This window comes from Poeciliopsis prolifica, unplaced genomic scaffold, assembly GCF_027474105.1.
Source record: "Poeciliopsis prolifica strain line A6 unplaced genomic scaffold, Auburn_PproV2 SCAFFOLD050, whole genome shotgun sequence".
NCBI classification, from domain to species: Eukaryota; Metazoa; Chordata; class Actinopteri; order Cyprinodontiformes; family Poeciliidae; genus Poeciliopsis; species Poeciliopsis prolifica.
Genome location: NW_026562425.1, coordinates 2,490,560 through 2,628,988, shown reverse-complemented (window position 1 = coordinate 2,628,988; position 138,429 = coordinate 2,490,560). Strand labels below are relative to the sequence as shown.

The following is a 138,429-nucleotide window of genomic DNA, read 5'->3' as shown; positions in this document are numbered from 1 at the left end:
TTTTCCAACTCCATTGAAATTTGTCCCAAAAAGAATGTAAAAAAAAATCAGGCATTATTAGGGGCATCGGAACTTCTGAGGACCCCATGACCTCTTCCTTTCCATCCTTTGCTAAGAGGGCTAGGCAGCCCTAGTTAGCATATGTTTTTCTTTAGTTTTTTTTTTCTTCTGTTTTATTCCTAAGTTGCTCCTCACAACCATGATGTGTCAACACCATAACTGACAATTTTCAAAATTGTGATTACATTTTGTGAACTAAATGCTTAATTTTGGTATGTTGTAAATATTTCATGGACCTAATGAGCTACAAGATGGCCTCCTTCAGAATAACATCATATTTGGCATTTTGTCAACTCCGTCAGTTTTTAACTTACCGTGTGACTCTTTCAGTGATAGTGTTGACAAATTTCACTTAAATGTGCAGTTAATTTATTTTAATGTATTTTACATAATTGGCCTTACTTAACATGTATCAAGTATTTCTTTTTACTCACTGGTTTGTCACCATTTTCAGATCTGTGTCAACTCCTTCAGATGGACTTTACGTTGTTTTTTTGTTTTAAATAATATTTCTTTTGTTTCTTGAGAAGCATTTATAAAACTGAATAAAAATATCACTAATAAGGTCACTAAAAAATAATTTTATATTTATTTTAGTCAGATGATGATGACAAAGTTCTGGGACAAATCCTTTAAAAATGTAATTTTCAAAAAAATGTTGCAACTGTGAGCCTGCACCTTAGCATCTTTACATTTCCAAAACATTATTTGTCATATTTGTATACAAAAGCTCGATGAATAAAAATAAATAAGAAATAGGAAAAATTTAAACCCATTTTGTCCCACTTCTCAAGAATCACTGAAGTAAGCCCAAAAAGTATTTTGGTAAAATGGTTACTCAAACACTAACTGTTTTATCATAACATATGATTTTATTAGTGAAAAGGAATGAGATAGACAAAATGTAATATTTTGTGTAAATTCTTGTATTTAAAAAGAGTAAAATAGTAATAACCAAAAAGAAACAAATAAAAATAGGTTACATCAATGCAAAATGACAACTTCAGGAAGAAGAAAAAACAACTGATTTCAGTTGTTTTCACCATGTAAATCCAAGTAGTCAGTAGGTCATTTATATGTTAAAACAGAGCAAAAACACTTCCAGTGACAGTGCCAACTATTCAGTATCTTCATTTTACCTCCAAGTGGCACAACAAACTTAGTTGATGCAAAATACCAGGAATAATGAAGCTTGTATACAAAGGAGACATTTGACTTTAATATAAGTTGGAAGTAAGTGAATGATGCAGTTTGCCTTGTTATTCATTCAGAAAGTAGCTGTAAGTGGCTAAAGTAGCCAGAAATTGTAAGAGTAGCATTATTAATATCACTCAAGTAAAAGTAAAAAAGAATGACGCAGTAAAATTGCTCAAAGTAGTTTTATTTTAATTACTTTTGTAAATGTAACTGTGTAAACATACCCAGAGTGCTTTATTATCTATATGAAACATTAATAACAATATAGTATTTGCTTTGAGGAATTGTGCCTCTGTCAATGTATACCCTAACCTGCAGGAGGAAAGTGAGAATAAAATGGCCACTGTTTTGTAGGTCTTTTAAAAAAATATTTTTAGCCATGAGTGAGACATTAATTCTGAATATTCTTGCATATTTGGCTGCTATAACTGAACATCATTTGACGAAATAATCAACCACAACCTTTCAAGTATTATGTTTATTGGGATGATGTTCTCATTCCTTGTGAAAATGTATTGATTTTTGCCACCAAAACCCAGTTCTATTATATAAGGTGTCAGAATTATAACTAGTATTCGGAGGCTGCAATGTTTCTGTTTTATTGCAGTGAGACATAAATAGAAAAATGTCAGGGGTTCAACAGTGGCAGAGAGAGAATTTGTCCTGTTGGGGGTGTTCTGTGATCAACCCCTGCTATCGAACCTTTGACATAAACACAGGAAGGAAGGAGATCCAACGTTTCATCCTCAGTTAGGGAGCCAGATGTTTCTGAAGTTTCACATTATGAGCTGGACAGAAAAACTAAAGAAAATTCTGTATAATTCAGTCTGATAAATTTAACATAGAGTCACACAAGTTTACATATTATGTCCTAACTGATGAAGTGAGCTTTGGGCAGTTATAACTGACATATTTGAAATTTCTAGAAGCTAAAATTTACTTTTTAGCTTCATAAATCTTTATAAAGATTTATGAAGATTACCAGAATTTGCATATAAAATTTTTTTTTTGGCTGTCTTGATTGTAAAATCTAAATTCTGATGTGATCAACTAAAATATGTCTTTACTCTTGATTAATTTCTTACTTGGCTGCTTTCCATAACTTTTTACTTTCACTTGTCTGCAAATATATCTGAGTGGTGCTATTTTTACCTGAGTAAAATCTTTGGTTGCTGAACCCACCTGTGATCATAGAGAAGATGTATTTGTCCCCATTAACAACCAACCTTAATTAATTAATTTATTGATTGATTACATGAGAAACACCTGTCACAGCCTTAAGCATACAGTCGACATTTCCTCTTAGCAAAAAAAAACAAACAAAAACAAACAAACAAACAAACAAATTGTGACGGGTTTATAATGTTAAGTAGCATCGAAAGTGACAGCTTCATCTCTACAAGACTTGCTAAAGGAGAGGTGACGGTAAGATCTGTGCAGGAAGGGGAAGTTTAGACAGTTTGAGGGGGTTTCACATCAGCCAGCCGCCCCCGTGAGTCGCAGAAAAAAAGCTGCAGCGACACGGCGGTCCCACCAAAGGCGATGTTCGCGTTCACCAGTGGACGACGGCTGGAGGAGCGGCTTCTGTTATGACGCGCGCGGATTTAAAGCAAGATTAAAGTTTTTCTTATTTCAATTACGCGTTGACCCGCTGCGGAGATGGAGTACTGGAGGCAGTGCGCGATGTGGCTGATCGGCTGCAATGTTCTGCCGGCGAACCACCGGGTCACGGCGGACACGGCGCAAGTGTTCGACCTGGCGCAGACCCTGCGGGACGGGGTGCTGCTGTGTCAGCTGCTCAACAACCTGAAGCCCCACACCATCAACCTGAAGGAGATCAACCTCAGGCCGCAAATGTCACAGGTACGCTGAAACTTTACAAGTCTGCTTGTTCTCGTTACGCGTGCAGGGGAAATGTGAAATTGGCCATGAAAACGATTTAAAGTTGTTCAGCAGAAAGTCACTGACATCCTTGTACAAACATCTTAGCTGAAGATGTTTGTCTGTTAAGGTAGTACGAGTATTAAAGCATATTCATGGAAAGTAAAGTGGAAGGAAAAAGTGTGGAAAGAGCTTTTTCAAGCAGTTGAGACATACAGGACTGGACAGATCAAAAGCAGCTGGCTAAAAGGAACTGCAGTAAACAGGGGCGGCTCCTGCATGTTTTATGAGACCTGTCCAAAATTTCTGAGTTTATTTTGTAAAAGTTTGTTACTATTTGATGTTTAATCCTATTTTAGCAAGCCTGTAAATGAAGGTTTTAAGAATTTATATCCCAAAAAGCAGTTGAGCTGATGATCTAAATATGTAACCAGCTTGTCAACTGAGGGAGGCGATGGGAGCCACACACATTAAAAAAGGGGACACAAAAGAGAAAGCATCCTAGCATAATATCAGTATTGCAATTAATTACAAATTATGCCTGTAAAAGTAAAAAGCAAAAGTAAGAAATATGTACAGAGGACAATAAATCAACAGTTTTTAAGAAGGCTAACACACCAGGCTAGCACAAATTTTAAACACAATTTATATTGGCACACTATAATATAATTTTGCATAGTTATGAACCAACATTTAGCCTTAATGCACTGCAAAAAAAAAAAAAAAACGTATCACATCGGTGTGAATTTTTTTCTCTCTAACTTTTGGCTTGATTTTAGAATAGATCTTCTAATAATAAAGACTTGCCGCTTGAGGCAAACGTCTGGAACAAACTAATTTTCAGCATCCAGAGTTCTTTGGTGTTTTGCCAAACTGATTGGTATGAATGCAATCCTCAAGTTATTGTCAATGGCTTTTTTTTAGTGGCTTAATTTGTTTAAAACTAATTAATTTGACAGATGTTTTTTTTTGTAGAAGCAAGTTGGAATAAAAATGTCCTTAGAGTATTAAAGTCTTTGCAGCCATTGGAGAAGCCTGATAAAATCCTAACTTTGATCCACCCGTTAGACAGGAAACATGTGCAGTTTTTGCTGCAGGAGCATGTTTTCTTAAGGAGGAGCTTGAAGCCCAGTAGCAAACACTTTCAGACATAAAGAGTGTTAAATAAGAATTAAAAACAAAATTTTTTCTCAGGAAACGTCAGACCTCGATTATTGTAATTTTAATTTACAACCTAAATATGAGGAATGAAAGAAACTGGGAAGCACCTAAATGCAGCACCTTGACAGTTTATGGTGAATATAACATGCTGGAAAAAAAGATCCATGCCACATGCGGGATGTTTGAAATGTTCAAATTTCAACAAGGAGGTGGAAATGAAACACTAAACTAAACTAAAACTAAGCCTGTCAAACTGCAGATGCTAAAATTCCCACTAACTCAAGAAAGCTGAAGATAACTACAAATAGTATTCCCTCTATTACCATTATATTAGCTTTGTAACAGCCTTTGGAGATATCGTCCGCCCTTGATGATACTTTATAGAAATCACATACCTTACAATGAGACTAAAACAGAATAAGGTGATTACAAGCATGTTGTGGCGAGACATAGTTTCCAGAGACATGCGTGTCAGGGGAGGGATGTGGGTAATTGTCAATTTATTATGATCATATCTTAACCTTCTGAATTGTAATCACATCAGTTCAGAGTCCCCGAAGATACCCAGCCCCAATTCAGAAGCTTAGAATTAAGTCTGTAACCAATTTTATCAATATGTTTCAGAACATGGAAGGTGTGTGAAGGTCATCACAGAGCATTTTAGTTTTACACAGAGCATTTTAGTTTTACACAGAGCATTTTAGTTTTACACATCATGATCAGCTTCTCGTGTGGCAATGAGAGACCTACTTATAGGCTTTCAGTCGATAGTCATTTTTCATTAATGGGGAGCTGGATTGTACTCGAGACAACGATCAATTTCACAAACACTTTGACATGTTCGGTATTTGTTTTCCCTGCTGGCCAGGTTGTGTTTTCTCATTTTTATTTAAGCTGTACATATTCTGAGAAGACAAAAGGCGTTGCAAGAATGCGCGTTAGCTGAACATGAACAAAGCCCGGTAGGTTAATTTGTTCTAATGAAGGCAAGCGTGTCACCGGATGAGCTGCTGTGGTTTCCACAATATTTACGGATGAGCCGATGAGATAAAAAGCATAGGTCACTCTTTGAACCATGCTTCCTGTTCACAAACACAGGCAGCATCAGAAGTGATATTAGATTCTAAGAGCTAAGAGGTAGAGATCATAAAAGGAAACACAAGGAAGCAGATCTAAGAATAACTTTGCAAAAAGCTAGTACTGCAAAAAGAAGAAGAGAATGTACACAAGCAATCACAATTTAAAGAGGCAGTAATTGAACTTGAAATCCTTTCTCAGTATATATATTTTTATGACCCAATTATGCATTGGGGTGGTTGGTGTATTCTCTGGCTGTTCCATCTATGTGCCTTTTCCCCTTCATTTAAAGACACTCAAAGTGAATTCAGAGTACAAGAACCCAAACAAAAGAATCTTGTGGCCTGCAGCTGTAGGCCATATGAGTATAGAGTGAAGAGAGGCATGTGTGTCAGTCAGTGAGCTCCTGATTTGAAAATGGCATTTTCATTGTTCTCCACCCTCCCAAGCTATATTTTTTAGAAATGAAAATGGTGACTTGAAGTGAATGAAAACAATGAAGAGGGAAGCATGTTATGAAGTCAATGTGTTACCTTTAGCTAAACGTTTGGCTTCAATGCAAAAATAATAGATCTTCTCCAATTTTTAGCACAATATGCCTCATCTTTTCATAAAAAGCAAATCACAAACAAAATTTTATTTGACTGTACACAGAAACATGAATAAACAAAGTAGAACTTGAAATTAAGGCTGCATATTACAGGTCTATAAGAAATATATTGCTTTTGCAGAATCACTTTTATGCATCGCATACATAACATGAACTGCTGAAACTGGCTTTTGATGATTATTTCCGCACAATTCTTCAGTACTAAGAATATCAACTCACAATAGCATTTTAAAGATAAACCACGAGATAGTCTGTAGCTTTTCTATTTCATTTTGCCTGAAAGAAACAGAACGGTACGGTACAATGGACTGTGCACAAGAGCTCTGACTCTAGATTCAGAAGCATGAGGCTTCTGGTGCTGCAAAGCCATCATGTTCAAGCACTTCCTCTGCAGAGTATCAGGGCCCCAGGGGGCGGTGGAGTGATTACAGGCGTCTCCACGATGAGCCAATGAGATAAAAAGGAGCCTATCTGTTCTCAAGAATCTTCAAAGAACCTTCTCAGGTTTTATTTTGAGCGATTGCATAATCACATTGTTACAAATATTTAGTATATGTTATCTTACGTTTGCTGTGTTCCTATGTTTACTGTATTTGATGTGTGACGTTGTGCTGCTCACACGCATTTTAGATTCAGGAAAATTTACTGCATTGGTAAATGTGTTCATCCATTACTTTTTAATTTTAATTTATTAGGGGAAAAAAAGTTCTTGTACAACACAAACGGTGCATATGAATTTCCAAACTTTTTACATTCTCAGTCATAACCATATAGGCTCATTGTATATCTGACACCTGGCTTTCCACTGATGCATAGATCCTGGTAGGAAGTGACACTAAAAGAGGGTATACTTTGAGGTTTCATTCGTACTGATAAACTTGTAGTTTTCACTTTCAGTTTTCAGAACACGTGGATCACATTCACTGTAATGGGAGTAACTTCATACTCGTGCTGCCACTATATTGTTTATGCCAGATTTTTATATACATACATATATACCAAATCATTGAGGGTGTGCTTTAATGATGGTTTTCCTTAATTTTCAGTGTCCTACAAAAATAATCATGCCTTTTTTTCACATTAAACTTGCAAATATTGGTCTAGTTTGAGTCACTTGTATATAACTGACCAAAATAAGGTAGAGTATAACTGAAAAATTAAAAGAAAACTGTACAAAGCTTTTCCATAAAAAAAATAATAAAAACCTCAAATACAGTTTGCATTTGTTTTGTTGGCCTCCTTTAGTCTAACCCCTATAGATAAAACTCTCCAGCAGAGGTCTAAAAATAAGGTTCAGATATAATAATGTGTTACAATGTGTGGGGAATTTATTCCTCACACTTGAAGTAAACTTAAGTGTGTAAGCATATAATTTAGTGACCAAATTAACATGAGAAAATTATAGAGGGAAATGTGTTTTTCACACTGAGCGATGAGAGTCAAGGAGCTGAAGTTGTCACCTAACTAACTGCTTCTCTGATTCATGTTGTGGAAACCAAACACCTTCTTTTCTGGTCTAATGTGACGAAAGTTTTCTTATCACGTCATTATGCACACTAAAAATCTGTGCATAAAAAATAATTGTCAAGAAATTTACTTTCATATTGCCATTAAGTTTATTTTTGTTCCTAAACAAAAATGGCTAATTGACACAAGGATTTTTTTATTACAATAATTACTTGTATTCAGCTGTAACTAATTACCTTTATTGTAAATGATGATGTTGATTGTCTTGATTACTGATGGTCTTGTGGAAGTACAGAACTGTGAAAAGATCTTTGAACACAAGGTCAGTCATAAGGCAACCGTGAGATAAATGTAAAGTTTATGGTGAATAATTTCCCAGCAAACATCTGTTGAATGAAATGAAACAAAGCTGAACTTTCTTCAGAATTCCTAATTTACAGTTTAATTAAATGACTGCTTGTATTTGTAAGCATACATTTTTAAGAAATTAATTTCAGGTAAATGGAAAGCAGAAAAATACAGTTTATTCAAAACTGTTTATTTTTTTTGCTAAATGTGATTGTCTTCTCCTTTTAGTTCTTGTGCTTGAAGAACATCAGGACGTTCCTGTCTTCCTGCTGTGATGTGTTCGGCATGAAGAAAAGTGACTTATTTGAAGCCTTTGACCTTTTTGATGTCAGAGATTTTGGAAAGGTGAGCATAACACCCATCCTATCTGTTTATTGCTGCATGGTGGAGGAACTCTGTATTCGAAACAAGAGGAGTTCAACTTTGCTCTACTTTATGTTTATAGCTACTCTAGATATCGCTCTAGTCTTTAGTTGTCTCAGATCTGATGTTGATATCCTAGATGGGGTTGGCAGGATTTTGTAAAAATGTTGACTTTGGATAATTATATTTTCTATTTCTTTTTTTAAAATACAATTGGACTGAGAAATGTAAAACTGCTTTGGGTTGTTCCTCACTGATCATACATTAAAATATTACAAATATATCACCGTTTGAGAAAAAGAAGACAACATGTATATTATTTTCCTATGGAGTAAGATTAAAAGAACGCCCTCCAGATATTTTGCATATTTATAAAAGAAATGTGCTTTCATAATTCATGGCTTTTCTTATCTCATATGTAGTAATAGCATTTGCAATACAAACTATATTCAGTGTCACAGAGAGTAAGGATATATATTTTTGTAGGCTCTAACGCAGCAGCTTCATTCAATCGTTCAGATGTACGGATATCAGGATTTATTTTTTGTAAATGTTGCCACGTGTTTAATTGACTTGTCATAATCTTGTGTATGTACCCATATGAGACTAAAAGGATTTAGTTGTGCAGCCATTGGCCGCTAATCAGTCAGACACACTTCTGAAGGATTATCTGCCTTTTTTGCGTCTGCTTTATTGTGGTAGCTGGTTCAGAGTGTAAGTGCATGACCAGGTCAGCATGTCAGTGTTGCTCTCTGCCTTATTATTGACTCCTGTTCACAGTTGAGAAACAAAGTATAACCCCTCGGAAGAAACCACACAGACTGCGAGTCGTCTTGTTCTCTCCATTTCCTTAGCTGAGAGTACCTGAGAGCAACTTTTATCCCTAGCACAACCATTTCTGTGCAGTCTTTCAGCATAAAAACTTTTTGAATGTTTTGAAGCATTTATTATGTTTTTGTGATACAGGTGCATCTTAGTAAACTTCACTATCATAGCAAATTTTCAAAGTTTCATAGTTATTGAATTCAGTGATTGAATTCAAACTTGTATTATATAGATTCACTGTCACTGTGATACTTTTCAAGGGTTAACTTCAGTTTTATTTTTATGATGACAGCTATAAAAGTCTAAATTCAGTTTTTCTGAAATAAGGTTATTGCATAAGACTAGTTAAAAAAAAATCTCAATATATTGAATAAGCTGAAAAATATTTTTCCATTTACTATTTGCACCTATTTGAGGCTCCCTATACATTCATTACTGGGTTGTGGCATGAAATCAGCCTTGTGGTGCTGTTGAGACAATAAGAAAATCCAGGTTGCTTTAGTTGTGGGTTTCAGCTCATGTACATTGTTGGACAAACTCATCTTCTTTTTAATAATTCAAAACAGAGACTGTGTGGGACATTTTTAAGAGGTAATTAAACCAGTTCATGGCAGTTTTACTACTGTGGACAGATCACATTGCTCCCGAAAACATCATTGACTGTGCAAATTTCACTGTGGATCTCATACATTTGGAATCTGTGCCTCTGATTTAATTTCAGTTTGTAGGACCATGATTTCAAAAGACACGCAAAATCTGAAAAGAGGTCTTTGGACCAATAAGCAACAATCCAGTCCTTTGGTTCAGGAGTGGCTCAACAACAGGAATGAGGCAATTACAGCCTTATTATGTCCTGGATAACTCTCTGTGTAAAGATCTGACACTACCTGTAGTCCAGGTTTTGTCAATCTCCCCAAGCTCTTGAATATTGGCTGCAGTTATCCATGTTGCTTGTTGAGAAGCCAAGTTGTTGAGAAGCAACATGGATAAGCGTATCTGCGTTTTTTTTTCTTCCACTAAACTTTTTGCACAAAATGCTTGGATGGAACACTCTATAAACAGCCAGCATTTTTTGCTGCAGTCTTCCTCATGATTCATAGCAAAACTATGATGTCATGTTTCTGTTTTAAATTAAAATATTTCCTGACATCAATTAGTTGTTCCACAAAGTCAAAGTCTTCAAAAATGCTAAGAATTTTACAGAAGAAATACCTTTTAGTCGTAAAACTTTTGATATCTTTTTAGATTCTATTGAATTTTGGGAAGGTAAAATGTGCTTTATGACTGTCCCTGAGTCTGAAAAATTTAGTTTGAGCTGTGTGCATTCCTGTTACTTTCCTTTCTTCAGTCAGTGTGTTGTGACCTAAAGAAGCTTCCAGTTAATCTGGTTGCTGATAATCCCACAGGGGAGGTGCTGCCTGCAAATATGTACAGTACATGCAAGCCGGGCTGCATAATCTCAGTCATGTTCAAGGGTTATCCATCAAGTGGACATGCTTGTGGTGGGAAAAGGATTGCTCTGTAGCATAGAAATATGGGTTTCCGTAGGTTGGACTGTGTGATTGAGTTGGATTTGTCCCAGAAAGGGCTGTACAGCTAAACAAGAAGTGGTCAATCTCTTCCTTATTTTGAACATTCACAAGAGAACATCGTAAATCTCAGGCAGTCTAATCCACTCGGGTTTGAGTTGTGCCAACTGTGCCCATAGACTGGGCATTAGTCTGCTGAATATCTAATGAGAGCTCTCTAACCTACATTCCTCCGAGTTACTACAGACTGCACTGCAGGCTGCTTCGATGAGTTTATGTAGCAGCATGAAAGCTCAAGGCTATGGAAGAGAAGTGAAGAAGCAAAAATAATTTCTTTCTTTCTTCACTATGAAATAAAGTAGCCCCTTTGAGTTTTTAATGTTAAGTGACATATTTTGATGTTGGACAGATTGAGGAAATTACAATCTGTAAATTTCTTCAATGGGAATTCTGATAAACTTTTAGCTTGTTCAGTTAACCTGTTCATCTTAAAGGTGAAAGACAGAAGTCTTTGCTCTTGCACTGGGTTGTCCACTGTGTTGTATTCCTAAAATAACCAAAAAAGGAAAATGATTAAGTTTGCAATAAACAAATTTAATTCTTGATTGGAAATCTTTCTCAACACTTATTTTAACAAAATAAATATATATGTGTTTTTCTTTAGGATGAGCATAAATCTCTAATGCTTATCCAAAATTTGGACTGGACTTGGTTAATTTTGGTCTTACTAGATTCTAGCATTTTTTCTAACTTACTTTCAATTTAAGACAATTTATAAATGGTAAGACCTGTTTGTGCATAGCACTTCATCCCCAAAGCAGTTCACATGTAGGCATTCTTACAATGATGATGGTGAGCTACTGGATTGTAGCCACAGATGAATTTGTGGTGCTGATGATCTTTAATAAACTAAATTTGCCAACTCATAAATTTATAAATAAGACAAGGTAAATGTATTATCATTGTGATTTCAGAAAAATAAAAAAAGTAAGAGCTTAAAAGCAGATATTAAAAACACAGACAAATTAAACAAGACAAAATGAAATGCAAGAAAAAAACATGAAACTAAATTAGAAATAAAAGATGTAGACAAAATACTTTCTGCTGCCACAAGCTAAATGGAAGTGTTTTCCGCCCGGATTGAAACATGTCCCACTTTTTCAAACTGTTCCAGATTTTGGGAGCATAACACTGAAATGCAGCATCACCAGCCGGAGATGGTGATGTTGAGTGTGAACTGGTTCATATGACTATTACATGTCAGAGATGTACTTTGGCGCTAGACCACGAAGGCACTTTTCATAGGGTTAGAGTTTTATTTAATAAAATAACCTTTTTCACATTGCCCTCTGGGTAGAAGATGCATTTGCTAAATAGGCCACAGTAGCCGAGGCGGTTGGATGTCAGCGAACTTTGTGGTTTTGCATTGCAAGTCACATGTGGCTTAACCAGACAAACTTGGTGTGAGAACAAGTTGTTTTTCAGACTTAAAATCAGTCAGAAACATTCATGAGCAGATTGAAGTTTGTAATGCTAAGAAACTTGCAGCAGTTTTCTTGAATAAGCACTTATTTTGACCTTCAAGAGCAGAGTTGGATAGAGTACCCAAAAAATTTACTCACATATGAATAACAGTGTTCAACTTATTACTTTTACACAAGTAAAAGTAATTTGTATCCATCCAAAAATATTAGTCAAGTAAGAGTAAAAAGCATTTGGTACTTATCAAAACATCTGATTTAAAATTTAAAAATTATGTCAATAGAGGGACAAACAGTGTTCAGATTTTTACAGACAAAAATGAAAAAAAAAAAAGATTAGAAACAAATAAATCACAGAATAACAAATTAAGACAGAAGAAAAACTTTTCAATGTACATTTTTTAAATATAAAACTAAGTTGGTGTAATAAAAGTCATGTTAGGGCTATAAATACTTAAAAATAACAATGCTGATGTTTAAAACAATTTTGCATCCATAGGAAATATCTATTTTGCTTTAGTTTGAAAAAGATCTTAGTTGCTTGCTTTTAATAACCTGTTATGATACAAATGTTCTTTTTTAAGGTGGTTTTTCAAGCTGGTCTCAAGAATCTTTCAAGTTTCAAGTACGCTTGCGTGCTCCAAAGTCACAGCATTTATTCACGCAGGAAGAGGACATAAACTGCGGCTCGACAGGCTGTTAGTTCTAACCTGTCAGATGTCTGTTTATGGTTTTAGAAAACATGTTTGCAAATCCAACCCCCTTGAATAAAGCAAATAGTAATGCAAGTTATTGACATTTAACACTATTCTATGCCAGAGAATTCTGAAAAAGGTCATATTGGCTAAACTTTACTATTTTTTATGCAGTATCTAGTACTAAGTTGGAGAAAATGTGAATAAAAGCACTGAGACATAATTGTGGGAGAGCTGCATAGGTGGATTTTATTATTAGTTTTTTTTGTCCAATGAAAAACAATTTTTTTATTATTTATTTTGATGACTGCCATGCACTCATTGAATGAAGTAAACTTTGAAGGAAAACAAAGAAAGAATTGATTTTATCACTGTCACTTTTTGGACAATGTCCACAACAGCTTTTTTCAGAAACACTTAAATTAATATAAAGGGTTTCATAACTAAAACCGATATGGGGCATTGTGTACCACTACTGCTATCATTGTACTGACACACAATGTGATGGACGGGTGTAAGACAGAGGTAACGTGACCACTTCCTGCAGAGCATGCATGTGCTTGAGGCTGTCACCATAGCTTCTTTCACTTTCATGATTTGAGTTTTAATTCAATGACTCAATAAGTATTGAGTAACTTATCACTTGAAATGATTAACGTAGATCACAATAACAATAAAAAAAACTGATATTTGCTTGCAAATCTTTACTGCGCAGACCTGAATGCAGAGTGATTTTTTAAATTAACTTTAGAAAAATATCTGAAGCTGTATAATTGAATTATGTAATATAAATCTGAAGAAATGCCAATGTAATAAGATAAGTTATACTCACCACCTTAGTAGGTTTAATTGCTTGTTAACACAAATTGCAAATCAGTCAATCACATGTCAGCATCTCAGTCTAAAGTTGCTTTGAACTAAGGAAGAAACAAAAAAGATAAACGTGAACTGAGTTGAAACTTTTTGTCAGCAGTTTTCAACTTGCTAAATGTAATTATTTGCTTTAAAAATCTCAAACAGAAAGTAAACATCATTGATACAGAGCAAAATAAGTTGTAGCACAAGCCTGCAGCTTGTAACTCTTCCAAACAGTATTGGAGTCTCAAAAGAAGCAGACATTAGTCTAAACAATGATGTTGTCAAGAGGACTCTGCCGTCAGGAGGTGTTTTCCCACCAGGTGTTCTCATATGGTGCATTCAAGTACAACTTGTGCACCGGGTTGTCTGTATATCTAAACATCTCCACAGTCATTTGAATGTGGTTTTAATATCAAATGTCTGCAGGCTTATTTAAAAATCACTTAACAAAACCATTGCTTTTCCAGTGTTTTTTAATAAGAACAAGTATGTTAAATATAAATCCATCTAGTTTCATGTGTTCTTGAAAACACTACTTGAAAAAGATACACGATTATTTGTACACAAGTAATTAAAATTGTCTACTTTTCTATAAAGTTGATAACTGATTATTTGGCATCCACAACATACAAAATACAACAGTGATAGTACAATTTTCAAAGGGAAACAATAAATATGTAAGTATGTAAAATGAAGCCTAGGCGTAAATTCAAACTGGAAGACTCTTTAGCCTCACCTGCATCATCCAATCGGTGCATCCCACTAATCACCGACGACCAATCATCGCTGGACCAAGCCATGTCACGGCCAATCACCGACCATGCCCCAGTTGATGAGGACGTCCATCCAAGGCGTCTTCTGCTTTGCTGCTGCGCTCAACCCACCTCCACCCCTTCTCCACCTCCACTGTCCTGGCTCTCCAGGCATACTTCATTCACCGACCTCCACCACCAGTATCGGGTCCCCGGGGGATGACATTCCTATCAGCATCGGGAATGCTCATCCGAGCTTATCGCAATCACAGCTCGATGTCCTTAGCCGGGGTCCGAGCGCCAAAGACTTAATTTATGCATGTCAATAAACTTTTCTAATCGCTTTCTTTCTCTGTCTGAGTCTCTCCAGATTGAAATGAATGATAGCAAAATAGTTGTTTTAATTGGCATTATCTGATAAAAGTGTCAACTTTAGATTTACGCAGTTGCGCATGATGAAAACAGGAAGGGTATGGGGACAAGCACCAGATAAAAATATATCATTTATGCAGTAAATGTGGAAGTTGCTATTTCCTACCTGCTGCAGAGAAGAGTGTGGCTTTTTATGTGGTTTGTGCGAGACAGTGTGAGACTCTGCCATCATCAAAACGCAGAAAATGGTTTTCTGGGAAGGTGAGAAGGTGGGGTGTGATTTTTGCAAGAACAATCAGTTTGGTTAGTGTGTAAAACTTCCCACTTACCCCAAAACAGGGTTTATTTATCCAGAGCAAATAGTGGCCTGTAACATAAAGACATGCTTTTGTTCTTGTGTCTTAGGTAACTTTACAGGTTACCATGTATGCTGAAGAACAGTTCTGTGGAATAAATGCATTCACATGGATATTTGCCTTAAATTAGTCAGGAAATACCAAATCTGACCCTGCATGTATTCACCCAGTACACAATCTTCATACTGCTGAGGAGGACAAAGGGGGAGAAAACTACAAACTGCTGTAAAAGTGGGGGGAATGCAACATAATTACTGTAACACAGGAAAGTTTTCAAAATGAAAGACTTGACATGAACAATATATTTCACTGTGGTCATTGTGTTACCTCTCAGTGCACCAGATTAGGGTTTTTTTTTTTGTTTCAGTCCTCTCTGTTCTGTGTCTGAGCTCAGCTAAGACGGATGTTCAACACATACAGGTGGTTGTTCTGTGGCAGGGTGGTAGAAGCTGCCATTCTCTTGCCAAGAATCACACTTTTTTTTTAAACATAATTTCCCAGTCTATAATTCCTCCTGAACTAAATCAAATACACAAAAAACTCTTAAAAACAAAACAAAAATTTGCAGGGACTTTACTGCAAAATTTTATTGAAATCACAGAAATATAAGGAGCTAAATAAAACTTTATTTAAGGAACGCTTTAATATAGCCAGGAAGAGGCGGTCTTAGCCTGTTTGGTGCCTGGGGAAAAAATCTAATACGTCAATCTGACCTGAGTTTGTGGTTTTAATTTTGGTTATGGTGTTTTTTGGATTCTTCTCTCTGTGTGTTACATAAACATAGACTAAAGACGACTTAAGACTCATTGCTTAAAGTCTTGTGAATTGACTTGATCTGAAACTCGAGTTTTGTTTTTTATCATCAGCAGTGAAAGCAAGCCAGTATTTTAGCCATAGACCGTACTTGTTCTGACAGTTGATGTGCTGTGCTAAGCTTAAATAGGCTGCAAGTGTCTCATAGCAATCTGTAAATCATAATTTAGACTTTGGGGCATTCTCTAGTTAAGCTATTGTTTCATCACAATTACACTTACTGCTAAGAAATATCAAAACAAAAGTACTTCCTGTCCAGTTTATAGAGATTATTTTGTATTATTCACACAGCAATATAAACAATGGTAATGCGATCAAGATATTTCACACACAAACATGATTGTTTTTGTTTCTCCAGGTCATGGACACTCTGTCAAAGCTCTCCCACACAGCAGTAGCACAGCAAGGAGGATTCAAGTAAGTCTTCAAACATATGTACATATATTTCTTATATACATTTAAAATGCTTTCTGCTTGCACCTCTGTTTCATTTCCATCCAGCACCTCCGCCTCCACCTTCCCTCTTTACCGCCTCTGCAGCCAACACTACAGCTGCAAGTCACCCACCAATTTCCAGTTAACTTCATCACAAGAAATATATAAAAAAAATATTTCTTAGTAAACAATTTGATTATCTAACAGTAAAAAAAAAACCCAAAACAAAACAAAAAAACCCACATTAATAAAACCTAAGTTTTATTTAGGTTTTCAAATTTAGGTTCAGCTGTTTCATCTCTTGTTCAGGTTTTGAGAAATCTCATCAAACACATAACTACATTTAGAGATAAAAATGCACTTTTGCTTTTTCTTTCTCCTTTATTCACTGAAGTCTCCCTGCTTTCCCTTCTTTTCCAGGCCTTTTCCACTGGAGGAGAGCCTGAAAGATGAGGACATTTACAACAACCTGGAGGATCTGATTGAGTACGTATGAGGGTTGTCTCTGTGGGCCTTTTTGGGGGTGTCGATGGAGTGTGATTAATTCATTCACAAGAAGATTTAGCTTCTTGCATTCAGGCTCTCCAGGGGGTCTGCAGACACCCACATGTTTGGGAAAAGGCTTTGCTTGGTTTCCCTCTTACTGTCAGAGAAAACAAATGAGTAATTTGGCATATTTTTGCTGAGTCTAGCTGTACAACCCCCATTCAGATTCTCAATGGGAGCTGTTGACAGTGTGATTGATAGAAAAGAATACAATTTTGAGAACACATGGGGCAACTGCAATATTTGTATTTGTTTCTTGCCACATCAATGTTACATAGCAGTTTATCGGAATCATAAACTATCCTGCTGAGGAATTTCATTCTTTTTTATCTGCATGTGGGCATGACGAGAAAGAAAATGATAAACAGCTTTATGAAAAGAAACCTTTGTTGCATCTTTACTGTAGCTGCAAAACACTTTTACAATTTACACAAATTTTGGTTTGTGCAACAAGGTACCCTACTTGTGACAGATGGTTTGCATGGTTTTGATTCGTTAATGTTTGCGTGTATGCGTGTGTGTGTGTGATAGTGAGAATGTTCCAGAGGACGAAGATGACTTGTATGCAGCGGTATACGGGCTGGAAGATGAGTATGCGGGCGGCGAGATCTATGAAGACCTTATGAGGACTGAACGGCATGCACCACTGGTACCACAATGAGTCAGACTCACACAAACACACACATGCACTAAACATTACTGGCATTATGAAACTGCAACTTCTAACCAGGTGTATCACTATCTGGTCCACATCAACATTACAGCATTTTCTTGTAATGAAAGTGTTTAAAGGGCCTATTTGTTTTTCTTTTCACACCCTTTTGAAGGTGTGAAAAGAGTGGGGAAGTCCATGCTTTTTTTTAATTAAATATTTCCTCTAATGTAATGTATTTTAATGGAGACTTTGTAAAATACTGCCATATTCAGCACAGTTTGCATGGTTTAGATGTTAAGTTTTCAAACAAACCATGTAATTTAAAGTTAACAAAACATATCTACTGCAGTGGAGGACAAACATTCAGATCACTGAAACAAGCAAATATTATCAACCCTTAAGAAATGTTTTTAATATGAATTCCACCCAAATTCCAGGTAGATTCAAATGTCTTACTTCTCTACTTGCTCTGTTTTTGGGATAGATTTTAACTGCTTTGTCTGATTTATGCCCTGACTGATGCAGACCTACTTCAGAAAACTAACATGGTTTCTGAATAATCTCTTGCAGTGAAAATGCATTTATTGTCATTAGACATTTTCCATACCATTTCTGAATAGTTCAAACTTTCTGTTGGTCTGTTTCACACCTCATCCTTCAAAATATGTTGTGATTGTCTGGTTGTAACGTGTCAAAAATGTTAAAATGAACAAAAATGGCTTATCTAAAGGTTGTGTGATGAACGTTGATGGAATTGTTTAGTCACTTGCCAACATTTTGGATTGCCTTTCCTTCAGATACCCTAAAGAAAACAATGTCTCCCCATCAGATGGTGACATTCAAACAGCATTTCCTCTTGTGTATCTTCCTAGAAACAGGCAGAGGTTGATGTGCGTAGCTGCTGCCTTTCAGAGATTAAGCAGACGGAGGAGCGATACACAGAAACACTGGAGTCCATTGAAAAGGTGCTGAACCAGTTTTATGTGAAATGTCTAGATTACATCCATCACAACTTGGATTACTTATTTTTGTACCACATTGACTCAACTAGCTTTAACTTGCTGTTTGTCAGAAGTAGAAGTTATTACAATCACAATGACAGACTCGTAAATCTTAATGTGATTGCATGTCTCCATGCAGAATTGGGGGAAATTCACAGTTATCAGTTCGGCATTTCACCTTCCCTTCTTACACTAGTATCATTCATCAAATGACACATCTCTGTGGTTTCAGTATGCATGTATGATTATTTCAAATATTATAAAAAAAAGTGTTAAGAAGGAGTTTCAAAGTATTTTTCTGGTGTTCTTGTTTCATTTCTTTCTAGTATTTCCTAAATCCATTGAAGAAATTCTTCTCTGCAGCTGAGATTGACAAAGTTTTTGTCAATATTCCTGTAAGTCAAATAGCATTTTCCATTTCTTAACAGCAAAATATGCCAGTAAGACCATCTGTTCCAATTCTCATGGCTTTCTACTACAATACAGGATTTGGTTAAAGTTCACAAGAGCCTAATGGGAGATCTGCAAGACTCCATCCTGAACAAAAATGCCCTCAATCTCTACAAAATCTTCATCAACTATAAGGAAAGGTACTAACCAAGTCCAAGACAAGATATAAAGTTGCCTTGTTTTAATTATTGGTTCAAATGTAGGTGTCAGATTAATGCTATTGTTAAAGATTTGGAGACTTTTTTTCATTATTATTCTCTTTGTTGATGAATTTCCTAGGCAAAGTGCAAATCTTTTTCCTTTATCAGTAAATTTATTTAGAACCATTCTAAATAAATGATTGAAGTGTTTGCATTAAAAGTGTCTTTTTATAGAAAGTGTTTGCTCATAGCACACACATTTATAAATACCATTGTATTTTGTGCTATGGTTGTAGTCATAATAAAATCTGAAATGTGTGACTTTTGTTTTTTTTTTTTTTTAAATCTCCCAATCACTTCCATACAGCAAAACTTCTTGAAACCTTTTTACAGCTACAACATTTTAGGGGAATGTTTCTATTATCTCATCTGATCTAGTGACATAAAATTGTAGCCAGTTGCTCTTAAAAAATACTCCAGTTCATCCAGATTAAATGGAGAGAATCTGTAACAAGTGAAATAGTCTCACAACCAGATTTGGGTTTTGCGCTTTAACTTAGCCATTTTCACACATGAATCTGTTTGCTCTGCATCTGTATTTGTTCCATTATCTGGTGGAGCAAGCGGTGCTGAAAGCTGGGATACAGTTTAATGACTTCAGCTTGTTTTAAATATCTTCTTTTTAAACCTTTTCTCCCTGACCCGTCTGGCTCCTTAGTCTTCATGACGCTGATTGTTGCTCTTATGTTCTCTAATGAGCCTCCAGGGCCTTCACATAACAGCTTCATTTATACAGAGGTTGAATCACACACAGATGGGCCTCTGTTTTCTAATTAGAAACCCTTTGAAGGAAATTGGTTGCCTTAGATTTTATATAGCGGTAAAACGAGTACCAGTGGCTAAAGCTAACTGTACACTGCAATTTTAAAAGTTTTATTTGCAAATGTTGTTAAAATCAGGTGTCGCTTTCCTTCTACTTCACAATCATTATCTCCGTTGTTTTGTTCTATCACATAAAATTCCATTAAAATACATTGAAGTTTGTGTTTGAAAGGTGAAAAAATGTGAAAATGCTCAAGGGGCATGGATATTTTTTGCAAAATACTGTATGCTTTCATGGTTGTCAGGAAGTTTTGGATGCCTTGCAGTATGTTTTAATTTAGTAAACCGTCCTTTCTTTCGCCCCGATAGACTTCTCATTTATGGGATATACTGCAGTCGGGTGGAGATTGCCATTGCTGTTTTAGACCTCATCTGCAAAGAGAAAGAAGATGTTCGCTTGAAGCTAGAGGTAAAATTTTGAAAACCACTCTTCTTTTCTAAAATTCCTCATGCCTACATACTGCACAAATAATATTTATTAACCTGTACTGACCCCTAGTGTGTATTTTTTGCATTACATATTCCAAGGCTTTACTCTTCTGCAGGAAATGAAAATGATAAACCAATGAAATTGAAGAAAAATATTTAAACTAGTAAAAAAACACTTATGTTTGAAAAAACCATAAGCTTATTCCAGACCAAAAATATTAAAATCTTTTTAACACAAACACATACATGTCACTGTGCAAATATGCCTGTTCTGTATTTTGTAGGAATGTTCCAAAAGAGCCAACAATGGGAAGTTCACTCTGAGGGACCTGCTGGTTGTTCCCATGCAAAGAGTCCTAAAGTACCATCTCTTGTTACAGGTAAACTCTGTTAAATTACCAAATTGAAAACTTCATAAGCATTTCATAAAAACTAGAATTTTATATTTAGAATAGCTTGTTTTATGTTGAGTCCATTCATGTGACTTTTTATGTTTCACAAATACTCAAATCTTTTAGAATATGGAGAAGTTTTGTCGTCTTTCTTTTCATTAAAAATCTACAAGTAAACACAAGGGGGCGACATCCGCCACATGTTTGTTCTATAATTTTTTTTAAGACTCAATGAAAAACACTATATTGGATGAATAAACACACTTGGCTTTACTCTTAGAATCTGAGCTGGCATACCAAAATTAAGAAAAAAAATTAATCTAAGTCATAGTCTAAATATTTTAAGGAGAAAATCTCTTTTTATGTGACCCAACTGAATATCACTTTACATTTTAAAATGTATTTAATTTTTTGGTTATTGTTAGAGGAATAATGATTATTTCCAGCAATAAAAACAGAGATTAGTTTTGCACATCCTCTGTCGGATGCTTTTATTGTCTCGGATGAAAGTGGACTTCCTGCCTTTCAGACTTGCACCGGTTCCTCTGCCTACTGATAAACTGTATGACATCGTCTCCTCTGGTTTATATGAAGCTGAGGTCAGATTACAGCTGGCAGGGCAGAAAAGGCCAATGCCTACAGAGTGGTTTTAAATCGTTGTAGAGGTTAAAGGCCTCTGTGGTAAATGGTGTTGAATCAAGGAGTTCTTAGCCATGTTCCCTGAGGAGAAACGGTGATGGAGGGGGAAAAAGGAGAAGAGGGGCGAGAGAAAAAAGTGACTCAAATATGGTTGTTTATCTTTTCATTACTCATAATGTTCTGAGAAATGTTATTGCAGCTTAAATTATTCCACACCCTTTTTTTATATACTCAGTACATAATGGTGTGAAAATGATTCAATTATCATAATTATTTTTTGTTATGGGAACACACACACACACACACACCCCCCCCACACACACACACACACACAGTTAAAACAATGTTGGCATCTTGTGTGGTGAACAGGCAACATCTGCCACTTTAGAAATTAAAACTTGGCTTCAAAACAAAGCGATGTTGGGATGTGCTGTGAGGTTTCCAGTGGAAGTGAGTATCTTCCATCACACTTGGTTTGCACAGCACCAACTACAGTAATGTGTTAAAAAATGGAAAGATAGATATTCCTGTGGTTGTTACTTCGGTATATTTTACTTAGCACAATCTGGAGATTAAATATGTTGAATTAAAATACAAAAGAATTGTGAAAACAACAACATCAAAACTCACTTTGCAAAAATGTTAAAAATGTTAAACTGTTTAATGGTTCACAAATCACAGTGTAACAGTATAAATTACATTACATTAACATTACATGTTAAATTGAACTCTTTTTATGACAAATAAAAGAGGGCATCTACATATGTTGATAGAAAAATCCTGACTTTCTCGAAAGGTTGCATTAAAAATCAACAACCCCTAATTACTAAAAGTAAAAGCTGAATTTATTATTGATGAAACTTTTATGCACATACGTGTAACTATACTGTAGAGATGTACTGATGCTTAGTAGCGTTCTTTTAAAAAAAAAGCATACATCCAAGGCTAAGAATTATTTGATCATTTCTGATGATCTCAAAATATAAATTAATTAATCAACTGATTTCCTGGGCTGAAATAAATAGAATAACCTAAAAACAAGGAGAAGTGGTTAAATCTTGTCTACTTTAAATCCTGTCTGAGGAACTGCTGCAGCTAACTTACCTCGTCAGCTGCTCTAACATCAGAGTAAATAAATGAAAATCACTCCTCGTCTTTGTCAAGTCAATTCTTCAGGTTCTGATTTTGAATGTACTTGTCCATGTAATTGTGTCTGTGTGAGAGAGTTCAGCTTGCAGACACAGTATGTAATCGTTTTTCTGTTCTTTTTCTCTGTCAGGAACTCGTCAAGCACACTCATGATGCTGCTGATAAGAGCAACCTGAAGATTGCTCTTGATGCCATGAAGGCAAGTGGTTGTTTTATAATCACATATATATAGCAGATAATTTCATGTTACAGCTGCTTATTTGGGTTTTTTGGTTTTTTTTTTTAAAAAAAAAGGTGAAATAAGCTTTACATTTAGCGTGCAAAGAGAACTTTATTTGCTCCACACTAATCCTGAGATTATTTCGAGTTGCTTCGGCAGCTAATCTGTAAACCTGCAAACAGGAGAGCTTTAATCATAAAAAAAAAGATTATTTTGATTTTCAACTAATGAAAAGCAGAGTATTACACCAAATGAACCATTTTTAGTACAGAAATGCCATCTCCTGAAGGGCGTGTCCATGCAATGATTGCAGTTTTGTTGACACTGCAATATGGAGTGTAGGATGTAGTAGGATGTTCTTTTTGTGTGTTTCATATTTAGGACCTTGCTCAGTATGTCAATGAAGTGAAGAGAGATAACGAGACTCTGAGGGAAATCGACCAGTACCAGAGATCTATCGAAAACCTGGTAAATCAAAGAACTCCCTTTCTGGAACTATACCCAGCTGTGTAGGATGTGTAAAGAGATTTTTTTTAATGTAAAGCCAAACATAAAATGTTAAACCAAAGGAAGTAAATGATGCAAATTCAAATACCTTCATTATTGTTTAGAAACAGGAGGCCCAAGTGTATTTTGAGATTTTAGCTGTTTTTTTTCTTTTTTGCTTTACCCTTCCTAATATTTGACAAATAAATACCAGTAGCTGAAAAAAATATATTTTCTCATTATTGTAACCCTTTTTCAAAATGGTCAACTGTCTAAAAGTTTTGGAATTTGATGATTTCAGTGAAACCACTCTGGAAATGCAGGTTTACATGTTATTAATACAAAAATATTAGTTTTTATTCTTCTTCTGTATTAGTTAAGCTTGATGTTAGCAGATTAAGCTTTTTTCATTTAATTAGTGTCCTGAATTTTTTTTTAATTCAAGTAATTATTAAACTCTGATCAGTATATCAGTATCTTACAGGACACAGAAAGCAATGTGCTACAGGTTGTTTGATTTTGTCTAGTTGAGTTACAACAATATCCTCATTTATATGTCATAGCATATTTGGAAAATACATCAGCGCTTAGCTCCTGTTTATTTTGCCTGCAGAATCAGCCACTTGTCACTTTTGGTCGACCAAAAGGCGACGGAGAGGTGCGCTTGGTCTCCAATGTTGACAAGAGGAAACAGGACAGGTTGGTATGCTTCAGGATCATTGCCCTTAAGAGAAAAATAAATCTTAGGCAGTAAAGTTACATATTGAAAACTGGATGAATTAAATTAGTCCAAGGATCAAGCTTATTTTGAGTAAACTGTCAAGAAAATCTTAATGGTAGAGAATAAAGAGAAATAAGTAAAATAATATGCTCTTGTTTTATAGGCACATATTTTTATTCGATGTAGCAGCCATTGTTTGCAAGAGAAGGGGAGACAACTATGAGATGAAGGATATACTGGATCTTAACGTCTTCAAAGTTACGAACAATCCCACATCTGACAGAGAAGACAAAAAGGTCAGTTTAACTTCCAGATAGTTTTTCAAAACTGTGAATAAATATAAAACTGTGCAAAGATGTTGGGGGTGAAAATGAACAAATCCTTTGCTGCACATTGAAAGAAAAAAAAACATGACTTACCCTAGACTTTCTCTGTTGTATAAAATCTTCATTTAGGAGCAGTTTGCTTAGTTCCATGCAAAAGTATTGACACCCACTAAAATTTCCCTAATTTTGTCATGTCACAGCCATAAACCTCTATTTATCTTATTAGGATTTTCTGTGACAACAGTGGGCAACTCAAATGATGAAGAGGACACATTTTTTATGTTGACATGTTTATTAAACAAACTTCCATAGCAGTAACTTAACATATTTCATGTTCAAATGCATGTATAGCAGTTAGACTCTTGTTTAATGATATGAGTGCAACATTTATGGAGTAAACAAAGATTAACCACTCAGTGATATTTCTCTTTTTTCAGTACAAATGACTGATATGTAAAACATACAAACCTCCATGGATAACCGAAAGCTGCAGAACAGCAGGCAAACAGTAATTGAAGGAACTAATTGTGTGAATTTTTACACAACATTTCTGCAGATTTTAACATGTTTCCTGTGTGTCCACTCTGCCTCACCACTATAGGTTGTAGGCCTACTAGTTCTACAATAATGAGAGATGTGACTTTGCCTGCTGGTTTACAATTGACAGGATGTCAGAGTCAATCTCTGTGCATCCAATTTGCATCAGATGAATAGTTGTGAGTCTGTTTCTCTCTTTCGACTTGATGTATTTCATTGCTGGAAACACTGCTCATAAATATACGTGCTCATAAGCATAGTAGTTGTTGAGAATGCAGTCTCTGCTTCCATGTTCCCATTTTCCACATCAGACTTGAATTAAACTCTGTTCTCATTGTGCCTCGCATGAAAAAACGGATCTGACTGCAGGTTGCACAGTCCCAGCTGCCACTCCAAAGGTTGCTCAGTGGCAGCAATGGATAATCGAGTCCAGGGTGAATTTCATCCGTCGCTGCAGTGCATAAAAAACTTAGAAATGATGCTTGAACTGCTCCTGCAATTTCTTGACATCAGTCTTGTATTTGTGGAGTGACTCATCTTACTGAAAGATATGTTTTGCAAGAAGGGAAGTGTCTTAAAATCACAAATTTATGCTGAGAAGCGGTTACATGTGCATACAGGTCACACACTGCAACCTTGCATTCAGGTTATTCAAATGAAATATAAGGTCAGTAAGGAGAGCCATGCCACTGTGTTTGGGATTTTTTTTTAATAGTACAATGACACCCAGAATGCTGTCCTCCAAACATGCCGGAACTTCAGACTGCAGTGCAAAACCACCGACTCCTCCAACGGACCTCTGTGTGCATTTATACATTCTCATACATAGCGCCCACTTCAACCAAAAACGTCGTAGCTCTGTGACTGAATGATTTGTTGCTTGGTTTTTTCATTTGTCCAATCCATAACTTTGACTGAAATTCAGTGTCTTGGCGCAGAGACAAATAAAATATGCATTAAAATTAATCTATATTTGTCCTGCATCTCACTTAAAGCCCAGTTTTATGGACTGCACCTCTAATAGCTTCACTATTGACAGATTTTCCCAACTGAGTGGTGGATCTCTGCAGGTCTTCCAGATTTACCATGTGCCTCTTGGCTGCTTTTCTTATTGATGCTCTCCTTACACGGCTTGTTAGTTTAGACCAGTGGTCTCAAACTGCATACCTTGAGGGTCCTGCAACTTATAGATGTGTTCCTTGTTCCTATGCACTTGAATTACATGCTGAAGCTTCCCTCTGTAAAGCCTTGTTAATGAGCTGGTATTGGTGCCAGGTGTGCAGAAGAAAAGAGACATCGGTCCTTGAGGAACACAGCTTGAGACTTCCTTTTTACATGTACAACAGCAAACTTGTTGTGTCATACTCTTTCCATTTTAAAACGATGGCTTGAACAAAAATCTATGAGATTAAAATTTGTTTTATATCCCTACCCCACTTTACAATTCTCCACATTTTTATCTTTGACGTGTCTTGTCTTCTCAAACACTTTAGATACAAATGAGAAATTGAAGGACTATAGAGCAATAAAGGGGACTGAATTATTTGAATATTACTTGAATATGTTTTTTATTAGTTCCCTTCCGCTTCAGAGTGACGCAATGCTCTGTGTTGTTCTGTTAATAAAATCTCAACAACATAGACAAAAGTTTGACATGATGTGACAAAATGTGAAATAGCTGAAAGAATTGCAATGATCTGGTTAGTGTGTGTTTTTCTTTTTCTTTTTTTGACCAAAATTTTGGCAGGCAGCATTGTTGTGTCAGAGACTTGCTGATGTTGTGTTGATGGATTCCCACAGATGGTGTCTTCTCTCTCTGGTGCTGATTGCTAACATGAAAGCGACAGCTCGCCAAAATATGAGGTGGTTTTCATAAAAGGGAGCCTATTATCATAATCATTTACTCTATTAAGCCATTGTGAGATGTGTGTTGGGGTTGTGTTTGTGCTGCACTGGTATTTAACATCTCATTGCCTAAACGTGCTTTTTGGGTATTTTATTGTCTTTTTTTTTTTTTTTGCCAATACATTTAAATTAAATATGAATTCAGTTTTTAGACCCTTTTCGACCTTGAGCTGTGTATGTTATACCTTTCCTATTAGTTGCACAAAGCAACACAACAACACCTCTGGAAATGTTTGGGTTTAATTTTAACCTGTGCCTGGAACCACCACACACTGCAGGACCGAGATGCTAATATCAGGTGATGAATGTGTGTACTCTTCCAAGGCTGCTTAACTCTATACATCATTTTCTGCTAAATAAAACTTCAACCTTTGAATGCGGTGCTACTGAACAGCACCCACACAGTCATCAATGATTTAAGACCCAGCAGAGCTCTAAAAGACTTAGGGCTCTGCAGGTCAGCCTAATCACTGTCAGGGAAACTCAACTACTTTTCTCATTACTGTATATGACACAACCGGCAGAAGCAGATTGTTGGCAAGAGCAAGGACCTTAATTTAGAAAAGGATAAATCTAATGTGCTACTTTGAAGCTACGTCGTGGTCAACAGGTTAAAGAAATAATTTCTTAGCTGAAAAGTAAGAAATGTTTTAGTCTCCCTTATGCTTTCTCAGTAGCTGTGTAACCCCTGCTAGATGGGGTCCAAATCATTGGCAGGGATTAACTTTTTAGAGGTAATACTTATGAATTCATAAATTTAAAAGGAAGTTGGTTCCTCTAAAGGTCTATTTTTGCAGCCTGAATCCTTCAGTGCTCTTCAGGCTGAACTCTGGTTAAACTCATATTTCAGTTGCAGCTCTGTTGATGTTGAAAGAATTCAGCTGCCAACATTTTTTCCTTTATCTGTGCAGCTGGTGACCTCACTGGCACTAAGACCAGAGAGGATTGCTGACAGCATTATGTCAGAGAGCTGCCACTTATTCACCTGCCATACTTACCTTGTTGTTATTAGAACAGGATAACTGGCAAGGTTACAACTTAAAGACATTTTTTTTAGATAAATATATATTTTTATGCGATTAATTATTTATTAAGTGACTCAAATCTAGAGCAATGTTCATAATCAGTGTTGTTATTCATCTCTAGAACCATGAGAAATGTCTGACACCATATTTTATTTGGGGGTAACAGAGTACAAAGACTATAATCACACAACATAATTTTTACGTCTTTATTTGTAAAATTATTTAAAAACCTTTTCCTTCCACGCAACTCGATTATGTGTGATATTGTGCTGGTCTTACATGAAATAAAATTGTAGTTTTTTATTGTAGTCAGAAATTGTAAAAATATTTTACTTAACATTTATGAACACTTATGTACTTTGCCATATTTACTTTATTTTTTTTTAAAAAAACAACAACATCTCTTTTATATTTGAACATTTAAAGGCCCTTCAAATGTGGTGTTAATGTAGAGGCTGTTTGTTGTCAACTCACCAGTCTGGGGTTTGATTCCCAGCCCTGGCTTCTTTGCAGCTTGTCTTTCCCTGTCTTCTTTCTCTTCCCATTGTGAGAATGCAAAGAAAGGCCACATAAATCCATTTGTATGGTTATTAAGAGACATCTGTCAGGATGTGCATTGGAGGGACAGTTGACACCCTTTTTTCACTTTTTCCATAACTACACAATCAGTAATTGCATAGAAGAAATATTGAATACCTTTTGAAGGATGCGTCACAAATTCCTCCTTTTTTCTGGCTTTTAAAAAAGGTTAAAAAAAAAAAAACACCTACTCATACACTACATCAACCTTTCCTGAAAGTATGACCTAACCCAATTTTTGAAGTCCAAAATTAGGGCATTGTAATTATTCTGATGCATACATATGTGGTGTCTGAAAATTTTATTTCCATTTTGTCCTCTCAATATCTGCAGTGGTGCTACGGCTTCTTCGTGACTCACCAGCAGGGACATATGGGCTTTGAGCTTTTCTTTAAGACCAAAGAGCTGAAGAAGAAGTGGTTGGATCAGTTTGAAATGGCAATGTAAGTACACAAAGGCAAAAACACCTCAGTTGTGAATGGTAACGGTTTGCTTGACACAGGTCAGTGCATGCATGTCTATACATAGAGCTTATTTACTTTTGTTTGCAACTGTGTTGTTTCAATGTGGAGAGAGCTGTTGACTTTTTCATGTGTGCTGTTTGATCAGGTCTTAGTTTGCAATCAAGCACACACGGCTGACAAAAGTACAAAAATGCACATATACACACACTTACACAGCTATGTGTTGATATAAAGTGAGCTGCAGAGCTACAGTAAACTCACTCTGCTGTGATGATTCTGCAGTTCAGTGTTTTGTGGAGATAAACTGTTGTATTTGTGTTGTTCTGTAACATTTGGAGGAGTTTATCGGTTGATATCCTCTTTGTCTTCTTTTGTTGATTGGAAAATGCTATTTCGGTTTGAGATTGCCCTGTCAGACTGGAACATCATGTTTTGACACTCTCCCTTCATAAACACTTGAAGCTTTGACCTTGCTGAATACATTAGAGCTTTGAAATTGTCATGATGTTCTGAAATGTTTTGCGGTAATGTAAATTGCACCCTCCCTGGACCACAAAACCCCAGACACTTGCCCAAAACATAATGTGCATTTCACAAACATTACAAAAATGATTTTTTCTCTCTCTCTCAAGGCTCCAAACTGTTTTTTCTACTGGGTTTTAGTCAGAAATAAGCTATGCGTGCTTCTGTGCATTGGGTAATGACACCAGAAGGTCCAATTTTGGAAGTGAAAATTGTGCCATCTGAAGAAGATGTGAGCTCAAGATGGAAGACTCACTTAGGGGAGCACTCAGCTGGTCTCTGGATTGTGCCTAAGCGCTGAAAACATATTTGTTTATTTTTGTCATGCATGTTGCTCCTTCTATACTTGAGCTCGTATAGAACTGCAATTATCTGCACTCAATTACGCTCTTTATTGCACTAAGGACTATACTTGCCTCAGCAAATCTGTTTTATTAACTTTACAAAGATATTCACTCACACTGAAACAACATGCGCTTATTTCTTTCGATAGAGATAAGCACATATCTCTAGTTATTATTCTTTTGGCCAAAGCCAATTTTCAGTAACTATGTTACATGCAAAATAATGAAACAAATTAATGTAACAAATTCTGAGTATAACAATAAAACAATCCCAATAAACCGTGATATCATTTATAAAGGAAAAACAAATCCTTCCAGGATTGTTCATTGATACATATTATCAACCTCTGAACGTATAAAATGATGTTGCCATCCTTGGCACCATCATTTAATTTTACCTGGCTCAGGATAAGTTTTATCCCACTCTCTTTTGCAGAACTGTTTTAATTTAGCCAGATTACAGCGTCTTTGAGCATGATCGACCTTAGACCATGATCGTAGATTGTGCCACAATATTGCAGCTGGATTTAAGCCTAGACTTTGACTAGACCACTCAGAAACCATAATTTTGTTATTTTGAATCAAAACATGTTCACTTTTTGAAGTTCAGGTGTGTGGTCTGCCAACAATGTATTTTCCCAAAAGTCTTAAGAGTCATCAGTTTGTTCTATTGAAAAATGTGAGACAGGTCTTTGTGTTCTCTTTGAGCATCTCGTCGTCTGATTGTTCCATTGAATACATTCTTGCTGTCTGTCTTTTATTGCCAAATCAAACGAAGCATGAACTGAAACATTTCCATTTTACAAAAGGCTAAGTTGGTTTGTACATCCGCTTTCTCTTAATAAATGAGATTATCAGTTGAAAACTGGTGTGGTGCTAACATTTTTGATGATCTGAAACATTTAAGTTTGACAGAAAAACATAAACTCCGTAAGGGGTAGAACAGTAAAAATGAGATAAACACCAGCCTTCAGAAACCTCAGGCAATAAAAGAGTGGTCTCTGAGTTAATTAGTTTCTTAGGAAAACAGACAACACAAAGACCAAAACTTCTCTTGTTCCAGGGGGACATAAAACATCTTCTTACCCACTCAAGACTGAACTGGTTTTGAAAATAAATTGCTTACTTTTAGAGTATGATTTTGAAGCAAACCTGGAACTATTTCCATCTGACTGTTCAGATATTAGATGGTTGAATTGTTTTTGGTTCATTTGGTTCTTGCTATTGACTGGATATCAGCAGCAGGTCCCGAGTTTGTTCCTAACAGTGGGAGAAGTAGATGTGAGTACAGATTGTTTGTTAGGTTGGTTTTAAAGTGAAGTTTCTGAAGTTATTGACATTTTTTTAATGAAAGTTATTCTCTGAGCATCTTCAGACACTAGGTTTTAAAATGTCAGCTGAGGAAGTTACAATCTGAGATAAAAAACTAGCAAGTGTCAGATTTATCTCCCATTAGACAAGAACGTCATCAAATTCCTCAAATTCCTCAAGTTTTATCCCCAAATACCGTAAATTATTTACACAAAGTAATTTCATATTTGTCAATTTTGCTGATCTTTTCATCTACGGGTATTCTTTTTGCGATACATGCTGATACATAATTAATGACACAATTTTTTGTTTCATTTTGGCTTTTAGCTCAAATATCCGACCAGAAAAGGCTAACCACAACTCCCACCAGTTCAAGATGCACACATTTGAAAGAATCACTTCCTGTAGTTACTGTCACCTTTTGCTCAGGTAAGATTTAGAAAACATTAAGACTAAGACTAATCTGAAAGAAATTGTGCATTCCTGATGAAGAAACCTTATGACAGATTGTCTTTAGGATGGGGAGAAGCTTCAAGTTCTCTGCTGGAAAACCATGGTTTAATTCTGTTGAACCTAATGAACTTTAAAAAACAGTCTTTTAACTTGTAGAAGTCCAAATGAAGTGCATACTGTCATGTTAGCTGTCTCTGTTCCCTGTGTCATTTCATTTATCTTGACAATGGGACAGAAGCCAGAAATATCTAAATGTCACTTGTTTTGTTTTTTTATTTTATTTTTTTAACTGTCTGCAGGGGCATCTTTAACCAGGGCTATCGATGTCAAAAATGTGAACTGGGGGCTCATAAAGAGTGTCTGGGTCGATTGGGTCTCTGTGGGAGAACAGGTAAGACTTAACACTAAATTAGCCTATTATTTGTTAAATTATCTGTCATTATTTGGCGATATAATCTATAGAGCAGAGTTATGATCTTTAGAGTGAAATGTTTTGAGAACTTTATTGCAATTCCATGCATTTGTTTTGCATTGCAGAAGACAGAAATGCAAATGTTTTAATCTCACCATTTTCAAATTAATTTATGTAAATGTAACATTAACCTTGAACCTTCCTTTTTCTCCTAACGTCGTATTTCCCTTCACATTCAGTATCAGAATTGTGCCAAATAAAACACATTTTCTCCCTGTTTTAGCAGTTAAAGACTAACAAAATAAGCATTTTGCTGGATTTTAATGCTACGCCTGGAACAGCCTCCTGTATATGTCTCCAGACTGGTGCTTTTAGGTACATTACCCTCACCCAGTCCACACACAGCTAAAGCCAGCTCAGGAGTTTGACAAGCTTCCTCTTTCACAACCACTGCGGTTTTTATGCATTCAGAAGCATGATAAGGGCCACCAGAGGTTGACAGTTGAGGTTGGATGTCAAGAAGCCACCATAGTCTAATATTGTATTCCTCTCACTGTTTCTGTTTCCCACCTGCCTCCAGATCCTGTCAAGCTGAAGCCCAAGGTAAGACCTGATCTGTTTCTCTTCTTCGACTTAAGACATCTTAGCTAACGTAACGATTCAGGCATGAAGCAGCAGCTGGACTCTTAGTTTGTCTGTGGTTGGAAAGATAATGAAGGCTTTTGTTAATAACGTCAACAAAGCTGCAGGTGACCTTGTTATTTCAGTTTTAACTTCACTCCTTTTTGTGGGATGAAGTTGATAGGCAATGTATTTTTTTAAATAATAACTGTCTCATTTCATGTTTAAATTTAGGGCATTTTTTTTTCTTTTAGAAGCTTCTAGTTTCTGTTTTTCCAGATTCTGTAAATAAAGTGCTGCTAAAATGAAATACTGCTATTAAAAAATGAATTTTTCTCATAAACTAAATAGGCATTGTGAATTCTGAAAACAAAATGCAACCGTTATTTGTGTTCATCGTATAATGAATGGTCTGTTTATCCATCTATCCGTTATCCTGTACAGGCACAACGAATATTTTACCTCTTGCCATTTTGTTCTCTTTCTTTCTCTGTTTTTTCCCCTTCTTTCACAATTTACAGGAGAACACAGCACCGCCAGGCCCAGGTCAGCATGATTTGACCACTTGAGCAAGTTTGTTAACCTGCAGAGGTCTTCACAGACTTTTTTTTTTATTTCATCTCAGCCTTATAGCAGAGAGTTAAGAAAGACTGAAATAACTGACACAGTTTCAGTCAAAGAACTCGTGCATTCATGAAATATATTCAGAATGCTGTTTCCTCATAAATCAGACCTTGAATCAGCTCTCTTCTGGAGCGGAATATCCAATTGACTTAGACATTTAACAAATTTTAATGACCAGATAAAAGTATGAGCAAGGGATCGTTAACCAGAGCCAGAAAGAAAGCCTCTTTCCTTCTGCTCGCCATGGTGCCTAAACCCTTGATCGCATTGAGATGAATTGGAGTGGGTGGAATGATTATGAGAAGCACGCAGGAGAAATACTGGAAAAGAAATGCAGAATCGCTCCGCGAGCAATCCGCGTTGCCTCAGCCTCGGCTGCTGAGCCAAGCGAGCCTTTGTGATAAATCAATTTCCATAAGGGGGTTTATGAGGAAGACAGCCGTGCTTATTGTTCTTATTAAAAACATGAATGCGAGCTATTCCATTCATCTGAGGTCACAGTCAGCTAATAGTTTCCTCAGGCTGGTTTGCAGGGGAGCGGGAGCTGGAAGGGTGATCCGTCTGAGGCGGGCTAGATGTGTGAGTCAGCGGAGAGTAAGTGGCTGTGTCTTTTAAGTTGGCAGGGGTGTTTAGTCTTTGCCTCAGCCCCATGCTTGTGGCTGTGTTGGCTCTGCCGGGCAGAGGAAAGATTGGTGCGCCACATTTCAGGATTCAAAGAGATGGATTTCCTGTGATGGTAAATTGGTGTTTTTAGGGTGGAACCTTTTAAGTGCTTTAGATCTTAGAAAAACCTGGGAAGGAGTTGAGAATGAACCCAATCAGTTAAAAGCAATGGAATAATTTGTGCTGGAGGAAGAATAGAAAGGATTTACTAAATGATAATCTCAATAGCTTTTGATATGTTATCTTTGTTCTGCTGAGTATCAATAGGCACAGTCAGTTACATTTTGTCTTCCATCAACACATTTTTTGTTTTAAACAAACAAATCGAGTTTTGTATCAAAATGTTGAAGAATTTGAGGGATGTCCTGACTAGGATTTTAGTTTTGGTCCAGATACAGATCCAAGTCATTTAAAAATAGCCATTTTCAGATCAGTGTCAGTCTGATGGTTCATCAAAACCCACATTTAAAGTCCAGTAAAACAGACACTGCATTTAATCAGTATAACTACTGAAACAGGTGGTTATAAGTGATTTATAAGAGGTTTCAAATGTTCACAGATTTTGCTATTCGAGCACGTGTTTGCTCCCTAAACTCCTCAGATACTGGGTATCTTGACAAAGGGGACAAAGCACTGGCAGGCTGCCGTTTCTCCCCATGGCCTGATTAGTTGGAAATCTTTAGAGACCAAAAAATCACTTTAGTAGAACCTGCTGAGCAACACAAAGTTGACTGAGAAATTTAAATAAACAAACACATCGCATCCTGATCTAAAAATCATACAAATGTTTTAGAATTTTTTAATTTTCATGACTTCTGAATTGCGAGGATTTCATAATTTGACATATTTTGTAATTTATCTTTTCATTATGTTTTTCAATATATTTTTTATTTTATTTTAGTAATTCTCTTTATAATCTGTACCAACTTACTCACATTATTTAAGTGGATTTTTTCTGATTTTGTACATAAAAGTAGCCTTTATTACACATTGTAGCATTCCTCTACTTTGCATTCACAATATTCTGAACTAAAAGCAGAGAAAGTGGAATTTGACTGTTTGTGTTCCCTGTCTGCCAGGTTTACCGAGGATGATTGTAATCAGAGACTACAGCGGCATCCCCAGTCCCCTGTGTGGGCCCCCACTAAGCATTCAGGCAGGGGATGTAATTGAGTTGATGTTTGCTGACCTGCACAGCTCCTGGTGGCAGGTGTGTGTCACAGTCTACTCATTCCTGTTTTATGTCCACATCTGTGACTATGAAAAAATAATATGTTCAGACTCATTTGAGCGGTAAGACACATGAAAAATCTTTCCACCAACACTGGTTTAAATATGTTTTGCATTTTAAGTCCATCGTTCCACTTTGTGACAAGCAAAGTCGGAAGGCTACAAGCAAGATATCAACGTACCAACAGCAATGGTTTATCTTTCTGGCAGCTTTCTTCCTGATGAATTGCTGATTCAGTTGTGGTTGTTCATCAGACTCTCTGTGCTGCCTTATGAGGTCAGCTACCGTCAGAACTATCACATGAACTCCACTGGACTCCAGCCACCTTACAGATGGGATATCTGTCCTTTCTGTCTCTGCTTAGATTGAATCAGAGCCATCAGATGATCTAACCAATTAGGGGTTTCAGTTGATTAATTAGGTGACACAAAGAAACGATGAAGCTACAGACCCTTTTGCCCACCCCAGGATGTTTTACTGCTTATTTGCCACTTTGTGTTCCGGCAAATTGTGCAAACCTCTCACGACGTCAGCCAGCAGTTCAGGGTCTTTGACCTTTTCTATTTTTGAAAAGATAGTGTTATCTGTGGTCTGTTGGCACCCTAGCTCACTGCTTCCAGCTCTGTTTTATGGTGACATCAAAGCCTCATTCTCCTTCTGGTGCTGCTCCAATCAGAGCAACCTTTGCCAGCAGCCCGGCTGGGAGTGGGCAGTTAGCCCGATTTCTGATGCCCTATGATTCTCTCTGTTGTGTCACTGCACAAGTTGGAGGACGAGGACATGAGTGCCAGGAGACTTGTAAGCTGGCTGAGTAGCAACCAGAATGTCATGCCCTAGAACTGATGGCACTGCATTGTGTGCTACCACAGCAACGGTGCATGCTGTAAGAGCATAATCGGAGCAATAAGGTGGTGAAACACATTTCTGCATATATGCCTCCTGCATAATGATACCGAGAGCTGCCTAGCTAAAGGTTAGCAGTGGTAGACGTGCGTTTTTCTAGAATGGTCCCCAGACAGATTTATTACCACAGAGAATTATGTTTCATTTTCCTAAACAAATGTTTATGAATTAAATTTAGCCTCGCCACAGATTTTCAATCGGATTTAGGTCTGGACTTGAGCTGGGTGTAAAGCATTTGTCATAAATTGCACACAGGTGAAAATAAACAGTCATTAAAATCAAGAAAATTGTAGCTGTAAAGACAAAGACACATAAACTGGAAACTAGTAACATTTTCTTCGTAAATTCTCATTGAAAATCAAAGATGATTGCTTAGCCTTTGGCATGTTTGTGCAAAGCTGTGTCATTGCCCTAACCAAAAGATCATGGGAGGCTTAAGATAGAAATAATGAAACTATATAAATGCCTTCTTGTTTTAAAAGAAGGATGATTCTCAGGGGCTACTTTTAACTTCGGAGATAATAAATAATTTATCCAGCAATGAGTGAGTTCATGATGACTCGCTGTATGACACAGTGGTGCAGTATTTAAACCGCATGTTTAACAGCTGAAGCCTTGCACATAACTAATAACTCCACAAGATTGTAATCAGCATTGGAAAGCAAATTCAAACAGTCTGTGGCTGAGAATGTTTAATGTGAAATTACACTTAGATTTACATAGAGTAATAAATAAAGTTAATTTTGTTCTCCATTTAGTTCAATATGAAGTTTTGTTGTGATTTTGAAACACAATTCAATCTGGGAAACCCAGTGTTTTAGTGCAAGCACTTTCCCTGCTAAGTGTTTTTTATACCAGGACCTTTCAATAGGAGATCAGTGACATATGAAGTTAAGCATAACACATAGTGAAGTGCCACTTCAGGAATACCAAAGGGAAGATGGGAGAAATTTGTCTTGGGAGCAGGTGCAAAACTACAATATAACAATAAACGCTCATCGAAAAGGACAGTAACCATGAATAAATACATAAAAACAAAAGTACGTAAATTGTGATAATTTCCAGCTGATGGAATATTTCAGTCCAGTATGGTAACACTGGGATTGGCAAACATGCATGTGCACAGGCTTGTGCCAGTGTTTCATAAAATGAATTCATATAATTTAAAGATCATTTGCTTTTACAAATTCAAACTGCTTTATATCAGTGGCAATAAGCTCAAAAAGTGTACAAAGATTGATAAAACAATAGATTTTCTAAACAGTTTCACATAAACAAGTATAAAAGGTCTTATAGTTGCACACAATACGATTTGGGGAAAAAACACTGAATCTGAACAGAACCTTGTTTGTTTACAATGAAAACTCCACAGGGTGCCTTTAATCTTCAGCGTCCCCGGTGGCGCCAGAGGATGGAATTACAGAACACTGAGAATTCATATCCCCTGTTACCCAGAAGGCAATTATCCCCCATCCCCCTGGCAGAACAATACAATCAATCACTGTAATTTCATTTGATCCTCTGGCTGCTGCCTGTTTATGCCAACAGAGTAATAAGTTTAATCTGTATCATACGCTTATCGAAAGCATAACAAATAGAGAAGGGCTTTCTTAAAAACCTTTGATGAAATGTTATTACACAGAATGAATCATAGAGATGGGTGAAGATTCGCTATCCAATTTAGTTACTGCCAGGGCTTGGATGGCTCCAAAAAGCATTTCATACCCTAATAAAGAGGAGTGAGGAGGAAAGCATAAACAGGGCAGGAAGCTGAATGAGAAGCTTAACGTGTCCCCACCATTTCTTGTCTTCTCATGTTCGCTCAATGGACTTCGAATTGACCTCAGATTTGAACTTGTGAGCCCGTTTTATTAGGTTAATGCTGACAGATGTTCTCATTGTTTTCGAAAACAAGAGATACATGTTAGTGGATTAAAGCTGTGTTAAAAGCTAAACCTAAACTTAAAGTGGATATTTAAGTTTAGATTTACCTTGCTCCTGTTAAAATGCTGGGTTTGTTTGATTTATAACAAAAAAAATGACAAGGAGAATTTATCTTAGAACTTTTGTTTCACATTTTATAGTAACCTTTAACCTGAAAAACAAACAAAAATCTTTTAAAATTTAGCTAAAATAGGTGGTGGCATAAGTTTGCTCACCCTGTTGAATTAGCACAGATCCTAATTTAGCTATTTTTTATTTTAACCACTTTATAAAATTACTTAAAACTACTCCCACCTATTCCCTGTTCACCATGTACCAGTGTGCTGCAGCTCTGCTAATGACACAAAAACAACCTAACAATACAGGAAAACTGTTGATATCTCATGTTCTCGGCAGGCTCAGCTGTGGAGTCCATGGTTTTCTCAGAACTCCATATTGCAGCTTTAACACATTTTTTGCAAGTTGCCAAATGTTTTTGGAAGATGGCTGCTTTACCATTATAGGTCATAAGCCCAGACTTACGATGATGACAACAGGAGTTTGAATGTGGTGGTTAATTCTGAACACAGCAACGTCCTCAATTAAGCGAGGGTGTGTAAATATTTCATCTTGTTTTTCTGTTGAGTTACACATTTTTGAAGGTGGAAAAGGCACTTTAATAGGTCTACTTTTTATATGTGTTGTATTTGCATTAGAAATAGAGAGGTTCGTTTTAGCAGTAGGTTTTATTTGATACAGAGGAAAGTTTCTGTTGTTTTAAAGAATTACAGATGAGCACATATAACTTGCAATTGCTTTGGGCAGGTTTCCTGAAAAGCAGTTGCGTGTCTTTGGGGTGAGCCTGCGCTCACACTATTTAGGTATTAAAAGACTAGAATACGATCCATTATTTAGTGTTAAAACGAGGCTCTTGTTTTGATGCGGTACAAATCTAACTGCCGGCAGACTTAAAGTGGAACCATAATTAACTCAGGCTGCAAATTAGATGCACTGCTTGTTGTGTGCTAATTGCTGAGGATTTACTGAACCGAGTGGGGGGAGGAGGGTCGAAAAGGGGAGGAAAAAAAGAGGGAGAAAGTTCATCTTAACCCAGACAAATATAATGCAATTAACAACCTGCTGCCATTGCAGGGCAAAATTCTGGCGACAAGCAAGACTGGCTTCTTTCCAAGTGATGCTGTGAGGCCTTCCCCTCGTGTAAGTGTTTGTTTTTTTCCAAATCAATAACAAAATCTAGTGTGATTACAATGTATTCAGTAGATAATGGCTGCTATCGATGTCTGAGCAATGAGATGTAGGACTTAGAATTGCCTTTCTTCACTGAAGAAGACTAATTTTAGCCATCAGATGTGGCTTGAATATCACATTACCTCTAATGACCTCCACCCTTTGTATCGATCGTATTAAAACACAAAATAACCACAATTCCTTTCTCCGCCAGGTTCCAAAACCTGTCGATTATTCTTCCCAGCTTTGGTAAGAAAAAAGAGATTGTGTATGATAACCATAATTCATTTCTGCACTATGTTATTGATTGCTATTCACTGTTTTCATTGTTGTGTCATGAATGGGCCGCGGTGTAAGTGCAGTAGTTGTTCATTGATTGTTCAGGTTTGCAGGGCTAATGGAGAGATACCAGGCTGAGGTGGAGCTCATCGACAGAGGGAACAGCACTTATCTGGTTCGACACCGGAGCAAAGACTGCAACGAATATGCCATCAGCATAAAGTGAGTCACAAGATGGCATTCATCCTATGAAGTTCATCTCCATAAATCCTAATTATTGGATTGAATTAAATTAGATTGGAAACTTTATTAATCACTAGAAATCTGGAGAGACCGTGGAGCATTCTTCACATCTTGTGCAGAGACATAAAAAGCTGACTGTTTATCGGGGTTGTTGGTGTTAAATTGAGGGTGAAACAGAGATAGTACAATACACATTTCTGCGCAAATTAACATCCCAAAATCCCCAAATTTCATCTGTTTCCCTGTGACATTTATCAGTGTTTGCCTGGACGTCATTAAAAAATGGATTCCAATGCAAAAAAAGAAAAAAAAAAACTATTATCATGAAACATGCAACTGTTTGAAAATTCTTAAAACCAAAAGTCTTAGCAAGAGTACAATCCTTACATAACATTTTTCTGAATAAGTTAAAGAAGTTGCCACCTCAATAAAAGTAAACCACATTTTTTTCTTTCTAAAATGCCTTTCATTGAATAAATATGAATGTTAATGCTTACAGGTTACTGATTCATTTGAATGTAAGATGCGCCCCAATACCAAAAATTACCAGGGGGTCTTATTATCCTGCCATTCTGGGTCAGTCTGCCCTTTTGGATTTAGAAGCAGCAACAGTGGATAAATGAAAAAAGCTTACAAAGCCCAATTTGTTATCGTCTCATATGAAAGCTATTACAGAGCAGCAGGTCTTACGACTGCTCTACCTACAAAATAAGGTCCAAGAAGGAAGATTCAGTGAACCACTACAGGATCCCTGCTGTTGCCCATTGTTCATTGATGTGTTGGAAGCAAAGGTGGTGAGATCCCGCAGATGCCATTGTACAGTCATTAAATTGCTGTGGACTTTTACGCCGACCTTAATAGAAAGGTGGTAGATCACACAGTGTGCCTCTGCTTTCTTTTTGGGCTGTAGACCAGTAAAGACATCCATGATGAGCTTTTTCCCTTGCTGAAAGTGTCTTTGATGGACAGGCGAGTGTCAGAACTGGATGAAGCAATGGAACATCAGTGATCTGACCTGATGAATCGTCGTCTTCTTTTACATTGTGTGGAAAGCAGGGGAAAAGATGTAAAAGGAATGGACAGCAAGAAAATGGCAAACTGACAGAGGCATTATGTTAGGCTAAATGATGATCACCTAGAACTATCTCACATCCAGGAGAATGTAGAGATAGGATGACATCTACATTCATGTAGATGCCGTCAAAATATCTACTTGTATATTTTGACAAGTCCTACATATTGTTCTTATAGTGCTGCACTCTCACAGCAGTATTTTTTTTCTGATAGTATCATTATACTGTGGCGACACTTTCCATCAACAGAGACAGAGAGACTGACTTGAGCTTTATGATTTTCTATAAAGATTGCACTTTATAGAAAATCATAAAATCATAAAATGTTTCTATTTTTCTTGTCACTTTGTTGTGACAGTTTAACATGAGACAGTTAATCAATAAAAAATATCTAACTCCTTTGCTTCCTTCCTGTGGTTGTTTCTGATTTGTCGTCGTATATTTCTGCAGATAGCAGTAAGACCGCTGGGAGAAGACAAAGGAGCTTGATTTTTTTTCACTGATTATTTGTCTCTTGTTTTACTGCCTCAACAGTGATGTTTTTAACAAATGTGCAAAATACATATTTTTATGAAATTTACTTACCACAGCTCTAAAGCACACTCATAATAAAATCTGATTGAGCCATGGCATTTTCTTTGATCTGTACATGCACAAAGGTTTCACATTCTGCAGATATATTTTCATCTGCAGTTAGAGTGAGCGATGGCTCGAGAAAGAATTGAATCCCATGCATGCCATATGTCTTAAATTGTAATGTTGAAGAGTTTAAAAATAAGTTGCCTTCCAGTTCCCAATTATTGCCTTGGTCTATCACATAAAATCACAAAATACTGGAGTAAGATGTTCATTTGTAATATAGCTACTTTGTTCCAGTTTCCATGTAAACATATAAGACTCTGGGTTAGTGTATACATTATCAAAGTTGGCTTAGTTCATGCATTTCGGGCAAATGTAGCTTAGAGAAAAAGTGGAAATGAATCGGACGCATTATCCAGCTATGAGTCTCAGACATAAGGAACACTTGATAACTTTTGATGGCACCACTTGATGCACTTTTGTTACAACTCTTAGAAATTCATTTCAAAAGAGGGTTAACAATACCTTTGAATTGTAGATACCACATACAATCCCACAAAGCCCCAATAAAAGGCTGCCTTATCTAGAAGCAAAGTGGCTTCTTGTCTCTCTTTTGAAAAGCAACTTTGTCTCTTTAACTAGTGAACATCTTTCAAGCCACATCAAAGCGTGCACAGTCTTTTATAAGAAATAAAGGCCCACCGAGTCCTCCTGACCTGGCATGACAATTGTGGGAGATTATAACGACGGAGAGAGCACTCTGAAATAGTGTTTGGATGTTAAGACTATTTAGCCAGTGACACACCATTCCAGCCCATTTATTTTTTGGTCAGCTCATGCAGTTACTCATTCCTTGCTTTGATCTAGTGGGCCAGTTTCTGAACAGTCCAATCCTAATTGCTCGTCTCAGTGCTTAAGATCATTATCAGGATGGCTGTTTGAGATAATGGAGCTTTACACAGCAAGCTCTTACCGATCAACTAGAGCTGTTTAATGTCAAACTACACCACAAGTGGTTGGCCTATGAGCATATCTCTGTGTTAAATGCAATATTTCTGTAGTTTCCAGCGATTATAAGACAGACTCTCTTCAGAAAACATACCTTATGTTTCTATTCTTTATACTACAACACATACTGTATAAATAATATATTACCCTTAACATATTTATAATGTATCAAGGAAAACACCAGACATGATGGAACTCTTTTAATGTTTTGCCCTAGATCTTACATGCCTGTCTGTAAAAAAACAAATTAAAACACGTTTGGGTTTAGGCTGTCACCCTTTCCTTAAGTGAACACAGTTTGACTGTGTGTGCCAGTATACTTAGAGTCTTGTTCGTATGTTTTTCAGATGGCTTTTGTTATAATTTACAATATCTGCTCTGTTTTTTTTTTACATAACTCTGTAAGTAAGAAGTCCTTTAACATATTTAACTGTGAACATTATTTGTTCTAAGTAAAACATCAAACTAATAGAGCATGTAATTGGAACATTATTGTAGTTTTAGTCCTGGACTTTTTTTTTTTAAGTCTTAATGTATAAGATGTTTTGCAAAAAAATAATACATATTAGATAAAATTATATTTCTATAGGACTTTTCACAGACATACATCACAAAGCGAAAATAATAAAACAAAACATACATAAAGGCCTGTCTAAAAAAAAAAAAACATCTTCAGTTGTTTCTTAGTGTGTGCAGTCTGTGAATCGTAGGGACATTGGGACCAGAACTTCAGAGCCACATATGAAGCAAAGAAACACACACCTGGAAATACAGCACCAAATGACATAAAAGAACATTATCGTTCACTATATAGGAAGCAATTAGCTGTTGCAACTCTTGGTTCTTGGTTCTTGGATTGTTCACATATAATAAAACATGATTGTGTTCAAAATGATCAACCATTTAATTTAGCTTGAATGTAGGAAACATTATTCTAAATCTTAGGAAAACACTTTTACTTCTTAGACAAAAAAGGGAAAAAGTGAGAGTTTGATTATCATGACCTTAATCTAATAAGAGAAACAGAAGACACACCAGTATGCATCTTCCCACGGCTGTAAAGCACATGATCAACACTCCATTACAGCTCCTGGATGTTGGATTGTTTACAAGGCTGTGACTAAGTAATTGCATTAATTTGTTTTTTTTTTCTTTTGTAGTGACAAATGTATTATAATAAAAACATATTCTATACTGCGGTGATGAGTGCCAAATAAATAAACATTATTAATTGAATTGTAGGAAATTGCTTTGTAATCCAGCGAGGAAAAAAATGTATTCACAGAATATGCTCTTTGGGTAATTGGTTTATGACATAGAATTTTGCTAATATCTCCTAAGTGGCATAAAATCTTATGAATAAAGTACCAGTTTCTAAATAATACATTAAGAACGTAGCTTTAAATACATAATTAGTGGGTAAAATTGATGAGGCCTACGACACTTTACATATTTATCCAAAGAAAGAAATATACTTTTTTCTATTCAGTTTGTTATGCAAACATACTTTCCTGCATGACAACCAACTAATCTCTCAGTCCGCCACTCTTTATGGTTCACCTTAGAGACCAAACGGAGGTAAAAGCATGTATAGTTGATTATCCGTCTATGTCCTTGTCACCCTCCACAGGTTCAACGATAAAGTCAAGCACATTAAGATTCTGACCAAGGATGGATGCTTTTACATCGCTGAGAGTCGCCTGTTCAAGACTGTGCTGGTAACGGTTTTGACTTTGAATGGATTTTGTTTAATTTGGTCCCACAGAACTCCGTAGCATTAATGGGCCGGGTTGTTTTGAGCAGCTAAGATATGTGATTAGCAAATATTTGCAGCATCTGCCCGTAATAAGATTTTACATAAAAAATATAAATATATCATCATGAGTCAACATCAAGATATTTTCAAAATCAAAATATCTTGATCAAAATCAAAATCAGCAGTGTATTCCTTACTACCTAAACTTTGGTGCAAATATAACCCAGACTTTTCCCCCCTGTCATTGAGGTATTTTCTTGTGCTTATCTCACACAGGACTTGGTGGAGTACTATAAACAACATTCACTGAAAGAGGGATTCAGCAGCCTTGACACCACTCTGCAGGTTCCTTACCGAGAACTGTCCAATGGAAACATGCCTAAGGCCATTACCAAGGTTGGCAATGGTGAGTCTGCTTCACAAACATCCAGGCTCCTTCTGTGACACTTTCTGCTTGATAGGTGGAAACACTTCATGCTCAAATCATATCTTGAGCCGGTTATATCTGAAAGACATTCAAAGCAAAGCTTTTGTTTTGACCTGCTTCCAAGACCAGCATTTGTAGCTTTTGCTATACAAAAAAGAGATCAGATAAAAAGGAAAAAGGTGATTTTTGTTCTTTTTTTTTCTTGGAAGGCTGCTTACCTGCCAACTGTGTATAACAGACACAGCCTGTGCTTCATTCTTTCTATGTTATCACGTAGAATAGATAGAAGAAATTGTTTTATGAAACAGTTTGCTCACATCTCAAACCACAATCTTAACTTTTTTTTTTCAATCTTTCATTCTTGGGAAGATGAGATAATATCTGTCACAATGTGTAAAACACTAAAATTTATAAAGTAGTTGTTTTTTTTAGCAAGATAAGATCAGATTGGATCCAGAGTATTTAAATCTTACAATGATGACTTCCCTTTAATAGATTTCAAATGTATTCTCTTGGGTAACCTTTCTTATTTTACTTAATTATCTTCCCATTTATAAAGTTATTGATTTCATTTCACCTGTCATGTCATTGTTCCCTTAAGCAAGGCATTTAACCCCAAGTTGCCCACTGAGCTGCAGTTTGCTGAGTGAATGTTGTGAGTCTGGTTGAGTGAATGTTATTCTAAGTTGAAGCACGTTGAGTGTTCAATATGAGTAGAAAAATGCTATACCAGATCAGGCAAATTATAAAACATTCAGCAGATGAAATGCACTGGGAACACTGCACATTCTTTTGCAAATCAAATAATGAAAAAAAAAAAAATATATCAAGTTTGTTCTTACTTTGGAAAAAGTGAAGAAAAGTGAATTCTGGGATGTTCAAAAAAATTGTAGTGTATGCATTTATCATAAAAAGTCAAACATTTACTGTATAAATGAAAAAATAGCTTCCTAAGTACTCCATACAATTGTTGCTTAGAGTTTATCAATTTCTGAAAACTATGAGCAAATATAGATTTCTGCATCCATAACTCTAGATTTCTTGGTTTTGTCTAAGAAACAGCATGTTTGGTTTTGTATTCAGATTTGGGGACTTTTTTTTGGTCTGAAATAATGAGGCTACACACTTACTGGTGTGGTGGGTTCATTGCCTTGTAACAAAACATCATTTCAAGGTTGTTTCTTCTTCAACGTAAGGCAACATGACCTCTTCAAGTTTTTGATGCATTCAAACTGACCCATCATCTTTGGTATGTGATAAATTGCCCTGAAACACTAGCGTGAAAAACATCCCACTTCACAAGTGATGGGTTTGGAAGGACACAATTACAGACAAGGAGGGAAGCAAAAAATGAAAGTTTTAATAATTGAGAGAGAACTTAAAGAAATCCAAGGGACAAAGTCTAAAAAAAAATCCAAAAGGAAACTTGAAGCAAAGATATCCAAGAACTGAGAAGAGAAACCTGGAGCACAGAGGGTTGACAATCGAGCAACCAGAGTGAGAGCAGCTAAAAGAGAAAAACAGACAACAGAGCGGATAGGAATGCTATGAATGGCAGAACACAAGATAAACACACAGAGACCAGAAACTGAAAAACAATACAAAAACAGAACAGAACATCACAAAAAAGACCTCAAAGCCAATAGGAGAAAGAAAAACTCAAACAGCAGGGAAAGTAAAGAGAACAGAAAACAGAAAGATCTGGAATAAATCAGGAAACAAATCAGTAAGTCAGGACTACATCTCTAGATACATGGAATTTCAGCATATAAAATAATGAATAGAAAGTTTGACATATCATGATGCCTCAGCCACCATGCTTCATACAGTATTCTGGATTAAATTCAGTATTTTGTGCCACTTGGCAGACTGCTAGTCTATAAAATGTTGCACTGTTTCTCTTTAGCCCAGTTAATGTGTTTTTTGAGGATTTGTAACCCACTCAGAATGTAATTTTAAAAAATGGGACCTTAGGAGGGTTTCTTGCCAATATTCTACATTTATATACAGTATATGCATCTAATTGCTACCTTACTCACTGGCATTGTTGCAGTTGGAACCGTACCAAACCCCTTAACCATGTACGTTTATCTTTGCTTGCTCCCACGACTCCTTACTCTAGCTAATCCTCCCTACTAAGTGTTTCTTTGAGTAGACTTTATTTTAGCAACTATTTCAGTGAAAACACTGAGTTTTGGCAAAGTAAATTATTTGAATTTCTTTCTTAGACAGGAACCCAGTTCCTCCATTATTATTATTATTATTATTATTATTATTATTATTATTATTATTATTATTATTATTATTATTATTATTATTATTATTATTATTATTATTATTATTATTATTATTATTATCATCATCATCATCATCGTCACAGTTCTGACACTGAGTTTTCACTGAAAACTGATTCTACACCACTCCTAAGAACAAAATTGGTCTTGATAAATATTGCTTTTAAGTTTCTGGAGATTCTCAAAGTTTCTCTTTCAAGTTGGGCCTCGGGATTATTTTGTTTGTTTCCTAAAATTTATTACGTTCAACTGTGACCTATAAATTATTGAGGCAGAAGAGTTTGTAAAACTACAAATTATTGATACGTCCTAAAAAGGAAAAAACAGAACATAATGTCTTAGCTTCAAAAAGCTAGTACCTCTACAATCTCTCACTTCATCAAAACTAATCCAACATTTATACATTATAATCTCTGCCAAAAAAGTGATCGATCTGGTTCGTCTTAGACTGCTATTGTTTCAATATCCCTTTGTTTCTGCTGCCATTTTCTTCATTAATAAAAGGGAATGAGATGCATATAGGAGTAAGGTAATATAGAAAATAAGGGACTGAGCTAAAAACAATGGAGGGATTGGGAAGCTTACTGACGGATAAATAAAAAGGAGCCTGAGCAGCTCACCAGTCTTGGCAGGGAGGTCCCAGTTAGGGCTAAGCGCCTTAGGCAACCACCAAGAGCCTGCTACTCCAAAACGTCACACTCCGAACTCTGCTTAGCTGCGAGATGGCTTCACAATCTTACTGACAGTACATGACATTTCACTTGGGCTGGCTCCAGCAACGGGGAAAAAAAACAGTGTGACAGCCGCCTGCTGACATACACCTGGGGGAATACCCTGGGTCCAACGGAGGGACCACAACGCCTTTCACAAAACTGGGAAAAGTTTGCAAATGTGATCTAATTTAGATGAGCGGGAGCCAGCTGGAGGTAAACTGTCTTAACTTGAAGAGAGATGCATGTGTAAACAACCAGGAGCCAAGGCGAGCAGATGAGCGCTGAAACAAAGTCAGAGTTGGGCCTTTGTGTCTTTTTGGATGTAAAATTCTGCTGCATCCTTGTCCCTTTGCTTCTTTTGGCAAAGTCGGTCTCAGAGCGCATGGAGCTTCAAAGCATCTCTGTAAGAGGTGCTTTTGTGTTCTGCTGCCACTCACAGCACTACCTTCTCTCATGAAACCTTGACAGAGCCACGGCTGCCTCTGTGCTTTGCGGGGTGGATTATTATTGCCTTAAGTCGTCCACCCCCGTCGACGCAGTAGTGTGGGCACTGTATTCTCTGGCAGGTAAACAGCCTCTGTGGAGCGATAGATGTCATGCAAAAGCAAAATGATAATAAAAAAAGGGTTGACTCTCAAAACAAGGTGCTGCATAGCAATGAAGAGGGAAAAATGTGTGACTGAGCAAACATACACAAAGATTCAAAACTACAAAAACACTATAAGATATGAATAAAAGTCGTTGGGGATTCCCCTTCAAAAAGTTTTAATTGTGACTGACTTTTTGCTTGTCATTGTCTGTTTGTGTTAATGCTGGGACCAGAAAATGATTTGCTGTGTAATGATCATTAAATATCTGCCTGGAAACAATATGTCTTATCCACAGGGTTTTCTGGTTGTATTTCTTTGATGAAAATCTTCAAACCAATAAATCAATTCTTTAAATATGTTGGAATGATACTAGTACCAGGTTTGAGACTTGATTTAATTTAATAATCAAATTGAGAGGTGCACAAATCATAATTTTCATGCAGGCCAAAATGTTTTGTTTTAGATTTCATCTGACTTGAGTACCTTCTCCAACACATTTGCTGTGTTGATTTGAATGTTTTCAACATTAACTTTCTTCTTTCCAAACTTAGTTAGCCCACATTCTTTCACCTGAGCTGTGAATCTCTGCAGCCCCTCCAGAGTCACCATGGGCCTCTTGGCTGCTTTTGTGATTGGAGCTATGGGGATTGGTTTTAAGCTAATGACTTGAACAGAGCTCTGTGAGACATGTTGGTTCATTAATATTCTCTAACATTAATGAGGGCTTCACAGAGCATCTGGATTTATACTGGGATTTTACTTCACACAGGTATATTTACTAGGTTGCTTTGTTTTAGTATTTGCTATAGTGTACCTTCTGAAATGACCTGTCTGAGTTTTTAGACATGTCCTAGTCAAACCACCAATCTTGACCACATTCATTTGGTTCTGCTCATCCAGATTGAAGCTGAACGGATTGTTGATGCCAACAGATTATCAAGATCTCCCAATCCCTAATAATTTCATATTCTTGTAAAAGCTATCCATGAATCTTTCGATATGTTTTATTTTTGTTCCACTGATGTAGCCCTGTCAAATTATTGGTCTCCCTGATGTGTCTGCTTAATACCTATTCTGAAATGAATGAAATGTGCCTCATAAAGTGACAGTTTTGTCTGATGGCTTCACTGTTTTGCCCATTTCTCACACAACACTTGAGCTGTATTTTCTTTTTCCTTGTATTTTTGACTTTGACAACTTTTCTGCTTTCTCCTCTCCTCTCCGCCGTCTCACACACTCTTTCTGTCAAACTTCTGTTTACTTTGCTTATGTTTTCTCTCTTTGCTCCCACTACGGACTGAACCTCCCGCTCCCCATACCCACCTCCCACTTCCCCCACTTCCTCCTCCATCTTTTGCTATGTTTCTCTGTAGTTCCTCCTGGCGGCTGCAGCTTTGTTCCTCCCTCCTTCTCGCCTTTCTGGTCAGGTACAGGTGCAGCTTTTCTGCTTGTCTTTGTCTCTTTTGAGCTCATATTTTGGTGATGTTGTTGCCCATATTTCAGAGTTTATGAGGCGTAACTGACTTCATTTATGACATTTTAAGTAAGATATTAATACATCTGAATGAAGTAGAACAGTTTATTTCTGCCAAAAAGTGTCTTTATTTATATTATTTCTAGTTAATATAAAAAAATAAGATTAATCACACACAGTGTGATCAATTTGAAACTTAATCAGAATTTTTAAAATTGACAATAAAGAGGATAAGCCACTGACAGTTCACAGCGTGCTGCATGCAAACATATGAATGGAAAGAACTGTGACAGAAAGAGGTGCACAAGCAATAACGTCACCCTTAAAAGGCCTGTAAAACAAACCCAATTTAATAATTTACTGAAGTATGAATCAACTCATACAAAGTATGAGTTGGTACTTCTAGAGCCACACACACACAGGTATCCAGGAAATGGCCTGCAAGTGTTGCATTCCTGCCATTAAGCCACTCTTGAACCAAACGTGACTGTTTTGTGCCTCTGCACTCTTTCTCCACAGTCTTCAGATGCTGTCTCTGATTCAGGGATGGCTTAACATACGGAGTGGCAGAGTTGCAGGCCAAAGTCTAGATACATGTGAGTGGTGGCTATGGTTGTGCATTTTTTTCTACCACACTTTGTCCTTCCACTCAACCTTCCATTGACATGCTTAGATTCAACAGGAAGTAAAAAGGAAGCTTTCAAGCAAGGATCTTATGCAGCTTGTTCTCCTTGTGAATAGTGTCAGTGACTGTCTGTTATGTAGGTCATTTAACATTTCTGTCTTAAAAAAATGTTTTTGGTGTTATAATATATTACATTTTCTGAGAAACGTAGTTTTGGGTTTTTAGGAATAAATGCTTAAAATATCTCAGTTTGGATGTAATGCAATTTGTGATGTATTTTCATTTTTTTAGTTGAATCACTGAAATAAGTTCATTGTTTAGTAGTACTGTGTTATTGATAGTAGTATAGATACATCACCGTGTTTTCCATCGGTGTTACTACTGCATCATGTCCCATAACGTCAGTACAATAAAGACAAATCAGAACATAAATTAGTGATTTAAATTTATGGCAGATGTTGCTGTTCTGTCTCCAGTTTGTTTTAGAGTGACTTTAAAGTGGCAAAAAGGAATGAAATTACATGTGTGCATTTTTACTGGTCATCGGTCCAAGATATTTTGAAAATGAAAATTGGTTGAATTTTATTGAAATGTCAGGTTTGGTGGAAAGAGTCCAGAAATAGTGAAGAAATGCATATGCAAATGCACTGCAATACCGAACATATTATCATGTAAATTGTATTTGTTACATGGTGAGTGCAAATCCTGTATAGGTGCATATTTATTTGATGGTAGGAGCACCTGTCATCTTACATTGTGCCTCTGTGTGTCCTTGGGAGCAGATAGGCTCCTTTCGTCCAGCGTATCTTCACAGCTGTCATCTGTATTTTCTCTGATAAGGCAGAAAAACCTTTCCATATCCGTGTTCACATGCGACACAAGGCCTGACCTGCACGTGTAAGGAAGAACGTTGTTTATCCTGATAAGGGAGGATGCATTACGTGAACTGACTTCAGGATTAACTTTTAATAAGTTCACCACGAAGCCACAATAACCATGACCTCTGAACTATACAACACTGGGTCCCAACAAGCTGGCCTGGTGAAGATGTCTCCAGGCATACCAGGCAACCGGAAGTTCTCTTCTAGTTTTTATTTACTTCATATTTCAGCATGACTTGAGTCTATCTGGATTCCAAACATCTGAATTATTTTGGGATTGCTTTGAAAGTGAAAAGTGATTTTTTGACAGTGATTCACAATAAAATAACAGGATCTTTCCATGTCTCAGTTATTTCTCCCAGGATCGTCGGTTTTGCAGTGGCACGTTACGACTTCTGCTCCAGAGATACGCGGGAGCTCTCTCTGCAGCAGGGAGACGTTATCAGGATCTACACCAAGATGACCAATGGCTGGTGGAGGGGAGAGGTAGATGGCCAGGTCAGTTGCCTCTGCTTTTGATTAAACAGTTTTGAATTTAGCCTATTTCATATTGCTTTCTTTATCTTTTGCTAGAGAAGGGAAAGATAAAAAAAAATGTAGTCATTTTTTTTGTTTGTTTTCTTTATCTCTTATGTCATCTTACAAGTGAAATGAAATGAAATGTTTTCTTGAGTGAGAAAACAAAAGCATTTTCTTCAATATAGCTAGAGTAGGAAGCTTAGCTAATTTGTACGTCTGATTTCATCACTATTACTAGCAACACTGGAAGTATTAGTATGCTCTCTGGTTGTACTGAAAATGTTCCTTTCTTCACAAGAAAATGTTTGTAAAAGAGTAAAACAATCCATTTTCTCATTAATAGCCTAAGGGCACAGTGCTGACTCGCTCTACATCACAGAAGCTCTTCTGAGTCCTGCAGGTTTTGGAAAGGGGTTTTCTACACAAATGAAATGATAAAATCATAGCTCAACTGCTCAACTTAAAGTCTAAAAATGCGTCGTAAGATATCTATTTTTGTTCAACAGAACAAAAATAGATATCTAGATCATTTCGTAATGATTAACCGCTATGCATGGGTATTATTTTAAAAGAGAAATTTACACACCTGTTTCAAACTAAGACGAAAAACACACGCTGTGCTCTAAGATGGTGATACCATCAGGATTAACAACATTGCTCTAAAAACGATTTGCCTCTCACAGATTTCTTCTGTTTTGTACACAAAAAAACAGCTTGAAATTATAAGTTCATTTATTAAGAGGAAAAGATTATCAAAATCAACCTGGCCCAATGTGAAAAAGTAATTGCCCCTTAATCCTAATACAAAGTCTAAAATTTATCCACTCTGTTGATATTTAGGCAGTTGGTTGGTTTCCTCTCATTAACTCCCTCACTTCCTATATTACTCCTTATCACATTTATTGCTGCTAATGTCTGTTGTGAATGATCTGATAATGTCTGAGCAGTGGTAAAATCTCTCAGAAGTGGATAGGGACTCTTCTATCTGCATTAGTGGATCATTAGTGGACTCCCCTCAAGGAGCAGATGTGTCTGGACAGCTCCCAGTTTAAGAAAATCTCCCAAAATGCATTGTGAACAGCAAAATCAGTGCCCAGAGAATGTGCCCAGAAAAGGAGATGCTGAGGGGGGATTCTGATCAGATGTCCCAACCACCTCAATTGAGTCCTTTTGATTTGGACAAGCAGTGTCTCTATTTTGTGAAAGAACTGTGTCGGTAAGTTCTTAATAATGGCAGTTCAAGTGAGCAGTAATATCACACTGTATGTTTATCGCCTTCCTTTGCGATGTGTTAATTTGCACAAAATTGGGAAAATGTGAACTGATCGCTCAGAGCGAATTTTAATACCAGCTGTGAATGATCATTGTGAAGCCTGTCTACTTACATTACTGCCTAAGTAGGATTCCTGTCAGGTCTGATTTTGTTATTCCAAAAATAATAACTGTGTTTTTCTGTGACCTGAGATTTATCATATAAAAAGATCAAATTTTCAAGATTCTTTTTGATTAGTGTAACTTTTACCTGGTGCCTGATTCTTTTCTGTTCTGCTGTTTCTCAGGTGGGCTGGTTTCCCTCAACTTATGTGGAAGAAGAAGACTAACTGTATTCGATGATAAGTGAAAGTTGGCGACGTGCAATGACGGCCACGCTCTTTACCTTTGCTAAGATCTTTCCCGGATAAAACCAGTACATAAAATGAAGCGATGCTGCCCTTTAAGATCTTCTCTGGGTCGCTGGTAGACTCTCACATGAGAAGGAGGAAAAAGTTGGCAAAATGGAGATTCCAGAGATGTCGTGCAGGGTTGTGGTTCTGTCTGCTTTCTCTGTTCCCTCTCACCTTCTCTTATTATTGATCACTGTTTTGGCTGTGGTAATACCTGCTTTGGCTGTCATCATGTTTCGACACCTGGAAGGTTCAGTCGTCTAGCCGAAGTGCAGATCCTGCTGACAGTGCGCCGCCCAGGTACTTCCCCCAGGCATGAACTCAGCTGCTGAGGCGCTTTGACCGTGGCAGGAACACAGGATTCCTCACTGCTTCGCTTTTTGTTTGTGTTCAGCTTTTTTTTTAAAAGATTTGTTTTATTTCCTTCTCAAATCTTCAAAAATCCTGGACAGATTTGAACTTTCATTTGTTACTCTCCCAGACTCTTTAACATTATTCTTCTTTGAAAAGAATTATGAAATATTTCAGTATTATCGCTCGCTAGACTCTGTTTGACATGAAGAGGAAGGATGCCTGTTTGGAAAAACTCGTAAAAAGGATACATTTCCACCAGAATATGGGGCTAAAATTTCAGTTCTAATAATTCCTCCTGTATAGAACAGTTTAAATGGTTTACACCTACAAAGCTTCTGTTTAAACCTGTGCAGCTCTACATGTCACACATTCACACACCAGCAATGCGCATGGTCGCCATTTTCAGGAACAGAATTTCAAATCCACTCCAAGGACAATTGCACCCATTGAAGGAATAGTGAACGATTGCACTCACAATCATTCACTCACAATCCACTTAACTTCTGACATGTGATAGGACGGTGCTTTAAAAATACTTTTTAATATGCATTTATTAATGAAAACTTCTATCCACAAACACAATCAAAGACAAAACAATGCAGAATAAGTGGGTGATGTAATTAATGGTACAATCTCATATCTCACTGTGGAAACCTGAGTCCTTTGCATTCCAAAGATTTTAGTGTTTACCTCAACTCTTCTTACTTTGAAAATGAGTGATTCAAGGATGATGTAACAGCTGTTCACTGTGGAGCAAAGTAGCACAAGGGCGTCAAAGTGATGAATTTTCCTTCAAACGCCAACGACCCGCTAACCATGTGTGTGACATCAATATTTAATAAAAGCTTTCAATTCAAATTGTACTTTTGAAATTTTGATTGGCAATTCTTTTCTCCTTTTAAGACAAATGTGATATTGCATTAACAATGCCACTGCAGTTGCATCACAAATCCCAGCTGGGTTGGAGACGGTTGTGGAGGAGCGGCAGAGAACTGGCGGTTCTCAAATACGGCTAAACAAGCAGAAGAGACAGACACCTGAAAGCAATTATGCTGCATAGAGGATGGTGCTGCAAAGTCTTGTTTACTCTCTAATTTCCAGCGTCTCGTTCTTCTAGCAAAATACTACTTTAAAATAGTACTTTAGTAAATTAGAACATCATGTGTCAGTAATTTTAAAAATGACACTTATTTATTAAACTGATTCATTACTCACAAAAATATTTATTTCATGTTGTTTTCAGTTCAAAGCTGGATATTGTTGCACAATTTTTGGATCCAAACATACAATCAATGAAGCAGAAGTAACATATTTACAGTCAACTTTAACTTTTTCTAATTTTGCCACAAAAAGCTATAAAATTCGATCTATTTGATGTGATTTTATGCGATAAAACAAAGCAAATATAAAATTAAACAGTGGAAACAAAATGCACACATTAGGACATTTTTGTGATATTTTAGAGCGTTGTTTTACATCTGAAGGGTTATAAAGGCTAGGGAAAAAGCAAAAAATCAGGTAAAAATATAATAAATTTCACATTGGGTTTGTTTATAAGACAATAATCCAAAGTTTGAACATCTCAAAGAGAACGTCTTTTGAAAACAGAAACAATAAAACAGGATCACAGAAACACAAAGAAATATTTGCTGTATCACACATATCACACATATTACAGTACAGCTTACTATAAGAAATAAGGATACATTGTGTTGGCTTTCTGTTAATACATTTTATCATGTATTGAGTTTTTTCATGAGTTTTCTTTTTTTTTATGAAGTAGTAAAAAAACTCAAACAGTTTTCTTATAGCAGTATATTTCATTGGATCGCATTTTAAAGACTTTTATATAGTCTTTAACGCCTTTGCCTTGTACTTTTCAGGCATTGAAGCTTCCCAGTATTGGTGTTCTTGTAATATTAACTGTTCCTCTGCTGCTCCGCTACCTTCCTAATGATCAGACTCTGGAGAGAAGGGCTCTGTTGTGCTATAACAGTGAAACTTGCCATCAGAAAGAGGCAGTGCAGCTAGTTTAATACGCTTTCTCTCCTAAATCTTCCTGCTCCAGTCTTAGGCAAAGAAGATAAAAGACTGCAGCACAGATGTTCAAAAGCAGCCAGAGAGGTGCAGCTGTATAAGTATGCAGGAACATTGTTCACAAGGATGGACGTTTGTGCAAAGGTATGCGTGTGAGAGAGCCAAAGGCCAAGGAGTAAAAGGTGGTCCTGCTTTCTCTTCATCTGTGTAAATGATCTTCTTAGCATCGCTGTCTGCCAGCCATACGCCCTGGATCTTTGTACGAAAGTTAAACAGGGATTTAGAGAAAACTGGAGCTGCCCTTACAGTAAATGCTCTCAATCCCTCCCCAAAGAGCTTGGCTCTGCAAAAGACTTTATTTTTTTTAGATTTATATTCAACTACTGAGTTGTGACCACCAGACACTCTGCAATGTTTTTCCAAAAAATGGATTAGTTTGGCGTGAATTACATTGTTTCAACTTTGACATTGTTTGAGTAAGAAAATATCATTGTCAATGATGTTGTATGCAGAGCATTTAGTTTATATTTCAGTGTAGGTATTACAATGGTATTCATGAAAACCTACTTTTCAACTGCTTTATAGCAATTGCGAAACTTGAACCTCTTACCTTCCAGTTTTTTTTACCTGAAAAACTTATTCAATGCATTCACTGTACATAAATTTAAGGCATTGTCTTGTTAAGTGTGTCCCGGTCGCTTGTCAATCTTTTCCTGTCATACTTTTTCCTTTCACACAACTCTTAATTAATATGCTTGGGCACACTTGATCAACAAGCAGCTTCTGAAATAAATGCTGGAAACACATAATTCTGTGACTCCTCAAAATAATTTACAGAACTGTATAAACTTTTCATTAATAACTTCATTGAGATGTGCCTATGCGCCGATATTACCGTCAAACTGCAGATATAAGGTCACTGAGTCTCCAGATCACAGGCGTTAGGAAGGGAAGGTAGAAACAATCCTTCTGCATTCTTGTCGGCATGATGTTGCTGAATCTTCATTAAGACTCTAACAGCGCTGCCCAGCAATTAAGACCTCCCAGATCAAAGCAGCCTAAACGAGCTAATCCTCAGAGAACTGCTGATCTATCCCCCTCTATCTCCTTATTTCCCCTTCTATCTCTTGCTCACCCCAGTTACTTCCTCTTGACTCATGGCGGGCGCGCTGACTGGGCTTTGATGCTTGCCAGCAGTTGGTCCTCTAAATGTAAAATGTTGGATAAACACAAATTAATGGCTTTCACTTCATATCCTTGATCACAACTTGCCTGAGCTTCGGAGCATATTTTCAAAGGTCTTAATATGTAATCGGAGATCAAGCATCAGGAGGCACTTAAATGTGAGGCCCACATATGGAGAAGCTCGATGAAGTACACAAACCGATGACGGTTGCATCAGCAGCCTGGCATTTAGGACACTGCATTAAAGCTCATGGTGAATCAAGCCTCTTGTGAGTTTGCTGAGGTGGAACTGGCAATGGCGTCAAAGCGAGTCACAGCTCTGAGGTCAGTAGTTGTTCAAAGGAGCGTGACGCTGTTTCGCAGGTCTGTCATTATCATAGGGAAGCAGAGCATCTGCCTGTGGTTCCTGGGGACAGGTTTAACAAGGTGGCGCTGCTTGTCCTCTTTGGCAGGAGGCTGTCTGTCTCCCGACCCACCTGCTTGCCCTCTCTTTCCAACCAGCTCTGCCAACAGGAATGTTCAGGTTTGCTGTGGTCACTTTCCTTTAGGGAGCCTTTGGCTTCATTGCAGCCTTTTATGGTAGACATTTTTTGTGCACACTGTAACAAGATTCTCTTTGTTTGTGTGTGTGTGTGTGTGTGTGGGTGTGTGTGTGTGTGTGTGTGTGTGTATGTGTGTGCGTGTGTGTGGGGGTGTGTGTGTGTGTGTGTGTCTGTTTTCTGGCTTTAAACTGTTTCTGCCCAGTGTTGCTAATCTCTTAACAATACAAATGTTATTATTAACATTAGTTGTGCTTCATCTTTTACTTGTTTCATACCAGTTCTTGAGCCATCAAACACCATTTTTTATTGTTTGTTGGCCAAAGGAAAGAGTCTCTCTTCTAACACTAATCCAAGTAGAGCAGAAACCAGATGATTATATATATATATATATATATATATATATATATATATATATATATATATATATATATATATATATATATATATATATATATATATATATATATATTTATTTATTTATATAAAGAAGACTTTTTCAACTGTACAATTATCTTCCAGATATAATGTCTGACAATAAGGCATCATGGCAATAGTATTAACATGTAAAGAAACAGCTGTCATTAAAATAGAGGTGGAGAATGCATCAAAAGAGTCACTAATTTGCTATGATGCAAAATGTAATTAACTATTAGCGCTGCTATTTACTGTACTTTGATGATTACTTGAAAACCTTCCACAGTTCCGCTCACACCATTACAAATTTACATTCTCCAGCTGTGTTGTTTCTGTTTTTCAAGTCAGAAGTAATCATGATGTAATCTCCAATAACCAACCCAAAAAAAAAAAAAGCACAGCTTCCCTCCCAGCAAGCTCAGAAAAAGAAGGAATAAAGCAATGTTTTCCAAACCCAGATGCTCTGGAACAAAATGTGAATGGCATATTTTATTTATGAACCACACCGCTGTGATGTATAAATATTTTTTTCACATGGTGATAGGGGCTTGCTGTGCCATAGTCAGCCGGGGCTGATTTGCAATTTAGTTGTGGCAAGAAAATCCAACGTACTGGATTTGGCATTGAGGAATAAACTACTGATGAGACCTCTGATCACACCTGAAAATGAATAGGATTACCTTTTGTGACGAGAACTACTGACTGGAAAAAAAAGAAGGGAAAATCAAATCAATTTACCTGAAATTACAAGGAGAAAAACAGTTTTTCAAACCTCCACTTGATTTCATACAGTTGAATTTTCCTGGTTAAACTTCATTTGTCCACCTCAACTCTTTAAATTATTTATGATGCAACATGTAATTGTAGAGTTAGGAGATTTAAACATGCAATTTTAACAATTCCCTTCCTTCCTTTCAGCAGTAAATTAGTAAGACCAGAGCCATAATATGGGCCTCTTGAAAGGACCACTGCAAGAACAGAGTAATTGGGAGAGAAGAAAAAATCATTTCAATCATGCTCTAGAAGAGGCAGCTTAACTGTCTTTGTTCTGTCTATTGATTCTGGTGTAGTCCAGGCTCTGTGTGCCAAGCTCGCGAACCTCCCACCAGCTGTCCTTGCAATGTCAGAGATGTGAATAGCGGTTTGATAAAGCCACATATGGCATGCTGCTCCAACCTTTCCATGAGTGCCATTTCTTTCTTTTGTGTTGTTGCACAAATAGGGCCGAAACATTTTCTAAAGCTGTAACTGAAAAGAATTGATTTGGGAGGAGAGGATGGATGTTCTTATGAAATTAATAATATAGAATTAGTAATGCAGGGAGGATTTGCCTCAGTAAATGAGTTCAATAACAAATCTCTCGAGCTTTAACAAGAAAACCTTCATTTATATTGCTGACAAATAAGTTTTGACTGAAATATTTTTGAGACCTCTAACTTTTATTTATTTTTGCTCTAATTACTCTATTGAGGAAATAATATAACTTATTATAGTTTAAGCACTGTGTCGTACATTAACAAATCAAATGGCATTTTTGTTTAGCTATTTGTTTATTATAATTACCTAAGCTGAAAAGTCTAATAGATTAATTATGATCCGATAATCATAAAAGAGAGTGATGCAGGTATTTATTAAACCAGGCTTTAAATGATTAACTTGGAAGACTCTCAATGTTCTTTGACAGTTCTGACAGTTAACACATAAACTATAATTACAGCAATGCTACTATCAACAATCTGCCTTAAATGCATCAAAATTGATTTTCTGTGCTATATAAAAGATTTGACCCAAACCAGTGGGAAAGTATCTCAAAGTACAACACTATGCCTTCACAGTGTAAACTGCACTGCATTTTAGATCAGCATATCCATGAATTCAGGCTGCTGGATTGTAGCAGATAACATCAAGGTTAATCAGAGTACAGCATAGGTGCTCTGTTTTATATTGTTGCGTTTGGAAATGAAGAACTGCATTGTGGATGTTTTTTAAGGTCTTTTTTAAAGCTTTGAGATTTATAACAAGTGGAGATTTTCAAGTGGACACAATTGAAAATTCAAAAGAAATCAGCTGAAGTATCAGGAAGAGAATTATTGAACTGCACAAATCTGGTTCATCCTTGGGAACTATTTCCAGATGGCTGAATGTATTTTTCTTCAAAATGTACATATAGACCCCACAACAAAGGCAGAAGACCTTGTGGAGATGCTGCCTGAAGTTGGTAAGCTAGTGTCATCTGAGTGGTCAATCATGATTCATATTAGAAACAGTGACAATGTCATTTTGGATGTGTGAAGTTGTCATTGCTATAAGAAAAAGTTTTTCCTCACTTAAAATAATGAGAAAATGTTCTGACAATAGCTTTTAGCACAGTAAGTGCGACTGTCCTTGCTAAAAAAAAGCAATCTGCATGTGCAGAGAATGAGATCCTCCCTTAACTCCGAGGTTAACATTTACAATCTCCACATGTCGGACAACAGATGACAATAGTTGATTTGAAGGATAAAACATCTATGAGACAGAAAGGCTAGAATAAAAATATTTAAAATTGTCGGTAGTTATAGTTCTTAAAATAAAGCCGTAAGAAATGCTTTTCAACCTCGGAGATCAGTAAAATGCAAAACTAAAAAGAAAAAACAAACTGATAGCTAAGCCATTTCTTGTAGCTTAGCTATTAAACCTCAAACATTTAAACTTCAGTACATTCAATATTAAACCATATAGCTTTGAATCCAGTGGTTTAAATATGATCCCTTCATTCTCAAACAACTTTATTGTAACACTGAAAAATCTAATAATAAAAATGAATAAATAAATAACTACACGGTGGCTGCATCACTCAATATTTAAAGGTTATAATAAAAAAACAAGTTATTATAGGGAATAAAGCAAAATGGCACACATTGTCAGTCATTTATCTAGCTCTGAGACTTTTCCATGTATTCTCCCAGGTCTGGTAGCTTGATTCAGCCAACTCAAAATTAAAAGTTAATAGGCGATAAACAAATGATTTATTTGTTTCAAAAGAGGTTTGCATATGACTCGTACATTATAAATAAAGTGAACTTGAAAGGATGTAAAATAATGTAAAACAATTTTGACCCACAATGAGAACAAATCACCTTCTGGCACCTATAAGGTCAAAAAACTGGATCTTTTCAGCAGAATGGAAGCAAGATCTTTTATCTGAGACATCTTGAATGAAACTCTTGTCTCCCTGCTCTAAAAGTTCTGTACAGTACTTTTAATTTTGTGCATGCAAACATTGTGCAACCATATGTAACTTCTCCCTCAACTCGATGCCAGCATTTGCAAAGAAACTTTCTAGACAAACAAACTGACAAGCAAACAAATAAATAAATAAACTTTCATTCCCAGGCAGCGCACGCTCTTTGAGAGCAGCTCGAACAGAAAGAAAGGCTTTCTAACAACTGCAGCTCTCCGTATGGAACCAGGCTGTCTTTATTTCTTGTCTTTCAGCAACTGCTGAACCAAGGGGAAAAGTTTTTCCTGGTGACAGGGTCATGGACAAGTTCTTGATGAGTGAGAAATGAGAACTGTGAGGACCTGCAGCCGCTTAACTCCAGTTCTTCAGCAGGCGATGTAGATAAACATCCTGCTATTCATGACCTAAATAGAAGCTTCGGTTTCCTCCAATCCTCTGATTTTTAGCAGCCGATGGAGGGGCTTTTGAAGGCGGGCTTCTGTCTCTATTTTAAGCGTGGAAATAATTAATATTCAAATTCTTGTGACATTAGCGAAGTATGAGAATGTGATATGCTTGCACTTCTTACACATGCCTTACAATGGTATTATTTACGGTGTTAAATGTTGGAGAGGTTTAGCTTCTGTCCCAGAAGAGTTCTCAGTTCTGCTGCAGGCCATCTTCACCTCGGCTGAATATTGATATTGATTTGCAAATGAGCTGAGTGCTCCAGTCATGTTGCTGAGCCTCCTCTTTCCCAGACACTGAATACCCCTGAATGTCTTCTGTTGCGTAACTTTTGTGCTGGTGCCACCAGCGCTGACAGCGGCAGAACACAAGGACTGCCTGTGTCTAAAAGTGTCCTCCTGATACCCCCTCCTGGGTCTCGGATGTGAAAAGAGGAAGGACAAGGAACTGCTGTGACACGGAACAGTGGGGAATGTAAGAGGTAAACAGAATTTGGTCTTTTCTTGTGGGAGGGAGGACTCGGAATGTAACCCCTGGAAAAAAGCCTCTTGCTGCATCTGCAAAACCAGAACAAATTTATCAAGCAAAAGAAATATATTCAGCATTCTTTTCAGAAAAAATATAAAAGTATTAAAGCAACAGCGCACATATTTCATCTATATTTTCATAAAGATAGTAACATCATATATTAATGTTTTCTTAATGAAAATAACTGTGGCACCTTCATAAATTCCCCTTGCCTTTTTCACATCTTGAGACAGCGTAACAAGAAACTTTATTGTATTTTGTTGGGATTTAACAGAACAACACAAGAGTGTTTAACGCTAAAGTGTAAGGATGGATGGGTTCGTATTTATTTTAAAACTAAAAGTGTGAGAAATGCAGTATGGATGCTCAATCAGCTCCCAAGCGATTTAGATCCAGAAATGAATGGAGAACATCTGCAAACACATCAGACAGGGTTGGACAGCCTATTTCCCTTAATAGGCTTAATAAGAAATAACATTTCTTAATAAGAATAAACATCACCTTAAACCTGCTTTCTGCATTCATCCAGGGTTTTTTATGCATGGCGTTCAGATTCATTTGATGATGTGAAATATTAAGGTGTGACCTCAAAGCAAATATGAAATAAATTTGTCAAGTGGGAAATAGGTTTTATAGCAACGCATGAACAATTCATCTACCACTTTTGCAGCTGGTAAAATGCAATGTTGTTGCAGGTCACTGCTTGCAACCATAATAATAAAAAAATCTTAAAAATATTTGCACTATATAAAACAAAGTCCTTCAAAATGCTGCAGCAGCTTGTCCACTTATTGATTTTTTTTTTTTTTTTGCAGTCGACTTGTAGAACATCTTTTGCTTTTTGTGATTGTCAACAAAAATATTGACTTCCAAATATGGTTAAAAGTTAAGCATTGTTAGGAGTTTTTTCTAATTTAACTTCTCACTTTACAACAATCCTTAAAAAAAACCCTTAAAAATCACACAAATATAGATGTTGAGCATTTATTTATTTTTTTAAATAAAATGACAAACACATATTTATTACTTGTGTTATCCTTTGTAGATGTATGTGCATGACCAGCACTTGGTTAACTCTTCCAAAAAAAAAAATGTAATATTTTCTTAAAAAATAACATCCATCCCTTTGTAAGTGGTTTTATACAGTGGATTAATCCATGACAAACAGAATTTCCTAATCTCCAGAGTCTCATTCACAAAAAGGCTACTGCTTTCTATCAGAGACAGTGACGTTTAATGAGAGGCACTTACATTAAACTCTAGCACAATTAGGCGTTTCATGACAACCTCAGGAGTAAAATTAATCCCTCGAATAAAATTGGTCTCGGTTCTCAATATGTCACCCCGTGGGACGCAACTTCATTTCTATTCATTGACCCTCCACGAATTAGAGCTCATTTCCTGAGAGCACGGCTTTGCGGCGGCTCCCGCAGCAGGATGCATGGCTTTCATCTGCAGGAGCGCAGGAAAAAAACTTCCCTTATTCTCATTTGATTCGAGGATTAGATCTGATTACAGATTTGAGCTGGACAACCTCTGCAACGGTCACACAATCTTCTTTTCTCCTCTTGTTAAATTTATATGAAATTGACGGGATTTCAATCCAAGATTCCTTCATAAGCACAACAGGGATGTGTTACAGAGGAGCCCGCTTTTCATCAGCAACTGATGCTTCGTGGAATAGTCAATGATCAAAACGAAAAGCTTTTAAAATGGCATTCAGTATTTGTAATTTGTCTGCATTTATCAGTGGACAGTAAACAATTTTCTTGTTCATATTTTGTCTCAAAAGTCAAATTTCTGCCTAATAAAATTACTGCTTTTCAACAACAATACAAAAACATGTTTTTTCTTTTGCGCTTTGGTGGAAGTGTATTTTGTGGGCGTGTATGTAAACATATTCTGACAGCAGCTCAGGCAACGAGAGCCATGTGTCCCACAAGCAACAACATCAAAAATAATAATAATAATAATAATAATAATAATAATAATAATAGCTTCAACACAACCAATTTCCTTAGTCACTCTTAGCCCACCTCTACTGAAGGACAGGTCAGCAGCAGTAGAAAACAAGTAATACATCTTTTTTTTTGTTTGTTTTGCATAATCATGAAAATATCTGTTTTATAGAAAATTAAATACACTTACAGTATTTTACAACTTTTTTCGGATATAGGTGAGCTCAAGCAATACTACAAGGCTTTTGAAAACAAAAAGATACTAAACTGGAAATTGTAGGGAGGGATTGGTAGTAATACATGTGCAGCTTTCGGCAAAACAACAGACACCCTGCAGCAGCAAAGTAAAATCACTAGGGTCACTAAAGCACAGGAAGGGCTGGGGGCCTGAAGGTTCTGGGTGGGGAGAAATGTAAGTATGAAAATGGGAGGCAGTGAAGCAAGACGTCATAAAGTGATAGTTTAGATTTTTTTTTTTTTTTTGGGTGAGTCAATGTGAAGACATTACCAGTAAAAGCTTCTGTTCTTGCAGTAGTCAGATTGTCATGTCACCACTATTGTTGTCAGAAAAGTGAAGAACTACTTAGACCAATGAAAGGCTAACAGATAGTTAGCATGGCCATCCATTTTGGCTTTTTCTTTTTTTCATCAAAACAACTCCAGTTAATAACACTTATAATTCTGGAATAAAATTGTGACTCATACTGGTATCATTTGTGAATAATTGCATCAAACAAACAGGATGTCTGGGTTTTAATATTGTTAGCAAATGTGACCCGATTTCAGATGTTTAGTATCACTAGCAGAACAATGTTTGTGGTACTACCGAAAAAATTAAGTGGCTGTCTACAATTTCAGATTGCCTGATCATCATCATCTCACCAGTCTGGGTAAAAACATGAAACTAGACAAGAGTTTGAGCAATAATTTAGATTTTTTTCTCAGGCTGTCATTCACTGCCTTAGTTTTCTGTCTGGTTAACTTTTAGCCTTCAACAGTGACAGGTTAGGGTACTACTACTTAAAATAACTGTAAATAACTTAAAAAATATCCAAACTACCTTTTTAAGAGATCTTGCTTCACTATATTTTCTCATAATACTTTAGATGATACCTAGGAATCTTGTGTCTTGTTTTTGTACAGTTTGTCACCAGAAACCGACTTGCGTTGTCTGAGCAGAGAATCTTCTCTCTATGATGGGGTACTAGAGAAAGACATTTTCACAAAGCGAGGGCACCGACAGTCTTTTCACGTGAGGTTACAAAACAGTGTCTTTTTTCCACTGTGCTTTCCAGAATTCTTTTTGTCATTAAACCTGCTGCACTACTTTCTTCTTCTCCCACCGACTTGGTCTTGGCCATACAAAAAAACGTTGCTTATACTGAGCACATTGTCCACACATTCTTTGTTTTTTTTTTGTTTTTTTTCAGTGTTCATAAGATTGAGAGTTCGTTCTCAGCATTTGTGGTCTTAGGGTTTTATTTGGAGGATTTTGGTTCAAGCCTCTCAGCAAAGAGAAACAACTGAAAGCAGGATCATTACAAGGGGAAAGAACAGCCGATGCTTTATGGGGTGATGATGGAGTGCTGCCCGTCCAGATAGCTGGTCATCACACTTTCCGGGACCCTGGCATCTAGCTCTCTCACACAGGACACCCGTGAAGCCGGGGGCACAGTGACACCGTTGGTGGTGGTGGCATGTGCCGCCGTTCTGACAGCGTAGCATCGCATTGTCACACACCCGAGCTGTAGAGACAAAGCAGAAAGGGCAGGAGAGGTAGACAGGAAGGCGTGATTAATAGATCACTCAGTGAAAGGGGCAGAACAGAACATCAACAAGCAGGTTCATAGGGCACAAGCTGCCTCTTCCTGTCCTGTCTGCGTAGCTAGGAGTCCTTACTGAGTAGCAGGCAAGTCAGGAAGGGCCAAGTACAGCAAGCAGTCTTGGAAAAGACAGAACAATCAGCTGCATGAGAAAATATTTGCACTAAACAGCTGTTGTTCGTAGAAGAATGCTAGCAGCAAACATCTTTCAAAAACAGTTTCATTGCCTAATACAGCAAATACTCTCCTAGAAATGAACAGGCACTTTCCAAGAACTTTTGTGGAACTTTGCAGATGCTTTGGTGGACTTTTTTGTGAAACCTTCAAGCTAGTTCTCAAAAATCACCAAATGATGCCAGGAACTTACCAGGTACTTTCCTGGAACTCACTGCACACCTTTCAGGAAGTAACATCTAAATAATTTGCAATTTCTAAGGAAGTGTCGTATAAGTCTTTAAGAAAATTCTAGCAAAATACTTAGTATGTTTCTGTAAAGTTCACAAATAGTACCTGATATATTTAAAAAATGTTCCAGGAAAGATCCTGGTTAACTTTAGAAGAGTTCAGATAAATTAATCGATAAGCTCCAGGCTGTACCTGGAATATTTGTGGAATATGGAGTAATATGGAGTTAAACACCAGTGAATCAGAGGAAGTAGGGCAGGTTCACAAATCTGCTGCACTGTACAATATCTAAAATAACAATATTGTGAATACTGAATTTAAGCATCAGTCACAGCACGTCCCAGTCCATATATTTTTTGTTGAATGTCAGTTTCTCCTAGTAATCTTGAATGTATCATTTAAATTCAACAGCCTGGCCGCGGCTTTGTGTTGGCTTTGAATTGTTAAAAATCCCTTCTGCTTTTGAGTTATGTGAAATGACATCTACAAAGTGAATTGATTTATTTTTCTACTGTTGGAAGGAGGGTCAAAATTGTTGGCAGAACATTATGAAGATGGTTTTCTGTAGGTATGGGATAACAACTAACAAAATACCACAGCCTTTATAGTTGCTGTTATTTTCATTTTGTAGTCAAGCTTTCAACAAAAAAAAAAAAACACATTGTTGAAAAAGGTTCCATTCCCAGAGATGGATTGCCTTAGCACCCATCGAATCTTTATTTATTTGAATATAGAGTGATGAGGATTACGAAAGATGATGTTCATGTTTCTTTCTTTTTTTTCACACAAAACCTCACAACTCAATTATCTCAGGAAGCCTTTCCACTGGCAGAGGTGAAATCCAGGAAGAGGTAATGTTTGCACAAAGATTTCAGTGTAATTGGATATCTCCTCCTGCATAAATAGCAATCACATTTTTGGTTTTCAGTAGTGCGGCTCATGCATCAGAAGAAAAAAAAAAAAAGAACAAACAATAATTTTTCATACCAAAACTGATTAAAAACGCATTGGGGTTTCGTCTAACTCAAAATCATTAACTAAGACTTTGCTTGTGTTGTTTGCGTGAATGGAAATTCCACCTGTGGATCCAGGTTTCTACCTTCAGTCTGGCATTTTGTTATGTGCAATGATGGATGATTGTTCTGTTTTTTTCTGTGTATTGAATTTTTATTTACAAAGGAACCGCACGGGCAAACTTTGCATTATTTCCAGTCTGTCTTACTTAAAATGCACAAAAGTGCTCTGTGACAGATTCTTTTTAGCACCATCCATAAACAGTGGTGCAAAATAATGTGGTTGCCAAAACACATTAAACCAGAAACTGAGGCAGATATGTTGGACAGATCTAAACTATTTAATACCAAATTGTAAATCCTAAATAAGATGATAAAACATGTTATTTAAATAATATAATTCAACATTTGTGGCCCAGTCAGCACATTAACATTGTTGCCTATGGGTGAATGATGCCCTTTGTGTCCTCTGGTTGTGCCTCAGGACTCTGGTTTCCCTCAAAGCTGCCTGAAGAAGCTTGTATTGTAGAAGTCTGTGTTAGCCATTTGGCTGGTTCTGTGTTAGGGGATGTAGAGAAATGGGAAAAAAAATAAAGTATATTGATGTTAGAAAGTGTCACGCAGAAAATGATGTCAATATCAAGAGTTAAAATGTGAGAACAAATACATATAACTGATCGATAAGGTCACAGATGAATGAAAGGATAGAATCCTCTTCTGCAAATCAGAAGAAAAAAAATCCTGTGTGAAGTCAGATGTTATTTAACTTCCTTAAAATTAAACTGACTATTTTTTCAGGGCTTTTTTATGATTATAATAATTTAGAAATGGTCTGATTGCCTAAAAATCTAATTCCAGAGTGCCTAAAAGTGAATGTGCTGTCTTTTTGATGCCTCCCAGATGCCTCCCAGAAGAACTTCCTGAAACCTTGAAATGACTATTTGATATGTTCAACTTTAGTGATAATTTTAAATCTGATGTATATATATTTTTCTACAAGACATCCTCTTCATGGAAACAACTGGAAACAAGTATTCATGTAATGACAACATTTCAGATATGCCCTAATTTACAGCACAACAAAACTAGGCTTTTCGATACTCAATAGACAAATATTGCATATTACGTTAATTACAATCAGTATAGAATAGGTGAATAATTTTTTAAAAAATTGTTTTCATGACATCATTTACTCCTGAACTCGTGCTGGCAGCAGGGGAAGACAGCACCATGCAGCACACCCTCTGCAGACATATGTGTGCCGCACACCTCTGTCAGATGTGTGACATTTTAACAGTGTAACTGTTGTGACAGATCTGTCCTCAGGCCTCTGTGGTACATGAAGCAAGAGGGAGAAAAAATCTCTACAGCAGAGCCGCAACAGTGACACGAAGGACAAACATCTGACGCAATTGCAGGGTGTGTGTTTTAAATGTCATTGCATCTTTTGCGCTCGGGTGTTTCTCTTTCATGCAAAATGTTCGGAGCCAATTAGAACATCATTCACTCATTAATAACCCAAATAAGTAAAGTTTGTGCATTGGGATGACAGGAAATGTTTTAAATTCAACTGATTTTCTAATCTTCTCATCTTTCTGAGGTCTTGATGTCCTCTGATACTCTGCAACTCAAGTCAGAGAGATACAGTGTACCACAGTATGATAAGAGGCTGGGAGTCACAAATCAATGCACTCAGTCATATCTCCTGCAACTCTTCCTTTTGCAAAAGATGCCGATCCTTTGTGACCAAGGAAGTTATGTTGGCTACATGTGGCAAGCCAAGTTAAGTGTTTAATTTCAAAGCAACAAAACCAATATCGTAAGAATCGAGTCTAATTCGTAAAATTTGAAAAGGATAATTAAAGACAGCCAAGACCCCACAGAGACAGCAGCACCTCTATTTAATTACATGTAAAAGGCAAAGTTAAATCATATCTACGTTGATGCATTTAATCATTTTAAAAGGCGTTTATAACTACAGATTCACCAGTGTAATTAACCATAACTAGAGATATTTCTCAGACACAGGATCTGTTAATTATATGCTTGGAGCAAGAATAGTGTTGTTTCAATTACACGCGGTCAATATCTTTTGCCATGATGTCGGTGTAAGCTGAAACGTCGCCTTCAGACTTGCCTCCTCTTATTATATTAGCATACAGGCTTCATCATTAGTCAGTGATTTAAGACTCTGAAGTTCAATAAGCACTGCCAGTGTTATGATACACCACTTGACTGTGGAGGAGATATAAAATATCATCTCTAAAGACCAAACAGCAAATGCTTTCCATTTTTACGGGAGCGTTGCACTGGCTAATGCATTTTAATTTGAAAGTGTGGAAAAGTAAAATTGACAACTTCATTTATAAGCAATGAAAAAGCCTGAAATAATACAATTTTGTTTTAAGAAAGGGATAAATGAATACATCTAGTATAAAATTCTATGTTTTTGGGTAATTTCTATCTTGGATTTAAAGTGAAATTTACAAAAATGGTTCTAAATGGCCAGATTAATTTAAGACCAGGGATCTTATGCTTGATTGGCATTGTCCAAGCAAAAATAACAATCACAAATCCATATCTTGGAAGCACATTTAGTCTTGTGTTTTGGATTTTATTCATGGTGTTTATTAGTAACAAAAAGGACATTAAATAACTCCAAACTTTACATATTTTTGTGTTCATTACTTTGTGTTGTTCTGTCAGATGAAATGTTAAAAAATTCTTTACATTTGTTTAAAAAGTGTCTTTCTTTATAGCATGTCACAATCACAGCTGAAAGAAAGAAATTTGGAATTTGTCCAATCAGGTTTCCACAGATTTTTATTTCTGAACTAGAAGACTCGGGCTCACAGACCTGAAGCATCGCAGCCGACTAGATTAACAAGCCAACTAAAGCCAACTGAACACTTCACACCCACGACGGCGACAGGTTAAAGCGTAAACAAACTGACCTGTGGATATTAGAATCTGCAAGAATAGAAAATATTGTACGAATTCTGTCCCAGACTCCATCAAATGAAAGGGATGCCATAGTAGGTAATAGGTACAGCTTATGACTGTTTTTTGTAATTTCTTTCCATTCAAGGTTGTTTGTGACTTTTGTAGGCAGTTTTAATATTAGTGTTATTCTAAAAATGCGTTTCAAGTTGCAGGATAGTGGCTCTCGAGAACGGAAGTCAGACAGGCGTGGCGCGGTGCATCTCCAGCTTCAAAAGGTAAACGCACTTTGAAGCTCACCAAAGCTGACCCTGGATTTCCTCGCACTATTAGCCTAGTTTGTGTCACAATCTCTTCAACTTTAAATTTAGTTTGATATTTTTAGTCTGCTTGTGGTAGTTCCAGTGCACACCTGTGTTTTTCATCCCGGCTTACACTTTTCTCTGTACCTCGCGTCTGTTCTGCATGTGTTTATTCTGCTGTATGGGATTCAGAAATCAAAGTAATCATGTCTCTCCCATCGTTGTCTCAGCTTTTAGCTCCTAAACACCATTAAATAACAGTTTATGATTACAGTCCAGTAAAAATAGCTCTCATGGATCCCAAACTGCTGGAAACCAGTAGAGGTATGTTATTTAAACAAAAATTGACTGTATATTGTGATGGACATAATTGATGATTCTTTAAATTGGAGCACCTTTGTCATGGTTTAACAAAGCAAATAAGCAGGTTCATATTCAGTTTTTTTGTATCTCTAAATACAAAAAGGAAGCTAATATAAATCAGAATGAAGAGACTTTGGTTCATAAGACTGCAGGTTTTTATCTTCACACTTATTTAAATAGATCTATGTGGGCTTGCTGGGCTTTTGTTTGATAAGTCCATTTTGAAATCACATGCACAGAAATCCACATACTCTTCAGAACTGTTTATAATTCATGAACATGTGCTAATTTGCTTGGTTTAATGAATCTGGCTCATATTTAATTTAAAGAACTCTTCTGTAGCACAAATAAAACGATTAGCTGTTCTGCTTTCATTTGAAATTCAAATATACCAGCTTTGACCACAGAAATGTTGTTCATTGTGAAATTTTCAGTGCATAAGTGATTGCCTCATCAGTTTGTTTTAAAAAAGTATGCACAGAAAACTTACTGTGCCTGACAGAAAGTTCATTTCGATGAAATATATGCCCAGACACCTTTTGTTGAAACAACAGATTTAGAGAAAAGAGGGAAATTTTGGGGTCCTGTCAACAGAACATTGCATTATCTACAAAAGCGAGATTAAAAAAAAAAACCCTTCCTTTATTTTGGGAAATTCTTAAAGTCTTACTTTAATTTTTCTCCCTTCTCCTGGTTGTGAGAGCAGTGGTGCAGATGCGACTTAAGACTCACTACACAGGATATCTGGGCATGCGGATTAGCTGGAGATAGCTGGAGATCAATCTACATAAACCTCCCTGAAGCCTCTTTTCTCCTTCCTTCTCCTTCTCTGCGATTCCTTTTTTTTTTAATACTTCCTTTTTCTACCTTAAGAAGAAGGCAGAAAGGGTGCATCCCCAGAGAGCATTCTGGGTAATTAAAAAGAGGGCATGATCAAAGAGGTTAGAAGGCTGTGGACTCGGTGATCCTGAGGCACGCGGCCCATTCCCTGCAGTGTTCTCACAACAAAAAAGGTCTGCCTTGTAAGGACCAGCGTGTGTCTGTGGCGGCAGAATGAAAGACAGCTTTGGTCAAAACAGACTACTGATTTCTGTAATTTCCATACCAACACAAAGGCTTTTTTTCTTTTTTTTTTTTTAAGCAGTCAATTCAGTCCGTGAGTTGGTAATGTCATGCTGAAGTTACAAAACCTATGATCCTACCTTGGTTACGATTTGCAACACCGAGAGATGAAGCATTTGCTCGATCTGCGTGGAAATGGAGAGGGTATTTATTACATCAATTGTCATATAGTTCAACTTTCTATGCTTTGAAAGCGCAGGGGAGGGGGAGATGGCATGCATTGTCCAGTTTTTTTTTTTTTTTTGCAGTATTCTACATCTCATCTGTTTTATATCAGTTATTTGAAAGCTTTCAGCAGGACATTGGGGGTAATAAATGAGTTAATGCACAGACAGAGTAGCGTGCATGCAGCCAAAGTGAATTTTCCACAACAGAAAGGCAGGGAGGTCTATGCATGAAAATGGCTGTTGTTATTCAGCATGTGGAGTCACCTTCAGGCATCAACATGCGTAGGGATGCGCGGCTGGAGCCACGTCTTCATAAAGAATGGCTTTTTCTTTGCTTTTGCTTTGGGCACATATTTGTGTGCGTGTGAGTGTGTTTGAGAAAATATTCAGGAGTGTAAAGCAGATATCTTTCTTTGTTGTGCTAATGCAGGGGCAAATGCAACATTAAAAAGAAAAGCTAATTAGTAAACAATGTACATTTCAATATAACTCGAACACACTTTTTGGCTGTTTTTATAAAAACTAAAGTAGATGTAACATCCATGTAGCAGGACTCTCTTAAAGTATGTACACTGTTTTCATCCCCATTTGGCACATTGATTACTATATTTATATTTTAAATAACAGACCAACACAAAGTAATCCATTAAAGTTTGTGACATGCATTTGTATTCATCCCCACAGATTGCCGAACAAACTTTCCCTGCAATAAAAGCTGCATGTTTTATGGGCTTGTTCTTTACAAAATGAAGGCATTATCTGCAAAAGAGCTGTAACTCTGTAAGATTTGCTACTGAGTCTCAGAAGACAGCAGTTCTCAGGTTGCCATAGATTCTTAATTAGATGTTGGCCTGCGCTGTGATTGGGTCGTTCTAAGGCATGAACATGCATATGAACAATTCTATTGTATCTCTGGCTTTATGTTCAATCATTCTTCTGCTGGAAGGTAAACTTTCTCTTTAGTCTCAAGGATTTTTTTTTTTTTTACATTCTGTAACTGTTTTTGTCCAGAAGTGCCCTGCTCTAAAAAAACTCTCACCAGCTTTCATGAAGAAAGAAATCAAGAAAAGCATCCCGATGGAATGATGATACCAACTTCTCAGTGGGGGTAGTGCATGCAGGGGGTTGGTTTCACAGCTCATATAGCATTTTCTTTTTCCATGGGTGCAGAAAATTTCAATTTGATATCTACTTACGTCAGAACTTAAAAGTGGCTGCTGTGTTCTCTGCATGGCTTTGGAGTCATTGTTTTTAAACAAGACTTTTTGTGACTTCTTTCAATAACCGCTTTCTTGATGACAGTCTTGCATAAATCTGCATAGTGCAAAATGAATAATTCTAAGACTCTCCCACCTGAGCTGTTGGTCTCTGCAGCTCCTCCAGAGTTACCATGAATTTCTTGGCTGCTTGCCAGTTCTATCTGGTTGAATACAAATGCACATACCAATCAAACTTATTATATTTGATTTATTTCTGGTTTATTTTTTTAAGCAAGAAATAATTTACCCTCTGCTTCACTGTTATTGTAGATGCTACTTTATTGATTGAGTATAAATAAAGTCTGATTAAAATACATACGGGTTTGTGGTCGTAAGTAGACAAAATCTCAAAAAGTTCAAATGACATGGATACTTTTTAAGGCACTGAAAAAGTCATGCTGATGATTTAGACCTAAAACCCTCTTTTCATTTATTTTATTAAGAAAGCTACAAATATATATAAAAAATTTTTATATGTCATCTGTTAATGCACTGTTTTCAGGCTTCATCATGTGTGTTATTGTGTGTAAAATTGTCCTGCTTTAATTTTCAAGAGGCTCAAAATGCAAAATTTTAAGAATAAGAAGGCCTGTTCACAGGAATGACCATTTTATATTATATGAAAAATATATCAGCTCTAAGGCAAATATCTCCTTTATGAAACGTTTCTTTGGGGGTTTTTTTTAGAAATCATTCCGGGGTTAAGTGCATGTCATTCTCTTCATGAGATGCACAAAACAATTTATTTTTTTCCCCTCCATGCATTGGTCCATTTTCATTGATTAACTGGAATATAAAATGTGCTGCTCTACAAGAATGTCTGGTGTAAATGGATTTTTCTGACAGTGTAAAACATGCTGATCACTGCTACACATGTGCCACAGTTTCTCACACAAACATCATCAGTTCAAGAAGAGTTAGTCATGACTGGGGGAGGAAACCCATTAGTCAGCATGCCAATTAAAAAGCTCAAACAACTTACGCACTGGTCCATGATTGTTGGGAATGCCTGCGGAAAGAAAGGAGGGGGGGAAATAAGTGTTTCATTCAAGTGTCAGCTTGTTTAACTTTATGTTTAATACATTAGTCATAGAATTGCAATACAAAGCATTTTGATGGTGGCGTTTTTTTTTTGCTCTGCGAAGCCCAAAGACACAACACTTATCCATTTGGCTTCTGCTGTGTCTGCTGATTACCAGCAGTTCGAGAACCTTCTCCAAACTCCACCTTTTGCTGATGATAATTATGGGTCAGCCAGAGACAAAATGTCAAAGAATTCAAAGGCTCAATATAAAAAAATAGAAATCTCTTCACCAGCATTTTTATGCATGCTTGGAAAAGTTCCTGGAGCATCTCTGCAGCATCTGTTTGCTCCATATGTTTTATCAGTATCTGGCTGTGGCTTTACCATCTTTGCATTGCATAACAATCATCAGTGAGTGATTCCCAGCCTACAATTAATTAAGTTTCTGATCTCTTTCATTTTGCGTTCTGCCATAATTTTGGGGGGTTTATGTTGTTTGTTTCCCATTGATCAATTCATTACCCCTCTGCGACGATTGCAACAACTGCTGGCAGGAGCAAACCAACACTGCAACCACAAACGGCCAGAATTTAAAGTCCAATTTGCAAGCCACTGAGCGAGGCCCAACGACAAAATAGTACTTCTCTGTTTAGAAATAGAGGGCAAACAATGTTGACCTTTGGAGGTGTTTTTATGATTTGATCAAACTCCTGCCTCAAACCCCTCTTAACCTCTGAACTTGCTTGGCAAAACAAGATGAGTTGACGCTGCTGGCAAAGTGGACTGTCAACAAAATTCTTGGAGTGATTCTTCTTTTGCAAAGGCAACACATTTATTTTCTTTCCTTCAGGGTTTCTGCAAGTTTAAATGTAAAAAACAAACAAAAAAAAACAACACTTTTTGTGATTAAGTTTAAGACCAATAAGTTCTAAGACAAATGAACCTAAGTGTTCACTCGATAACTTATGCTGAACCATTTTAAGTAAGTGCTACTTCACAAAAAGCCTTATTGCAACATACAGTATGCTTCATAAGTTATTGATGTGTTTTAGTCTATTATTTTGCATCTGCAAGATGTTTTGTCTACCCTATGAAATCTCAAGAAATACATTGAAGTTTGGGGATAAAAAGATAAAAGGTAAAAGGATATGAGAACTTTTGCAAGTCGCTGTACAACTAAGTGAGAAGGAGATGATGTTAAAGGAAAAAATGGCAGTATTTGATTTTAACTGCCAAAAAATACACTTTCAAGCCACCTTTTAGTAGCAGGAGCATTTTACGATGATTGTCTTTTTTTGGCAGATACTGATTTCTGCTGCTTTTTTTTCTGTTTGTTTTCTGTGTAGTTCTGGCCTGGTGATTGCAATTTTGACCTATTCCTTTTTATTGCAGGGAATAATAGAGGAAAAGTGTGCAGGAGCTTTTTTGAAAGGAGTAATAAGTTTGAATCTATCAGATGCTGAAGTAATTACAACATTATCCCCACTGATAGATCAAGCATAAATGTCCCTGACCTTCACTTGACTTTTATTAAACTAAACTAAACTAACAGGGCATAAACATAAATGAAGTCGATTGATATTTTGACAGATTACAAACGATGGTGAATTTTAGTTCTGATGGATTTAATGAATTGCTTATTCAGTATTTGAGCAGCTGATCACTGATCAGAACTGATCATGAAAAAATGTGTTCGATTCTGATCTCTAACCGATTGATACAAGCATCTTGAATTATGGGATTTTTTCTCAAGCAAATAAAACAGATGGAATAAAAAATATAGCTTTAGATCTATCATTTACATACATTTCAGTATTATCTTAAGGGATTAAAGCAAAAATAATAAAAGTTTAAACTTTTTTTTTTTTACAACCCTACTGATCCCATTAACCTTGAATTTCAGGCTTTTTTAGTCATGTTCTGATGCTGAAGGCTACGATTTTTTGGGGGGTTGTAACTCATTTTATACCAGAGTTCCATGTACAGGGATATAAATATGTAATAGACCCAGAGATTAATGACTGCCATGATAAAAGAGGAAGAGTTGCTGACAGATGAAACCTATTAAACCATAATTACGTGTTGCATGTTCAACATATTTATCCTGATATGAGCAGCTGTATGTTTCTTTTTTTTTTTTTCATACAAAGCACTCTATGTAATAGATGAAGGGATGTTAAGTCTCTGAATCTGTTCTCAAGAGAAATAAGAATAATTCAAGACAAAATTTCCTCATTCAACACCTGGGGGACCAATATTGTTGCGTCACATCCATGTACAATATTATTGCATTTTATGCCACAGCCAAACAAGCGCTAATATTGCTTTTGATATGGCTAGACCTCGGTTTCATCAGTTCAGGGCAGATGTGTCCTGGTGGTGGATTTTTTCCTTTTCGTTTTTTTTTATTTTTTTTTTAATAATGGCTTGTCAATCTGACAGCAAGCTCCACATTGGAGGGAGGCAAATAAGACAGAGGAGGTACAGGGGTAAATCCAGCAATCTCTCCTCAGAGTTTAGCGTTTCTCGTAAACAGACTCCAGCACACAGTCAGATGTGAGCACACTCAAAGGTCTGTGCACAAACATGCAAATGATTCATGACGCACATATCTATACAAATCACTAGATAATTATCCAATTAATCAACATCAGATTAAAAACAATGAGAGCAGTGTTTCAGTAGGGGATCAATAGTAATATTATTTCCCCTTCAAACCTAATCAGAATTCAAGTCAGACAGTCAAAATGAGCAACTGAAAAACCTGCTATAAATCCTGGAGGACTGCTGCTGTGAGATTTGTAGACTGCAAGTCTGGAAAAAAAAGGGCCAAATCTGGGGCTAGAGGGCTAGATCTTCCACCATCTGGCCACGCCTGGCCATCTAATGCCGCAACCCTACATAGCTGTGTTAGATTTATTGAGGCAATGAGCTTCCCTGCCCCCTGGCATGGGATTTGATAAATGTGACTCAACTCCTGTCCAAGATTATAATGGGGATAATGCAAAAGAGCACCTTCTGCCTCATAGATACCTTGCAAACTCTTGTACCTTAAGCTTGGGTTGCAAGACCTTTCTATTCAATTGATTAAAGAAAGCTGTTGACCAGTGATGGAAAATCCAAAAAGGCGACACAAATATGTTGGACGACTTTCATAAGAGGATTGTAATCCATCATATTTAACATTACCTGGAAACTAGCAATTGTGACCTACTTGATATTGCGCTTGCTTTTCTAAATTAACTAGCAACACTCACGGTGACCACACATTAATTCTGGTTAAATCTTTAATTCTTTACTCAAGAAACAGCAGACCTGATTTAAATTGCTTAGTTACTGTGAGAAACAAGGTTTTCGAATAAAGTGAATTGTTTCTTGGCTTGGCTTTTTCAGAGGCTTAATATGACACCGACTGATACCTCTAAAAAAATAATTTAAATGAACACTTACTTACTGTATGTGGACATGCCATATGCTTTTTGAGTAAATAACAATAAAGCTGTTTGGCTGCAGCTTTATTGTAGCTAATAAAGCTGGAAGTTTAGAATAGTCAATGCACGAGTCTGAGTGTGATTGATGGTGCAAAAACCTTCCTCTTGGCTCTGATTGGTTGTGTCTGACCAGAAATGGTTGATTTCTGCAAATGGCAGTAGGATTACTGTGAGGAGTCAGAAACACTTGACATTTTTTACTAATTATTTATTTGAACAAATATGTAAAAAATGTATTTTTCTAAAAATTACCTATTGTAGCTTTAAAGCTTCACTTAAAGTCTTCAAAAACATTTTTCTGTCCTACTTCTGTCTCACATAGCCACTTTTTTTTTTTTTTTTTTTTACCACCAGTGATCTTAAAATCTTTCTTCAAAAAGAGAATAAACTGACCTGTGTCAGTTTTTGTTCACTGGTGCCTTAGGTGTAAATAAAATGATTAATTTTTTGGGGACGGTAACTTAATTAGAGGCTGTGGTCTTACACTTGAACATGGTGTGATAGCAAAGAATTAAAATCTGAAAAGATTTTTTTACAAAACCTTTCTTGTTCTAGTTCAGGTAGAATTACTGAAATGAAATATTCTCGATGTGCCATTAATTTCCTCAACTACTTTACTGTAACAGAAGCTTATTATGCCCTGACCCTGATCATCTGGGCTAAACCGTGTAAATGAATAATAACCTTAGAGGATATAAACGTCTGCATTTAAACAAAGCAAAGAAAGATTATCGAGCAAGTTAGATTTAATAACAAAGTATGAAAGAATGTCCTTTTATGTAGAGCACAAAACTGTCTGGTTTTAATGGTAAATAGCCTACAGAGTTTGTCTTGTAAGACGTGACTTGGAGTCCCTCATGCATTATGGCTTTGGAGAAAACTTTGACATTTTATTGGTTAGATATTTCATTGTCAGTTATTAGTATCGATAATAAGAAAGACTGTGAATGATGTGTATTCAGCTAGTAAATTAGTTGCATAAACAGTTTTTATCCTGCTGAAAATAGATATTTTCTACTTACATATATTTGCGGTTCCTTTGGGTATGGGGAGGTAGGAGCCCACACTCCAGGCTCTTCCATGGTAGTGCCTCTTGCAGCGGCTACAGTCGGGCCCTGTTGTGTTGTGTTCACACTCACAGCCCAGCTTCCCCTTGTCAAACACACAGCTGTTGGCATGCAGGTTGCACTTGCACCTGAGACAAAGGAAAAGCAACAAAAGACCAAGAGTTGAATAGGCATTGAGCTGAATCCACTGAATCAATACGTTTCTGTGGGGAATATACAGAGTCGGCGCTCACGGCAATTTTTATTTGTGCCTTTCAAATTTCTTTGACATGGGTAAATTGAAATCCTGGCAGGCTATCTGACTTGGATCACGCCTCCTCAAAGCTTCATTATACTCTCTTTAAAAACAGAAAACAAGACTTCATTTGTTGGCGCCCCTGTGGAGAGAACAGCATTGCAAATAAGGTCACTTTTGCCACTGTGAAAGCTAAATAAAAGACGCTCTGTTAGATTCACTAATTGAGCTTAAAACACGGCCTGTTAGAAAGATGATAGAGGGGAAAAAAGCTGTGTGTCCTGGGAATTCTCTTTGTTCTTTATCCTTAAAGTTGCATTGTTCGTTGAAGACAGCCTTCAGCCTGGAAACTCAGATGGCGAGGCTGGTTTATTAGACTGAACTGCAGCAGAGCTGACAGACGCTCCTGCCAGGAGAAGAGAGAAGGCCTGACAGTTTTCTACAACGTCTTGGCCGAGTGAGAGAGCCATGCTTCCAGGCTTAGGTGAAAACAAGATAGCTGCGGTTTCATTTGGAGTGACTTCAACCATCGGAATAAGCAGAGAGCAAATTACAGAGAATATAACCTTTCTCCACCGTGACTTGTGTTCACTCCCATGGAAAAGCTTTATCAGAGGCAGAGAGGGCTGTGCTTGTTGCAATAAGAAAGATTACAGTTCATATTCCAAATATGTATTCCAAATATAGCTCTCTGTGTTTACAGCTACTCCCAGTTGGGTAAAAGGTTACAACTTGTGACTTCAGCTTCTTGCGAGGTGGGAGGAAAGTGAATCAGTTGGGAGGAGAGCATGAAGTGGATCTGACACTGTAAACCTCCCAGGAGGCTCGGGCAGCTCACGGTTTCACGTAAAGTCCATGTTTGTTTTTACAAAGTGCTTCCGAGGGAAGACTCTTCCCGTTTTAGACTGATCAGGCTTTTTTTATTTGTTTTTGCCAGCAGTGAACATGAGACAGAATAATGACAGCAGCAGCCCAAAATATAGCTTTCTAATTGACTTCCTGGCCTCACTGTTAGATCCATCTTTATTAATGGAGGACAGGGATGTAGCTGGACACTTGATTCATGGTTTTGGTGTAGATGGTAGTAAAATGAAGAAAATCCAGAAGGTTCTGTCCCTCTTCAATTGTTTGGAACAGAAAATTAGCCCTGCAAAACAGACTCATCAGTGAGGAGCTACCAAGCTACCAGCTACCAAGGCTGGTATCACTTTAAAATTTAAATAGCTTTGGAAATATTCTCTAGAATGAGAATCTAATGCTCTTTGTTCAACCTATACATGGTAAGTGACATTAGGATATATTAAGCCTTAAACAGGTTTCAAAGCTACTGAAATTGCTGTATGTGATTCATTGTATGGAATATAAATAAGTGAACCTTAAGAAAAAGTGTGTTATATATTTTTAAATCTTTAAAGTTTGGTTCAGTAAGCCTGTTTGGTTATTGGCACTATGATACAACACATTAATTTACTAAAGGCCCAAGCAAAAATACTTTTAACAACAACAACAACAAATCCTACTTTCCTATTTCTGCTTTCATTTTCAAAATCTATTGCTCTAGTGCAGCATCAGAGGTGCTTCAGGGAGTTGATATCTTTTCATCCGTTCAATAGGCTTTTCTCTTGCATGATTCGCTGAACAATACTTCCTTTGTTCTCCAGAATCTTCTCATTTACAAATGCGTCTGTGTGTGCAATGCCAGCTGCAAAGCAGCGAAGAAAACCCTCCAAAGGGTCATTTCCACTGTCCAAAAGATCACTGCATTCCTTGTTTCATCTCTGGATTATGTTTTACTATTTCTATCAACTAAAAAAAGAAAATGACTTAAGCCGACCTCAGAGGCTTATCCCACCTTTAATGATACAATTCAGCAACTCCCCATTGCTACAGAAATAGAAAGTAGATGCTATAGGTCAAAGGTATCCATTTTTTTAGGATGAGATTTTGAATGACAAATTTAGATAATCTAAAATGGAAAATTTTGTGTGCAACACAGAGTGTGTTTTCTTTTAATATCAATGATTTTCTGCCTTCATTTTAATAATATAGTGAGTAGAGTGATATGCATCCACTGAATTTTGCCTCAAAAATAAACTTGGCCATACTCATTCATTAACCTTTGCTACAAACAGCAAGGGCTTTCAAGGAAAGTTATCACTGCTGTTGACAAAAGAAATAGAAACCACTTCATCCAAATTTTATGAAAAAAAACAACAAAAAATCAAACAAACAACAGTTTTTATTAAGGTGTCCCAAGATAGTTTTTTCCAGAATTACATTTTGAGATTGAAATGTTTGCCAAAACTTCTTCACAGAACATCTTAGCTCAGTCAGAAAGGATAGAAACCCTTCACCGATGGTCAGTTTAGTAGAAATGCCATTTTCAAGTTTTGCCAAAGATTCTGAATTGAATTTTGACCTGCCAAATTGATGAAAGCATATTCCACTAAACCTGCTTTTTATTCCCCTAAAGCCTAAACCCTGACCAGAAAGCAGGCCCTGTTTGGTCTGCTTCCTGTTCTTCATGATGTTTTTTTTGTTCACTGATATTCTTGAAATTAATTTTAGAAGTATTAGATTAAATATAAGTTTGAACATGAGAGGAGTGATCAAATTTTATGATGCTGGGTAATAAAAAAAAAATGTTTTAGAAGAACAACATTAAAGTCATGAATAACACACATCAAGCGCCATAATGGATAAGATTCATAAGCAGCATGGATTCTTACCTTAACAAAATACTCTTGTTACCCCACATTCCCCATTGTCCTTAACTTTTTAATCAATTAAAGTCCCCGCTCCATAAAATTAATGACTGGGTGTAGCTCCTCCGCCATGCAGACAGCAGCGACTCCCCGAAGTCAAGAGCGATGAGATTTGACCTTCCACTTAATTAAAAACCAGCAGAATCTGGATCATCGGGCCCAACCGGCGTGGCAAGCCGGCAGATAGAGGAGAGGATGTGGACTCAGGGGAGCTCTGGAATGCAATGCTTTTGCCGCCGGCATTGTCATATTGAAATCGGAGAACTTTTTTTGTGTGGCTGCTGATATTGGTCACAAGAAGGGAGACATCCCTTGCCTCTTCTTTTGCTATCAATGCTATTCATTATTCAGACTCCAGCGATCGTGTAAATCCCAGTAAAACTGCCTATTTTAATAAAGTCTGAACACCTGTTTAAAAGACTCACAGTTTAGGTTTAGCAAGGATTTTATTAGATACAAAAAAAATGTTTGTGATCACTTAATCTTTCTAAAAAAACACAATTTATCCAAAAGTAAATGAGCCAAAACTCATTTAATGGTTTCAACTGACTGGCACAAATTAAATTTAGTTCATAATAATATTGTATTGCAAAAAAAAAGTGTACTCTTTTGGTTTTTTTTTTACAACTTGTGATGCTATGTTCAGTTTGTTTTATTTGGGATTTTAACAGACAAAACAACTCAAAGTAGCACATAATTATGAAGTTTGAGGATAATCTGTAGTTTTTAAATATTTTCAGAAAAATATCAAATTTAGTGTAACCAATGTATCCGCCAATGCCTCCTTCATGGATAAAAAGTCCTTTGTGCAAATTAAACTGCCGGGCTGAGCTAAGCGATAACTCTTGTGGAGTGATAGCAATAAACAGCGTTATTGGGGGAGTCTATCGTCAGAACAAAGTAGTTATACACTCTACAAAGGAAGAGGAGCAACCAGACAGATACTTTGGTTATTGTAAATAATAATTTGCTCTTAATAACTCCCCTGGTTACATAATGGTTATATAAATAAATTTTAAAAAAAGAAAGTCACGAGATGTCTTGCACTTTGGTACTTTGGTACTCTGGGATGTTGTGGACATACAGAGAAAGATGCTGCTGTCAAAATGTACAGTTTTGGCCTAAATACAAAAGTGTTGTGTAGTGTGTATTACCACTGCACATCATCCGAACACAACGCCCCAAAGCTGAAACATTCCACTTTTTATGCTCTGTCCAGGTTATATGGGGGTGGATTTCTTTGACTGATGAAAATCCAGGATTTCATCGTTTTTCATGGGGACCAATAGGAGTGCTTAAATGGACTGGCACAATCCACGGAATACGACAGCCTTTATTTTTTCATTTAACATCCACCAGGAGCAGCTGCCAGGTGGTTGGTTTGGAGTGAGAGGCGGCAAACTGTGTGGCAGAGCAGGTAGAATAAGGACCAAAAAGAAAAACAGTTCCTTTCTATTTCAATTTTAAAAACTTCTTGAAGTAAACAGGAGATGTTTAACCTAGTAATCACATTGTTTAATCATCTTAGGGAAAATTAAGATGCAATGCAACTTGTTTTTCTTATCCTGCAAGTTTTTGTGCTACAAATGCAAAGCTGGACAATCTGAGGTGACATTTGTGTTGAGTTTGTGAAGATATTTTGAAGAAGACAGCAGCAAAGATGTCCTTTGTCTTCTGCTGCCTACCAGCTAGCTGTTAGCTACTTAGCGGCGTGTTAAATGGCTCCCAATGTCAAACACAATGTTTCGTCCTTGTGACAGATAATAAACTCCCTGATTTAAGACCAGAGAACAAGCATTTGAAGAAAACTTTCTTAGTGCTAACCTTTGGGTTACTCGCTCACTGAGCTCCCAGGAAAACACAGATGTGCTTGATTTAAAAAATATGTTTTCTTAAATTATATTGGACACGAATGCCACTAATATACTGCAAATAAAATATTTAGAAATTACTGAATAAACTCTTTCTTGACACAATATTTTTATTAATTTAAGTTCACAACGTCAGACACAGTTTGGATTTTCAAAACCTTTAATGTAAAATAATGTTTGCTGCAATAATAAGGGGTAGCAGAGGGTGACATTTATATGAGAAATCCCACAAGTACAGTTAAGTCGGAAAAACAAGCAGTGAAAGATCTTTGTAATAATTTTGTTAATATTTGTGAATAAAGGAATATAAGCTTTCTATCTTCACATTTCAGCTAAGTTGACATAGGAAGTGTTGCATTTTATTTACATACAGACATACTAAATTTTACTTGTTTTCTTTTTTATCTCCCTCAAAAATTTTTTATGGAAATTCATTCTTATCTTTACAATAATGGAACAAAAATATTTTATTTACCCAATCTTCCTCAGAGATGAATCACACATGATGACAGAGTGCTCTCATTTTTTTTACTATATCTTTATGGATAAAGACAAATAGGTAAGAGTAACAGTTAAATAAAAGAATTACGTTATATTAACTGAAATGTGCTGCCGCAAACTTTTTACCTGAAAGTTACTATATTTATAGAGACAATTGCTTTTAAAAAAAAACTAATATGGCCATTTTGACGTTGACAGCATTTTTTTTCTTTAGAGATTCAACCCATGGTCGCTTCTCTGACTGATAAGAATGAGTGAAACAGCTTCCCTCAGGTCCGTATCTCACCCACTCCCTCGAACAAGTCACCCATGGTCAGAGCTTGTAATGTGCTTCCATGCTGAATAAATACATACTGAGTTTTCCTGAAACTTCTCTCAACCAGACACTTCGCAAAGGCTCAGATATGCTAAGCAGTGATTGCTTTGAAAGATATGAAGAGATCAAGGCTGGTGAGCACAACTTTAACCTTGCTGCAAGTTTTAGAGTGTCAGTGTGTTTCCTTGGACAAACTAGAGTAACTTGCCAACTCCTACAGGATAAGGGAATGACGCTTTTGTCTCAAAAAGAAAGCAAAAGCACTGTAGCACATGAAAGCCATGGAGGCAACAAAACCAGTTTCAGAATTAAAAGATGCAGAAGTAAGCTGGCTTGCTTCTGCAATTTTTTTTTCCATTAGCAACATCAGTATAATTTTATGAGTCAGAACATTTCTCTGTTTATCAAGAGTTTTTCTTTCATATATATGTCCTTGTTTAAATGTTTTTATGATGTAAATAAATGCTCTGAAAACATACTTACATCCTTGCAATGTCTTCCCCCCCCATACTTTAACTTATGTGATGGAGCTCATAAAAACAAAGCCAAAACCTACCAAGACAAGAACAACAAAAACAAAAACAATAGCAAAGTCTTACTTGTTGAATCATGAATTAATGCAATCCACCATATTTAACCACACTGGTAATGAATAACCAATCAAGGAATCAACTCAATAGTATCTAAAAAATGTCTGAAGTCATCACACACTGCCCTGATCTGAAGAAATTCAGGACAAAAGTGCTCTAAAAAGAGATCGATGACATGTTCATCTTTCCCATCTTTTGTATGGATTCATGATTCCAGCAAAATGCATTTTGAGTCATTGTCCAATGAAAGCCACTTTTTCATTAATAACATAATTACTGTACAAAAACATTGTTCTCTAAGCTTATATAAAGCTGTATGACGGGTAAAAGAGGAACTTTTTGTGTAAGTTCCTCTTACGAAAAAGTTTCAAACATGGATGATTTAAATGGTTCTTTGAATGGAACAAATCCTTTGTTCATGTACTACTCCCACCAATTTATTTTTTCCATTAGCAGCATCAGTATAATTTTATGAGTCAGAACATTTCTCTGTTTATCAAGAGTTTATCTTTCATATATATGTCCTTGTTTCATATAGATTGCACAGTGGAGCTTGATTTGCATTTCTAAATTTGTTGGTAGGTTCACTTAATTTTCTTTGAGAAACAAACAGAGAATTTGCTTTTCTCTGAATCTTTTGAAAGGCGTGTCTCCCAAACATCCACCTTTCTGTTTCAGTCCCGTTTGCTATATTCTGGACCCAATGAGGACGATCAGTATCCTAACACCAACACAAACGATTCCTGATTCTCTCTATAAACCTCTCCAAAGTTTTCTGGTTAAAAAATTATATTATCTGAATTATCTGTATGGTTACAACCATGACATTTTTAAAGTTTTATCAATAGACATTATTTACCCTAATCACAGAAATGTCCTGTGAGGTTAAATACATTTTCTTTAAAAAAAAAATCCACTAGATCTTTTTCATACTGAGTCATGTTGTACCTAAAGGGTTTTATTTCAATCAACACAAAGTAGTGTATAGGAATAAATCTATACATGCATTATTCTTGAACAAATAAAAATTTTAAAAATGGGATGTGCATTTACCTTTATCTCTCTTTAATCCCCTAAATACATTCCAAATGTCTCAAAAAGACTGTGTGAATTCCATCTCTGTATAAATACCTTTGAAGATATTAGAGGTTTATTAATCAAACAGCCTGAAATAGAGCAGACAGATCAGGGATTGAACTCTGGAGAGGTTCTATGAGTAGTCAGGTTACTAAACAATATCCCACGAACCATGAAGATTTTGTTGAGAAGTGTTCAATCCATCAGCCAATTATATGAAGAGCAATACATCAGCCAAACCTTCCAAGAGATGACCGAATGGCTCATGGCAACTGTTAACTGAATGTGCCACAAATCTAGCCTCAGGAAAATTGGCAAGAAGAAACCAGAAAGAAAGAAATTCTTCCATCAGGTGTCCTATAGGGAACTACAGACATGTCATATTACGCTAAACCCCCCACAACACATCATGTCCAAGGTAAAATATGGTGGTGCAGCAGAAGCCTGAATAAACAAGCGTCTCACATAAGTATAAAAACTTTGTGTTCGTTTTCTTCCAGTTCACAGTTATGCACTCTTTTGTATTAGTCTATGTAAACTACAGTTAGTTTTTGTCAGTTATGGTGCCTGTTTGATACTTTCCATCATCAAAGGTCTGTATGAAGAAAAGAAATAAACCCAACTTCCACCAAAGGCTTGACAGCTCCTCTTTGCATTGCCTCCTTTAACATTGCAGATGGCGTCGAGACGAGAGGGGAGAGTCACCTCATTACAGCAAGGTCTGTTACCGTGAAATTGAAGAGTCCGATTAGGTTTGTTTTTGTCGCTCCGTGTTGTGGCCAATTTTATCATCCTTGGTGGTGTAACGCAGTATCAAACAAATTGTTTCAGTCCCCCATCGACATATAAAGTAGCCCCGCCAGAGCTTGCCAAATTATTGTAGAAATATTAGGAATGGATCACAAGTTAATTCCCCCCGCTCCAATTTTCTACCGCAGCAAAATGCAACCTAAATTTGCATAGCTCCGGGCCCTGCCCTCGAAAGCCTGTGATTTGTTTCAATGACAGGAGCTATTATTGAGTAGTGCCTTGATGTAGTCGTACAGTATTCCAATGTCTAAGACCCTAATCCTTCCCCAGCGATCACAGTGGAGGGTTGTATTATTTGCGAGGTGATGTAGGCAGCTGAGAAGGGAAGGGAACCCTGGAGAAATCAGCAAGAAAAAGAAATAGTATGCTAAGATGAAATTCTCAATGCAACCCTGCCTACTACAGATTCTTCAGCAGCAAGATTGAAAATACAAGCCGCATGGAAAGTATTTCAAATTCAGAACACGATGGGAATAAGTTTGTCACTTCATTAGAGAGTAAACACCCTCGTAAACTCATGGAGGGGCGTACAGTACTAACCGTTAACAAGCCCCAACAAGCTTGTCTGCTTCACTTTGAGAAAACCTTGATCACAGAACAAATGCAGCCAATGAACAACTTGATGATTTTACAATTCATGGCTGCTTCCTCTTCAAAGACAGCTTATGTTGATGTACTTTCTCTGGCACCCATATATTATTTACAAAGAAAGTCCATCCCTTAATGAGCACTAATTAAACACTGGAGACTGGGAGATGACTGGCAGAAAACACCACAATATGTGACAGACATCTGGATAAGATAAGTGATCAGATGACGGAGGAGCTGCAGAGAAAACTTATGGTGGAAGCAAAGCAACACTGCAGTCATGTGAACCTGCACTTGAACCTGACTTTGAAACTCTGTCAATCAAGCTGGCTACAGCTGTTACGGTTCATAGGGCACGAGCTTAGAGGATTGTGTATGTGTGTGCTGCATGTGAGAACCTGAATATGAGCCAAAAAGAGGTGTGTGTGTAGGAGTGTGTGTGTGTACAGTTTGTGTTTTCCTTCTGCGGTGATAAAAAGGGCAAGTCTGACAGAGGAAAGAAGAGTGAAACCTGTGCTACGTCTCATATTCATTATTTCAGAATAAAGTCTGAGATCTCTTTGTTTTAAAGGTTTTTAAAATCCAATTTCAGTCACGCAGCTAATAAATTAATAAACACTAACGCCACAAAACTGTATCGAACTTGGACACTTAATATCTGGTTTTACATTTTGTTTTGTTCTGAAATATTAAAACAAATTTTCAAAATACACATACGATTTGCTTAAACAATTTGAACCCACTTAAAACCTCCTCTCTGGACAGTTTGCATGCATTTTACTATAAAAGAAAGCCTCTTCTTCTACAAAGAATATAGCAGTGAGAATTAGGTTTAAAGCTTTTTAGTGAAAAATACTAAATTTCCAAGTACCATTATTTTCAACAAAATTCCATTTTAACTGCTTGTCTTACAGTCCTTATAGATGTTAATACCAAGGTCTAAAATGTTACAGTTTCAAAACCTTTTTGTTATGCAATTTCTATTGTTTAAAATCCTTCTAATGAGATTTCAGAGAAAGTGTCAAATTAATCTATTGCTATCTGTTGCTAAGTAGTCAGCTGGCTGAAAGCAGGCTAAAGCTTTTTCCCAATGCTTAAAATAAAACAAATTTGGATATTTAAATATAAATATTCCTGCTACAAAAAATTATGGGTATTCATATTGTGGCAAGGAAAGGAGCAACTCCTATTTCTTTCATGAAGCTGACCAGATTTTTAAGGAGGTGATGAGCAGAGCTGCTTATTTTTAATTAACTAACTGGATCTACTTAGCTGAGCCAGCAGACCAGCTAATTAATATTTAACCAATAGGTTGTCATAACGCATATTATATATGATGAAAAAAAACTTACCTGATCAACTATTTTAGCAACCGTACACATATTTGTTCCTTTTCTGTCAACTCATATATTTTTGCCTCAAATATTTGTGTCTATTTTGTGGCCACTTGGTATTTCTGCTCAAGAGTATATGCCATGGGAGCCGTCCCGTACATTCTTGGCCTGAGATTTCTTTTTTTCTACAGTGTCTGAGCCAAATGGAGGAGTGAGAATCCAAACACTACATCTAAGACATTGCTCATATTTTGCAAAATGAGCTTCCATAACTCTCCATATATGAAGTTCTGAAAAAAAAAAAGATGCAGAAGATATGATAAATTATTTTCATAAGAAGAAACGCAACAAAAATAAAAGAATACTGCCATATATTACAAGTCAAATCCAAGTTTTACCAACCATTGAAGAAAACTCTAAGTTTTCTTAGATTGTCTACAAATTTTCTGGTAAAATTGGTGTGCAATTTTTTTTATCAGAAAAAAACTGTCCATACATATTATAAGTTTAGTATATAAACTTATAATAAAAATACTTATTTCTATAAGAATTTATTTAATAAAGCAATGTGTCCATTTTGTAATTAAATTCTGAATCCATATTCAGAATTTAATATGGATTCCATCATGGTTCTAAACTACATTTTCATTCTTAAGGATAGAAACTGAATTAAATCATTTTGTATTTCTCTAGCAAATATTGCTCTTTTGTGGTAATTTCTGTCATCAAAAAAGGAAATAATTTTTTGTTTGGCTCAGACGGAGCGTCTTACTCTGTCCTTCCAGAACCCCAGAAGACGTTCATACGAAGGCCATGTGAACAACTCAGACACACTGGATGTTATGGTTACACATCATTGTTTCAAAAACCCTATAATTCAACATTTTGCATTACTTTGCAAAGCCAGGTTAAATCCCAATTCTTCTCAAAGGCTTTGGTGTGGGAATAAAACTCAGCTAAGCATGAACAAAATTTCCATCATGGTTCTAAACAACATCCTTTACAAACACTCAGGAGGAATATTGATCGCTGTCCTCTTGCTGCATTCTGTCTTGCATTATAAACTAACAAGCTTGAAAGGAAGAATAAGGAAGACCTGCAAAGACAGGATGGAGGGTAACGCATCCAGATTGAAGGTTTTATAAATGTCAGTGGTTAAAACAAGGGAAAGAAATGCTGGAGGACATTATGCAGGAGAGGTGCTGATTGTCACTGAGTTTTCTGAAATCCCAGAGTGGATCCTGTGAATATGTAAATACCCTCAGCATCTAGACACCATGTATAACTATGTGAGGTGTTAAGGACATAATGTAAATTCTCTGGCGAAGCTAAGTAGAAATTTAGGTTTTCTTTAAAGTGCAACATTGAGCTGAAATCTGTAAGGTAGTGCTCTTTGGCTATTGGGAAAGCCATCACAGTGGGAAATGCAAATTGTGTGGCCTGAGGCAAACATTGAAAGCATAAAAACACAAGTAAAATGTTTCAAACTCTATCTGAAACCATTTTTTTTTAAATATATTTAAAGTTTACCATGTATTCCTAAGAGGGAAATTCCAGATGGAATAATGTTTTTGGTCTTTAGGTGTAACTCCTCTTAAACATTTGATTGTAACAAGTCAGCAGAGAATAAAACAGCCTTGAATATATTCAAGCCTGGAGTTATGTTGACATTAGATACTCAGTCATTTTTGTAGCACATAAATATATTTATTTTTTCTAGTACTTTCTATTGTAGCTTTGTAGAAAGATGGTAAAATGTGTAAGACATGTTACAAAAAATAATAAAGTGACATAATAACCTTTACTATTACAATTTATTAGACACACGAGGCTTTAGTTACGGGATAACAATTTCAAACGTTATAAAATGCATATTTAGTTTTCATGACAAATAAATGGCCATATAATAAAACTTTCTAATTTTACAGCTCCATTGCATGATTGCTACTTCTAAATTTTGAATTCTGATATCGGTGTTATAATGTTGGTTAAATTAGATAATATCATCTAGCAGTAGAAACAGTTGCTCAATAACTGTATATAACATATTACAGATTTGTAATATATATGCACCATACATATTTCCTTTTACGGTTTAGGCATCCTAACGTTATGTAAACCATAAAACAAAATTAGAAAATACTTTGTCCTTCCAAAAGTTTAATGTTGTCAATTCATTTTCATGTTAAAGGAGCTTGGCGCCTAATAATAAATTGCTTAACTTCTCCTTCAGATGAATTAGCCTTTCTGTTAAACTTTTTAATTAATTCTTAATCAGGACAATGATTTTGACATAACATGCAAAATTGTGTATGCATTTAACCATATTTAACACACATAATGAATTAGTATTAAGTACCAATTATGAGTACAAGTCCACTTTTGCATATATTTTTTCTATACTTGTATGGCATTTATAATTTTACCCTAATTTTTGCGTTATAATAATTATGTTGAGTATTTCTAAAAGCTCTTTACATTATTCCATCTTGTGTAACAATACCTCAATTTTTTGAGGTATTGTTACACAATACATAAATACCACCTAAAAGACAAAGTGGGAAGAGAGAGAGAAAAAAAGGACAGATTTGTAAAGAAAAAAAAGGAGAAAAATGACATTGGGGTGGGGCGAGATAAATAGCACATTAGCACTTATAGATTAACTGCCTCTTATTCCCAGGCCCTGCTGCAGCCCTGCAGATGTGCAGCACTGACCGCACAACTACCCGGCAGCGGTCATGTCTTAATTAACAAGCCGACATCTGATCAATAATTGAGGAACAATGAAGGGGGGATGTGAACGCAGTGACAGACTGCATGGTTCAAGGTTTTTGGTTTTCTGTTGATGTGAAATAACACCAGAAATCAATAGCGCAGGCAGCCCCAACGCACACTGACTTCCTACACAACATTTAAAAAAAAAAGAAAAAAAAAGGATTATCCCAACTGGATTCTTTTGCTCTCTTTTTGCCATAAAATATACATCTGAAAATGTATGAAACATTTGCACCCAAATTGCACAGAGTGACTTGTGAGAGCATGGGGAATTATAGATCAAAAAGACATTTTCTAAATAACAGGAGACATTTTCTCATGTTGCTTTACTATATAATTGGAGATTATTTTTAAAATTCTGAACTTTTGTGGCTAATTTCTCATCTTTGTGCAGCCAAAACTGATTCCAGCCAATTTCAGCCAGTCTCCTGCTGTACAAGGAAAAACTCATTGAAAAATAAATGTCTAGCTTTCTTACACCACAGTTTTCATTAATTATTTGTATTAAAAGCACATCTTAAATCACAGACAAAATGGTTATGTAGTTCACATTTGATAAGGATTTATTATTATATTAATGATTAAAAAAGGTTAACATTATTAAAACAGCTGTTTATGTGTGAATTTTCTTGGTAATATGACCCCTAAAATAATAGGCATTTACAAAAAAGGGATAACATATTGAAATAAATTGTTTTATAGCAGAGAGAAGTTGAAAGCTTGTAATGTTGAGAACAATTTTGCAGTGAGTCCCTCAGCTTGTTAGCTGTTTGAAAGTCTTTCTGTATTTTGTTTTCCAGCTTCCTTAATGAACTGCACACATTGCTCATATCATGCTGTATCAAATTGATTTTGTGTAACATTTTGATCCCTGCTCTGACTGTCATGATCCACCAGTCGTGATTTTGTTCTCTCTTGAGATTGTAGTTTCGTGTTTTAGTCTTATTAGTGTTTCTCCATATTAGTTTATTCTGTTCCCTGCATTTTGTTTTAGTTTCTTTTGTTAGTGTTAGTTCTTAGCTTCTGGTTAGGTAGATTATGTGTGTTTGATTCAGTTTCTCCTGTGCCCATTATTCAGCCTTCACTCAGTCCCTGCCTAGATTCTCCCCCAGATGCTCTTCATTACGTTGATTGCATTTAATTGGTTTGTAGGCCACAGTCTGTGGCTTCTCCGCAGTATTTGAGTGCTAGTCTTGAGTTTTCTTTCTGTAGTGAAAGCTTCCACACTAAAAAGTCACAATGTATATCATGTGTTAATTGTTTTAAAAAGAACAACAGCATATTTGAGTTTTACCTGAGCTATCAGTCAGGAGCTGAACGAGTTGAAAATCAGCTGATTCCAGTCACTGGATATTTTCTAAATGCATCTTTTACCTCAACATTAAAACGTTTGTATTGTAGCAGCACCATCAAAAAAAATCTGTTGAAAATTGCTATAATATCAACTCATAATTAAGACAAATTTTCTTCATAACAGTGTCTGCACCAAATGGCAGATTGAACACATTGATTGCATGAGCATGACTGCAATTTCATACAGTATATCAACTTGTCTGAACAAGATAAGCAGTTTTTGATGGTGACAAAACCTTATCTTAAAAATGTTGACATTTTTTGGCTCATATCAATCATTAAGGGCAAGTTCTTCGGGTGTTTATGTGACGTGAGACGACACAAGTAAAGAATAATAAAGTCTGAGAGACTTGCAGAAAAGCTGTTTTTCACTCAGTCTAAGGAACAAATGTGTATTTTTGAACTCATTCTTCTAAATACCCACTGTTCTTAAAGCTTGGAAGACCTGAAAGCTAAAGAACCTTATTAAATTCATAAGACCTGAACCGGGATCAAACACATTTTGATTGAAAAGTGAAAACGAGTGTAGATTTCAGCTTAATATGACAAAACTTTAAGCGAATGTGCACAAAGTGGACATTCGCGAAGCTTCAGAGATGTGTCACCTCTGCTACAATAAATCTAAAAATACTGAAGAGATACAGAACCGGATTACTAAGAGCTCTACACTCATTCAAAGAGGTCAATACAGATGAAAAGGGCAATTTTGTTTGGTTAGTTGCTTTGTGCAATAGAGGCTTTTTAAAAAAGAAGAACAACATGCATAGGTCATTGTTAGGCAGAAACACAAAATCTAGTTTGATCTTAAAGCCATCTAGTTTAACTTTTGTGTCTTTCAGATACTGGAAAATGACAGCGAGAACATCTGCACTGCATGGTTCTGAATGTGTTACCCAAAGCTCCACGCTAATATAAAAGCGTGTGACTGCTAGGATAAAGCTGTGAGGATGCAGTGTTACTTTATAAACCTTGTCAACACAGTGTTTAATTATCCATCCAACACAGAGTCATTTGCTTTTCCTTAAAACCAAAGGCCTGTGTGCTGCCCTTTTCTGCACAGTTGCCTGGCAGCCCGGAGGTTTATCCCCTTCTGCGTGGAATTTGCATGTGTGTATCTGTGGGTTCTCTCTTACGGTCTAAAAACATGCACATTTTAAACTTCAATAGCTATATTCATAAAAATGTTGGCTGTGTTTTTAGTCTCCCTGATGCTGTTCATTCACTGAAGTTCTCTAACAAATCTTAGAGACCTTTCAGAACAAAGAGTAAAGTGACCTGAATGAAATGAATGACAGACTTAGTTCTAATTGTAAATGTTTTATTCTTCTTCATAATTTTACTACTAGAAATACAAATCTGAAAAGTGAGTTTACTTGGATACTCTTGAATAGAATCCATTGCAACCAAATGTCTTCAGGAAGTCTCTAAACCAAATAGCATCCAACTGTGTGAAATTTAATCTCAGCATATCTCAGTTTAAATCCAACTGTTCTCTGAATGCCTCAGGGGATTGTTAAAGGACCGTGAACCAACATAATGAAGACCAAGAAACAAAGCAGACACTTCAGGGATAAAGTTGTGGAAAAGTTTAAAATGTAGTTAGACTATAAAACAGGAGGTTATTTCATCGTCATAAAATACCTTTGATCAAAGTATAATGAGTCAAAATGGCCTAAATAAAGTAAATTCATATCTATTTATGGACTGAGATTGAACAGATTTTTAAATCCATTCAAGATGTGTAAGACTGATATGGACACATCCTAAATAACTGGCAACTCAACAGGCTGCGAAACAGGGCTTTGCTAAGTACTGACTCAGTGAATGCATATCATGTTAAACTTTTCTTGGTCTGTATTTATCTTTATCTGTTGTATAATCAACTCGGATCAGCTTCCATTTCTCTGGTGAAGAAAAAAATTCCTGCAGATTGATGCTGTCATCTTTAAATTATTTTTATTTAGAAGAGGGTGACCTTATTGCATTTGTAAAAATAGAAAATCAGCAACAACACACAATTATGCACGACTTTGTCTGTCAAAAAAAATAAAAAAAAAAAATCCCCCAAAAAATCTATTGAAGTTTTGTGGTTGGAAAGCTACCAAATCTGAAAGTCTAATAGTGTGAGTCTGTTTATTCTGGTGCTTCTCACTTTTGCTGAAGTTTATTTAAAAAAAAAAAAAAAATCTGGTTCAAAAACAACATCCATACAAACCAGTATTTATTTTGACAACTAAAAATCTCTAAATCTCCACTGAAAAAAGTTCGCAGCTCACTTCCAAATTTTCCTTTTGCCGTCACATTGACTTTTACAACTTAATGACGTACCCCTTTCCGAACAGTCAGAGCCCTAACACCCAATTGCTAAAAGCCATCTGTAGCAAAACTGAACCTGTAAATATTCAGCTGTGTCTGCAAGGGAAAGTTTATCATTCTTTGTGGTATATTCTGGGAGTTTTCAGACAGGATGGCCATCCTGTGATAAGCCTTTCACATTCGGTGGTAGCCAGAAGGCTACTGAGGCTGCTGGAAACTCTAATCAGTCTCTGCCCACCTGCCTCCATCCTGTTCTTTCAAGTGAGTAACTGATCCACTTCTGGACAGAAATCATATGTTTATTTCCCTTTCTTTCTCGTTGCAAACTTCTGCTCGAAAATTGAATCGGATGCCCTGGGGCAGGATGGAAAATTGTGCAAAAATAACTTATTTTCCCTACACTCAACCTTTTGCTACCCTAATGAATGGCAAAATAAGATAACGGTGGGAGATGCTATTCCACGGCAGCTAGCCATCCTTTCAATTTAGAGCTCATCAATTCATGTTTGCAGTGTAAGTATCAATACTGGAAGATGGTGTGCGACTGCAGGAACATGAATCGCTCATGGAGAAAAAAATTACACTGGACTGTTAAGCAAAACTTCTCCAGACATTAGATCAAACTCATCAAATGCCATGAGGCCTTGTCAGATTGCTTTTTGCACAGCATGGCAGTTCATTTTCACCCAGTGATCTAGTCAGATAAAATGTATTATTTAAGATCATTGATTCAATCATAAATACCCTCTTTGCTGATCAGGGTACATTTGAGCCATGGTCTGGCAGCTTTAACATTGTCACATTTCACTGATGTGTCCCGGATAATTAGCATTTAATCAGCTACAAATATTCTTAATTACAAGCTTAATCTCTAACCAATTAGCCAACCTGCTATTGGTTTTACTCTAACATTGAAGTACACTGAATTCCAATTAGGGAGTAAAAACCTTAATTTACCTAGAGGCCCATCTGATGGGTCATTACCAACCCACTTACTTTCTGTATAAACTGAAGGCAGCAAGAAGCACAGATCCCATAGGACAGCAGCTGTGGAAGATTTATGGCTGGCGTGTGAGGCATTTCCATGCATCACGGGACAATGTTTCTACTTGCTGAAAATAACAGAGTCATACTGATGATTCACTAATGAGTATATGACGTTCAGCGACATTGCAAGATCCGGAAACTAAAATATGCATTGGATTCGATCTCAGTTTAGTTCACTTACTGGGTGTTCAGTGTGACATTTGTTAATATAAAATTTAATGTTGCTAGTCAGTAATTTAAAATTTAATTCAGTACAAGCACAAAGAGCATTAGCATTTTATTAGTCAGGAGTAACAAACCCACATATCCAGGTCACTTCTGACTCAAGCGTTTCTGAAGTTGTAATTTGGCCCATAAAAGTCTGGACTTATTAATCTTGTGTGATCACAGATTGTTTTAAATAAAGCTATTTATTTGAAATAAACAAAATAGTAACTACGTGCAAGTCTCAAAGACGTCTTAGTGGGTCTTACCTGCCCTGTACCTTGATGTCAGATATTGCGTAGAAGTATCTGGATAAATTGTTCTCATCCACCATGGTGGCTCCAGTAGCTGGCTTTAGTAGTCTTATCCTCAGATCTGTGATTGTGAAGAAATCTCTCAGGTTCTTAGTGGTATCCAGCTGACCGTATAGTGAAGCCATGTTGTGTAGCCGAGGTCCAGCAAATAGAGCGAAGCGGTCCTTTATCTCAAAACGTACGGTCTTGTCGTTCTTCCACACATAGCCTCGAGAGTATTCCTCAGTACAAATGATGTCCAGCAGGGTGCGCTGGGACAGGTCGTTCACTGTCTTGGGTTCCATGGTGAAAGCATCCAGGCAATCAGTGGCGTAGAACTGGTAAGGGGTCCAAGTGCGACCGTAGTCGAGCGACTTCTCCAGGACCATCTGCTCCGGCCGGCCTGACTCAAAGGTGATAACGATGTCATCAGTTAGCTCAATTGTCTTGTTCCAGGACAGCGTAATGTTGACTTGCAGAGGCTTTGGGTATTTCTTCCAAGATGTCGATTGCCAGAACGTTGTGGGATTTCGACCTTCAAAGTCAAACATCAACTCAGGAGGATGAGCCAGTTCCTCAGTTGCAGCATCGCATTCGTTGTTGCACATGTAAGGATTCTCCTGAACGAAAACACAAGAAAAACAAAAGTAAGTGAATTGTTCATAATGTTCATTTGATAAGGACAGATACAAGAAAGATAGATCAAGGTAATCCAATCTCTGTAATTTCTGTCTCACAGGGACCTGTATCACTTTTTAACACAATAATTACATAAAGAGTTAAAATAATTTCCTCTGCTTCATGTTAGTGCTGATACTGCTAAGTTTGACCTAAATGCAATTTTTACCAATGCTTTTGAGTTTAATAAATGCAATGTTGGGAAAGATTTGAGTTAAGTTTATAGAGATTAACATGGAATTAAAAAATATTTTTGACATCAGATGAAGAAAAAATTGATTTGAATGAAAATGGAATCTGTTACTTTATTGTCATGGGGTAATATTGATTCTGGGGGGTGTATATATATATTACGAATTTTAGAAGTTTGAATGGCCATGTTTAGATGTCTTTGATGAAGAAAGTGGTGAGGAACTATGAACTGTTCCTTCAGCTATCTGAAAAGAACATATGTGACGACTCAGCAAACTAATAAAAGATTGATAAGAATTGATCAGAGCAGAAGTGAAAACAACCAAAACCCGAGGCTCACGTTCAAAAACTAAAGTTTTAATTTGTCAACGTGGCATGTTTAAAAAAAGAAAACAGAAGATACATTTTTGTAGCAACAGGAAAGAATACTGAAACATAAAATTACACAAAAGTAATGACATTTTTTGTCATTTAAACTCACACTAAATATTGTTCACTGTTCCTTTGCCTTGATGGTTTACAACTCTGCTCCACACAATTTCTATTCCATTAAAACCCATGTGCATGTCATAATCTAGCAATGTCATTTCTAAGGCTGCAGGAGATGGTGACCCTCTCATTGAGATGATACTGTGGATACCGTATTCCTGATGAGCACAATTCCAGCTCCAACCTGCCCCACAAATTGCCTGTGTAATTGATATTCTTGTGTGGTATTTCAGCTGGGATAGGAATGGAATCCCGATGAGTATTTCTTATGAAACACGCAAAGGGACATGCATTTTTCATGGGCCCGTGCTTGGTTTCTGCCATAGACATCCAGCGAGTTTGGGTGTTTGTGCGATCGAGTTTACGGGTAGAGAGAGCTGCGCTCTTGATGTGTTTGTGTTTGTTTGTGACAGGGATAGAGAGCTCTGGATGCGTTTGCCCATATGTGTGCACACAAGCAGTATGTATTTATGTGTGTGTGGGTACGGACAGGGTAGCAAAGGAACGATGAAAGAGCTAGAACTGAATTGGGGGCAGAGACCGCAAGGCTCCTTTCTAAAGACATTCCTCTCACCTTTTGGTCCATGAATAATGAGGTTAAGTACCAGGAAGATTCATATCAACTGTAACATGGTTCAATAATGAGCAATGATCTGGTACTAATCTCTGAAAATGATTGAAAGAGGAGAAACTGTCAGATTGTTAAGAAATTATCTGATTCCTCTTTGCCCCCCCCCCAAAAAAAAAAAATCACATCAAATTCCCAAAAAATATTTTCACTTTTAAAAAACAAAGTGCCTAAATATCCACTCTAAAATATTACTAAGTATATATTCTAATTCTACCCAGTAGCCTAAAACTGCCTTATGAAAGTTTGAAGACTTAATAAATGCTACAAACAAATGCCTATAGTCAGATCGATCTATCTATCTATCTATCTATCTATCTATCTATCTATCTATCTATCTATCTATCTATCTATCTATCTATCTATCTATCTATCTATCTATCTATCTATCTATCTATCTATCTATCTATCTATCTATCTATCTATCTATCTATCTATCTATCTATCTATCTATCTATCTATCTATCTATCTATCTATCTATCTATCTATCTATCTATCTATCTATCTATCTATCTATCTATTGTGGATGAGTTGTTGCCTCCATCTCATGGCCTACGATGGCTTTAGGTCAGGCCCACATTACATTTTTATCTGAAAAGACTAGTGGTTGCAAAATTTTTATTTCAGAAATAAAGAAAAATATTTTAAGGTTCATCTTTCTCTGAGAAAATGACATGAAAACTATTTATAGATACACATCTCCAGAGTCTGTTTCATTTCCTATGCTGTGCTATCACCAACTTACTCTTCAGCCTGAAGAGATATAGCTGTGCTATCAAGAAGGACAAGACAGCAAGATATTGGTTCAGCTGACTCAAAGGAGCATAACATGATCCAATTAGAAGGGTAATGAGGGTTATGCTGCTAAGAGAGAATGTGAGAATAAGAAAGAGTGGGAGGTAGTGTGAATGTAAACCTTTTTAAGGAGCATCTCAGTTGCTAAAAGTATTCTCCTTTCACGCCCATGCACTCCCACAGACATTCAACACTAACCCAAAGCTTAAAAGGCCACAGTGCAGCCTGAAACCAAAAACAGAAAAAAAAGAGATTTCAAAATAGAGAGTTAAGGGGTAATAGGGAGAATGGTGAATTTATTGGTTTTGCTGAAGGGACAATAAATTGTTCTCAGTTTACTGACAATGTGTTGCTGAGGGTCATTACAGTCACTGCTTTAGGTCTCTTAGAGAAGTTGATGGTACAGAGAAGGAGGAAAAGATGGAGCTTGTGAGAAGCACTGATTTACCTGTTGTTATTCGAGAGCATGAATTTTCAGTTATCTCTTTTATTGGTTCTTTGGTTTGGTTTTGTGAACAGTGGGGTGGCTGCCTTCACATCAGCCGAGGAAGGACTCTTATTCACAGATGCTATGAAGAAGTGTGCGACAACAGCATCAGAGGATAATGGGTAAGCAATTTTCTAACAAAACAATGAGAAGAGCAGTAAATAGAAGCTCTAAGCAGCAAAGTTTCACCAAACATATCACCATGTTTGGTGAATAAAGCAGCAGAAATAAATCCCAAACATTTTCTTGTTGAGTACAGCGACTTCAAACCTTTGGGGAAGCATATCATGTATGGTGCTTATTTGCTACTCCTGAACTGCAGCATACTGTTATGCCTTTATACAGTCTAGTTTATGTGAAATGGGAGATTGAGAGAAATGTCAGCACCTTTTAGCAGATATCCTGTGGTGGTTATTTAACAACAAAAACAGTGCCCTATAAAGATCAATACCTTCCATGGTCATTTAAGACCAAGGCCTTCAGTGCTCTGCCAGGGGGCAGCTATTGAAAAACAATAAACCCTCTCAACTTGATCCTTTACCTGTGATCGTGGCTGTGGGAGAGGGGAAAAGTCAGTGGAGGATGTGAAAGAGGCAAGAATTTTGGACCAAAATGAAATATCGACCAGCTGAAAAATAGACTTGACCTTAAAAATAAAGATCTGACATGCATTGGAATGTTGCTAAAGGGTTAGCTAAGCATTTCTTACAACAAAACACCAAATTTATGACGTTATGTAACTGTTATGAAATGAACATGCTGAAATATATATAGCTATATATAAAAATTGTGTCCTACAAAGATATTTAATGTGTTTTATTAGGATTTTATGGCATAGGCCACCAGATTAGAGACCAGATCAAATTAAAAATATATTTTAAATATAACATCCTTTAAGTGGGATGTAATATTTTAATGTTATTTCTCTATTTGTGACAGTAAACAACAGAAATTGATTACGTTAATCAAGGAATTTATAATCATATGCTGTTAAACGGTGACCAAATAAAGTATTCAATAGTTACCTACAGTAATAACCAGTTAATAAAATTGCAGTACTGTAACATTGATAAAGTAATAAAGTAACTGCATCTGCATTTTTACATAGTCAGATTACATTTGCTAATGATAAAATAATCACATTTTACCAGGACAGTTTTAGGTTTACATAAAAGATAAATTTTTTACACCTTTTCTTTATTTAATTTTCATTGATTGGTTTTATATTTTTTAATTTTTCTCGTTTTTGGCGAAACCTAATTCCTCCTTGGTTTCTAGTCAGTATCATTCTTTTAATTTTGATCTATCTTTATTTTACCTGCACTCTAAAAGCCAATAGGCACATAGAAAGACAATCCATTTTATACCCAGTAATATATCTCCTTGCTATTCACACCAATTGACATACAGATCATGCCACTTATTGTGAACCTATTAATGGCCTGTGTCTTATTGGTAGTAGTGACATCTACATTCCTCCAATGACTGCTGTGTCATAGAGCCCAGCTGGTTTTATCTAAGCAACATGATCCATCCAGGGTGTCTGCTTGGTGCAGAAGACCTGAGCAGTGAATCTGCAGCTGCTTGCAGCTAATGATGTCCTGATCTGCAGCCCATAAGGTCAATCCAATATCAGGATTTGAACAAGAGGGCAGCGGCAGATACAGGAGCTGTGATTCTTAATGTCATCTACTAGAATGTAAAGCAATCTGGACACTCATCCATTCATATTGCCATGAAGGCTTTGTGGGTGTTAAGTACCTTTCATGGTACTTAACACTATGAAAGGTATTAAGAATGTAAAAATATGATACTTTTATTATGATTTAATCAGCGTACCATACTAGCTTAGTACAAAAATGAGTGTAATATTCATCATGTATACTGCATGTAATATTCAGCTCTTTACATTCATTGTGAAAGAGTAAATATTATTTTACCCCTTACAGTAAAAGGTTTTTTTTTATAGCAGTTAAATGTTTTAGATAGCCAAACTAATCAGAATATCCAATGAGGTTATCAAACACATAACTTTATTTATTAAGGGGAAACAGAAAAAGCCAATCCAAATCAACTCACAACTCAACTTGTGTGACAATATATTCCTCTCCTTCTGTGATTCCTCTGTGGCTGAGAGTAGTTGTTCCCTCCAGACCAGAGGTGTTGCTAGATTAATCAGCCCATCATCTTGACCGGCCTTACACCTTCTAATCTGCCACATGACACCTGCCGACCTGTCACTGGCCCACACTCTATCTCCATCACACCTTTGGATGCTTGTCCTCATTCATGGGATGGGCTGGCTGGAGAGGGAGGATATTTCACAAGTGGCTATTCAAGCAGCTGTTGGATTCAGTGTGTAGGGAGTTGCTCTAGACAAACATGGCGAACAAGAAATGTTGTTGAAATGAGGTAATTGATCCAACTAAGTAGTACTCTATGTTTCAGTGTTTTCCTGTGCACACTCAGGACCTTAAAAATACAGGAAAATCTTGTTATTTAGGTAGACATAAGTCAACAGGCTTTAACATACCGAAGTCCTATATGCTTTCCATAACACATGACTCAAATATGTATTTGTATTAATAAGTTATACATAATTCTATTTAAATAGCACCAATTTGCTGTAATAAATGTTTCTGTTATAGGAAAGACTTGATAAAGGCTAAACAAAACATGTTACATGTAAGTTTATATAATACAGACATTCACAGAATTATCATCTAGAGATTTGTGCAGAAGACTTTTGCAGAAGGCAGAATAATATTCTTTACTTTCTGTCGTTTTATTACAGTTGAACTTGTGAGGTTTAAATTCTAATATATATGGATTTGCTTTTCAGTGCCACTCTGCTACATATTCTTAGTACAGGATAGTGATTTGAAGTATCGTGCCTCAATAGGACAAAATATACTGCATTCCAGATATTTCTAAAATGTCTTTCTCAGTGCCGCCAGTGAGACTGATCTGACACTAGGGCTGCATGGTGGAGAATTTGTTAGTACTGATGCTTCTCAGGAAAAAAGATCAAGGAATTGCTATCTCAACCTGGGCCTTTCATTGTAGATTTTGTGGGTGTGGGTTTTCTCCAGGTACTCTGGCTTTCACACGTCATTCAAAGCATGCAGGATTGGTTAATTGGTCATTTTAAATTGTCCTTAGATATGAGGGCACCCATCAGTCCATCCATTTTTTATACTTGCTTGACTGTGTGGGAGTATGGGAACTGGATATACTTGTATTATTTAAAGGGAGAAAAAAATCAAGCAGGTAAGATGATTTTCAGCTGGTGAAGATAAGTCAATAAGAATTGAAGGGAATATTTATGAAGCTAAATAAGACACACATTGGAACACTGACCCTAAACATGCAGCCAAATCTACAATGGAAAGGTTTAAATGATTGTTTTGACAAGGTCAAAGAGGGTTTTCAATCAGGCAGTCACGTGAACCTGCTGAGTAGTGGTAGGGTTAAGGGTTAGGAACATGGAAAGTGATGCATTGTGTTTTGTCATCTAACAATTGAATTCAATTCCCATTATTTATATTGCCCTAGTCACGGCACATGTTGTTTTAATCCAACTGTTTTGTTTAAATGGGTATGAAGGCAGTGGGGTAAAAAAATATATTGTCAGAAGTAAAAGATTAAACATTTGTAAGAAGAATATATTCAGTTTGTCAACAGACTTTAAAAAGGGGAGAAAAAAAATATACATCATATTTATTTGTTGCCATCCTAGAAAGTTGTCGCTATGACAGCAATGGGTAAAAATAAAATGAAAACAAATTCAGAAGGCAGGCATTTTACCTGCATATCACAGGGTGTAGAGGTGATTTCTGTAACCAGCTATTGAAGCTGATGTTTGATCAAAAAGAAAACACAAATTACTTCAAGCATTCACATTTCAATTTACTGCATGCCAAACACACCGCCCTTTGGAACACAGCCCTCACCAAAGCAGTCCCTTTGAGGGTTGCAGCACAGCCAGTCTGGCCTTTTGAAGTGCATTACTTGGCAGTTCGGCCGCACCAAGATGCAGGGCCGTAGCCTTGATTTGGATGCATGGGGCGTCAGCAAACGAGAGGAAACACACTCCACATTAATTAACACCTGGCCTCATTATCTATCCCATGTGGCAGAACTCCACTGGGGTAAATTTAACACCGATTTATTAAGGAAGGTAGCACTGAGCTTTCATTAGTATATGCACTTAACTAAGTGCATGAAATGTCTTTCTTGATGCTTGAAGCCCTGAATCAAAAATATCTTGTATGTGTGCATTTGTTGTCACTGTGGGGATGTCACCTGTGTTTTCCTTCTTTATTTATGTGAGAGTGAACCAACACAATTTGTGTGGGCTTTGCTGCATATGGGCTTAGACTTCGCCTTCTGTGAGCATCAAATAACAAATCTCATTATTATAACTTTGCAAAAATAAAAGTAAAAGTCAACATTTGGATGTGTAAAAGACTTAGCTGCTACCAAAACTTCACCAAGATTTTGAACAAGACAATTAATTTGTCAACTGCATCTGAAATTGAAAATGTAACTGATTTCCATCAATATGTAATGAGTCAAACTACATCTGATCTTCTAACAGCAGACATGCAGCCACTTATTCCGGGAGGGATTTTATAACACACATCTTTTTACTGGTGTAAGAGAAACTTTAATAGTCTTGGGTCAATTTCTTGCCATTTTGTGGGGTTTGCTCTGCATAATTCATTGGATAGATAATAATAAAATGAATTATTACATTGTTATGTGACTGTTAAGATATCCTGCACAGAAAATTTGCTATGCAGGTATCTGTGTTTAAAAGAAGGCCATCTCTGCTAGTTATGAGCATTTAATCCTGCTGAGTATACAGCTGTGCTGGATCATAAGTCTAAATGTCATTAGCGCCAACCGGGGCTAAAAATATGCATTTCCGAGAACACAATAGTATTTTGAGTGTTTGGCTCTGAATATGTATAAATCTAACTATGCCTAGCAGTTATACACATACAGATTTTAGTCAATTTTATTCAAAGAACCAGAGTTTATATATGAATTCAAGCTTAAATTTGAAGCTTTAATGAAGCTTTGAATTAAATGCTTCAAATATAATTGAAAGCTGTCACATTCTTTGAGACATTCTTTGTCACATTCTTTTCAAATCTGAAATTTCTCTACCAGTTCATCCATGGTTTATATCCACTTATCTTTGCAGGATCACAAGGTTTCTAGGATTATTGGGTGAGAGGCTTGGTAAACCCTGTACAGGTCACCCTTTCTGTAACAGGGCAAACTTTTACAGGTCACATGGTTACATGTGCATCCATGTAACCATGGATAAAATGCATGTAACCATGGATGCACACAAACATACATAGGGGAAATTTAGAGAACTAGTTAACCTAATGGTGATATTTTTTGGACTATAAAAAGAAGCTTGAAAACAAACATGCAACGTGCAAATTCCATGCAGAAAAACCCTGAGCTGAAATTCAAATCCACAGTCTTCCTGCTGCCAGGCAACAATGGCCGGAGTTTTAATCTGGCCAGAGCGGCATTGAGACTAATAAAGTGCATGATGCTGAATCTGCTCAATTCTGACACTTTAGTGGTTTTATTGTACTAAAGAAGGATGAAGATAGTAATCATTGATGTTCCCGGTAGAGGTTGCATTAAAAAAGTATTTTCTATTTTTAAAATTTTTTTCTTTAACATGTCTGAAAAATCTAAAGGCTATTTTGATGGATTACAATTCATACAACTGCAAATATTTTCAACTATATGTACAGAGTACATCGAAGAGGTGACTAAATTCCATCAATAAAGAAAATGCCCATCTCAGTTAAATGTCTCTTGCTATTCAGGAGCTAAAAGTGTGTTGAAGAGTTATGAACAGGATGATTTTGATCATAGGATTTCTTTCCGTTGCCCCCCATTCTGAGAGTTATAACTTATTATTCAATTTGAAAAATGTTCCCTGATTTCCAAACTTTTGCTGAACTTGCATTTGTAATTTCAGTGCGACAGCCGAGGGAGGATTCAGCCTCCAGATCAACATCAAGACTTTGAGACGTTTGATTGCACACAAGCGGGTTCATGTTCATGTTCATAATTTAACTTTGATAATTTCATTTCATTGCTTATTTGGAAATACTGGGGCAACCGTCACCAACTTTAGTCAAGTGTAAGAATGACAGACATTATAATAAAAAGTAGCTTACGCTCTCCTTACGCAGAAGCACACCTAATTTTCACATCCTACATCCAAGGATATCAATGCATTATGTAACCACATTACTTAAAATGTGGTTCCTTTTTTTATATTTGGACAAAGATCAGACGTATTTTTAAACTTACTTACATATGAAACATATTAAGCAGTGGCACACAAAAGTAACGCAGGCAGTTAAAAGTTTATGAGAAGACTGTCTCTAATATGTATCCACAAAAAAGCTATTGATCCACAGAACAAGACACAGTAAGCTCCTTTAACTGAAGAATGTACAAATGACATGTCATATGTACAATAAATGGAATGCAAAGTCCATTTATTTCTGACCGTTTTTACAAAAATCTTTGTACTTGGTGACTAAGATGTTTGCAACAAGCTTAGTTTCTGATTGATTTTCTCAGTTTCATTACAATTTGGCCCTATAGATTAAAACTAAATTAAAATCTGAGCATAATCCGTCATCCCAGTATGCATTCAATCTAACGACGCACTAAAGAGCAGCCTCCAAATCAATGCAATATCGATTGTGAGTTGTTAGTTTCATTTAAGTGCTTTCAGATCACACAGAAATGTTTCACTGGATCTGAGCGAATTGTCATTCAGCAGAAAATCAGAGGACACCCGCTCCGTTCTGAGCCGTTTGAGATGCAAGGGTCATCTCAAATAAATTGATAGGAACTGGGATGAAATTGAGAGAGTGAAAGAAAGAAAAGCATGAGAAAGAAATTGCGGCATTGTTCGTCAAGGCGCCAGCTCACAGTGTGTCAACTCGTCCTCCATCTTTTCAATCTGCATAGTTATTAGTCTTTTTATTAATTTGAAATGCCAAAGCGAGGAATAAAGCATTGCTGAAATGTCACCCATTCACCGAGAATGATAAAATCACACCATTACCTCTTTTGGTAACGAACATTCTTCCTTAGCTGTGTTTTCATCCCAAGCTCTCTGGCTTCTCTCCCTTCTGAAGCGCAGCCTCTTTCACTCTTTCTCAGAGATCAATATGGCCTGACAGCATGATGGCTGGGTTTCCTAAGGGTAGGTGGGTCGCAACAGTTGCCTGTCATCTTGTTACTATTTCTCTCTGTCAAGTCTTGCTGCATTGACTTAGTGCATGAGTAGAGCAAAAAATATTAAAAATATATTCCAAATCAGTATGGATTTTTGATATTTTCAAATGTAGGATTTTACAGTAAACATGAAATGTTTACACGCTTTATACTCGATGACTAGTTTTCTATTTTATTATTGTAACATATTGTATGTTCTCTGACATATATTTCGCAAAATAACTCCAATTTTATTTCCTCATAAAAATGTCTCAGAAGCATGCCCAATGGACAGTTAATCTATGTCTGCAGATAAAAAGAGACAATATGAACTCCAGGTCTACATATCTTTGTTTAGGCTTTCATACAACTTTCTAAATGGACATTACAGACACAGATGGAGTTTAAACCAGCGAAAAAGGTTGGAAGTATTGCCGAGACAATGGCTATGAATGCAGAACTCTATCCCCCCCAAATAGATTTCCAAGTAGTTTTAGGTCTTTACTTTGATTAGGCTGCTCTAATACATGAATGTGCTTTGAGTTTAATCATCAAAATACCATCAAAAAGTGGAAACATGCAAAAAAGCTTGTTACTATGTAAAAAAGGGTTTTATTGCAATAATCCCTTAAAGAATTTTCTTTTGATTATTGAAGAGGATGTAAATAATTGTCAACATCCTGTTTCAACACATAAAAACAGACACCACATTGTTTCTGTTATCTAAATCTAACTCCGATCTGAAACAAACACATTGGTCAGATAAAGCGGATTTTTGATCTAAAAATACTAGGAGGTATACATATTTTTGAGATTAATGTTAAAATTAAATCAAACAAACATATAATTTTAGTAGAGCCATATAGTTTTCAAATATTTTATTTTCATTTGTGAGATGTAGAACACACAGAAGTATATTTATGTCCTTAATTGAACACAAAAGACTTAGAAAACAATATGTGTTCGATGTGATTAAATGTAACTTTACCAGCAGAGACCTGAAGCAGAAGAATTAAGTCAACATTTTACAGTGAGAAAGCAACTTGTAAATCGAACAAAGAAGCATTTTGTAAAATTTACCTTAAATATAAATTGACAAAACCCATACTAATAATGTGGTAATGTGAAACAGATTCTCGGTGAGGAAACATGCATTTAAATGTTAATCTTTCTTAAAACGGTCTTTATGTCAAAGCCCAAAGGCTATCACTTTCTTTCATATCTCCATGCATAATTCATCTTTCTTTGTATTTACAACAGTCCAAGAATTAACCTGTCACAGATCCCAGAAAAGAAATGTCGGCATATCTCTATCTGTCAACTGCTCACCTCCTATAGAGCAACGAACCCCGACGTGTTCAAACAAGACTTGGATATTATGCATCATCAGCTGACAGAAAACAAGAAAGTGGGAAATTAAAAAGCCAAGAGACAAAGAAGGTGGCAGCAAGTGAAAGAATAAATGATGATTCTCCCCCCCATCCTGGAGCCAGGGGACATGTTGCATGTCATCTCGGTGTCTTGGTACGCACTGGTGCGGTGATGATGTGCTGGGCAGGGCCAGTTCACAACAGAGTCAAGGGCACCAAGGTGACGGCAAGTTAAACGCTCCAACTGTTCCCTGTCTCCAAACAAATACATGGATGAGTGAATCTCCCAGCGAGGAGAAAGGGTGCAGGGATCAAAGAGGGGCAATGACAGTTCCGCATTTAACCTCTGACCTGTTTGACATTTCAGCAGCATGAGGTAAACATGCAGGTCATCATATGGATGCTCAAAGTGACTTGAGGTAAAATCTGTGAAAGATTACAGTGTCCCGGAAAAATATTTATACCTGTTAAACTTTTCACAATTTGTCGTGTTACAACCTAAAAAACAAATATATTTCATTTGTGTGGTTTTTTGTTGTTGACCAAATTAGTGCATAACTGTTAGGTGAACGTAAAATAATGAAAGATGTGCCAAATGCAATCGCAAGTCCACTGACGTCTGTCTCTATCAGCTTTAAGCATTCAACCAAAATTTTGGCCCATTCTCCTTTGCAAAGCAGTGTGAGATTGCTGAATAACATGTGAACATCAGTTTCCAGTTAGATTTAGGTCTGGGCTTTGACTGACCCAAGACTAACATTTAATCTGACCTTCTTCATTGTCAACCCAGAGCATGAAGCCGTCACCAACATGTTTCAGAGTGGGGATAGTGAGTTCAGGGTGATTCTGTTGTTGCAGGTTTTGTTTTCCTTCAAGCGTGGAAATTTGCACATAAAGCACAATGTTTACTTTTAGTTTTATCTAAGCTGAGCACCTTCTTCAGCATGATTGCTGTGTTTTCTGCGTGGATTTTCTTAAAGTGCAAACAGAAGTTCTTATTGTTTTCCATTTGCTACTCTCCTGAAAAAAAAGAAATTTGTAGAGTGCACCACTAATAGGTTATAAAACATTTTAATAACCTACCAATCTTAATATTTTACCTAGAAAAAGTTTCACTTCATCCCTGTCCTACCTGGTGTGTTCATTGGTTTTTGTTGTGTCCTTTACTATTCTTCAAATAGATATGCAAGGTTTTATTTACTACCTCTTGGGCTACAATTTTAAGATTTGTAAGAAGGCACCTATATCAAAAGGGTAAAAGGTAAAATATAAAACAAATTGAACTTTTGGTTAGGAAGCAACCAAAAGATATTAATAATTTTGCAAGGTACTGCAAACTCTAAAAATTAAAGTAGTTTCATATATTTATAAATATATATAAAAAGGAAATGAATTAGCTGGGGAGCAATTTTCAACAGAACTGTGGTTTCTAAACAAGAGAGCTTGACGAATGTGACCAATCCTTCCATTTATTATCATCTGAGCAAATTAGTCAACCCGTCTCCTGAAAATTATCTTCTTACGCAATAAAGACGCAATAATAGTGCAGTTCTGGTTTGAGGTGAAAAGTCAATATCTGTGTATTTCTTTCTTTTAAGCCATGCTCTGATTTTCTCCGACAAGAATTTGCCATTGTTGTAAGTGTTTGGTATCTAAAATGTTTTTCGTTTTAATTGCTGCACAACTGAATAGAAGTTCAAGGGAGATGCTGTCTTCGCTACTGGGGTCTTCAAAGAAAATTTTAAATGGTTGACATTTTCAAAACTGAGACTATGATTGAAATTTTCTGAGACAAGTATAATAAAATCAATCTAAAAGGAAAACGAAACCACTGTAACAATTTACAGTGTGCTCTACGGAGGTACACAAATCTCCAAAACCAAAATCTGGTGCACTGGTGCAGTCACAACCACCTGGAGCTTGGCAGTGATGGCCTTCCTTAACCTTCCTCAACAACGCAAGCTGGACTTCCACTGACCTGAAAATGGCACAAATTGAAATTATGAAAATAAAAACTTCAATGGAAGCACCTATTTGTATCGCCTTGCTTCGGAAAGAAACATATGAAACAGGGATTTGTTTCCATAACAAAATGTAACTGGCAGAGCTCATACATAATATACATTATGCAAATTTAGCATTTCTGTCAGCAAAGCTTCTAACCATTTTCTATGGTTTATAATCTATCTGTGCCTCTAAAGTCTATTTAGAAGATGCTAACATTAGTTGTTTACATGTAAGACAAAGACTGAAAGTTCACAATGACTCGTGGTATTGTCAGAGATGAGTCGTCTGCACAGATGGCCAGTAATGTGTCGTTTCCACGGAGCTTAAAGGAGCTCTCATTTCGCCTTTACATCTACAAACACAGCAGGAGATGTTGGAGTGAACTGACAGCTACTTCTTTTCTCCTCTATTGTCAAATAAGTGTGTAAAGTTTGAAAGAATTATAGGAATTTATTTGGTTTCATCCAGAGACGCTGCCATAAGCATGATTACTTAGGCAGCCTTAGCAATGTTGACACAAATTTCTCAGTGATGTGAGTCAATGCGGCAGTGAGTTATGGGAAACACATGGGAGGGTGATGCTTGACTTTCAGTGCTCATTCATTCATTCATTCATTCATTCATTCATTCATTCATTCATTCATTCATTCATTCATTCATTCATTCAGTGAGTCCAGTTTCACAACTACAATGCAGGAAAGAACCAATGTGATAACTGCTTTCCCTATATGCATCCATGTGTATCTAATTAAACTTTTGTTAATAATGACCATTTAAATATCTATTTTAATTACTTGTGACAAAATGATGATGAATAAAATGATGAATTACATTTACTAGAAAAGTTGAAAAGTGCTTATAACACCCAATTAATTGGGCACTTTTTGGTATCTAAAAAGGTTTTTGGGTTTCACCTTAAATTGTATTTTTCAGCTATGGACTGTTTAGATCAGATGCACAGCAGTGCAGATCAAACACATATTGTTACGAAGGGAACAAGTGCTGTGAACTGAAGGCCTCCATTTGAATAAAATGAGCAAATAAACAAATTAAATAGGTTTTCAAATGGAGATTAACAGTCTTCAACCCTGCTCATCTGAACTTAGTACACAAAGTACCCTTAATGTATGGTTAGTGTTTTATGTGGTTTTTAGAACATTACACTGTAAACTCTGAGCCTTGCAAAAAGTGCATCTCTGTTCACTCAGTATCCATAGTATCATGAGGGAACATGTTCATGTGGCTAATAATCATAGACTTTGCTCCTTCAGCCAACTCTTCTCCTTCCATAAATGATTTGCCATCTGATGGGGTCTGTTTCTGCTATGAACAACACGAGTCCCGAATTCCTACTTTTATAGGTACCAGTGTAATAAAAAGCAACAAAAATCATCAGCCTTAAGTTGAATTCAAAATAAAATCACTCATTTGAGTGACCAAACTGCCACAAATCGCCAACTGATTTGTTGTTCATTTCTCAGTTCAGAGGAGGTCAGTGCGAGAGTTTTGGTCAAGTGGAAGTTTTGCGTTCTGAGAATTTATAAAAAAGAATGCTGCACATTAATGCGTTTGCCTGACATTGTTGATACAAAACAAAAAGTTTCTGGGTTGAAATTCTGGCCTTTCTCTATGCATTTGGCTTGTCCTCCTTGTTCATGCATGAATTCTTACCGGGTACTCAGGCTTTCAGCCAAAGTCCAAATTTAAGTACTCATATTTAGGCTAGTTGAAAAAATACCGCATAAGAGAAACATTATAGAAAATATTTCTGAGCACAATGTATTTTAGTTATGCATGCTATTATTTTATAATGGACTACTTAACAACTTAAACATGTAAAAACATCTAAAATTATGTTTTTTATGACTAAACAACCTCCCAGCAAATGATGTTGAAGATTCTGTCCTTGTTTAATAAATTACAGAGATATATTTTTAATCTTGACCTGTCACTTCTTTTTGCCATTTTATGAAAATGCATTTCTTTCTTTTTCCATCCAAAAGTTCTTTCATTTTAGATACTTTTATATTATAAGATGGGCTGCAAACCTGAAGAGGCAGAAATGCTGAGGAAATTACCAACCATTACCCAGTAATCCTCAGCCAATCTAGAATAATAAGGAAAGCACACACAGAGACCTTCTCAAACAGTATTTTTGACACAAGCAATAAAATAACAAAAATCTGAATTCTTGCAGAATATTTTCACAACGCATTGCACAAACAGGTGATGCAATATTACGTAATTACCTTCTTGTTTTTTTACTAAGTGATGCAATAGCTAAAGAGATTTTACCATAATACACTTATATTGATTAGAATAACTGTTTTAACCAGTTGACAATGTCATCCCTCGCAAAAGTATTCACACCCCTTGCACATTTTGGCATTTTGTCACATTAAACCAAAAACGTTTATGTATTTAGGAGGGATTTTTTTTGTGTGTTAAACTCCAAGTGTGTTCAGCCTCCTTGACCGCATTCTTTGTATATCCATCTTCCACTGAAAATACGGCTGTAAGACTCTAAGCATATGTTCATTTACTTCTCATGACCATATGGCATGGAATAGAACAAAAAACATCAAATAAGAGCAAAAAGCTGCAGCAGCAGCAGAAAAAATTGCAATGAAAACCCAGCACCACTAAGAGTAGCAAATTCACTACGTTATTTTAGCACATTTTGCTCAAGTCAAATCGAATTACACACAAAAAATAAAACTTCCACCTATTCTTCTTGGGTAATGTATGTGAATAGCAATCCTCAATATTGCCATTGATTCTCATTTGTCTGGACTTTGGCTGATCTACTCTGACATTTAAATAATGTTTAAACAATTACTTTGTATCTCAAGCTATATTAGAGGTTCTACTGGTGAAACTGAAGTTTTCTGCTGCGTTTGACAGTTTTCTGTTTTTAAAGCAGCCCTGTACTTAGTTCAATTTGGTATCCTATTCTCTCAAGACTAACGTCTCTTTGCCTCCTCAAGAAAAGCATCCCCAGAGCATAATGTTGCATGTACGTTAATTTACTTAGAGGTATTAGAGTAAAGGGATTAAAGGGTAAATTCACATGCATGTCATATTATTCTGGATTGTATGTGTTAAAAATCCAAAATCCTTGTACCTTTTTCTTTCATCTTCACAGTTTTGCAGTTTTTCGTTATTAAACTATCTAACTAATTAGTTTACTGCACATACACAACAATACCAAAACAAAATAAATGAAACAATATCATAAATGTAATCACCAAAAATTTGGAAAAAGAAAAAAAAAAGAAAAAGGTGAAAGAAAATTACTCTAAAAGCATCCAGCTGGATGAGTAAAATTAGGAGGAAAAGGTCTTCATAAACTTGGCAACGGTATTCAGCTCTGTTTAGCTCATCCTGCTCCTTGTGTTGTGTTAATGTTGCACATTCAGATAAATTTACACAGATGATGAAGGTTACACAGCTTGTTTTGACACAAGGCTCCAAAGAATATCACAAATGAATACACCAGACTAACTTCTTTTTCATCCTACGGTGGCATTAAATGTCTCAATGCCATCTGGTGCAGTGCAAAAAAAAAAAAAAAAGTTTCACTTTTAAGGAAGACCATCCTAATTGGTAAATGTTTACTTGCTGCAGCTCTCGGTGGGCAGGCACGCAGCTTTTAATGAGTCACTAAAGCCTATGGGCTCTTTAAGCTTACTTTAAGTGTGTTTCCAAACAAACTCAACCCGGGGATGAACTGTTGATAATGGCTTGTAAGGGCCGAAACAGAGCACTGAGTGATCAAGCACACACACAAGTACAATTACCCTTTTCCTACTGTTGTGTGCGTGTTTTAGCAATTCTCACTTTGTAAGATGCATTTTCCAACAAATACTGCATTGTGAGGACCCACTACAGGGCAGAAAGCCCAGGCACCTTAAAGAGAAGTTCTATTTTTGTATTAGGGGTTGGCTTTAGAAGTGTCAAGGTAAGAATGACTGAAAAATGAGTGGAGGCCAATGTGGAGTCCTTGTGAAGTTAGAAAGATGTACTGTATGTGTGTGTGTGTGCACAGTTTTGTTTGGTGTTAATGTGCATCTTATAATATAATTCCATTCCTTGATGTTCCCTGTATGGTCTGGAAAACAACCATTGGTAAAGCACTTCTAAGCATCTAAAGAGTCCAATTTGTCATTGGAAGTAACTAAATCACCTGCATTATCCTTAAAATGAACCTGGAAATTCAAAGACAGAACGCTCTAAATTGTGTAATATGTTGGAGAACCACTAAGTTTGAGAAAAGACCAGGTTATAAGTCACCTCCTCAGTGTCAAAAAGCAATCCATAAGAGGTTGCGTAATCACCGAGTTAAAAAAGCACGGCAAAAACTTGCAGGAGTTTCTTTTACGTTCCTGGAGCACTTCCTCTAATTTTATAAAATTATGTGTTGCAGATAATAAAATCCAACTGTGTAAATTCAGCCAGAATGTAATAAAACTGATTGGAAATAGAGAAAATCTAAATCCTAAGTAAGGTTTGACAAAAAAATAAAAATCAAGCATTTAATATTAACATACTTGTGTATAAATTTCTATTAACATATGTGAATACATTGTGAGTTTACAGTTTCAACTTATGTATTTATGCTTATGTTTGCTTACTGAGCTTGAAGTAATATAAAATACTTCCTCTAAACTGGGATCACTCAGGTCTGTCAGTATTTGCCAGTTTATCTGAACTCATCTTTAATCTGTGTTTACGCATGCGGAAACGTGCATGTGTGTGCTCCGGCTGTACTTAGAACTTGTTTCCTATTGCTCACCGGGTCTATACACATTAATCTCTGCCTCTACGGCACCATATTGCCTCATAGGCTGCGCTCCCTATCCCTGACCCAATATGCTGTGTGATCCTGCCTACAGCCTCATTTGTCTCCATCAGGGGACAAGCGAGGTTACGACTCACCAAAGCGCAGTACGTCTCAGGCGGATCTCCACACGTGATGTTTGGGGGGTCGAGGGCCACTCGCAGGTACTTTGTCATGTCGGTGGCTTCTGGCTGACAGGCCATGTAGTCCCATGCCAGGCCCTCCTCTGTATAGATCTGGGACTTGCACACGTCATAGTGTCCCCAGGCTGCAGGGTAATGTTGCATAGCATGTGTCACACTGGTGCACACAGCCTGCAGGGTGAGTAATATAGGCCAAAACATTGCTGATCTTTTTCTTTGTGGCTTTTTTAGAATTCCTCTTCTAAGTTTTTTGTCTTTAAAGCTGCAACTGCCTCTTTGCTGTGCCACAGGGAAGGCTCTAAATCACTTGAGGGCCTGAATGGTGCGATGAAGCATTTCGGAACAGTGGAAGCATCTTGAACTCGTGTGTGAGCAGATTCAGGCAACTATTAGCGTCCACGTCGTTATTCTGGCTTTGATTGGCAGCACATCTGACTGGCTGATGAGATGTGCCAACAAGTCAGCTTTCTCAACAGTGCTGATCACTGATGAAAAGGTCAACAATCGGTCAGATGTGATGTTCAAAGAGGAGCAACACTTCTCATATGTCAGCAGATTCTGATCTTGATCGCCCGTCAATTGTGGTGTTTGCCACTGACAGCATCCTGAAAGACAGGAGAAGAAAAAAAAGACAGTTGGAAAATGTTAGCACACTAAAATACGACAAACATAAAACCCCCATTGCCTATAGGGTAGTAAAACACAATACAAGGTTCTTCTGTCTGTATGTAATGCTCAGTAATAACCATGTCGAAACCACTGCATGCAATTTAAATCAAACTTGCTCCGAAAAGCATAATCTCCATAAGATTTTCATACAAAAAGCCTTATTTCCATGTGTCAAGACCCTGAGTTTAAGTTATTGCTTTTTCTGACTCCTTCGACACCCTTTGTGCAGAGCAACATCTGTCTAAGCCCCTTTAGACGCATTTGGGATGCATTAAGGTAAAACAGTGAGGCAGAAATAGTTTATTTGGGGTATAGCTTTCACAAGTCATCAGACAAAGGTGCAACTCATCAGACAAAGGTGACTCGCAGCTGTCTTCAGAGACATAAATAATCTTAACATAAAGAGTGTTTCAAGAAGAATAACTGCCTCTGAAATAGGAGATTTGGATTAGTGGAGTTATCCTCAGGGTCGTTTTGCTGTGATGAAAATAAGTTCTACATATTTTGTGCCGAAAATATTTATAATTTTAGTATCTTACTTTTATACAAAGAAATTTAGATATAAATTTTATTTCCATTTGAGAAAAAAAATCTAATGTTAAAAAATAACATTAGACTCCAATTTAAAAAGCTAAACTTGTCCATATCTAACGTTAGAACAAAAATCAACGTGTTAAGCAATGCTGCCTGAAGACCTGATGTTCCTGTCAGCGTGCCATCAAAGGACAATAAGATGTTATGAAAATCTCTATCAAGGGCAAACGCATAGCAGCATAGCCATAGCAACAAATAAATACTATCTGCAATCAATTTAGTAAGCATCCCAGAAAAAAAATAATAATTCTGCTCCACCTTTTGGTATTTGGTCAGAAGAGACCATGATTAAGCATTTTTGGCAACAAAGACTCCAGGTTTGGTTAACATGAAACAAAGAATGAAGATTTGGAAAAGTAGCTAATAACCTTCTGCCCATTGTAGTTGGGAATGTGTTAGACTACTTGTGAGGTATGCTGGGAGAATTAACCATCGGTAAGAACCCGAAACGCCGGGTGACATAGTGACATTGTGCATAGAAAAATAATAAAAGCATCCCACTGTGCTCCAACCTTAATAAAATACTTTAGTCTTATGGTTTGCACAGGGAGATGGTAAAAAGTAGTAATAGCAGCAGTATCAATAATCATGCCAGAGATTTTATTAAGACAATAATTAAACAGTTATCTTAGCCGACTGAATATATCTAATCTGATTAAAGGTTGGGTTGGAAAAACTAATAGATCATTTCATTTTAAGGCCAATTGCATATCTTTCCAGGGGTGCAAACAAATGGGTCAGGAAAAAAAATTACTAAATAAAATAATAATAATAATAATAATTCAACTTCAACAAAGTCAACAATGTTACCATGACTACATGGTTAATATCTTTTAAGGCACAAGTTGGATCAGTTACTTCTCTTTAGATAGATAATCATCATTGTAAAAAGTACAATAAAATGTGCAGAGCATTAATTGGGAGCATGGACCATGTTGAAGGATTTAATTTTAAAAAATGAGAAACAACACTTTACAACAAAAACTAACCTTGGAGAAACAGGGAATGCAGTGATCAAGAGTAGAATAAAAACTAAAGGAAACCAGGAAATAAAGAATGGCACAGAAACTACAGAGATAACAAGGTACAACGGGAGGAACCAGGAAGGAGGCTGAGGAGCAGAAGTGTTTAAGTAATGGGACAGTGACCATGGGACAATGAACCTGGGCTGATTGGCTCACTGATTGCAGGTGTGAGGGGAGAGAGAGCAAGAAAGTGGCACAAGGGGGAAGCGAGCATACACAAGGCTCTAAGTCTAGGAAATGAATCTAACACTAAAAAATAACAAGACCTGAGAAGCAAAATTAAACTATATAAACAAGGAATAACTAGACACAAGAACCAAAGTTCAGAGAGGATTGAACCAAAGTAAAAAAAGAAACATGGTCGATCTAATCAAAGAAAAGGAACTAAAGAACAAAACCCAAAACCATCTCAAACATGAACCATAATAAAGTATGTTTATTTGACTTATGAACAAGTGACAGCTGCCTAGACATGTTGATGCCTACAGTACTTAGGGATGGCAGCCTAAATTCAAAAAAAAGGAGAAAATCAGGCAAAAAAAAGCACAAAATTTCTTTTAATATTGCTCCTGTCAAGCAAGAGGACACCCAACAAGAGGTCTGCTAGAAATTTGATAACACAGCTAGAACTCTGAGTGATGAATAAAACTCCCCATGAAAGTTCCTTTCCTTTCCTTGTGCATTATTTTCAATGAATATAAATGTCAGTCTCTGATCATCCGAGGTGCACCACAGGATTCGCCTCTCTCATTTTCAACACACAAATATCTCTTCACACTTTATGAGGCTGCTTTATAATCCTAATGCTGACATTCACAATGCTCCATGTCAAATTAGGTATCAGCTGTGTGTAGGGATGGTCACTTATCTTCTTATTTAATTAAAAATGATCACTTATGATTAATAAGATGCAGCAGTTGGATTCATCATAAGAAGTTAAGAGTTAATCTATGAAATAATGCAGGCTTGTGAAAAAAAATCCTCTAAAATTCTAAATATTTCAAATTTATCTTTAGCATCACCACTTTATCCTAGGCACACATTTCTGCAAGTACAGTGTAAAGACAGCACAACCTATTATAGCCTCTGTTCAGAGTTTGATATTACCAAATATCATCTTCTACTCATGTTTTCTCTTTTTCTCATATCTCTGCCTTGGTGACACTGCTCAAAATGCAGCGAGCAGCTCGGGAATGCCATAATTTCACCGCAAAAAAAAAATACGAGGTCAGATTCTATATTAAAAGTCATAAATATTTAAGCACCTCTCCATATGCAGGGAGAGGAAGAGCCACCTCACCTCTATCCTTCTCCCACCCCTCTCTCCATCTCTTTCACTTCACTTTTTCTTAAATCCCTGAAACACCCCCTTGTGTCTGCTTGCATCCCGTCCCCTGGGCAGCTCAAGCATAGCAGAGTGTTTTAAAAGTCAGCAGACGGCCTGTCGTGGTCCATGGCTCGTAATGGTTACAAACTTCCCCTGCTACACTCTGAAAAATCATTACGGATGGGTTTCATTCATTTCATAGTCATCCTGCTTAAGTACGGCTTTTGCCCCCCGTCAACGGTTGTGACTTTCTGATCTCAATGTGACTTCTATATAGGGGTCACATCCCTTAACTGGAAGTATCCACAAAAGTTTTAAAACGCAAACAAACAAAATAAGCATCTTGGTGAAACAGCCTGGTGCTAATTCTGTTGTTTATCTTTCAACAATTTTCCACCTGGTGAGGATTTTTGCTTTTACACGCGCACACATGCACGGACAAATACACACACAATTCCTTCTCATTGTGTTTATTGATTGCATTGACTTCCAAGCAATCACTTCTGATCTGCTGCCAGTTTAGGCAGACTGATGTTGTGCTTTGCTTTGCTCTGGCTGATGAAAGCAACAATAAATGGATAAATTCTCCCAACATCCTCAGAGCCAAAAGCCAACCCCTCAATATGAGTCACAGTGGGATCCATTGGCAAGCAGAAACACGTCTGTGTGGGAACATGTTTTTCTTTCCCTTTCCTTCTTCAGAATCTCACTTCTCTCTAAGATCTCCATTCAAGATCTCATCCTTTTCTGTTTTAGTCACTTAACTGTTTTTTCTCTGTGTGTGTCCCAAATGCAATCCGTGCACTCGAACCACCTGCACATAAAAACACTATTACTGCTCCACCTTTAACTTCACCAACAACACCAGCCACATTAGCTCACTTGTTATTTGCAGGGAGGTTTTTTTTCCCCCAGCACTTTTCTGCAGAAGAGCCACAATTTCACCGAGGGGATGTGAGTGATGTGGGGACAGTGCGATAGTCCTGCAGCCACAGGCAGACAGCTTATATTTGAAATATTCTGCCATTTATAATTCAAAGTTCTTCTGGTCATCTAACATGCAAAGAAGCACACAGCATATTAGTAAGGGGGGGGGGGGGGGAGTAAAACCCCTAAAGCTGAGTTTTTGCCTTTTGTCCCCTCAAGGTTCTGGGGCTAAAAAAAGGAGGTTAGTGATTGACCATTGACAGTAATGCACACAAACTATGCATAATATAAAAAATAAAAATAAATAAATAAATAAGTAAAAAATGTTGCATTGAAGCTTATATTTTTTGTTCCAAAAAGTTGACATTGGTATTGAAAATTGGCTTTGAAAAAATAACTAAGCAATAAATACATGTTAAATTGAACACTACCTTCCATTTTACAGAAATATTTCATGTTGACATTAATTAACTGTTGCTTTTTAAAAATGTATGAAAAACTCTGATGACCATTTTACGATTAGCAACCAGTAAACAAACAAATACGTTTTACATTGAAAAATAAACTGTCGGATCCTTTCCTATGTGCCAAAACTGGTTTAACCAAACTGACAAGTTTTAGGGGTGACCATTGTTACCCTTTGTGGCGGCTCGACGGTGACGCCACTGGTTGACAAAAACAAACTCTATAAAAATCCTTCACACATACAGTATATCTTTAAAAGAGTGAGTGTGTGTATGTAAGAAAATAGAAAAGTGCGTTTTATAGATTAGTCATTTACTCAAATTGATATGGATTTATCAACTGCTTGATTAATGGCTTATTCTCGCACCAATCAGCTTTTTTAATGTTCCGAGTCAGATTTTCCGCAGAGGCAAAATTCATATTTACGCATTTGGGCAACAGGTTTTGAAGCAATATTTCTTTAATTAAATAACTGACGAGTTGATGACTATTACTAATACCAACTTAGGTTAGGAATGTCATGAGTCTTAAAGGCGTGATCAATACTATTTAATATGTTGTATCAATGTCTGGCTTTTATTAAACTTTTGTTCTTTACAACGCTCATTCAGTATTATTTTCAGTTCCCGTGTAACATGTAAGCCTTTTAAAAAGCTCACTATAAAAGCAGAATCCCAATTAAAAATAGATCATCTCCACAAAGCGACACTGTAAAAGCCACAACATGCAAAGGCGGCTAAAACAATACTCACATTTAATTGCGCTCCCGGGACGAGCTGATTGTTCAACAAGTTATTTACAGCATTTGCTTGATGGATTCTCGTTGAGAGCTGAAAGCCTTTTCTATGGTGTCTTTTTTGCTCTAACAGTGGCAAAATGATCTCGTGGCAAAAGAAAAGAAGTAACGTTGACGCATAACGCGTGGATCCACCCGGACACCCGCGACGTTTCTGTTTGCTTCAACTTTCCTTCAACTTTTCGGCGTTACTAACTAAGCGTGTTTTCATCCGATCATTATATAGAAAAGTCCTCGCTCTCTCAGGACCTTTCCGAACATCGACTGTGGTCCACTCAAGACTTTACGCAGCGCTGCTGCTTATTGGCGCTGTGTTCACCCGAATGGCGCACAGAAAAATAAATGAGCCCGCTCCCTCAAGCAGCTACATCAGCTGAGGGGAATCACTTCTTAGTCCCCAGCTTGATGGAAGTCCATCCCAAAGCAGAGCGACTCTTGGGGGACAGGTTGCCAGATTTCACAGCCCAGGCGACTTGCGAACAGACGAGAGAGATAAGCAAATGTCTGAAATGGAGCCACAATGTCCAGTTTCCCGTGAACGCTCCGCCGGGTCCTAAAGATAATAGCGACAGGCAGTTGATGCTAAACTTCCTTTTTTCTTTCTTCAAAAGTCTGTTGATTAGTTCACATTTCTGCGCAAAATGTGCGCGGAGTATTGCTCACCTTTGACGCAAAACTTTGTTTTATGTTTCAATCTTACATAGGTAATTTAGTTATTTTTTTATTTATTTATTTATTTTTGATTAGTAGTAATTGCTTATTTATGGCTATTATTTCGTTTCTCTCTTTATGAATTAAGTCTGTGGAGTACATTGGACGAAGAGGAAAACGCAGGGATGCATGTGTGATCAGCACTAATGTTCATACTTATGCAGCGAAGTCCAATAGGAATTCAGACAGCGAATGCGTTCTGGTTACTATATGAACGTGAGCAGCGATCAGCCCACAATAGTTGTATACTTCACGGTGTTAAACCGCATGTTATCCCGGTAAGACCTATGAGTCAACTGGAAGTGAGTTTGGATTATTTTCCAAACATAAAATTAGAAACAGAGTAAAGCTATCCAAAAGAAAACGCGTGTCCTAACCCAGGCATTTAGACGTGCAAGTTTCATAAACGATCGCAGAGTGTATTTAGAAATCAGTGAATATTCCTTAGTCTAATTTCGGCTGGAGTCTGATCTTTTTGCATTCGCGCTGATAACCCTATCAGATCTCAAACACTCCTTGTTTCCTGTATAACGCCTCAAGACTCAATGCATTCCAGGACAAACAACAACAAGAAAAGGTCTTACCTTGCATGCGAGTGTATAGACATTCAAGCTGAACAAAACCCGATCAAGAGCGAGAGAGAGAGAAAGAAAAAAAATGCTGTCCTGAATCTGTGGAGTAATTAATCGGTGGGTTTTTTTTTTTTTTTTTTTGGAAGCAGCGCTCAAAGAACAAGTAGGCGCGCCTGCCGGGCTCCCTTGGCGCGGAGTCACAGATGTCACCCTCTCCCACTACAGGGTGCCGAACAGCGCGGCGAGCGGCCATGCTGACAGCTCGCTTTGAATACGCATTTTAATTGTGCCGTAATGCCAAACTGCTGCAGATTACCACACGATAAGAGCAGCCGCGCCCAGCTGAAGGTCATCACAGTCAGTGAGCAAGATCCGTATCCCACTCTTTGGTGCTGCTGCACACATTTCCAAACTACACGGGTTCTTAGCAGAATTAGCAACTCTTTTTGGTTTTATTAGACCTTTTTCTTTTATGCCTCAGATCTTCTTAATCAGGTGCTGGAGAATGCTTAACAAGATCCACCAAGCTTTCGCTTAGAAAACAAAACGTTTTTTAAGGTTTTTCAGCACCATGGACAGCTTCATGTAGCCCACAGGCGTTGTAGTTTGAGTACATTTTTAAAAAGTTTTTATTAATTCAGTTGAGTTTCAGCAAACTTGCTTGCTGTTTTTGTATTTGTCTTTTCTATGTCTTATTTATATTTATTTTGTTTTTAACCTTATTACTGTACTGCTCTGTGTTTTCATAAATTACCTCACTGCTTCCTGTGATATTTAACCTCAGGCTTAATTGTTTTACATATTTTTTTTGTTTTTTTATTACTGTTATGCTGCACTAAAACAGGTTTTTTAAATGAATTGGACACATTTGAAATGCAGTCTTTACTGATTTTTCACTTTTAAAACCTTCCCTGCTTTTTAACCTCCGTCACTCAGGTGGAGCTCAGTTCAGAGCTGTTGCTCTTCTTAATCAAAAGAAGCCAGTGGAGGTTGTCTCTGACTCCGATTTTCATGTGTCTCTGGGAGGAGTGCCCTGGGTAAATCCAGAATTCTTTGGTCTGTGGATGCCTTAAGGTCCATTGATACGACAGGAGTGTTTGGATAAAGACATGGATGGACATTCCTCCCACATGGACAAGTTAAAATCATGATGACATCTTCTGATCTCTTCAGATGATTGGTGGATTTATCACTAATGAATCACTGGGATAGATTGATAGATGTCTAAATAGATGGAAACGTTTCCATACAACCATCACTGACATGGCATATAAGTTTGGGCTTAATATTAGTCATCTTTATCCATTTCAGTAACCTGTTGAACCTTCAACTGTCTTCAAGTTTTTTCTATTCTACCCACATTTTTGAATGCAAACTTCTATAAGCATTATGCCACTCTCACCATGCCTAATAGTTAGTACAGTATTCCTGGATTTGAAGTCACCCTGAGACCCTAAAACCTATTAGTTTAATTTTTGTAAAATTCCTTAACCTTTCATTAAACATTCCACAAGTTCAACATTGAGATTGTGTAATGGACCCAAAGGCAGCCCAAATGGAAATTTGATGCCAAGGCCTAGAAGCCAGGTCTAGTTTAAAATGACCTCTTATCATTTCTGCTAAAAAGAGAAGTCAGATACCTTGCTTGAAAATTACAGATAAAATAAATTCATATTAGTCCCTAAGATGCTTGTTCATTAAAATGACTGAAGTTGCTTGGTGTGTGATCATCCCACCCTGGAAAAAGAAAAGTTCAAAAGTGTCTTCAAGTGGCCAAAATTAGCATGGCATAAACTGCTAATGATGACGACATGCAAACTTCTGATCGGGATCGCAGACAGCCAGAATCTGCCTTAAATCCCACCAGGAATCCCTTCATAACTCCTCCACTCCATAACTCATCCACTGTTTTCAGCTGAACACAACAGTGGATGACAAGGATCCAGAGGTGGAGTCTGCCCTCTCACCCTCTGCATGTCCTTTCCCTCTGCGCCACAGAGAGCCCCGGGCTGACAGAGATGGAGGGTTTGCTGTTTCATTCCACTCCCAGGGGTCTATTGATGGTTTCAAAGTGGAGTCCACCTGCCACAGCTTTAATCATCCGTGACCCCAGCTGCATGTTGGAAGACCAACGAACGGTGGCGGGGGTGGGATCATGCAGTGCCTTTCTTGGATGTGTGAGCAGTCAAGAAAAAGGAAGCAAAGACAGACATAAAGAGAAGATGAAGAAATATTTGGTACCTGCAGAGTTAAGAATGAGTGTTTCGAGTTTCTATCTCCATACACAGATGGATGCTTGAAATAACATTGATTTAGATACCATGTATATTTGGATTTATTTTTTTCATGAGTAATTTATTTGGTGTAAATGTATCATTAGTGTATTTAATTTCAACCAAAAGGTGGAGCACCGTGAATCAGCATGCATGCACATCTCGTGGCTGCCAAATTAATTCAATTTATTCAAAAGCCTTTCTTAAGGCCAAGGTTGTAATCATGGCTTGCAATTAGATGGGACATAAATATTAGATTACTTCACTTTGCAAGTCCCTATGAAAGGCAACCCCAAGTATTTTTAAGCTGTTGTTGATTTCCATAAAGATATCAGGTGCTAGTGGCTATAATTAAAAGAGAATTGACACAGCAGTGCACAAAACTCTCCAATCTTTAAAGTGATCCATGATTAATTGAACACGTTGGCCTAATTATGTTGTAATTTCCTATTACATTAAAAATGCTGTTTGTGATACGTAAAAACTCAATTACTGTGAAGAAAAATGAGATCTTTCATTATATTTTTCATCCATGGAGGTCACCATTTTTTCATCTGCGCAGTGCATGCTGGGTTGAGGATGCGGTTTGGTCTGTTCTGCACTGAAATCTAAAGAGCAAACACAAAAACTGATGAAGGATCTGGCAGTCATTTTACTGCTCAGTACCAAGAATTGAGTAGGTGGCACCACTAGGGGGCGTCTATTCTCTCTTTTTCTTGTTGTTATCCACCGAGTAAGAATTCACCCCATATTGTTTTTTCGGAAGTGAGAAAGAAAGGCCGTGATGAGTTACAGAGCAGCGCAACTTCTGTTACATTTCTCATTTATGAGAAGACAATATAAGTTCAGTGCCATGGAGATCTGGTTTCGCATGGTCAACGTGAAATAAAGTAAACGTGTGGGATACTGTACATCATTCAGTTTAGAGTGGCTAACCACCGATGCTAACTCCTTACCCAACCTGTCACCGCACCTTCACACCCAGCAAGATAAAACCGAACAGTGTGCAAATAGTTTTTATACACAAAGAGCCTAAACTCCGCTGCCGACTAACGAGGGAAAGACGCTGGGAGAAACATCGGAGATACGCAATGCTGGGAACTCTTGAATGATAGCTATTGCCGCCGGTACCGATTGTGGAACCACGACCGACAATGAGCCGAAGACCGGACACCGAGCTACAGAAAAAACTTTCCAAATCACACAGTCCAACCAGAGGTAAATGTTCTTCATTGTTTCATTTATGGAGCTTAAGTTGGCAGGTAAACAAACACCGGATTCTAAGGCCAACTCTGTCCTCTTTCTGTATTTGGTCCGCCTCCCTTTTTTTAAAAAAATATTTATTATTTGTTTATTTTCTTTTACCCCGTTCTATGTTTTCCATGTTCCATCAATTTGAAAGCACTCCTGTTAAAATCGAAAAGCCTACCGATGTTATTCATTTTTGTTTTGGCTTGAGGACCAATCAGACCAAGCATACACCATTTACCCAAAATGCAATGCAGTTTAAACAATATGGCGATGTCCATGTTGCAATATTTTATTAAAATGTATAAAAACCAAACAGCCTGCAATGTTATTTCTTTATTGCTTTTACAACTGAAATGCATATTTCTTAAATAAAGTCTATTGTTGCAACTAATTACAAATCCCCATAAGGTATTTTACCTTGTCCTATATTTTCCTAAAGTAGCTGTTGATAGCAGCAGATTCTCTAGACACTTTATTTATATACTAGGTGAATTTTTAGCAGAATAGTTTACACTTTGTTTAATTTAAGAGACGCATACTTCAAAGACATACCACACATTTCAGAATTTTATTTGTGAAATCTTTTGAAGACCATGTATTATTGTTTATCCAACTAATAATTTTGCACTGCTTTGTGTCTCTACCATAAACCCCAATTTAACCAAACAGAAAATTGTAGCTGTAATAGATGTAGGGTGTAGGCAACATAGTGGCAGCTCATCAGCCAGAAAGCCAACCAGCACAAGTAAATTTGAGTGCAAAAAACGTCTCTGTGTGCACAGAATATTCTGTGATTTCTGGGGAGTAAGAAAGTCACTGCAAGTTGATTTATACGAGGAAGTGATCAGGGCAAGGAAGGAGATGGGAATCGCTCTTCAGGAATTGGGTAATGTGGGAGCCATGCCGTTCCGTAATAAAAATTTTTTTCAGTGTACTTGTGCACTTTTTGACATGTTTGTTCAAGTTTGAGTAATGCTCGTTTGCAATACTGAAAGTTGTAAACAACTTGCTGGCTTAGATCATTCCATATATATCGTTCTAAAAGTAAGTAAAGGTACACTGATAATACATCACTGTTTTAACATGATCATAATGGTCGTTTCTCCTTTAAGTGTCAGATGACTGACAGGTTCTGACCTCTAACATTTCTTCAAGATGGTTTATTGTGTAAATAAATAAACTATGAATCTGTTCTAAGATTAAACTGTCAAAATCAGAATTTTTTTCAAATTCAATTTAAAATATTTTGTTCCTGTTTGATTCAGTGATATTAGATTTAAATTAAAATACATTGGCTATCAATAAAATATTTTTGTGAAGTAAAAATATGTTTTTTACATATTATTCCACATTCTATACGTTATAATTCAGCCGGAAACTTAGTTGGTTTTTGTTCAAATACATTTTGATTCAATTTGAGCTATCAACTTTTTCAGTTTTCAATTACGTTGAATTTAAAAAACCTGAAATCACATTTTTGATATGTTTGTGCATTGCTTTTCTATCAGGAAAAGAAACATTAGGGAAATTTTATCCTCACAGATGTGAGTACTTTCTCTGACAAATAGAAATGTTTGACAATAGTAAGGATCAGCTCAAAGTAGATGGAAAGCTGCTCTTCTTTGCCAGAAAAGATCTGTCCCCAAACCAGGACACATTAGCAGCAGGAACTCAGAATCTCTCCCCTTTGGAGCAGCGGGCAACATACCAAGCTCTGTGGGAGCTGTGCTACATTTCACAACATGATGAATGGCACAAGACATTTTTTTTTACCTGTAACAACGAATCAGTTCATCAACAACCTTCTTTATTAGGTAAAAGGAGACAAAGCTGCCTTTAAAGACCAATCGTAATGAGACCATATCTGATCCCATCTGAGTGATGGGTCAGCCGACACATTCAAAGTGTTTCCTGCCCTCTAACTAGAGTCGAAATTAAATGATGAAATTGAGAATATAAATGTGTTCACTTTGAACAGCTTTTTATTTCCATGGGCTTATTTAAAATTTTATAATAAATGACCTTGAAAAGATCTTTATTCATAATGATTGAATCAAAGTGATGGAAGTTTCACAAACTAAAGCTGAAAGCAAGAGAAAAATCAAAGCTTTGGATGTGAAAAAGAACATTCGTCAAACTAAAAGAGTCCTTGAATTTAACTTTTTTTTTTTTTGCGTTGATAGTTTTGGGTTTAGATTTACATCTCAACAAACCCATGTGACCTTGTTGACATTTATTGGGAACGGCATGCCAGAAAGTCCCTTATTCTTCATATTCCCGGAGGTTCTTTTTGCGGTGTCTGAACAAGGCTTTGACTTTTCAAGTGAAGCAAAGGGAAGTTGAGGTTTTCCTTCCTAGATTTATTCCGGACTGACACACCAATAGAGTTTCTCTTCTGCAATGGGTGTACATGGGTCTGACTTTAAAAATAAAAATACATTTACAGTTGGTTACAAAACAATTTAAAATGAGTGAATTGACAAACTAGAAACTGAATAGACGGGTTGGTTATGTTCTTCATATGCTTAAGCTAAAGAACAGATCTAGAAAAATACTAAGTTAAAAATCTCCCCAAACCTTGTGGAAGAATGTGTTATCTCATTAAACTAAATGTGAAATTTTGGATCACAATTCTGAAAGATCACAGAAAGATCTGATACCCATAATGACACATAGTGGTGGAAGTGACATGCTTTAGGGTTTCTTTTATTAATATAGATCTGATGGTTTCATCAAAGCAGGTGAAATCGCCAACAGTTCAAAAAAGGAGGGTTTTTTTTCTCCCCCCAAAAAAACCTTCAGAAAGTTGATGGGGAAGATGAATTTAATTTTCCAACATCACAATGAGTCCAGGCGTTCATCCAGATCCACAAAGTGTTGGCTTAGCAGAAGAGTCCTGTGGATAAGACACACATATATATATATATATATACATATATATATATATATATATATATATATATATATATATATATATATATATATACAGGGTTAGGGTAGGGTTAGGGTATACATACATATATATATATATAATATATATATATATATATATATATATATATATATATATATATATATATATATTTATATATATATATATTTATATATATATATATATATATATATATATATATATATATATATATATATATATATATATATATAGTTGTTAAATACTACCATATCTGTAGATCCCTATCAATGATGACCAAGTGCTGAATTTAAATTAAAATGTTTTTCAATAAAGTACTCTTTAAGAGTGTGTACACTTATACAACCATGTAATTGAATGTCATTTAAATATTTTACACATTAGTGGAAATTGGAAATATTAAACTTCACATTGTACTGTATGTTCACAAGGTTTAAGTTCAGACTTTTTTAGAGGCTAAAAACATACAAATAAACATACGATTAAAAAATAACAAATTTGTGCAAAATAAATGCCCTTTCACCTTTAGATTTTTTCTTAAACATAAAACTCATCAAAAAATACTTAAAAGTAGGCAGTGTGTATTAAAACAGAGCAGAGTACTTCCAGTAGTAGATATTTGGAGGTATTTTTACTCAAGGAAGAGTAGTGATAATATTTCTCAAGCAAAACATGCTATGCAGTAAATCTTATCCTTTAAGTACATTTTCTTCAAATCTTACTCAGGGTAATGAAACTGAGCAAATGTAACAAGTTACTAACCACCTGTGCATGTACAAATGAAAAGCCTGTCGGACCCTTTGACAGGATGACCTGAAGATTGTGTTGCCTGCTGCCTTTAATACAAATTAGGACAGAAGATCACCAGCCTTTTTCAGGCCAATCTAATCTTTTCTTGGCTGGAAATGTTTGTCTTGGAGCTTTTCAGTTGTGTGACCAGTAGCATACTTCCCAGAAGGCAAGTTGAGATGGACTACATCCCAGAATCAATTATCTATAAATTGGATTATTTTATAGTGAACAGTACAGCTAAATATGACTTGTGGAGGAAATGTGGAGACAAATGTGCAGCCAGCCAGAACTGGGCACATGTTAACACAGCTTAGGACAGACCAAATCTTGCCACTGTCACTAATTAAATCCAAAGCAGTCAGTCATTATTTTTTCTTTCTCCAGGACATCAAGCATCACTCTGTTTTACTGGCAGAGCTGTGTGGGTGCAGTCTTGCGAGCGGTATTAATTGATTGGTGTTTTCTTGTGTCCTGTCTTACTCGTCATCTGACTATCAATTAAGTCTCTGCTGCCTGTACTTCTCATTCATCATGCCATTTGTGTCTGTCTTGTTGTGAGCGGTTCATTATTTCCTAAGTGGACCATTGGCATCCAACAAGGTTGTCCCTGACCTCTATCTAATCTAGTTCTGATTGAAGGTGTTATTTGATGATGAAAAGTCCACCTTTTAATGTTAAGGTGTTTTGAAGTGCATTGACTAGATTGTTTGGCATTAGCATAAAAATAAAAATCACTGACTTGATTTATGCTTATAAAGCGTTGACTTAGGACTCACTGAACCGAGTCTAATTTAATTTTATCAGGTTAATGCGCTGGGAGGTTAAGAACCACAGGGACGCTTTTTGCTTGTACTGAATCCGCAATCTCATATTTGAAAACCCCCAGCAAGCTCAAACAATAACATGCCTCTCACGGCAAGGATTTTGCCAGTGCAAAAGTGTTCACAACTCTTCACCCTTTACTGTACTAAAACCACAAACTTTATTGTGTTTCATTGGTGATTTATCTGATAGACGAAATATAATGCAAAACTGACATAATTGATAGTGTTAAGTATGATGTGTACAGAAACCTTCAAACTGATACAACTAAATAAATTCAAGTTGAAACAACACTCATTTGATAAATCATTTGATAAATGAAAGACTGTGAGACAGGCCAGACAGGGAGAGTTTTCGTCAATGAACCAGACTAGAGGTGGTGCAGAGATCCACAGTTCAGGTAGAAGAATCTGTCTACCACCAAACTCCAGTTGCATCTAAAATGATGCTAATTAAATTTATTGGCAAAATTCAAACTTGCTCAGGTGCTTTCAATAGACAAAATGCACAGCTTAGATAGAACGATCTAAACTGTTAAATCAACAACCATGCCAACAGTGAAACACGACAGTGGCTTCTGTGGTGGTGCTGCTTTGTTAGTCCTGGCGATGGAAAACAGCAGCATGTGTTGGAAAAGTTGAATTCAATCAAGTATTAAAAAGTCCTGGCAGAAAATGCCCTGCTGTCTGTGACTTGGGAGTTACTGGACTTTCAAAGAGGACAATAAGCATTACTCGAATTCCACCAACGCTGGGTTTACGAAAAAGTCATGGAAGATGCAACAATGGTGGCCTCATATTTGTGTGTCTAGCACCTAATTGAAAATCCGCTGTGGGATTTGAAAAAGTCAGCTGCTGCATACAGATTTGAGACTATTAATGAAACAAAGGTTTTCGGCCATTTCCTGACATTTCTCAGGAAAACTACCAGAAGCTGGAGTTTGTCTACGAATCCCATTAGCAGCAGGCAATACCTGCTAATCAGTGCACAAGGGTAAAGTGTAAAAAGGCTGCCATAAAGATGTCAAACAACCTTGAGACTACAGCACTTGTTGAAAGTGAAGGCTTGCCTCAGTTTGCATCCCTTTATTATGGGCGTCATACTAACTGAAGGAGGGAATATTATATCTTTTATTTATGTTATAAGTGAACTATAGTAAATTTTCCTGCTAAAATGCATCTTTCTATTTTTTCATTGATTGAGAATTAAAAATGCCCCCTAACGTTTTCAATCCCAGCAGCAACTTCCTAACATCATTAACTTGTATAGCTGTTGAAAGATTATTTGTAGGATTCTTTCAACAATTATCCCCTGAATGATTCAAGCAGTTTATTTATTTCACCTGCAAACCACATATGTCATTGTCCATATAGCAGGTGGCAAAGTTGCAGTCTGGAGAGAAGTCGGTTTGTCTTTTCTTCCAATATTAACAGCCCCAACTTGCCTCCAGTGAAAATATTTCATCAGAAAGTGGGTGATTAAAAGTTGAGGGAAGGCAGATTTTCGATTGATGGAATGTCGCAGCCACAGGTTTTCTGGAGCACAGTGTGAGAGCACTTTTATGTGTGAGATAGATGTCACTGCACATTTCTTTCTCTGCCAGTCTCCTCTTTCCCCCACCCAAAGACATGATATTTTTGGAGATGGGAGCTACTGTATTTTACAAGCTTGTGTATCTACCTATAGGGTTTGGTGTTTTCCATCTGTACTACCCCTTATATTCATTGCGCCTTTATTTATTCCACCCACAACTGTAGCATATGCAGACAAGCAGCTTGAGACCAATACACTTACACACACCAAACCAGCAACTAGACACATATTTGTTAACACCTCCATTAGACAAAGGCTTCTGTCTTTCTTTAACCCAATTCTGGTCCTTGAGGTAACCTTTCTCATTCTGAAAATCTGCTGTGCAGGCTCCCTTCGTTTAGGTGTTTCTTGGGTGGGCAGGGTGGAGACTGCATTATTTATGATGCAAGTGATAGGCACCAAACAGATACAAGAACAGCCCCTCGTATCAGAGCGAAGCAATCAAACACAGTCCCAGCGCTATTAGGGATGCTTCGCGACAGCTCTTTTCATTTTGAACATAAAACATTGCATCCATCCCCTGCTGAGAGCCTTGGAGAGGACAAAAATAAGAGGCTTAAGAATTTGGAGTCCTAAGGGAGCTTGGCGGAATATCTTCCCCCTCCGAATGTTGGTTTTAAAAGCGCCGCAGCTGATTTGTCAGAAAAAGGGAAGAAGTGAGCGGGGCTCATGACAAAACATTTCCCTTGATGAAGAAAGACACATCTATCTCCACCCCTCATCTTGGAGGAAGCATCATTTTCCAAAGAGACAAAACATCCCATCACCGCTGAGGCTGCTCCCGCATACAGACAGATCTAATAAATTTGTATTACAATGCAAATAGTACCTGTCCATTATCACCCACCGCTGATTCGTCTTTGTTTGTCCGGATTTACATTTATCTCAGAGTCCAAGGAGTGGCAGCAAAGTAGAGCGTCTTCCTTATGATGTTCATGTTATGGAAGATGAATAAAGCATGAAGCTGAAGTGTTTGGGTGCAGACCAGGCTTTGCAGTGGGTGTATGGGAGCCTGCATTGAGGCGGGTGTGGGATGGAGGGTGCTGCAGAGGCCACAGGGTCCACAGGCCAGGTCTGCAGAGGAAAACTGAGTTTGTCTTCAGTATGCCAGGCAGGTGCTGAAATCCACCAACTCCTTAAATATTAAACGCCAACCACCTGCAGTTTTCTCTCTTTTTCTCTCTCTGTCTCATTCTATTTAATAATAGACAGCAGCCATTGGATGGAATATTTCTATGTGTAAAACACAGACAATCACATGAAAATAATTGACATTACAATATCAGAACATACATATCAATTGTGTGTATACTCACAAGGGCTGTAAGTCAGAGGATAAATACAAAGTTAACTTTGAAAACTAGATAAAAATATTCTTCAAATTCTGTCCACTGCTACAATAATCAGGACTATTTTATCTTGTCACATTAGAACCACAATGTCAATCTATGTTAAAGTGATTCTATGAAAAAACCAACATTACCTGGTTGAAGAATCCAAAGTAACAGTCCAGTAGTTTAGATCAAAGCAGTTTTATGTGTCAGAATCGTCCAGTCAAAATTGTGTCAAGATTTAATATAATTAACAAATTAACAAATCCATAACTAATTAACTAATTAGGTTTAATTGACAGTACCTGACTGAGCTCAAACTGCAAAAAAAAATAATTTATTATAGCCGTGTGGAAAGAGACGGAACACAAAACAGCTTGCAGCTGGGATCACAGGAAGTGATGTTTTCATAAAGTTCTGATTTAGATATTCTGAATAATGAAGCATACTCAGATTTTTGTACGTGTTAAAAAAACAACCTTGTTTTCACTTTCTTTGAACATTATGGCCTACCAAATAATGCATGGATTGTGTTTCTCTATCATATAAAATCTGAATAAAGTCCATTAATGTTAGTGGTTACATTGTGACAAAATGTGAAAATGTTCAAAGGACATGCATACTTTTGTAAAACATTGCCTGTGACAGCAATCATCTAATGTCTAGATATTTCATTTAATTAGAAAAAGTAGACTTTTCATTTGGCAGATACTTTGTTGATTTTTTTTTTTTTTTTTTAATTCTGTGAATTGACTCCAATCCCCAAAAAGGATTTGGTGTTTTTCTGGAGGCCCACTGCTGGCCTCATTTCCTGATCAAAAGAGTTCTCTGCTCCTGTCTGGAACAGATCTGGGATTAAATGAATATCTTTGATGACTCGCTTTACAAAATTACAACCCACTCTCCAAAGATTACCCTGCCCTGCTGCTATCTCACACCCCCAATTTCCAAGTCAAAAGACTTAATTTGGAGATGTTTGGAAGAATCGTAGCATAATTCTAAACATTCTATGCTAAATGGCAGAAACTACAACAAAATGACTTTCCCATTTGAGTGTCAAAGAACATACATTATAAATTTGTTTTTAATATAAGCATAACAATTTTAGATAATTTTAGATAGAAAGTCATCAAGTGTTGCTCAGTATACAAGGATATTGTTAAAATGTTATTTTTAAGTATATTTCTTGTGTATTAGTCCAAAAGGAAGATTTTTAAAATTTTAACATAAAAATGTTCTGCTACAGCTTGCTGTCTTGGGAGATCTCCCAGAAACAGCATCTCCCTTTTGAAACAAACATTTTAAATGAATTGTGTAAGATTTGTTATTTTGATGTTGGTTAAATTGTGTTTTTACTTTTAATATTGTCCAGCGACTGGTATTCCTTTTTACAAGATAAGAGTTTTTGATGTTTTTCTTTCAAATGTTTCCTGTTTTTGCATTTTATTATGTGAAGAAAAAAGGTTCAGTATAAATGATACTTATCAACATGTTATTTTTCAACAACTTTGTGTTGTCAAAGTGTTTCATGTTTTCTTTTGGTGAATTTTCTTGAAATGATGAAACTAATTTGAGTTCGCTTGAAGGCAACCGTATATAGCTGTTGTGTAGATGACCTGCAACTCAGTATTCCCATTCAGTTACTTGCATTTGATTTTTTATTTTTTATTTTTTTTACATTTTTCAGGACAAACTCGGAAGCTGTGTGGTGGACGTGCAGCAGAGAGGTGCTCTGTGAGGCAGAAGCTCTTCTGGAGACAGCAGCTTTATGGAATTATATGTGCTGCATTGTGAGCGCAAGTGTTGCCAAAGGAGATTCCAGGATTTCTCAATCATGGATGAAAGAATCAAGGTATGTTTTTGATGAAGGGATAATTTTATTACAAAAACAATTTTTTAAAAAGTTGATTCAAATCCCCCTTTTTAAGCAAACACATACAGTAAAAAATGTATGTAAGTTTGTGTTACTGAGAGGTGTGATAGCCCAAAAATACACTTGCACAGAAGAGGAACAAGCATTATTGACAGCAGTTTGAATTCATACCCATGGGAACTCAAACAGGAAGGTGTATTGTGTCTTTATGAAAGAAAAGTCAACAATATCTCCTTTAGCTAGAGAGTCCAAAGAATTTACCCCCCAAATAGGTCTACATCAGATGTGTGCTTGAAAGATAATCCCATTTTCAGGATCAATTGTAAATGTGACACAATAGTGATAGGCCATAAAGCCTTCTCTCAGGTCGGTTTGTACTGGTAACAAGGTCCAACGTGGCACTGTAAAGGTGCATTTCAAATGCCACCCTTATGTCATCCTTTTGCCTCACAGCTGTGAATAGCAGAGTCAGAAGGGTCATAACAGAGAATTTCATCCGCTCTCTGACGAGGGGTGAGCTGAGACATGTGCACCCCTGTCAAGACAGACCTGAGTTCGTCTGACGGATAACTGATACCTGGGCTTTAAAAGAAATGAGAGCAAGAGCAAGTCTAGGGCATCATAATCCCTTTGGAAAGGCTTTCCATCTCTCACAAATGCTGGTGACTGGGCTTGGGTAATTTCCCCACAGGATTTAGAGAGAACATTAAAAAAAGAGCCTTGTAATATTCCACCTACCTCAAAGCGGCTGCAAGGTACAGTGCTGAACCGCTGCCAGTTTTAGAAGGATATTAGGAATGTCCTCTGTTATTTCACACTAAAAGCCCAGTCCTATCTTGCAAAAGTATTAATACCCTGGAAGTTTTACCCTGTGTTTAGCTCTATCCATGTACTCTTATCATCTTTCCTTATAGTCACAATGAGATTCAATTACACAAAGACAGATGCTTATGCAGCTTATTGCACTAGATTTTATTATGGGACACCAGAGTAAATATGACTGATTACAAATCCAAAACAATCTTGTGGGATTTTTAGTCATGAAAAAATAGAGAACTGTTTATAACTTTTCTCCTGTTTTAAAAATTACGTTACAGAAAATCACAATAAAATACTTTGATAATTGTTCTTATAATGTGACAAAATGATGAGACAACTTAACAAACTTTGTGGATACAAATTTGGATACCCACTGGTCCCAACACTTGTTGTAAGATGCTGCAAATTAAGATGTAGCCTCAGACAAATTGACTGCAGGGTCAGGGGTGACTGAAACTCATTGCCCCCAACAAGGCTCTCTGGCTTCTGTAATTGGATACAGCATCACAAATGGAGTTGTTGCAGTGAAAGAAAGGAACCCAGCTCTGACAAGTGACTTGCCTGTGGGTTATATTAATAAGCCATTCCCTCCTTGTGTGTTAGGGGTGCTCAGAACACTTTTAGAGGAGTTTTTCTTTCATATGTGGTGTTTTTCATCTTTCTCTTAATTCACAATAGGCAAGTCTTCCCTGCAACCTGGTCCCACATGATGTGTTCCAGAGCAAAATGTAATAGTTTCACAAGAATGTCTTTGAAACTGTTGAGAAGCTCAGTTGTAAATTTCTTATGGTTGTCTAAATTTTTTTTCTTTTGATGAGTAATTCAGCTACCCTTTTTCTTTGTATTAAAAACTTTGTTCAGAGTCTTATAAATTAATTACTTTCTTATAGAAGCCTAAATTACTGAATGTATTCAAATGAGGGAGCAAATCAAGGTCGAAAACATACATAAGGTGTTAGTAACTTATTTTATTTTGGCATCTAAATTGCTGATGTTCATCAGAATGAGGAAACTAGAAAAGTGGGAGAAAAGGCAGATTGGTTTGAAACAACAGAAAGGCATTTTGATCATCATGTCACCAAAAGCAAAATAGCCTACCTGACTATATTACTGACAGTATTTGTTAATTTATGACCACAATGTATCTGTTCTCTGATGACTACTTACAGCAGCATAATCCACATAAATTACATACATCAACAACATATCAGAGCATGATTTCAGAGAAACATTTTCAAAACCATGTTGAATTTATGCCCTTAAGACAAATGAGGGAGCCAGTGAGTGTACATCACAATGTATAAAATTTTTGATAGTCACATTTCTGTTTTTTGAAAAATTAAAACAAAATGCCATAGGCATACATGTTAAATTAATATCCCCGACTGTTCTGAATGTAATTTTAAAAATCACTGCAAACCACACTATACTTGTCTTTATCCATAAACTTTAATGCTCCTATTGTCGCTGTGAGATTGCTCTGGGTTTGAGCTGTTGTTTCACTTCATGTGCCGGTTTTGCTTTCCACCACCTACTATTTGGCAACTAGGATAACTGGTGGGTGGAATTTGCTGCTTCACAGCAGGGGATATGAAGACCTGTGGGCTAACAGGAGACCTGCAAATGTGAGAGGTAGACACCAGGGCCTCTTGTGCAGTGCTCTGAGTCAAACCTTGTGTAATCCTCATGAAAGCTTCTGCCACATTCTCTAAGTAAAAAAATGTGAGGAAGACTAGATCTACTTGTTGGGGACATCCACTGCTGAAAAGGATGTAGGTTTCTGTACAAGATAAAAGACTGCCACCTG

General features: G+C 36.7%; 2 protein-coding genes across 6 annotated transcripts; one reads left to right on the top strand and one right to left on the bottom strand.

Annotated features, from left to right (window-relative positions):
• The first annotated feature begins 2,765 nt into the window (after window positions 1-2,765).
• On the top strand, window positions 2,766-55,221 carry LOC129378088 (guanine nucleotide exchange factor VAV3-like). 2 transcript variants are annotated; one of them, XM_055058373.1, is made up of 27 exons: window positions 2,766-3,120; window positions 8,030-8,146; window positions 16,204-16,262; window positions 16,701-16,766; window positions 17,358-17,475; window positions 18,354-18,446; window positions 18,809-18,877; window positions 18,969-19,072; window positions 20,264-20,363; window positions 20,668-20,763; window positions 22,694-22,762; window positions 23,165-23,251; window positions 23,883-23,968; window positions 24,154-24,286; window positions 28,696-28,805; window positions 31,331-31,432; window positions 31,756-31,847; window positions 32,449-32,471; window positions 33,011-33,035; window positions 34,856-34,986; window positions 38,986-39,051; window positions 39,296-39,330; window positions 39,466-39,582; window positions 43,894-43,981; window positions 44,296-44,425; window positions 51,373-51,521; window positions 53,102-55,221. In XM_055058373.1, the coding sequence occupies exons 1-27, from the start codon at window positions 2,917-2,919 to the stop codon at window positions 53,141-53,143; spliced, it is 2,511 nt and encodes an 836-aa protein (XP_054914348.1). In that variant the 5' UTR covers window positions 2,766-2,916; the 3' UTR covers window positions 53,144-55,221. The 2 variants fall into 2 exon arrangements, 1 of the variants encoding a protein (XP_054914348.1); XR_008608025.1 differs by lacking the exons at window positions 44,296-44,425; window positions 51,373-51,521; window positions 53,102-55,221 and having other exon boundaries at window positions 39,474-39,582; window positions 43,894-43,976.
• Window positions 55,222-62,906: 7,685 nt separating this feature from the next.
• On the bottom strand, window positions 62,907-123,034 carry LOC129378105 (netrin-G1-like). Of its 4 annotated transcripts, none has more exons than XM_055058400.1 (7): window positions 122,949-123,034; window positions 115,806-116,455; window positions 96,922-97,565; window positions 78,826-78,998; window positions 74,271-74,297; window positions 71,943-71,987; window positions 62,907-65,639 (listed from the first exon to the last, which is right to left on the bottom strand). In XM_055058400.1, the coding sequence occupies exons 2-7, from the start codon at window positions 116,049-116,051 to the stop codon at window positions 65,401-65,403; spliced, it is 1,374 nt and encodes a 457-aa protein (XP_054914375.1). In that variant the 5' UTR covers window positions 116,052-116,455; window positions 122,949-123,034; the 3' UTR covers window positions 62,907-65,400. The 4 variants fall into 4 exon arrangements, with proteins under 4 accessions (XP_054914375.1, XP_054914374.1, XP_054914376.1 ...); XM_055058399.1 differs by lacking the exon at window positions 122,949-123,034 and adding an exon at window positions 121,610-122,143; XM_055058401.1 differs by lacking the exons at window positions 71,943-71,987; window positions 122,949-123,034 and adding an exon at window positions 121,610-122,143.
• Window positions 123,035-138,429: the final 15,395 nt, after the last annotated feature.

What these genes read in the sequence shown, in the direction of transcription:
- LOC129378088 (XM_055058373.1), top strand. Translation starts at nt 2,917, where the DNA reads ATGGAGTACTGGAGGCAGTGCGCGATGTGGCTGATCGGCTGCAATGTT. An exon ending in TTGCTCTTGATGCCATGAAG is followed by an intron (nt 22,763 to 23,164) that starts GCAAGTGGTTGT and finishes TTTCATATTTAG; the next exon opens with GACCTTGCTCAGTATGTCAA. An exon ending in GGGGAGAGGTAGATGGCCAG is followed by an intron (nt 51,522 to 53,101) that starts GTCAGTTGCCTC and finishes GCTGTTTCTCAG; the next exon opens with GTGGGCTGGTTTCCCTCAAC.
- LOC129378105 (XM_055058400.1), bottom strand. Translation starts at nt 116,051, where the DNA reads ATGTTTTGGCCTATATTACTCACCCTGCAGGCTGTGTGCACCAGTGTG. An exon ending in CTGAGACGTACTGCGCTTTG is followed by an intron (nt 97,566 to 115,805) that starts GTGAGTCGTAAC and finishes GTTTTCGTTCAG; the next exon opens with GAGAATCCTTACATGTGCAA. An exon ending in GACATCAAGGTACAGGGCAG is followed by an intron (nt 78,999 to 96,921) that starts GTAAGACCCACT and finishes CCTTTGTCTCAG; the next exon opens with GTGCAAGTGCAACCTGCATG.